A 142,682-nucleotide genomic window follows, 5' to 3' on the forward strand; every position below is an offset into this window, starting at 1 on the left:
GTTTTCAGAATGCATATGTTAAAAAATTAACAAATTAGTTAGTTTACTTGTTTTTACTTATGTAGACACATTGGTGTAATTAAGTATGTATTAGAAGTTCAATTTTACTGAAAAGTACCATAATTTTAAATTTATATTGAATAGATGTAGTAAATGCATGCATTCACCAGTCACTGAGAGTAAACAGATGCACACAGTTGGAGTGTGGCTTAGCACTTGTCTGAAAATTGGCAGGCATGAGTTAAAACTGCTGTAGAAAGTCGCACCACCACATAAGAGAAAGGCCCAATTTCCAAGCACAATGCAGTGTGATCACGTGCTAATCATTCCCTGAACATTGTTTACGAGTAGTGACAAATATATATCTACAACTATAGTCTATTTAAATATGTAGACTATAGTTGTAGATGTATAATATTTATTTATGTTGGTGAAATTACTACAGTGTTTTTTCTGACATATAGCCTCTTTGCTAAACTTTGTTAAAAATAACAATAAATTGCCCTGGCCAGTATTTATCAAGGGTTAGAGCGGCCGTGGGCAAACTACGGCCCGTTTGAAATGAATAAAACTAAAAAAAAAAAAAAGACCGTACCCTTTTATGTAATGATGTTTACTTTGAATTTATATTAGTTCACACAAACACTCCATCCATGCTTTTGTTCCGGCCCTCCGGTCCAGTTTAAGAACCCATTGTGGCCCTCGAGTCAAAAAGTTTGCCCACCCCTGGGTTAGAGCATCTGCCCGAGGGTCGCAGGTTTGATTCCTGATCAAGGACATGTAGCTGGGTTGCAGGTTCAATCTTGATCCCTGCCCTGCTTGGGGTGGGTGCAGGAAGCAACGGGTCCATGTGTTTCTCTCACATCATCGATGTCTCTCTCTCTCTCTCCCTCTCTCTCTCTCTGCTCCCTCCCTTCCTACTTTCACTCTCTGTAAAAATCAATGGAAAAAATATCCTTAGGTGAGGATTAACAAGAAATAAAATAACGGTGAATTCCCTGGATAGCATGGCTCAGTAGGTTGAGCATCATCCTGTGCATCAGGAGGGGGCATGCAGCAGACAGCAAATGAATGGGTGTTTCGATGTTTCTCTCCCTCCCTCCCTTCCTTTCTCTCTAAAAATCAGTAAACTATAATTTTTAACAAAAAATGTTTTCTTGATTTCAGAGAGAGGAAGGGAGGAGAGAGGGTTAGAAACATCAATAATGAGAGAGAATAGTTGACTGTCTGCCTCCTGCATGCCCCCTGTTGGGGATCCAGCCTGCAACCCGCAAATGTGCCCTGACCGGGAATTGATCTGGTGACCTCTTGGTGCATGGACTGATGCTCAATCACTGAACCACACCAGACGGGCTAAGCTGTTCTTAAAAAACAGTGAATTAATAACAATAAAATAACTTGTTAATTTAATTACCAGCAAATCTTGGTTAAAAGCATTGTATTGTTATTTTTTTGTTAACCCTTGCCTGAGGATATTTTTTCATTGATTTTTAGAGAGAATGGAAGGGAGAGACAGGGAGAGAGAGAGAGAAACAGTGATGTGAGAGAGAGAGACATTGATTGGTTGCCTCCCACACACGCCCTGTCTAGGGTCAGGGATTGAGCCTGATTTGCCCTTGACCAGAATTGAACCTGGGACCCTTCAGTCTGAAGGCCAACACTCTATCCACTGAGCAAAACTGTCTAGGGCTAAAAGTATTTTAAAATGAACAGGTTGTTAATTTTCACATGTGACATACAGACCAGACAGTTTGTCCATTAAATCCAAAGTCTGGTATAGTAAGGTCTGCAAAATCGAGAGTTTACTATATCAAATTTAGGACACCAGAAATTTGGAATCTAGTGATAATACAAATAAGCTGAATAAATTGGAAATTTTAAATGGTATATTCACAGATGATCAGTATGAAAAGTCCACTCAGAAAGTGAAATTCTGGCAACTTTTATTCTTGCTTTGGCCAAGGTTGGCAGACCTTCGAACATGGACTTCATTGGTCTTCAGAGTTCATCAGGGGATTTCAGTCTTAGAAACTAAATACTCCCTTGCTGCGCAGAGGTGGGATTCAAACCTTACCTACCTCTCTCAACTCTGAGAAGTTAGTAAGGGAAGGAGGAGAGCCAGGCCTATGGAGAAAATGCTGGAAGCAATCCCTCAGAGGCGATCCCTTGAAGCAGCACTGTCCTGGAGAAATTTCTGTGAAGATGTAGATTACCCCCTCCTGTGTTGGCCATACAATAGCCACTGGCTGCATGTGAACCCTTGGGATATGGCTGGTGAGAGGAATGACTTTTAACAAAAATTAATAAATGTTCTTAGGGCAGTTTAGGTTCACAGCAAAATTGAGTGAAAAGTAGAGAGTTGCCATATGCCCCTTGTTCCCACATCCATACAACCTCCCCCACCAACGGCATCCCCCACCACTGGGGTACACTTGTCACAATTGATGAACTGACATGTCATTGTCACCCAGAGTCCATAGTTTGCATTGGGGTTAACTCCTATTGTTGTTGTACATTCTATGGAGAAATAAGTTTTAATCATATTTAATTGTAATTAATTAAAACTTACATAGCACCTGGCCTGCGTGGCTCAGTGGTTGAGCATCGACCTATGAACCAGGAGGTTACGATTCGATTCCCGGTTGGGGTGCATGCCCGGCTTGCGGGATCCATCCCCAGTGTGGGATGTGCAGGAGACAGCCAATCAATGGTTCTCTCTCATCATTGATGTTTCTGGTTCTCTCTTCCTCTCTCAAGTCAATAAAAATGTTTTAAAAAATAAAATAAAACACCGCCACACATGGTGAATGGCTGCTGTGCTGGGAAGCATAGTCTGGATTCTAGTGAGAGAGTCCCCAGGACGGTTGGGCACTGCCAAGCATGGAGGCCACAGCAGCAGGGCGAGTCCCAGGCCACTCAGGCCAGACACGTGGGACCCAGCGTCTGTGTTCAGCTGAGACGGTGCGGAAGAGCCTGCTGTCATGGCCCCTGTGGACTCTGACACCCAGGCTGGAAACTGCACATACTTCCCAGATCCCATTCCCATGTTCTGTCAAAGGAAGTCATAAGGCAGGTGGAGAGAAACCATTATTCTGCCAACACCTTAGGCAGTGGTGACAGCAGCAGTGACTAGCAACAATGGCAGAAACAGTCATGACTGGTGAGGGCCCGGTGATTATATTGGCTTTGGGTAAGACCTTTTTTCCCTTTAGACCTGCGGCCCTAAATGGGCTAGCAGCTTCCTATAGTTACTAATCTTAGGTAACCTGACATACCCGTTCTGTTTTTCCTGTACTTTGGTACTCAGTCCCCTGTATCAAATATCCTCTGTTTGAAATATCTAGGTTGACTTCTCTTTTCCTCACGGAACACGGATCTGATAAAGTACGCAGGGTAGCTAAAACCTCCGTCACCCCCATCTGGACCACTGCTGCATCTTGCGAGATGGCCTACTCACTCCCATCCCTCTCCTCTCAGTCCACTTTGCCCACTGCATTCAGACTCACTGTTCTAGAACACAGATCTGATCAAATTCAAAACCCTCTGGCAGGCACGCCCTCGCCTTCCCATTCCCCCGTTTCCCCCACAAGCGTGCATCACCTAAACTCGTAAGGATCCCCAGGAGACTTGCAGCCAGGGGAGCAATGGGCAGCGCAGCTCGTCCCAGGCTAACCCTCTGAACTTGTCTCCAAAGCTCCCCTTTCTTGGACTTTCCAGTGAGCTGACCCCAGCCCCGCCTTGGCTCACTTCTTTTGCTGTGACTTATTTCTCAGTGAGCCAATGCAGCCGCATGCAGGCTCATTTTTTTCCTATAACTTATTTCTCAGTGAGCCAAAGCAGCCTGCCTAGGCTCTCTTCTGTTGCTTCTTCTGACCTATGCCGCCCTTGTTTCACTGTCCCCAGCTTTAATAAACGTACCCTCAAAATAAAAACAAACGAAAACCCTCTGGCAGCTTCCCATTGCTCTTTTCCCAGGGCCAAAGGAGCACGGTGAATCTGAGAACTAGGAGCTCAGAGAACAAGACAGTCTGACGATGAGGCCGGATTACACATGGTTTTAATTCATTGCTCTTGGAAAAGGGTATCCTGTAAGACCACCTATGATCTGGCCTCAACTTGAGACTTGTGCTGAGTTCCAGAGCCTAAGTCTCTCTGTGCTGCTCAGCTCCCTCTGCCTGCCATGTCCTCACTCCTACCTCTGTCACCGAATGCATGCTCCACCTTCAAGTGGCACACCCTTGGGTACTCTGTGCAACCCACTATCACTGCTCCCAGTGGTCTGCTTCCTCTGTAATTCTTTGATGTCTTTCCCTCCTTTAGAACAGGGATTCCCACGGCAGGGGTGGGACCAGTTGCCTCAGCAGATCTGAGTCAGAGTCAGAAACCAGTCTGTGTGAAGAAGCCCTCAGGGGTTCTGATGTAGGCCAGGGCTAGACCCCTGCTCCAGGCTGTTGAGGTGGGTAGAGCTTGTGTCTGCCTGGTCAACATTGAAGCACCTATGCTGGGATGAGGGTTGCTCAGGGAGCATTTGAAGGGTAAACAGTTGTTGAGAGAGACACAAAGCATGCTCTCATCATCTGAATGGCACGTGTGCACCAACTCACTGAAGACACTGGAGCAGCAGTGCTTGAGACTCCAGAATGGAGCAGGTGCACAGGAAGCCGTGCCCCAACCCTGAGATCCCATGCCTTCTAGCTGGCCTGCCAGGCACCATCACAGGACCAGGTAAAGGGGGCCCAACCGGCCCTGAAGAAACCTTGGGCCACTGTGGTCAGCTGCCTGTGAGTGGAAACCTGCCACAGATGAATGGGTGTCCATAGTGAATGGAAGGCAAAACATTTTGTTAAAACTTTTAACTTCCATAGCTAAGTTACTTTTTAAAATAAAGAGTTTAGACCTAGCTGTTTTGGCTCAATGATTAGAGCATTGGCCTCACACTGAAGGGTCTTGGGTTCGATTCCTGACAGGGGCATGTGCAGGCTCCATCCCCAGGTTGGTCCGCATGCGGGAGGCAACCAGTCTTGATGTGTGTCTCTCCCCATCCCTTCCACCATCTCTTCAAACAAACAAACAAACAAACAAACAAAAAACAAAGGAAAAATACCCTCTGGTGAGGATTAACAAAAAACAAACAAAAAACCCCCCAAAAAACAAAAAAGAGGGTTTCTTGGGCCATTGCTAGCAAGAAAAAAGACCAGGTCCTGGGGCGTGGAGTCTAAACCACCAGCAGCAGTGACCGGTGGAAAAAAACACACATGTCCACCGTCTTGGACTAGGGCAGAAAATGTGAGTAGTGGGGAGAAAATGTAAGTTGTTTTGAAAGAATTTATGTTGACTATAGATTAAGGAGGTGGGAAGAGGTGAGGCAAGCTAATCCTGGGCTAGGTGCAGAGTCCCAGGGAGGAGTGGGCAAGTCCTGAAAGTTCACGTGTGAACAAGTGCAGAGGCTCCGGGTTTGAAGTTGCTGGCTATTCTTTAGATAATGGCGGAAATAGCCTCCTCGAATTACACACTCGGGTGTGAAAGCAGTCTCGTTAGCTGCTCCCCAGCTGTTAACAGCCTTACTGTTCTGTTTCTCTCACCCTCCAGCCCCCTGTAATTTAATTTAGAACACCTCATACATTTCCTTATCAGTGTTTAAATAAATAAATGCCTCTCCAGGAATGGTCCTCCAGCAAACTCCAGGTAGGTGCTTGCTCCATGCTGAGCAGTGTGAGGCGCAGAGATGAAATAACAGCAAACGTATTATCATTCCCTCTTCAGAAGGGGAGCCCACGGGCCAGGGAGGCGACTAAGTGACTTGCCAAGGTCAGACAGCTAGACAGTGGAGACCGGGAACTGACTCTGGGCATTGTGGCTGCTGCTGCAGCAGGTTGTGTCGCAACCCAGTTGTAGCCACAGCCCTACGGGGGTAGATCGGATTCGAACACAGGCACACAGCGCTGTCCTAGGAAAAGGGCACCATGCGGGGCAGGCGAGGGTCCCGACCCTCTGCCGGGTGGGCAACGGCCTCCCCATAATGCGTTTGCCAGGCGCACGGAATCCCTAGCAGAGGGCTCGGCATCGGCAAGAACCTGGAGAAAGGGAGCATGGCAAAGTCTGGCAGCCGCGGGGGTCTGTGAGGCACCGCAAACACCCCGTTAGGGTCCGCGGACACGCCCGCTAGCCCGGCCCCGCGGTCCCAGTCCGTGCGGGTCGCGCTGGACCCCGCCCTCGACCCCGCCCTCGACCCCGCCCCTGTAGGCTCCGCTACGCGTGCGCGCCTTTGCTCCGGCCACGCCCACTCCGGAGCCCCTCTGCGCACGCACCTCCCCTCGCACAGTGCGCACGCGCGGCCCCTCCTACGCCGCTCGGGTCCCGGGTCCGTGGGAAGATGGCGGCGCCTCTTCTCCCGCTCGCTCAGCAGGTACGAGCCGGGCGGACTGGCGGGGGCGCGGCGCCGGGGCGTGAGGTGGGCGCCGCGGGGAGGCCGAGGCGCGGGGCTGTCGGGTTGAGCGGCGGCGGCTCCCGCTGAAGGGCCCTGGCAAAGGACGCGCGAGGGGGCGGGCTGTTCTGAAGGTGACAGGCCGGCCCGGGGCCTCCGGCACCCGAGCAACCCTGGACCGGGGGCGACCAGGCGGGGCGCGGCGCGGGTTTGCTCGGTCCGGGGTCCGGGCCCGCCGCCCTCCGCCGTAGCTTCCAGTCCAGGCGAGGCACGGCGGCTTTGGACTCTCTCCCGGGAAGGTGGGTGAGAGGAGCGAGCATCTCTGCCGGTGCTGCGGCCCCGGGAGCCTTTGTCTCCTGCCCGCTCCCAGCGGCGGGGCGGACTGTCCCCGGCGGTGTGGACTGTGTCCCTGGCCGTGTGGAGGGCAGAGCCCCACCGGAGCCAGGACCCGCCAGCAGTGGGATCCTGGACTCATCTCTCCCGCTCCTGGGAGCTTCCTCGGCCACCCCCGAGCCGCGAGATGGGCATCGCAGGTCTCCGGGCACCTACTGTGTCCCCAAGTCCGCTGGATGCTCTTTCTAAGGGGCAGTAACGGCGGCGCGACACAGACGTGAAAAAAAGAGCCGTGAGCGAGCAGCCCTGCTTCCTCAAGGGTGGGACGTTCATTCATTTATCTGTATACACGTCCGATGTGCATTGGTCCAGGTTCTGGGGGCGCAGCAGTCACCCGGACAGACAAGGTCGCTGCTCTCTTGGAGGTGACACTTTCGTGGGAACTAGAAACTACCTGTGTCCTGCTGATAACAAACTGCCTTTATCCGCTGAATACCTGTATTGTATTTGCTGTAGTACCGTATTATAAGCGCTTAGCCAGAATTAACCTAGCACAGCACCGGGAGTAAGAGTGAGGACATAGGGTTACATCATCTTGTGTTCAAATCTTGGCTTCAGCATTTATTCTCTGAGTGCCCTTAGATGAAGCGCTTAGCCTGTCCACACTTCAGTCACCTCATTTGGAAAATAGGAATAAAAGAAATATTGAGATAATGTGAAGATTAAGCATTGTAAAGCCCTTAGAACAGTGCCTGGCACATCAAAGCACTCAGTGATTCTATAACTATCATTTAAATATCTGGCAGATTTGGACATGTGGGAATAGAGACACAGCAATAAGAATGCCAAACCCTAGGAGAGCTGATAGGCAGGTTGACATGCGTGGTATGCTGATCCAAGGAGAGAGGCATGCATACCTGCTAAATCTTGCAAGAACTAGCCAATTTGTAACTGTTACTAAATTGAAAGCATTAAAGGTGAGCGGTTACTAGTTAACAAGATCTGTAACATATGAAAATGCTCTGTAAACCAAGTGCCCTACAGAAGTTGGGTATTAATAATAACCAATTGCTACAGTTAGGGTGTTAGGGTTGAAACTCGCTCAGGCTCATTTAATGAGAAAGGGCTTCTGCTTTTAGGGGAAACCTTTTAAAAAACTTTCTTTCAAATTTGCCACTAGCCTTAATGTGAACATTGATGACAATAGCTAATGTTTATTGAGTGCCTTAGAGTTTATTAAGGGCTTTCTAACATGGTGACTCTTATCAGCATGACAAATGGGATTCTTATTTTACTGCTGAAGGATTAGCTTTAGAGCAGTGGTTCTCAACGGTCCGAATGCCGCGACCCTTTAATACAGTTCCTCATGTGGTTGTGACCCCCAATTTCATTGTTACAAATTGAACATAATTAAAGCATAGTGATCAATCATAAAAACAATATGTAATTATACACGTGTTTTCCGATGGTCTTAGGCGACCCCTGTGAAAGGGTCGTTCGACCCCCAAAGGGTCGCGACCCACAGGTTGAGAGATGCTGCTGTAGAGGAAGGCAGTGATTTTAGGGAAGGTATGAAAACCTGAATCGGGTAAATCAGGTCATATGGTTCACCTGTTTAGAATCTTTTCGAACAAAATCCCAGTACCCCCCAGGAGGCCCTGCTGGTCGGTGTCTTCCAGTTTCTCATGCCTGCTCTTTCTGGCACCCACACTGCCATCATACTTCATACCTGCTGCTTTTCTGTTCCCTGATAGTCAGGCCCCCTTTCCTCAGGGCATCCCCAAAGGTAGTTCCTTCTCCCTGAAGCACTCTGCCCTGCTTTTCCCCTTTCCTTCCCTCAGGTGGCAGCTTAACTGTCATTCTTCCCTTTGCTGGTCACCTGTCATATGCGCCTCTTGCTGCTGGGTGCTGGGCATGGGTTTGGGGGCATGGGATCAAGAAACCTGTGCCTGCTGTTCTATGGTGTCCAGTTTACTAGGGAAACAGCAAACAGACTCACAGACACCTGTGGACTGTGATTCACGCTGAGTGGTGGTGTGAGGAAGACACACTGCTGGGGGGTGGGGTCTACCTATGACAAGTGCCATGAAGTAGGGACCAGCTGCTTGCACTGCCCAAAGCTTTTCCCAGGTGGCTTTTCTTTATGTGTGGCATGGGGGCTGGTGGTGGGAGCAAAATTGAATGAGGAGGAGGGTGAGAGCGGCGGGGGGAGGTCAGTGGGGGAAAAGGAGACTCATGTAATACTTTAAACAATAAAGAATTTAAATTAAAAAAAAATTGAATGAGGAGTTGTAAGAGACTGACAGCCTTGTCCTCTGACCTCTGCCAAGTTCAGGTCGCTGATGTTGCTTTTTCCTGTTGCTTTCCCTTTATGTTTGTTGAATGAAGGCATGGTCAGGTTTTCTTCCTTTGTGTAATTATGTCCACGTTTTTGTACACCTGTTCTTAAGTGAAGCACTGCACCAGGTGTTCCTGCTGACCCAGGTGTGAGGCATAGCCCTTCCAGGCACTTCCAGTCTGGCTGATGACATAATTACAGGGGAAGGGTGAATATGATTCCAGGATAATTTCCGGTTGAGGCTGTGATCTGGTTGAAATGTGGTGCACACTTGGAACATGGGTGGCCAGTTGAAGGTGTGTAAGGTGGTTAGCTAGTGGTTTTATAGAGGGGCGGGAGGGGTGCTTTTCCCATCAGCAGCTTTCGTGGTCTGCTCCTTACTCTCCGGTATCTTTATGACAGCTCCTTCCCTAAACCCTGAATACAAATCTTGTCAGTTCTAAGAGTCTATAGTTCTTCCTCTAGGATCAGTATCCTCCCCCCCCCCCCCCCCCCCCGCCCCATCAGCATCTTATTGATTTGTTTGTCTCTGCACAGCTTTCCTTTGCCTCACCCACACCAGAAGCACACCTGTGTTAACCCTTTGTACCATTTGCTCTCATAGGTTACTGGCCACCTTGCCATTCTTTTTTTTTGCAACAAATTTATTACAGTTTCATTTATGAGGAAAAATTGGAATAATACAAAAATATTAAAAAAACAATAAACATTCACCTATAGGATGAAATACCATATAGCTGTTAAATTATATTTAGAGCTTGTTTGGAGGTTCTAGCAGGGGAGCGCAACTACTCGTATACCCTTGACCGAAGACCGGTCCTCTCCTGAGGGGGGTGGGGGGAGGTCGTCCTCTTCGACCGAGCACGCAGCTTCGGGAGGGACGCACATGGATCGGTGAGGGAGGAGGGGGACACCCGCCTAGCCAGCCAGATCAGCCGAATCAACCCTGGCGATCAATGGGGTGACAGATGTCGCAGCCAGATCGCCCTCACATCCTATATTTAGAAGAATATTTTGTAAAATGAAAAAAGTTATTGAGGATTTAGCTCAGAGGAAAAGCAAATTATAAGACTGTATGGTTTGATTTAAATTTTAATATGTAACTGTATTTTAAAAGATTAGATGATAAAGCAGACACTGCAACACAAGCATAATGGTTAATCTGGTTGGTGGAATTATGGGTGATTTTTATTTTTTTAAAATATATTTTTATTTATTTCAGAAAGGGAGAGAGAGAGAGAGAGAGAGAGAGAGAGAGAGAGAGAGAGAATGAATCATCAATGATGAGAGAGAATCTTTGATTAGCTGCCTTCTGCACGCCTCCTACTGGGGATCAAGCCTGCAACCTGGACATGTGCCCTTGACCAGAATCTAACCCTGGACCCTTCAGTCTGCAGGCTAATGTTCTGTCCACTGAGCCAAACCAGCTAGGGCGAATTATGGGTGATTTTAGAGTTTTGTTTCATTTAGAGACAACTTGCCATTCTTAACTCCAGTGGCCGTTGTTGGGGCTAGTCTTTCTCGAAACACTTGTCACTGTAGCCCACCCAAGGACCTTCACACTCTCTCTTCTACCCCCAAATGCCAGCCTTTTCTGCCTGCATCCTTTCTTTCTGTGTGCTCCGTCTTTGGCATGGTCTCTGGCATGTTCGTGCACTACACTCTAAACCTGCCTTCCACTATCTCTTCTGGAGTCCAACCTCCTCTTTTTCCTTTGCCCCTGCCAGCCTGCTGGACTCTGGAACCAGTCACCTCCTTACCACACCCACAAGTTCATGCACTGGGGCTGTTCCCCTTCCTGCTGGGCCTCTCCCTCTTAGCTCATCCCACATCACTGTGGGATTCATCTTCAAAAACGCATCCTCTGCCATTTGCCTGCCCCAGAAACCTCTATCATCTCCCATTCCCCTCTCCTTCAGCATGTCCAGCTTGATTGCTCCTGGCCTGGCCTTCCCATGCCCCCTGCTCCTGCTCCACCTGACCTTGTGGGCTTGCTCTCCACTCTTCCATCATCTCCACGCAACCCCCTTTCTCTTCCCAGTGCTCCCGTCAGCCCCGTGCTGTGACCTCCTGCTGCATCCTGCCTGCTCCGCTGCTCTTAGAGGCCTCCTTGCTATTTTCCTCCAGCCCCACCTGAGCAGAAGCTCTCCCTCTGGTCCCTCCTGTGAGTCCCTTGTGTGGCCTCTAGACTTAGGAAGTATGTGGTAACTGGAGGAAAGCATTGGTCTCATTGGTGAGGAGAGTCTTCCCTTTGCTCAAGGAGTTCCACCCCCTACCCTTACCCCTTTGTCATGTGCTTACTTTCCCATTTTGCAAATGGGAAACAGACCCACAGAGATTGCAATACTCTGTAGCTGGTGGGTGCAGAGCTGGGGTTGACCCACATTCATCCGCCTGTAGAACCCTGCTCTTTCAACTCTTCCAGGCTGCTGGGCACCCCGCCCAGACAACACCCGGCCAGTGTGTCTGGAATGAATGCTGATAGCTTGGGACACTTGTTTGTCCTTTCATTTCTGGTGTTTTTTTCTCTCTCTCTCTCTAAAATAACTGCTAGTCTCACTATCTTACTAGAATGCTAATGGTGATGCCATATAAATTGGTGGGCAGAGAGCCAGGTTTGAGAGTAAAGTTTGGCCCCTCCCTGTGAGATGCAGAATTCCTTGGCTGTCTCTCTGTCTGACAGACCTGCATTGGCCTCTTTTGTTTTGTTTTTGTCAACTAAGTAGCTCCCAATCAAGCAAGAACATGTAAGTTTCTCCCCCTCTGCCCCAATTTTGAACTTTAAAGCAAGTTTCCCACGCCTGGTTCTTAACCCCAATCAGCTGATCTGGGAAGTGGAGTGACTATCTTGGATCAGATGGTACCCTAGAGCTTAGTGTCCACGTTCTGATGCCCCAGGCTCTGCCACATTACTGTGCCAACAGACAGACACACCACTGCCACCCAGGTGAGAGGCACTTCATCAGCCCCACTCCTGGGGTGCTCTCAGGTTCTCACCACCTTGACCTGACCTGAGTGGCCAGCGTCCATACAGAAAGCTACTACATATTCTCCCTCGAAGAAGACTCTAAGCCCCATTATCATTTGAGGTCCTTTCAGGGTGCCTGTATTTCAGTGTTAGGGTCCCCAGATATTCTTTCAGTGCCCTTAGTTGTGCAGTATTTTCTGCATCTCATCTTCCCCATCTGCAAATTGGGAATAACTCAGTTTTATATATCTGCCTCACAGCAATAGAGTGTCAGGATCATGGTGGGTATGCTGTCAGTGTGTTTAGTATTTGTGTAGTGAGCCCTTCTTTCAGCAAGTGTTTACTGGGCGCCTTCTCTTTGCTGGGTGCTTTCTGGCCAGTGGGATGTAGTAGTGAGTGTGAAGACAGTCCTGCCTCATGGAGCCAGGATTCTAAGGAGGGAGGCACAGCATAAGGAAATGAACAAGTACCTACAGAGTCTGTCCCATGGCAGCCAGACCCCATATATGAGGTCTGGAAGGGGCTCACTACGAAGGTGCCTAGGACTGAGCAGAAAAGGGGTTTTGGATTACTCAGTTTATCCTCCCAGTCATTCTGGTTGGTTTTATCCTCACTTTATAAAGGGCAAACTGAGACCAATAGGCATTATGACACTTGTGAAAGGTCACATCCAGCAAGCTCTGCTCACACTGTTCTTCTGACTCAGGTCTGGTCTCTGCATTGCACTGTAGTTTCCTGTTTTTTTTTAATAAAAAGAAGTTATTTTTAAGCTGCTTAGTGTTATAATTAACTGTGAGATCTCATTTATTTTTATTTTTTACTTATTTATTGTTATTATTTTGATTTCAGAGAGAGGAAGGGAGAGAGAGACATCGTTGCCTCCTGCACTTACCCCGACCAGGGCTCGAACCTGCAACCTGGGTATGCATCCTGATTGCTTCCTTCTTGCCCTGCCCTCCTGTTCCCTCTTTTGTGTAGCTGAGTGCATGTTCAGGTCAGCTTCTCATGTGCACATTTGCCAAGGCCGCCTTCAGGGTGGCTTCTTAGCAAGGCATGCACTGACCCTGTCATCTTACCTTATCCACCTTTCCTGCCTGGCTGAAATGGTGCTGAGTGACCCAGACTCCCGCCTGCCCCTCTGCCCTGGAACTTGGCTTACCCATCCCTGACCCTTGCCCAGACTCTGGAGCCATGGCCGTGTCTCCTGCTGTCATGCCCCTCAGCACCCTGCTCTGTAGCCACGGGCTCACTCTGCCCACCTTTCTCCTCTTCCTGAGCCCCAGAGCACCATCCCACACACTTTTGTGTCCTCCATGCCTCCAGTATGAACTCATTGTGTTTGTTAAATGAGAGAATGAATGAATTAATAAGTCCACAAGGTTGAGAACTGGTGAATCCAAGGGCAGACTACCTGTTAGGAAGTTTTCTGTGAAGGATTGGGGCAGCGGTAGCTTGAGGTAGAACTGGGATGGGGGACATTTCTGGGACTAGCACAAAGTTTTCACATGGAGCGGGTGGAAGGAGAGTGAGCAAGGAGAGAAGAGGACTCGAAACAGCCAGTTTGACCAGCACTTACCCTGGTCAATCTCCTGTGATGGAAACGCTCATCCTCATTGTCCAAATGAAGAAACCAAGGCACCAAGAGGCTGTTCGCCCTCCCCAGGGTTGCATAAAGGTTCAGGATTAGGGTAGGACTTGAGGTCACATTGTCTGGTGACCTCTGTGTCCTGCATCCTGCATTAGGGCAGTGTGTCAGGGTGACCTCTGTTTCTTCCTCACGTCCTGTTCTGGTAGATGGGCTGAGAGCGATGGTTTCCCAGGAGCACCGCAGCTTTCACACCTTGATTCTGTGTTCCTGTTCCTTCCTGACCTTCAGCCTCTCCGAATGACTCCTGGCCCTGAACTCCTTCCAGCTTTCTTATTTATCATGACATTTCATGGCTCGTCTAAACTTTCAGCTGTGGTTCTTTTGCTCCTTGGTTCTCCTTGGGGGACTGCAGGTCTTACTCCCCCCTGCCCCCCTGTCATGTCCCCACTTCAGGCCCTGAATTCAGTATGGGTCCGACAGAGTCCTGTGCTGAATGGCGGCACAGGTCCTCAGCTTGTCCCTTGTCATGGGGTCATTTGGGTCCCTAGGGAGAGTTGTGTATCTCCCTTTAGATCCCTCTTGTGCTTCTCTCTATCCCTTTTTTTGTCCTATTTACAAAAGCAATGTGTGCTTGGAACCCTGGAGCACTCAGAAAGCCACGAGGAGGCCAGTCCAAATCCCTGATAGTACATGGTGTCTCTCCAGCCACATTTAGATTCACATGGATGTGATTACTTCGTGCGTACCAGCCAGGTCATAACTGTGGAGCTGGTTGGGGCCCTCCTCTCACTTATCGACTACCTGATGATCAGACCCCACTCATACATGTCCTGCCCATACTGTTTTTACTGCCATGTGGTTTTCTGTTCAGTGGAGACACAACAGTTCTTTATTATCTTTACCAGTCCTTAGAGGTTTTCAGCCTTTCTCTGTCACCTGCAGTCACACCTCTAAGCTGGGCGAACTGAAGAAACTCTCTTGCCCTTCCCTCTTCTGCATAGCTGATCTCTACTTCAGGAGGAGTCCTTACAGTACTGGGAGAGCATATGTACACACGTGTGTGTGCATGCACACATGTATATTTTAAAGAAATGCTAGTTTTTATTGTTTGACAGAAGCATGATCGGGCTAGTGATAAAGCTGCTCTTTATCATACTTGACTGAGAAGCAGCTTGTACCTGAGGATCCTTGCCAGAGCAGAAACTCATCAGATGTTGGTCTTTAATTATGTAAAAGTTTAAACATAATGAAAGTCGCAGGAAGAGTTTCATGAGCTCCCATGTACCCACTACCCATTTACCATAGAGGCCAAAATTTGCAAATCTCTTTGCACCCGGCTACCATCTCCTGATCTTCCCATATTCATTTTTATTTCCAAGTGTTTTTTTTAAATCTTAGAAATAATAGTTCAGTAAGCATCTCTAACAGTTAAGACTGTTTTTCTTTACATAACCACATTGCTGTCTCACGCCTTACACAATATTTCTTAGTACTGTCTGATGCCCAGTCCAGATTCAGTTTACCTGATTGTCTAAAAATGGAACTTTGCATTTGAGTGAGGTCTCCTAAGTCCTTTTTTTTTTTAATTTTTAAATTTTGAGATGATTGTAGATTCACATACAGTAGCAAAAAAATAATGCAGAGACATCTTGTGTATTCCTTTTTTTAAAAAGTACATTTTTATTGACTTTTAGAGACAGAGGAAGGGAGAGGGACAGGAAGATAGAAACATTGATGAGAAACATTATCCATCAACACGACCCCTACTAGAGACAGAGCTCACATGTGCCCTGACCAGGGATTGAACCATGGCCTCTTCGTTCCTGGGTTGGTGCTCAACCACTGAGCCACACTGTCCTGTGTATTCTTTACCCACTTTCCTCTGGTGATAATGTTTTGGAGATCTATAGTTCGCCGTCGCAACCAAAACACGGGCATTACTCTTGTCGGATGCAGAACAGTTCCATTCCCACGGGGATCCTGAATTGCCCTTTTTTATTTAAAAAAAATGTTTTTATTGATTTTAGAGAGAGAGGAAGGGAGAGGACAGAGAAAGAGTAACATCAATGAGAGAGAGAAACATTGATTGGCTGCTTCCCACATGCCCCCTACTGGGGATTGAGCCCACAACCTGGGCATGTGCCTTGACCAGTAATCGAACCAGTGATCTCTCAGTGCATGGGACATTCAACCAACTGAGCCACACTGGCCAAGGCCCAGTTACCCATGTATAGCCACTCCCACTCCCTCCCCCCACCCTTTCCTTAACCCCTGGCAGTCACTAATCTGCTCATTTCTATGATTTCGGCATTTTTTAAAAAAATAAAGTGCCCAGGTGGGAAAACACTTATTTTTAAAATATATTTTTTATTGATTTCAGAGAGGAAGGGAGAAAGAGAGAGAGAGAAACATCAATGATGAGAGAGTCATCGATCGGCTGCCTCCTGCACGCCCCACACTGGGGATCGAACCTGCAACCCGGGCATACCCCCCAACCAGGAATCGAACCATGACCTCTTGGTTGATAGGTTGATGCTCACTCACTGAGCTATGCTGGCCAGGCTGATTCAGCATTTTAATAATGTTATATAATGCAATTATTCAGTATGTAACCTTGGGAGATTAGCCTTTTCAATCAGCATAATCCTCTGCAGATTCTTCCAGATTTTTTCATGTATCAGCAATTCGTTTCTTTTCATTGCCAAGCAGTATTCCATGGAACCATAATTCATTTAACCAATCCCAGAATATCGGAGGTGTTTCCAGTTTTGGGTGATGGTGAATAAAGCTGCACTAAACATTTGAATACAGCATGTTACATGAAGCTAAGTCTTCATGTCTCTGGATGGATACCCAAACAGTTGCTGGGTTATGTGGTAGTGGTGTGTTTAATTTTTATTTGTTTGTTTTAAGAAATGGCAAAGTTATTTTCCAGAGTAGCTGTGCATATTAACATTTCCTCTAACAATGTATGAGCAATCCAGTGTCTCTGCCTGCTCACCGGTGTTGCTATTTTAGCCATTCTCTACTAGTGTGTGCTGGTATCTCACTGTGGCTTTAATATGTGTTTTCCTGATGGCTAACAATATGGTGGCCATCTTTTCTGTGCTTTTTGGCTGTCTATTCTCTTTGATGTCTTTTGCTCATGTTCTCATTGGACTGTTTGGTTTTTTGCTTTAAGTTTTGAGAGTTGTTTATATATTCCAGATACTAGTTCTTTGTCAGATATGTGATTTGCAAGCATTTTCTCCCAGTCCATAGCTTGTCTTTTTATCCTCTTATCAGGGTCTTTCGCAGAGCAAGCATTTTTTAGTTTTGATGAGATTCAGTTTATCCTCTGATGCAATAGGCTTTTGGTGTCAAATATAAGAACTCTCTGCCCAGCTTCTGATCCTGAATATCTTCACCTAGATTTTTTCCTAAAAGTTTTATAGTTTTACATTTAAGTCGGTGATCCATTTGGAGTTAATTTTTTAAAAATATATTTTTTTATTGTTTTCAGAGAGGGCGGGAGAGGGAGAGAGTTGGAAACATCAATGATGTGAGAAACTCATTGATCAGCTGCCTCCTGCATGCCCCACACTGGGGATCAAGCCTGCAACTCAGGCATGTGCCTTTTCCCTGAATGGAACCTGGGACCCTTCAGTCGATAGGCCGACACTCTATCCACTGAGCCAAACCGGCTAGGGCCATGTGGAGTTAATTTTTATATAAAGTGTGAGACTTATGTCGAGTCCATTTTCTTCTGGCTGGATGTCCAGTTGCTCCAGCACCATTTGTTGAACAGACCTCTTTCTTCCTGGATGGCTTTTACATCTTTGTCAGAAGTAGGCACATCTGTGTGGGTCTGTTTCTGGGCTTTCCATTCTGTTTCATGGCTCTGTGTCTGTCTCTCCATCAATGCCACACTGTCCTTAAAAATTTTTTTTTTAAATTGATTTTAGAGAGGAAGAGAGGGAGAAAGAGATAGAAACATCAATGATGAGAGAGAATCGTTAATTGGCTGCATCCTGTACACCTCCCACTGGGGATTGAGACCACAACTTGGACATGTGTCCTGACCAGGAATTGACCATGACTTCCTAGTTCATAGGTTGACGCTCAACCACTGAGCCACACAGGCCGGACCACACTGTCTTGAATATTGTAACTTTGTAGAAAGCCTTGGAATCAGGTAGAGTAATTCCTCCTACTTTATTCTTCTGTTTCAGAGTTGTTTTATTCATCTTAGTTTCTTTGTCTTTCTATTTATATTTTATCTTTTAAAAATATTTTATTGATTTCTTGAGAGAGAGAAAGGAAGAGAGAGAGAAAAATTGCTTCTAACATGCCTCCTCACCAGGGATTGAGCCCGCAACCCGGGCATGTCCCCTGATCAGGAATAAATCAGTAACCTTTTGGTGCATGGGAAGACACCCAGCCAACTGAACCACACAGGCCAGGGCTCTGTTTACATGTTAGAGTAATCCTTTGGGGTGGGCACACCATGCAGTGTGCAGATGATGTTTTATTGAGTTGTATACTTGAAGCCTGTATGATTTTGTGAACCAGTGCCACCTCAATAAATTTATTTTTTTAAAAAGAATAATCTTATTGGTGTCTACAAAGAATCTTCCTGGAGTTTGGTAGGGATTGAAGTAAACCTGCATATCAGAGGCGACACATTTTTCACATGTTGTTGCATTGACCTTCAGAAAGGCTGGTCAGTTTATCTTTCTACCAGCATGGCACAAGACATGTTTCCATTTAGGCCAGTCCTGCAGATAACCTTTCTATGGCTTTTCCATCCTGATGGCAAACACTGACATTTTCTTCTGATTTTGCAATACATAAATTGAGCATTTCCCCCTAACTTCACTGCATCTCTTCTTTCTGAATTGTCTTTTTCTTACCCTTTGCTCATTTTTAAAATTGGGATGTCTGTCTTTTTCCTTGAGCTTTATAAAAGCTCTTTCTCACATTCAAGTTCTTCTCCTCTTGGTAATGCTTACCTTAGCTGTGGTTTAGGAACCTCTGATCGGGCAATCGGAGGGAGCTGTCAGTTCCAGAAAGATTTGGGATGCCCCAGTGTTTCCTGACAAATTTTGAGTGATAGTGAATTAAGTTCTAGTTTTCTCACCTGCAGAATGTGGCTGGGCATATGGCCTAGATAATGGTTGTGCAAGCAACAAGGGTAACTATCCCTGCGTGGAAGGCAAAAATGCAAGGATTATCAAGCAAGTACTTCTTCAGGCCCTGGCTTTTTTGCAACATTATTTGGTTTTCCACATAGGTACTCACACCAGCATGTCTTTTGGTGTTATGTGCCCAACTTCCTGCAAAACTTGGCAAGAGCATATTGAAACACAGCCCTGATGGGGTCTCAGTTTTCCTGGGGAAATGGCAGGGTGTGCTGGTTTTTGAGTCAGGGTATATGCTCACGTTGTGTCCTGCACTTTGACCTTGTCTGTTGAATAAAATGTACCATCATGTGATCTTCTGTGCATTTTGCCAGGTGAGTATGTGCAGGAGGCCGTGCTGTGGCCCAGCGCTTGGCTCTGTCATGTCTGGGCTGTTTTTGCAGGGAACACACTAGCTTAGGGCTACATGCCTAGGTGGTTCTCTGGTTCCGTCACTCGTTGGCTCTGTGACCCTGAGTCTCCCCACCTGTTAGTTGGGGGGCTATAATACTACCTGCCCATAGCGTTATTGGGGAGGATTAAATGAGATGCAGGATAGAAAACCCGCGAGTGCTCAATAAATATGATCCACTATCAGAACAAAGAATTACAGATACTTTTCTAAAACTTGTATAATGAAAACTAATTTCCTTTAGAAAGAAATGTCATCTTGAACTGAGCAAGGTCAGGGATCATTGGCATGTGAGCACATACTTTCAGCAGACTGGGAATTCTCCTGGTTCCAGGCATAAAGATTTAGGAGTCCTGCCATGGATGAATGTGAGAATCAGAGCTGGGTAGACTCAATTCTGGGGGCATTGGGAGTGGCATTAGGTATCAGGAGGGTCTTTTCTTCACAATGTTTCTGCTGTGCCCTCATCTCAGGCTGGTTTTATCCACATTAAAATTGCATGAGCTCACCTAACTGTGGTGTTTTAAAGCTCTCTCAACAGAAGGGTGTGAAATCTCTGATGTGCCCTTTCCTGTCCCCCCAAATGTAAATTGCATCTGGGCTGGAGGAAGTTTTTATGTTCTTTCTCTTAGTATTTTATTTTTAAAAAATATTTTTATTGACTTCAGAGAGGAAGGAAGAGGGATAGAGAGATAGACCCATCAATGATAAGAGAGAATCATTGATTGGCTGCCTACTGCACACCCCACATTAGGGATTGAGCCCGCAACCCGAGCATGTGCCCTGACCCTGGAATTTGGGAGTCAAACCATGACCTCCTGGTTCATAGATTGACATTCAACCACTGAGCAATGCTGGCCGGGCTCTCTTAGTATTTTAAAACAAAGCCCTAGCTCGTTTGGCTCAGAGGATAGAGCGTTGGCCTGCAGACTGAAGGTCCCGGGTTCAATTCCAGTCAAGGGCACATACGTCAGTTACAGGTTCCCCGGCCCTGGTCGGGATGTGTGCAGGAGGCAACCAGTCGATGTGTCTCTCTCACATCAGTGTTTCTCTCTGTCTCTCCCTTTTCTTTCCACTCTCTCAGTGGAAAAATATCCTCGGGTGAGATTAACAATAAATAAATTAATAAATAATAAAGCATGAAGGTAGGCTCAGTGGTTTGAGCACTGACACTCAGACTGAAAGCTCACCGGTTTGATTCTGGTCCAGTTGCACATACCTCGGTCGCAGATTTGGTCCCCAGCCCTGTTTGGGACACATGTGAGAGGCAACCAATTGATGTAGCTCTCTCACATTGATGTTTCTCTCTTTCTGTCTCTCCCCCTCCCTTCCACTCTCTCTAAAAATCAATGGAGCCCTGGTTAGTATGGCTTAGTGATTAGAGCATTGTCCTGCACACCAGAGAGTCTCAGGTTTGAATCCTGGTCAAGGGCAGGTACCTGCGATGCCGGTTCAAACCCCGCCTCCAGCCAGGGCGTGTGTAGGAGGCAACCAGTTGATGTGTCTCTTTCACATCGATGTTTCTCCCTTCTCTTTCTCTCTCTCTCTTCCACTCCTCCCTCCCTTCCACTCTCTATAAAAAATTAACAGAAAAAATATCCTTGGGTGAGGATTAAAAAAAACAACAACAATGGAAAAAGATATCCTGGGGTGAGGATTAACAAAAAAACAACAATAAGGTAAACAAAAAAAGTAAAACATGAAGGGAGCTTCCAGTCAAGACGGTGGCATAGGTAAACATGATCCTCGGAATCTCCCACAACCACATCATAAATACAACTAAGCTACAGAATAATTGTTATTCAGAACAGCCTGAAATTTACCTGCATAGAAGTCCTATAACTAAGGATATAAAGTAGAAGCCACATTGAAACTAGTAGGAGGGGCAGAGATGATGAACAGGCTGTCTACACCCATGTGTGGTAGTTAAAAATCAGGAGGGATATCTCAGCTGTGGAAGTTTCCCCCAGGAGTCAGGGGTCCCGGCTCCAAACCAGGCCCCCCCCCCCCCCCCCCCAGCCCAGGGTTCCAGTGCTGAGAAAAGAAATCCTCATAACTTGTGGTTGTAAAAACCAGCAGAGATTATGGCAAGTGAGATGGAGGGCTCTTGGAGTCCCAGGTGTTTCTCCTAAAAGACTTGCACGAATTTACTCAGACTCGCTCACTCTGAGCTCCAGAGCTGGGGCAGCAGCTCAAAAGGTGCCAGGGACATATGGAGAGGAACTGAATTGTTTGGCAGCAGGTTAAGAGTTGTAGGGGCAGCTTTCTCCCAGACAGAAGTGTTGGCAGAGGCCATTGTTCCTTTGCTGAGTGCTCCCCCACAGCCAGCAGGCAGGCACCATATCTGAGACACTGTCAATCTTGCTAATACTGTTCACCCCGCCCCACCCAACTTGTGGGTTCACCTAAGTCCTTTCCAGTGGCTTTTCCATACAAATAGCCTGTCTTGGCTCATGCTGCCAACTTTCCTAAAATCTCTCACCAAGCAGCATCTGGCCTCTGTGTACCCTGTACCTCTTTTTTTTTTTTTTTAAATATATATGTTTTTATTTTAGAGAGAGGAAGGGAGAGGGAGAGAGAGAAACATTAATGATGAGAGAGAATCATGGATCGTTTGTCTCCTGCACACCCCACACTGGGGATTGACCCCGCAACCTGGGACTACGCCCTGACTGGGATTTGAACCCTGATCTCCTGGTTCACAGGTCGATGCTCAACCACTGAGCCACACCAGCCGGGCTACCCTGTACCTCTTGCTAAGTGGCCTCAGGCATGGCGCCAGTGTCAACCGGCCTTGTTTTGCAGCTTGGCCTCTGCTGGGCACCTCTGAGCCCAGCGCAAGTAGAGTAGCAACCATCTGCAGATCACTTTGTAGGTCATGCCAGGTGGCCCTGGGCAGAGCACAGGCAGTGGTTGACCTTGGCCTGCATCTCCCAGAAGACCACTGATCCAGTGCATCTGGTGGACAGCTTTAGACCACACTGAAGCACCACCCAAACACCTCCATGAGCAACAAACTCAAGGGGTTGACTTGGTGGGTACCTGAGCCCTGTTGAAGTGAGTTCTGCTCCGTGAGGTCAGCCCCTGCAGAGCAGATCCTCCATGGTGTCTGGGACCAGTCCTCCCAGCCAATTGCCCCCCCCCCCATTGATATGCCAATAGTAATCAAGGCTTAGCTACAACAGGATGGTGCACAGAGCCCACATGGGTGTGTGTGTGGGGGCACTTCTGGAGTACCCAGCTCAAGTGACTGGGGAGGCTGTGCCACTGGGCTCTACATGACACCTACTACATAGGCCACTCTATTGAGACTGGGAGATATACCAGCTCTACATAGAAACAAACATAGGGAGGCAGCCAAAATAAGGAGACAAAGAGACATGTCCCAAATGAAAGAATAGAACAAAAACTACAGAAAAGGAACTAAACAAAATGTAGACAAGCAATCTACTAGATGCAGAGTTCAAAACACTGGTTATAATGATGCTCAGTGAACTTAGGGGAAGAGTAAGGGAACTTAGAACTTCAACAGAGAGATAGGAAACATACATATGGAGATAGAAAAGCCCAACTGGTGTGGCTCAGTTGGTTGAGCAATCTACTGTGTACCAAAGGATTGCTGATTTGATTCCCAATCAGGCAGTCAGGACACATGCCTGGGTTTGATCCCCAGTCAAGGTGTGTGTAGAAGCCAACCGCTTGTTGTTTCTCTTATATCGATGTTTCTCTCTCTCCCCCCTTCCTCTCTCTAAGCATGTCCTCGGGTGAGGATTAAAAAATGGAGATAGAAAACATAAAGAACCAGTCAGAAATGAAGAATACTTGAACTAAAACAAAGAATACACTATAGGGAATCAACAGTAGAGTAGATGAAGTAGAGAATCAAATCAGTGAGTTGGAAGACAAGGAAGCAAAAAATACCCAATCAGAAAATCCAAAAGAAAAAAGAGTAAAAAAAAAAATGAGGATAACATAAGGAGCCTCTGGGACAACATCAGCATCATGGGGGTGCCAGAAGGAGAAGAGAGAGCAAGAAATTGAAAACTTATTTGAAAAAATAAAGATGGAAAACTTGCCTAACCAGGTGAAGGAAATAGACATACAAGTCCAGGAAGCATAGAGAGCCTCAAACAAGATGAACCCAAAAAGGCCCACACCAAGACAAATCATAATTAAAATGCCAAAGATTAAAGTCAAAAACTTTAAAAGTAGCAAGAGAAAAGCAGTTAGATCTTGGCTGGGTGGCACAGCTGGTTGCAGCATTGTCTCGTACACCAAGAGGTTGGGTTTGATTCCCTCTCAGGGCATATACCTAGGTTGCGGTTTGATCCCTGGTTGGGGCGCATATGGGAGACAATTGATATTTCTTTCTCTAAAATTCAATAGGTATATCATTGGGTGAGGATTAAAAAAGAGTAAAGCAGTTACTTACATACAAGGGAGCTCCCATAAGACTGTCAGCTGATTCCTTAACTTATCAGGCCAGAAGGGAGTGGCAAAACATATTCAAAGTAATGAAGAGCAAGGACCTTCAACCAAGATTACCCAGCGCAACTATCAATTATCATTTAGATTAAAGGACAGATAAAAAGCTTTCCAGACAAGAGAAGTCTAAAGGAGTTCATCACCACCAAACCATTTTTACAAGAAATGTTAAAGGGACTTCTTTAAGATGAAGAGGAAAACAAAAAGATGAAAAATATGAATAATAAAATGGCAATATATAAACAACTACTTTAAATGCAAATGGATTAAATGCTCCAATCAAAAGACATACAGAGGCTGAATGGATAATAAGACCCTTACATATGCTGTCTATAAGAGACTCACTCTGGTCAAAAGACAAACAGACTGAAAATAAAGGGATGGAAAAGACATTTCATGAAGATGGAAACAAACCAACAAAAGATATGGGGTAGTAGAACAAAACAAAAAAAATCTGGGGTAGCAATACTTATACCAGACAAAATAGACTTTAAAACAAAAACTACAAAAAGTGACAGAGATGAATCCAGCAATTTCACTTCTGGGTATTTATCTGAAGAAACCCAAAACACTAACTTGAAAAGACATATCTACACTAATAAAAGAGAAAAATGGTAATTGGGTAGCCAATGATACCCTTTTCATTGGCTAATCAGGGCTATATGCAAATTAACTGCCAACTAAGATTGGCAGTTAACTGCCAACAAGATGGCGGTTAATTTGCATATGTAGGCACAATGTAGGGAGGCGAAAGGGAAAGCAGGAAGAAGCCCCCTGCCACTGACAGTGATCGGAAACCCGGGGGGGGGGAGCTAAGAGCTGGGGGGCCCTGCCCGCCTTTGCCCTGCCCCCCAGCCATGATCGGAGAATCAGGCGCCTTTGCTGCCCTGGCCAGTGATAGCAGGAAGTAGGGGTGGAGCCAGCGATGGGAGCTGGACACGGTGGAAGCTGGCAGTCCCGGAGCTAGGGGTCCCTTGCCTGGGCCTAAAGCGGAGCCCACGATCGCGGCGCCCCCCGCTGCCACTGCAGGTCCCCGCTGCCCGAGCCGGACGCCTCAGCCAGAGGTGTTAGGCCTGGGCAGGGGCAGATCCTGCAACCGCGGGGAGCTGGGGGTCCCCTGCCCAGGCCTGACACCTCTGCCGGAGGCCTCAGGCCTGGTCAAGGGGCCGATCTGGTGATTGGTGATCGGAGGGTGATGAGGGTCAACTCCTCTGGCCAAGGCATCAGGCCTGGGTGGGGGGCTGAGCCGGGGATTGGGGGGATATGATGGTCCCCTTGCCCAGGCCTGAAGTCTGGGTCAGAGGCGTCAGGCTTGGGCTGGGGGTGGAGCAAGCGATCAGAGAGAGATGGGGGTCCCCTGCCCAGGCATGATTCCTGGGCCAGAGGCCTCAGGCCTGGGCGGGGGCCAGAGCCAGTGATCGGGGGGAGATGGGGGTCCCCTGTCCAAGCCTGACACCTCTGGCGGAGGCGTCAGGCCTGGGCAAGGGGCCGATCAGGTGATCAGAGAGGGTGATGGGGGTCTACGCCTCTGGCTGAGGCATCAGGCCTGGGCAAGGGGCAGAGCCAGCAATCGGAGGGGTCTGGGGGTCCCCTGCCCAGGCCTGATGCCTGGGCCAGAGGCATCAGGCTTGGGCTGGGGGCAGAACCAGTGATGGGGGGGAATGAGGGTCCCCTGCCCAGGCCTCACACCTCTGTCAGAGGCGTCCGGCCTGGGCAAGGGGCCGATCCTGCGATTGGAGGGTGATGGGGGTCAACGCCTGAGGGCTCCCAGTATGTGAGAGGGGGCAGGCTGGGCTGAGGGACACTCCCCACACCCAGTGCACGAATTTCGTGCACCGGGCCCCTAGTACATACATATTTTTGTTTGTTTTTGAAGTGATTTATTTATTCACTCATTTATTTCTCACCTGAGGATATGTTGAGAAAGACAGAGAGAGAGAGAGAGAGAGAGAGAGAGAGAGAGAGAGAGAGAGAAGAAAGAGAAAGAGAGACATTGATGGGGACCAAACCCACAACCTAGGTATGTGCTCTGACCAGGAATCCAACCCATGGCCTTAAGTGTGCAGGACAATCTCTAACCACCTGAGCCACATCAGCCATATGTTTATTGAAGCATTATTTACAGTAGCCAAGATATGGAAGCAACCTAAGTGTCTGTCAGTAGATGAATGGATAAAGAAGAAGTGGTACATATATAGAGTAGAATATGATTCAGGCCTAAAAAATGAAATCCTGCATCTGCAACAACCTGTATGGACGTAGGGGGTATTGTGCTGAGTAAATAAGTCAGACAAAGAAAGACAAACGCCAGATGACTTCACTTACCTGTGGAATATAAAAAAAATAATGAGCAAGCAGAACAGAAACAGACTCACATAGAGAGAATATTTTGACAGTTGCCAGATGGGAAGGGGGTTAAGGGGCTGGGTGATAAAGTTGAGGTATAAATTGGTATTTACAGAATAGACATGGGGATGTAAAAAGGGAATACAGTCAACTAGAGGCCTGGTGCATGAAGTTCATGCACTGGGGGGGGGGGGCGTTCCCTCAGCCCAACCTGCGCCCTCTCACTCCTTACTGCTTGTTGCTCCTTACCGCTCAACTCGCTGCTCCTGAGCGCTGCCGCGGAGGCGGTGGCGGGAGAGGCTCCCTCCACTGCCGCTGCGCTCACCAGCCGTAAGTCCGGCTTCTGGCTGAGTGGTGCTCCCCCTGTGGGAGTGCACTGACTACTATGGGGCAGTCCTGCGTTGAGCACCTGCCCCCTGGTGGTCAGTGCGCATCATAGTGACCAGCCGTTCTGGTTGTTACGCCATAATGGTCGCTTAGGCTTTTATTATATAACTAGAGGCCTGGTGCACAAATTCTTGCACAGGTGGGGTCACTCGGGGTAGCCTACGATGTTTGGGCTTCAGCTTGTGCCCCCAGCCTTGCAGCCCTGCAGCCCTGCCGGGCACCCCGCTGTAACCTGGAGCCGCCCGCTCACCTGCTCAACCATCCTGCTGTGGTCCCGCTCTCATCGGGGCCCATCGGGGCCAGCAGTGCATCCACTGCCTCCCGCTGCCAGCGCTGCGTTGTGGATGCCCGTCATGTTCCACACCACCCCCTGGTGGTCAGCACATGTCATAGCGAGCAGTTGAACTCTTGGTGAAATGACCACCCGAGGGGACAATTTGCATATTAGGCTTTTATTATATAGGATAATATTTAATAACTGTGGTGTCAAATGGGCACTAGATTTATGAGGGTGATCATTTTGTAAGTTATATAAATTTCTAATCATGGGGTTGAACACCTGGAACTAGTATAATATTGTACGTCAACTGTAATTAAAAATAAAAATTTATTTAAAGAAGAAGACATGAAGAGCAACTAAAAGGTCAAACTAAAACTTACTGAAACTCATCCATAATTCAGACAATGCCTAGTTGAAGATGGCATTTTATTAGTACAGTGGGCTGATGAAGGAGAATGCCATGCCTGTCTTGCTTCCATTCTTTATTTTAATTTTTATGTATTGATTTTAGAGAGAGGAAGGGCGAGAAAGAGAGCGGGGAACATTGATTTGTTGTTCCATTTATTTATGCATTCATTGGTTGCTTCTTGTATGTGCCCTTATTGGGGATCAAACCCATAACCTTGAACTACCCTGCCAGGGCCTTGCTTCTCTTACACTGAAAGCCTTGTCCCCTGGCCTGTTCTTTTTCTGCCTTTGCCCAGTGCTTGGCCCTGGGCTTACTTTGGGGTTAGACATAGGCAGGCAGCTTGGAGGGCTTTGTCCCAGTAGCTTTGATGCATCCTCTGGGAGCTGCTGCCCCACCAGCCAGCTGGTTGTACTGAGGTCTCTGTGCAATCACTGGCCACACAGATTGTCCAACATTTGCGAGATTGATGGCATTAATAGCATGCATGTTCAGCCCTAGCTGTTTTGGGTCAGTGGATAGAGCGTCAGCCTGCAGACTGACAGGTTCCGAGTTCGATTCCAGTCAAGGGCACATGCCCAGTTGCGGGCTTAATCCCCTGTAGGGGTGTGCAGGAGGCAGCCAATCAATGATTCTCTCTCATCATTGATGTTTCTATCTCTCTCCCTCCCCCTTCCTCTCTGAAATCAATTAAAATATATTAAAATAGTATGCATATTCAGCTTTGTCACAGTGGCATTTTGGGCAGCTTGCATGTGTAACCACCATCCATGTGAGAAAGTAGTGTGTTAAGAGGAAGTGCTGGTTATATCTGGTGTTTTCCCTTCTTTCCTCCCCTTCTGCTTTTGCAGTAGCTGAATTATATGTAATGAAATCCAAACCTGTATCTGCTTCATTGCCCCAGTTTACCCAAGTTAAATCCCATAGTTAGAGAAGAGGGGCAGAGGCACAGTCTGGTCTTTCCGTCAGTTGAGGTGATTTGGGATTGACACCTGGCCCTAGACTGGAGTAAGTCCTCAGCACAGATGAGGGGAGCTTTGGGTCTGGTGCTTTAGACTTTTCTGGACTATTTAGGGCCTTGTTTCTCTTGATCATGGATCTTGAAGCTCAAAGGCATTTGGAAAGTTTGAGACCATTGTTAACCCTGTCTTCCCCAAATACTGTAACTTTTTTCACTGGACTCACAGTAGCTTGGAAACCTTTCTTGCCTGCCATGAGATTTTTTTTTTTTAAAAAAACGAACACCCATGAGAAATGCACTTCATACCTGTGCCTTGCTGAATTTTGGTGGGAAGGGGACCTTTGTTGTCATAGTGCAGACCTCTGAGTCTGTGCATTCCACTCTAGTGTCAGTGGCATGTGCTGTGCTATATTGGCGCGGCCCTGTCACCTTGACTAAGAGATGACAAATAGCCTGCCTGACTTTACTTCCCCTGTCAGCCTTAATCCTCTGGGAGATGGGAGTGTTTTGAAGGCATGCGGAGTTTTAAACCTAGGAGGCCACACAGAGTGTGATGGTGGACACTGTCCCCTAAGGTCATAAGGAGCTAAGGGTGACAGCCTCCCCCAGTGATGGTGTCAGGTAAGAGCTCTGGGCAGGGAGCTGATACACAGCATACTTCTTAATCCTCATTGGTGGTATCACCTTTTCTTTTTCAAGCCATCACTCATTACCTTCCAGCCTTTCTTAGTTTTTTTTTCTTCTTCTTCTTAATCCTGACCCAAGGGGATGTTCATTGATTTCAGAGAGAGAGGGAGGGAGAGATCGACATCTATCGGTTGCCTCTGTATACACCCTGATCCAGGATGGAACCTGAAACCTAGGTATGTGCCCTGCCTGGGACCCTGCATGGGTCCCAGGCGCTGAGGGAGCCGGGAGGGGGGCCCGGCACCAATCAATCGCCCCGCAGGCGGGATGGTGGAGCAGGTGAGGGGGTGGCACCAGGCCACGGAGGGGTGCCAGGCAGGACTGTTGAGCTGTGAGGCTGGGGGATCGAGCTGGGGCCTGATCTATGCAGGCCACCCCAAGGGACCCCACCCCTGCACGAATTCATGCACTGGGCCTCTAGTATATAGGTAATGGTGTTGTCTTCACGTTTCTTTGCTTACTTAATCAACAGCAGGTTTGTATACTGCTTTGCTCCCTGCACACTGTAAGACACCAACACATTGCCCTAGCCGTTGTGGTTTGTTTGGGCATCATCCTGTGCACCAAAAGGTTGCTGGTTCAATTCCCAGTCAGGGCACATGCCCAGGTTGCGTTCAATCCCCAGTAGAGGGCATGCAAAAGGAGGAAGCCCATCGATGTTTCTCTCACATCAGGGTTGCTCTCACTCTCCCTCTCTCTAAAAATCAATTTAAAAATCTTAAAAACAAACCACCACCATGTGTCAACCTTTATAGCCCACATCTTAGTGGCTGCTTAATTCCTTCCCATCTGCCCCTCCCCTGGTTACCCTCCCTTCCCCACGGGAAGAGAGGTCCTGGGCATGGTGGGAAGTGCAGGGGCTCAGCTGCTAACCGGGCTGGATCCTTGACTTGCCACATGACACTGGACAAGGCAGTTAACAGTGTGTTGGGGATTTATACTCTGGAATATGGAGTATCATGTGCTGAGCCAGGGACTTTGAACTTCCTGCCTATCATAGCGGGAGTGTCACTGGCCAGTTCTTTTCCAGTGGGCTGGTCAATGTGCATTTCTGCATAGTCCCTTGGTGGCAGGTGGGGACGAAATCTGGGGCTGGGAAACCGGTTTGATGCTTGCATGTCTGGTGATTCATGATGACATGCAGAGACTCCTGATTCTGGAGCCAGAGAATGATCTCACAGTAAAAGGGTGTCTTTCTTTGAGCTCCCAGACACATTGAATTCCATCATTCAGCACATGGAAATCGACTCTGGGCTGTCACTCCTGCCTGAACAATCATGTTGTTGGTGTAGAAATTGGGATTTGTTAAAGAGCATTAGCATTTCCTTTTTCTAATTCAAGTAAGTGTAGTGTCTATAGCTGAAAATAAACTGCAGTGTGTCTATAGAGGTTGTTTAAAGTGCAATTTCTTTCACTATTTTATATTTTGGTAATAAAATTGAGAGAGGGGTATGTCTACTTTTAACCAATATCTGGTTTTGTTTACAGATTCCCACTGGAAATCCACTGTATGAGTCTTATTACAAGCAGGTAAGTTTCACTGGTATCTTTTTGGATGGAACTCTAGAGTGAGTGACCCAGAAAGCACAGCCCTGTACTGAAGCCTGGTGTGACCTCTGGTCCCTTCTGTTCTCTGGATTATCAGCCCCAGTTAGTGTGGTGGCTGCTGCCTTATCTGCTGCTCTGCTTCCTGAAGCTACATCTCAGTGTCGCTCTCCCATTGCAGGTAGACCCAGCATACACAGGGAGAGTTGGAGCCAGTGAAGCTGCACTTTTTCTAAAGAAGTCTGGGCTCTCAGACATTATCCTTGGGAAGGTACGCCAAGACAGGGTGTTTCTGTGGCTGCCCTTGGGGCTTCCCCAGCAGGTGGAAGGATGTGCTCTGCAGACCCCTTTTCTTGGGGACAGGCCTCCTGGGAGTGGATAGGCCATTGCCACCCTCTGTAATAGGGCTGTAAAAGGTGGGTCCACATGCTCTGGTGGCAGCTGCCACTCGCTGCTTAGGTAGCAGACAAGAGGCTTGAGCGTTTCAGGGGTCTTGACAGCTTATGGATTTGTGTCAGCCTGGGAGCTGAATGGACCTGGGTGTTCTTGGGGCTCTGCCATGGACTGGCGGAGGGAGAGGCACAGGTCATTCACCTGCTACAAATTGGAGATTGCTCCGGCCTTCCCTTAAGACCTACATGTAATGGTGGTGGCTCCTGTTTTGTGAATAAATGAGCAGTGATCAGCAGTCACACTCATGAGAATTTTTCTGTTTCTACAGATATGGGACTTGGCCGACCCAGAAGGTAAAGGGTTCTTGGACAAACAGGTATATACACGTATGCTCAGACCAAGTGGAAGGGCCGGGTCAGAGCCCTCAGGCTGCCTCCTCTGCACTTCCTTCCTGTTCGTACCACTGACACGTGTCACTAGCCAAAAGTGCAGTTGTCAAATTGTTAAAATGGGAAGATTTTCTTTATAAATAAAGACCTTTTGTTGAACATTTGGAGCCATCTTTCATGGTTAGCATATCTTTTCATATTTTGTGTGCTTACAAGTGATTCAAATGTTTCCAAAAACATTTTATTTTGAAATAACTTCCGACTCTCATGGAAGTTGCAGAAATGGTTCAGAGTTCCCGTGTCTCCTTCCTCACCTCCCCCAGTGAGAGCTGCTTATGTCACTATAGCACAATGATCAGAGCCAAGGCAGTACTAAAACAGTAAGAGACCTTACTCAGAGCTGACCAGTTTTATAAGCACTTCTTTGGTTTTTTTTTTTTTTGGTGTGTGTCGTTCTGTATCATGTTATCACTTGCGTAGATTCCCATAACCATCACCACAGTCAGGACATAGACCTGCCCCAGCACCACAGTGAATCAATACCTCATCTGCTGCCCTTGGTAGTCACACCATACTCCCTGGCAACTGCTGGTTCCTTCTCCATTTCAATTTCATCATTTCAAGAATGTTCTATAAATGGAAATTTATAGTACTTACAAATGATATTAAATGGTCGTATTTTAATTTAACTCAGCTTTTCCCTAAACTGCATTCCAAGTGATGTTGTTCCTGGTATCTCACAGTTTAGGATCTGATCCATCGGGAAAGCTTCATCCACTATTCCCCCCTCCTTGAGGTTCACACTGTGTATATGCATGTTAAGGTCTGAATATCCTCAATGGAAAGAAGCCTGTTACCTTTTCCTAATTTAGTCCCCCTAAACTTATGCCCCTCCCTTTTTAAAATATATTTTTTATTGATTTCAGAGAGGAAGAGGGGGGGAGAGAGAGAGAGAGAGAGAGAGAGAGAGAGAGAGAGAGAGAGAGAAACATCAATGATGAGAGAGAATCATTGATTGGCTGCCTTCTACTGGGGATTGAGCCTGAAACCCAGGCCTGTGCCCTTGACCAGAATCGAACCCAGGGCCCTTCATTTTGCAGGCCGATGTTCTATCCACTGAGGCAAACCGGCTAGGGCTTATGTCCCCTTTATTTGACACTCTACATGGGCATTCTGTGGCCAGCAGCTTGAGGAAGACTGATCTATTGCTTATCTCTTTGAAGACATTAAAAAATACTGTAATTGTAGTTTTAAAACAGTCCATGTTAAAACAAACAAAAAATAGTAAAAAATAAAATAAAACAGTCTATGTTCTGGATCCAGTTGATCAATTAAAAAAAATTAGGTGATGCTTCATGAGTTCACTAAGCCTGTGGTGAGGCTTGTTCAGGGTTAGGAGGCGGGCAGGGAGGAGCCAAGGCTGTGGATTGCCTAGTTCAGGTCCTTTGTCCCTGCATGGCAGGTGAAGTCCACCTCAGGCCATGACAGGTGGAGGTGGGCGGGCAGGGGATGCCCTGTTCAGTGAGGCCAGCCAAGGGGATCACAGGAATCCTGAATGTAAATTCCCCAACAGCTGTGTCTATTTCAAACCATTTTTAAAAAGTCACAAATATGAGTCATAATTCATAGTCTTCAACATGTTAAGCTTGCTAGTTATACAATCTAGCATTTCCTAAGTGTTGGGAGCTGATTATTTTTGAAAATACATTTATTTGAAATTTTACAGCATTCAGGATGCAAATGGGCTCAGTCTGTTTTAGCATACTCATTTAAACAATGCTCCCAAGGTGAGATCAGTTCACCTTGACACTGTAAGTGACTTTTGCACATGCAATCTCTGTTGACGTGAACTGAAATCCCTCTTTCCCTAAAGCAGCAGTTCTCAATCTGTGGGTCAAGACCCCTTTGGGGGTTGAATGACCCTTTCATAGGGGTCGCCTAAATACATCCTGCATATCAGATATTTACATTACGATTCATAACAGTAGCAACATTACAGTTATGAAGTAACAACGAAAATAATTTTATGGTTGGGGGTCACCACAACATGAGGGACTGTATTAAAGGGTCTCGGCATTAGGAAGGTTGAGAACCATAAAGCCTGCTGCCACAGACAGCTCTTCCTCTGCTGCCACTGCCGGCTGGGTAGGATTTATACATCCTCCTTCTTTTGGATTTGCAGGGTTTCTATGTTGCACTGAGACTAGTGGCCTGTGCACAGAGTGGCCATGAAGTTACCTTGAGCAATCTGAATTTGAACATGCCACCGCCTAAATTCGTAAGTGTCAAAATCCTTCCAATTCACCTTGTAATACTACCCATTTGTATCTCTCTGTCTGCCTGCCTCTCTCTCCATGTTTTCTTTTTCCCTTTTTTATTGAGATGAAATTCACATAACCTAAAATTATGAACAATTTGGTGACATTTCATGCATTCACAATATTGTGCAACCATTACCTCTATCTAGTTCTAGAACATTTTCATCACCCCAAAAGGAAGCCCTCTACCCATTAAGTAATCACTCCCTATTTCCCCTTCCCCAGCCACTGGCAGCCACAAATCTGCTTCTGTCTCTGGTTTGCTCGTTCTAGACATTTTATGGAATCATACATCTGACTTTCACTCAGTATAATGTCAAGATTCATCCACTTTGTAGTGTGTGTCGATGCTTCATTCCTTTTCATGGCTGAGAAAGATTGCATTGTACGACCCACCCATTTGTTTAATCTGCTCATCTGCTAGTGGACATAAAAATTCATATATAAGGATTTGCACACCTGTTTTCACTTCTTTTCAGTGCAAACCTCAGAGTAGAATTGCTGGGTCTATGGTCATTGTGTTTAACTTTTTGAGATCTTCCCCCTTTGTTTTTACATTTATTTTGAGAGTATGTTTATTAAAGCTGGGGACAGTGAAACAAGGAAGGGCCTTGGATACAGGAAACAACAGGAGAAAGACTACATGGGGCTGCTTGGGCTCTAGAAACGTTAGGGGAAAGAACTGAGCCAAGCTGTCAGCTCACTGGAAAGGCAGAGGAAAGGGGTCCTTGGGGACAGGTTCAGGGGGTAAGCCTGCCGTTGCCCATTGCTTCCCTGGTTGCAAGTCTCCTGGGGTCCCTTAAAGTTTAGGAGATGCATGCCTGAGAGGGAAGAAGAGGGGGGAGGGAACAGCATGGGTATGTTCCCAGAGGGCGAGCGCACCAGGTCTTCCCCAGTTGTGAAAGCACTTTGAAATGTGTATCCTTAACATAAACACATGCTCCTGTAGTTGAATTCTGTGTCAGTCACAGCAGATTCTTTCTCTTTTCTCCCCAGCATGACACCAGCAGCCCTTTGATGGTCACACCACCTTCTGCAGAGGCTCTTTGGGCTGTGAGGGTAAGTGACAGGGGTGACACCCCTTGGCTGTCCTTCATGTGCAGTTGTTTAGCCATTTATAATGTTAATTCAAATATTTTATAGGATTGTGTCATCTGTATTTCAGAGTGAGTATGCCATAGAATTGGGATGAAATACTTTTTCGAATGGAAGTCTTCAGAGCAGCTATGGCCTTGCATTTCTAGGTCATGTTCTGTGGTTTCTGCTGCTTGGATTGCTTAATCAGGATAGAGGGGAAATTGTGAGAACTTGCAAGCTTTTAGGACCTCCAGCATGTCTTTGCAACTCTTTCTATCATTTCCAGCTAGCTTATATGTTATCACTCTTCCTTCTCTGATGTTTTCATTGCTTTTTGAAGCTTCTCTCAGCACATAAACTTTTACGAAAGAGATATTATGGCTGGAAATCTGTTTTACTGCTTCTAGAAAGAGAAAAATGAGTGGTGTCTTCCAGTAAGTGCAGAATGACTCCTAAAGGAAATGCACATGGGGATGCAGAGATGGTCCCTCAGATAATGATGAGACTTCCTCACTCCCACTCACTGTGAGAGGATTGTCACATTTCCTCACTTTTATTTGGCTTAAATACTGACATTAACAACAGTCTTGCTATAAAATATTGACCCCCTCCACCCCCCAAGTGCTTCTTTTCTGTTTTTACAGAGTTGGTTTGTTCTCTCCTTGGAAAGGTTTAGATGGAGAGAGGTCTGTGCAGAGACAGGGCAGGCAGAGGCCTCATGTGACCAGGGAGTGGTGAAGTTTCCTCTGTGAGCAATCAAGCAGTTTGCTGGTGGTGATCCCAGTAGCAAAGGATTTTTCTTTAACCATCGTTCAGTTGCATGATGCTTGCTTTGAAAAAGGGCTGCTTTGTCATGAAAAATGGCACCAAAGAGATCTTATTCCTTGAACACTTCTGGTCTCTTTCTGGTGGGGGCCATGTGGAGGCCTCAGGAAGAGGGCTTGGGGCTGAGGAGCCTGTGAGGCCTTGAGGAGGGTAGACAGTCAGGGTAGAAGTGGGGCTGGGATGGGGTAGACTGTTTTCAAGAGGATTCCATTCAGAGAGAACCGTGACAGACAAACCTGAAGGGTCAGGTGTTCTTTTCTGTTGTGGAAGTTTCTGAATTTCTCGAAGCACCAAGTCACTGAGCCTGACAGATCAGCGGGAGAAGCCCAACGCTCAAGGCAGACATAGAGTGTTTGGCTTCTTATCGCTCACAGTGGCTCATATGTGCAGTGTCTGGTCATCTTCTTCTTGTTCTTTTTTGTGCGTGTGTGATTAAATACACATAACAGAGTTCACCATCTGAATGATTTTTAAGTGTACAGTTCAGTTGTGTTAAGTACATTCACATTGTGCAGCCATCACCACTACATTCTTAGAACTTGTTCATATTCTAAACACAAACTCTGTCTCCATTAAACACTAGCTCCCCGTTCACTTCTCTCAGCCCCAACACCCACCATTCTGCTTTCTGTCTCTGAGAGTGTGACCAAGTTAGGGACCTCATATAAGTGGAATGACACAGAATTTGTCCTTGGTGTCTGGCTTATTTCACTTAGCATAATGTCCTCCGGACTCATCCATACTGAAGCTTGTGTCAGAATTTCCTCCTTTTTAAGATTGAATGATACTCCAGTGTCTGTGTGAACCACATTTTGCTGCTGCTTTCTTTTTTTGAGGAACACTTGTTGAGAGTGTTTTCCTAGGGCTCCCAGTGGTTTCAGCTTGTAGTCAGAGCGGGTGGTGAGAGGTCTTCGGTCTCCTGGTTGCAGTTACTGCAGGCTCTATTTCTGCAGGAGGTATATTGGAATCTCCCACCCAAAACTTCCTCACCAACAGCCCCCTTTATATGCTGTCCTCATGTCATATTTCAAAATAGCAGGAGCTACTGCTCTGCCCAGACCTTCACTCTGTTAATGAGGAATTTTTTTTTTAAATATATTTTATTGATTTTTTACAGAGAGGAATGGAGAGAGATAGAGAGTTAGAAACATCGATGAGAGAGAAACATTGATCAGCTGCCTCCTGTACATCTCCCACTGGGGATATGCCCGCAACCCAGGCACATGCCCTTGACCGGAATCGAACCTGGGACCCCTCAGTCCGCAGGCCGACGCTCTATCCACTGAGCCAAACCGGTTTCAGCAGGAATTTTTATTATTTATTATTTTACTGTTAGACAAGGGAACTTCCTAGTTTAATGCTGATTTGGATAACTAGTTACTTAAATCTTTGTTTTATTTTTTAAAATATGTTTTTATTAATTTCAGAGAGGAAGGAAGAGGGAGAGAGAGATAGAAACATCAATGATAAGAGAGAATCATTGATGGGCTGCTTCCTGCACACCCCACACTGGGGATCGAGCCCGCAACCCAGGCATGTGCCCTTGACCGGAATCGAACCTGGGACCCTTCAACCTGCAAGCTGAGGCTCTATCCACTAAGCCAAACTGACTAGGGCTAATATATTTTTATTGATTTTAGAGAGAGGAAGGGGGAGGGATAGAGAGATAGAAACATTGATCGGCTGCTTCCTGCACGATTCCCCCTCCTGGGGATCGAGCCTGCAGCCTAGGCACATGCCCTGACTGGGAATCGAACCATGATCTCCTGATTCATGGGCCGAAGCTCAACCACTGAGCTACACTGTCCGGGCAAATCTTTGGTTTACTTTTATATTTCGCTTTTTAATTCTGTTAGTTCTGTAGATTGATATCCAGATTTAGTTCCTTGTTTAAAGAACTAAAATCCATGCATGCTCTTGTCCTAGGACACAGAAGGAATGATGTTTATCTCCCTGGCAGCCCCTGGGGTCAGATCCTCTCTCTCCTATTGATCTTGACTGCCAGATCCATGGGTATCAGAGGAGGTTTCTTGCAGGGCATAAGTTCATTCTGGAACTGCTGTAAGACTGTCTTGTGCATTTAGGTGAGGCCTGGGGTGGATCCTCGCCCACGTTCATTGAGCTTCCAGCTCGCTTTAGACTCTCCCACAGGCCCACTTTTTTACTCACTTGGGCTATTTCTTTCCAACTAGGTGGAAGAAAAGGCAAAATTCGATGGAATTTTTGAAAGCTTGTTACCTATAAATGGCTTGCTCTCTGGAGACAAAGTTAAGCCAGTTCTCATGAACTCAAAGTTGCCTCTTGATGTCCTGGGCAGGGTAAGTGGTTTTCTCACCTCCCTAAAGGCTGCGGATTCTGCTGGCCCCATGTTTGCTGTCCACAGACACTCCCTAGGCTTTACACATGGCTCATTCAGGTGGCAGACTACAGGTTGAGAAGGCCAGGCTATGACGGCATCATCAGAGGCAGCCTGGCATGCTGGGTAGTGCCATTCTATCCCCAGGGGACATGAGCAATGTCTGGAGCAGTTTGGGCTGTCCCACCTGGCTTGGGTGCTGTTGGCATCATGCGGATGGAGGCGAGAGGTGCTGCACAACACCCTGCAGTCCCTAGGATGCCCCACAAAGAATGATTTGGCCCATGTCAGTGGGGAAGCCCTGGGTACAGGGAGGACTGTGGAGGCAGGAAGGCCCATTCTTATACTGGTTCCCCCACACATACACCGTATCTTTGGGAAAGTTACTTTTCTGCTTCCTAAATGAAAAGGCATAAAGCCCTCAGCCCAATACTGAACACCTTTATTTTTTTATTTTTTACTAACATTTAGAAATTCCACCAAATCATTTGTACTAGTTATATGAAGCTTTAAAATTAGCTCAGGTCTTATGAAAATGGTTTCATTATTAAAATTTCTTATAGCCATTTTCAGGGACCTTAATGACTTCAATGTCTTTAAGGCTTGTAACATGGCTTTACTATTGCCAGCTTTTCTGAAAACCTTTTAGAGGGCATTCCTATGCTTGAGGGGACTGTGAATACTCTGGTGTCCCTAGAGTTCAAGGTGGGGTCCCAGGAGGCTGGTCTGGGGTGCAGGACCTGTTAAGGGTACTGGGGACTCCGTGTGCCAGACTGAGGAGTTGTCAGCAAGGCATGGTAGTGTCAGAGTTTGTTCTAGAGCAGTCCCTGTAGTTACCCTGGGGATAGTACTAAAGGCAGGGAGGCCAGCTGGAGGCTCTGGCCTCTGGAATGTTTGAGAGGTCATAGCCAAGGACACAGCAGGGTGGAGAGCTAACTTGGGTCATTGCCTCAGTTGTGCTTTAAAAAATCTGGCACGTGGCCTTTTTCTAGGAACTCATACCTGTCTGCCTGGCCTTCAGGTTCTAGGTAAGCCTAGCACAAGCCTAGCACCTGACTCACTATCTGCTGATGGAAGAGGAGATGAGACACCACAGACCTGCTCGACCACATGCCCACGACTGTGTGGGCGGGGTGGGGGTGGGGGTCATCTTATGTTTAGAGCAACATTGTGCCAAAAACTAACTATCTTTCTAGCTAAGATTTCTTTGTGAGGTGATAAAGAAAAAAATCAGGGAGGATGTGATTACAGTCATGATCATTTGTTAGAGAAAATCATGAACATAGTATGACAGAATGGTTCTTGGAACTCATAATACTTCATTGGATGATGGTTTTTCAGAGAATCTGCAGATTGGTTCTTAATGCATTTTGATTGCCTTGTTTTAACTCCAGCATGCACTCAGAATCTGAGTTCTGGTGGGCTCTCTTGCCGCACACCAGCCCTTCCTCCCCTAGTAAGCCTTGGTACGTCCCACCCCCCAGTAAGCCTTGCTGCTCTTTTCCTTGCAGGTCTGGGACCTCAGTGACATTGACAAGGATGGACATCTGGACAGAGATGAGTTTGCTGTGGTAGGCCCCCACTGTGACTCTCTTTCCTCACTCTGTTGTGCCTCTCATGGTGTGGGGAAGGTTTCTGGACTTATTTTTTTCTTTAATTTTTAAAAATGTTTATTTAGATACTAGAAGCCCAGTGCACAAAATTTGTGCACTCAGGCGGGCGTGGGGGGGTCCCCTCAGCCTAGCCTGCACCCTCTCATAGTCTGGGAGCCCTTGAGGGATGTCTGACTGCCAGCTTAGGCCCGCTCCCTGCAACATCCTTAGCATGGCCCCACCATGGCCGCTGTGCTCGCCAGGCGTGAGCGCAGCTTTTGGCTGAGTGGCGCTCTCCCTGTGGGAGCACACTGACCACCAGGGGCAGCTCCTGCATTGAGCATCTGCCCCCTGGTGGTCACTGTGCATCAGAGCACTGGTTGTTCCGCCATTCGGTCGATTTGCATGTTAATCTTTTATTATATAGGATAATTTAGATTTAAAGAAAAGTTATAGTAAACATCCTTCACTCAGATTCTATTTTACCACATTTATCTTTTTTTCCTCCCTTTCTCCCTCTCTCTCTATGAGTAAATGTATATATGTGTACACATCCATGAATTTTCTTTTGGACCATTTTAGAGTAAGTTACAGATGCTATACCTTTTAAATCCAAAATACTTAAGTGTGTGTTTCTTAAAACCAAGGAATTTTCTTACATAACCATTTTCCATTTTAAAACCAGGAAATGAGCTTTGAAATTATTTAATTTATCATAGTAATTATTTTTATAGTTATATATTACTACATATATATATATATGTATTTTTTTTAATATTTTTATTGATTTTAGAGAAAGGAAGGGAGAGGGAGAGAGAAACATCAATGATGAGAGAGAATCATTCATTGGCTGCCTCCTGTAAGCCTCCTCCTGGGGATTGAGCTCACAACCTGGGCATGTGCCCTGACCTGGAATTGAACCCTGACCTTCTGGTTCATGGGTTGACACTCAACCACTGAGCTATACCAGCCAGGCTATATTACTATGTTATATCATCTACTATATAATCTAAGGATATTATTCATATTTTTGCCAATTTTCCGCAAAATGTCCTTTGTAGTTAAAGAGACTCCAGCCTGCTATGTTCTGTTCTGTAACCCTGTTTCTTTTGTGTCCTCTAATCTGGGGCAGCTCTGTCTTCATGTCCCATGGCACACATGGGCATTTGAAGAGTGCATTTGTAGAGTGTCCCTCAGTATGGGGTTGTCTCTCTTGTTCTCTCTGATGATCCAGGCCGTGCACCTTTATGGGATATGTGTTCTCCTGGGGTATCCATAGGACATGTGATGTCTTACGGCAAGTCATCTCTAAAACGTGTGATGTCTTATTACATGTCATTGCGATAGTGTCAATTCTTGATTGAGGTCAGGGTGGAGACTGCTGTAGTTATTCTTTTTCTTCGTGTTCAGTGTCTTGTGAGAGACACATGGAGACTGAACACCCTGATACCCCTCTGATTCTCACCTGCTCGTTCTCCCATCCTCCCAGGAGTCTTGACTCCATCAGTTAGGATTCTGGTGGTTGCAGGTGGGGATCTTGTAATTCCATCATTCCTTGCGCATTTTCTAGCTAGCCTTCTACCGTCAGGAATTTGTTTCTATCAGAGTGGACTATGGATGCGTCCTCTGCTTCACGGTTTGTAATCCCTTACTGGCCTGACTTATTTTGCCCAGTGGGAGCTCTTCCCAGTTGACTCCTTTGTCCTTTGGTCACATCCCATCATTCTCTGACCAGTTGTTTCCTCATGGCACAATAAGACCCTCCTGGCTCCCCCAGGCAGCCCTTTTTCCAGGGCATCCCAGTCCTGGTAGTGGAGAATGTTGTTCGAAACCAGAATCTGGGCACTGGGGTGCTCAGTACCCCTGGGGTGCTCCTGCTCCATGTCCGCTTCTGCCTGGGCCTAAACCCAGGCACTCTCACCCTCTTCTTTTAGTGACAGCAGTGGAACTGTGTGCAGATAAGGCTCTTCTGTCCTATGCGCTACCTTCCCATATAGCTGCCCTCCCTGCACAGCCCTGCAGCGACCTATCCGCTTCTTCAGCTGCCCGGTGGGCTGGGCTGACCTCTCCTTGAGCCTGCCCTCTTCATCCTGTGCCCCTGTCAGTCTGTCCCTCCTCTTCTCTCTCCCTTCCACCTCATCCCCATGTTGGACCTTCCTCCCATTCATAGGATTTATTCACTTACCTCATTCCATTACATCTCAAACAAAGAATAAAGTGGTCCCTTGTAGTTAAGGATAGATAAGGCTTTAATAAACAGTAATTAAGTTCAAAGGTCCCCCCTCTCCCCCACTGTCCCCAAAGAATAAATTAAAAAAAACACACACCACAATTGTGAATTATCTGGGAATACCCAACCATATCCCTCTGTTCTAGGAATTTTAAATATCTTTAAAATGTGATTTTCACAACATATACATGAATTGAAGCGTCTTCCTATCTTTACTATATTATGTGTATAAAGCCTTTGAGCTTTTAAGCTTCTAGGTTAAATCTAAACCATTTTACAAGGAAATTACAGATTTCTCTTAGAATCCCCCTTCATAATCCTAATGCCAGGAGTGGGGAACGTCCAGCCTGAGGGCCATATAAGGCCCATGAAATGATTTGGTCTGGCCCTGCCAAGGCATTGGGGGTGAGTTAATTAAAGGTTTGACCAAATATAGCAGCCTAATTTTTTTGTATTATGAATTTAGCTTTTATTCAAAATTAAATAAGCAAAAGCAAGTTTTTCAGAAACTCACAAATTATTTACATAAAAGGAAGTTAATAGGGATAGTCCTAAAGCAGGCTAATTTTTAAGTTGATAATTTTGTATGGCTCACAAATGATGTTATAGTTATCCAAATGGCCCTTGGCAGAAAAAAGTTTCCCCACCCCTGCCTTATACTTAACAAGTATTCAGTTGTGTTTTCTCCACTCATGTCAACTCTGTTCTGCCTTTTTACTTTGAGCATTTTCCATGTTTCTCCATCCTATTGTTTTTACTGGTTGTCCATTATTATTATTATTATTATTATTATTATTATTTGTATAGTAAAATATAACATAAAATTTACCATCTTAATAATTTTTAAGTGTCCAATTCAGTGGCATTAAGTACATTCACAGTGTTGTGCCATCCCCACTTCCATCCATCTCCAGAACTCTCTACATCTTGCAAAACTGAAACCCTGCTCTTATTAAACATGAAACTCCCCAGTCTCCACCCCTTGCTCCCTCATTATTTATTTGTTCATATTTCTTTTGCCTGCACGACTTAAAGTGTTCATATCATTGAAGCGTCCTTGGAGTGGTCCTCAGGAATGGGGTGATCGGCCCGGAGTGAACCTGGAATGGGCCTCTTTCTTCTCACAGCTTCACGAGCCCCAAGTTTCTCCCTCTCTCTCTCTCTCTCTCTCTCTCTCTCTCTCTCTTTTAATATGTTTTTTATTGATTTCAGAGAGAGAGGGAGAGGGATAGAGATATAGAAACATCAATGATGAGAAAGAATCATCGATTGGCTGCCTTCTGCACACCCTTTACTGGGGATCGAGCCCGCAACCTGGGCATGTGCTGTGACTGGGAATCGAGCCATGACCTCCTGGTTCATGGGTCAATGCGCAACCGCTGAGCCACACCAGCTGGGCCCTTTTTGTTTTGCTTTTGTCATTTCTTATCATGTTAGCCAAGATTTATGTTCTTTTATAAATGGGTCTTAGAATTGTGTCATTTTGTGTGTTTTTATTATTCACCAGCTGGGTGTAACATTTTGTTGCGTTTTATAGTGACCTACCTGTGTTAAGGATCTATTCTCTATGCAAATAGCAACTTAAAGAATATTTTGAAGTGAGGAGCATTGTAAATGTGGTTTGGTCTTGTTGCATTTTGAAATAATCTTTTAATCTTTGTTTTAGACAAAGTTTCCATTTCCTACCTGCCTGAAACAGGAGAGCCGCCTGTCCTGGGCACAGCACCCTTTCCTGTAGATTTCTGAGTCTCCAGAATATCTTGAAGTAAACACAGCTCTTGTGGTGTGTCTTTAGACTTTCAAATTACAGTACTTTGTGAGTTGTCAGCCCTGGCCCTCCTGTGTAGTGAAGGGACGTGTGGAGTTTGGCATGATCGACTTCCTTTTGTATTCATTCAGTATCACAATTACAAATGCCTTGGAAAATTTTACATTGGAAGTATAGCTTATTAGAAGAGGTTTTTTTTATTCTCTTCAGCTTAGAAGTGACCTCAAAAAGAACAATCTTTGGCCCTACCCGGTTTGGCTCAGTGGATAGAGCTCCAGCCTGTGGATTGAAGGGTCCAGGGTTCAATTCCTGTCAAGGGCACATGCCCGGGTTATGGGCTCGGTCCCCAATAGGGGCCATGCAGGAGGCAGCCAATTGATGATACTCTTTCATCATTGATGTTTCTCTCTCTCCTCCCTTTCTGAAATCAATAAAATACACACACACACACACACACACACATATATATATATATATATATATAAAGAATGATCTTTGTCTTGTCACTGCAGCCCCTGATAGAGCTGCCTTCTGTCTGCCCTTGTCCTGACACCAGAACGTGATTCTCTTCTGCATTTACAGGCCATGCACTTGGTGTACCGAGCCCTTGAGAAGGAGCCCGTGCCCTCCGTCCTGCCCCCGTCCCTCATCCCACCCACCAAGAGAAAGAAGACAGTGTTCCCAGGGGCCGTGCCTGTCCTGCCCGCTAGCCCCCCGCCTAAAGACAGCCTCCGCTCCACGCCTTCCCATGGCAGCGTCAGCAGCCTAAACAGCACAGGAAGCTTGTCTCCCAAGCACAGTATCAAGCAAACACAGGTATGGTGCCCTCCGTGTACATGGCCACTTCTCAGCACAGCCATTTTCATGTGGAAAGGCCCAGCAAGATGTTTCTTGGGAGCAAGTACTTTGTGCTCCCAAATGGCAATGATTATGCTTAAATTAAAAATATTTGTGACAGGTATTTTAGTCCATTTGGGCTGCTGTAACAGAATACCATAGACTAGGTAGTTATAAACAACAGACATTTATATCTCATTGTTTTTGAGGTTGGAAGCTTCCAAGGCATGGACAGATTGGGCAAATAATGAGGGCTTTCTAGTTTGCAGGCAGCCATTTTCTCGCTGTGTCCTCACATGGTAGAAGGGGCCAGAGAACTCGCTTGGGTCCCTTTTATAAGTGCACTAATCCCATTCATGAGGGTTTCACCCTCATGACCTAATTACCTTTCAAAGGCCCATGTTCTAACCCCACCATATTGGGGATAGGATTTTAACATATGAATTTAGGGGGGCACAAACGTTCAGACTATAGCAACAGGGACTGATAATTAATTTTCTCATTCACTTGCATATAAATATTACCTTTCCTCAGACACACCCAGTAACCTCCCAGCCTCTCAGTTCTCTGCCACTCCTGCTTCAGGCAGTCCCTCTGCTGGGAGGGGTATCCCCAGATCGCACTGGGGCATCTTGCTTAGTGAGCCTCCTACTCATGGAACACCTCATCAGGGAGCCTAGCATGACCACACCATTACCCAGCAATCCCCAGGTCCTGCTCACTCAGCCATTTTCCTCACTCTGCTTTACATTTGTCTAAATTTTTTAAATTGATTTTTAGAGAGAGAAAAGGGGTAAGAGGGAGGGACATTGATTTATTATTCCATTTATTTATTTATGCATTCTTTGGTTGATTCTTGTATGTGCCCTGATGGGATCGAACCTGAAACTTTGACATATCAGGACGGTGTTCTAACCAACTGAGATACCTGGCCAGGGCTACCCCACATTCTTTTAGAGTCTCATACCTGGGAATGTAGTGAGTTATGGATGGGTTGTTTACACACACACTTTGTAGCTTCATGAGAGCACACTCAGGTCTTGGTTATAATCTCACTGTTTAGAACAGTCTCTGGTACTCTGATGCTCAGTGAGTGTATGTTGAATGATGAGGTGAGTGAGAGCATCCATCTCATGTTAGAAAGACACATGGGGGCTCAGACTCTGCACGCACAGTAGCATCATACATATAAATGTTTTTTGTTCTGGCAAATCAAGCGTCTTTATAAAGGAATACCTTTGAGATTGTCTAAAATATGTGAGAACTCAAACTGAGTTACATCTGGAATCATGCTTCGCTTTCTGCCTCATTTGTGGTTTCAAAGGCAAAGCAATGAATGTAACCAACAGGCCAGCCAGCACCACAGTGCAACTTCATAATATGATGAAAATGGGAAGTGCATAATCAGACAGCGATTTCTCTTGCTCATAACATATTTATAAAGTTAAACCTCTGACTCAGGAGGCTCGTTTTCAAGGAGCTCGTAGAACACAGCTTTGCACCCTAGAGTAAAAAAGACAGAGACGAGAGAGGGCCAGTGGCTCGGGGACACGGCTAATGCAGCTCCTGTAAGTGCCCGGGCAGGTGGAGGGTGTGGCCCACAGCTCTGAACCTCTGGTTGGGCAGATTTCCATGGCTGTCTGCTAAGAAGCCCAGTGTCTAGACCAGTGATGGCGAACCTATGACACGCGTGTCAGAGGTGACACGCAAACTCATTTTTTTGGTTGATTTTTCTTTGTTAAATGGCATTTAAATATATAAAATAAATATCAAAAATATAAGTCTTTGTTTTACTATGGTTGCAAATATCAAAACATTTCTATATGTGACACGGCACCAGAGTTAAGTTAGAGTTTTTCAAAATGCTGACACGCTGAGCTCAAAAGGTTCGCCATCAGATAGATGGAGAGCCCAGCCAGATATCTTTAGTAGCTCTCCAGCCATGCCCAGCGTGTTTTGGAGGCCCTGGGTGGTGCCACGGTGACTGGGATAGGCCCCTTCCCTAATGGGAAGGCAAATGATAGGTAAATCAATAAACTAAGGAAGGTCTGACAGCCATGAGAAACCAGGACTGGGCTTGGCCTAGAAGTGTCTGGGTGAATAGGAGTGCATGCTTCTGCAGCGGGGGCCAGCTGGACAGTCACTGATAGGATGATGTCTGAGCTAAAATCTGCATGACAAGAAGCCTTCAGAGGACTAGTTTGCCAGGGCTCCAGGGCTCTGAAGTGGGAGCACTTGGTATGTTCTAGAAACAGGGAGCAGGCCAGGGCAGGGTGAGCAAGGGGATAATAGGGTGGGGACAAAGAGAGGGGCTGAGGCTGGTCACTTAGACCTGCATAAGCTGTTGTTTTCTAAGAAACCCAGCATCTCCTTTAGTCTGCTAAATTCTTGCTAAGAGTTCTTTTTTGTTGTTGTTAATCTTCACCGAGGATATTTTTTCCATTTATTTTTAGAAAAAGTGGAAGGTGGGGGGAGAGGGAGGAGAGAGAGAGAGAGAGAGAGACAGATAGAGATAGATAGATAGATATGTGAGAGGGATACATTGATTGGTTACCTCCCGCACATGCCCCACTGGTTCGGGGATCAAACTTGCAACCCAGGCACGTGCCCTTGACTGGGAATTGAACCCGAGACCCTTTGGTGCGTGGGCCAACACTCTAACTACTGAGCAACACCAGCCAGGGCTTGCCAAGAGTTCTTAAACTAGACTGATTTTACCAGTGGCCATTAGGTTCAAAAGTGGGAGAGTGTGTCCCCTTCAGGAATAGGGCCAACTGGAGGAATCAGATACAAGAATGAGCATTTCGGGGGACCCACAGTCACCATGCTCCCTCTCCCCCACTTCTCTCATCTGCAGGTTAGTGATGCCCCATCTGGGACTTCCCCAAGGGCCACCTGTTTCTGTTCATGGCCAGATTTGGGGTGAGGCTCCTTCCAGCCACTAGGTTCTATTCCCATTGACTGGGGGCCTGCGGCTACAGAGCCAGCTTAAACCCAGCTCTAGGGGAAGTCTGTCCTGTATGGATTTGTCGCCAAGCAGGCATCGGGATTTTGCTGTTGACATGCCCCAATACCCCAGAAATCAGGCAGCAAGGTTATTCTGTTTGTGCAGCAAACGTCAGGACTTTTGTTGTCCCAGACAGAAACCGTTCTCCCCTCAGCTCAGCCTGTCTGGCCCGCTGTGACTTTTTCCTTGGGTTTCTTGGCATCTGAGGTGTAGTTTGCTCCAGTCACTTAAGACAGCAAGCCTCTTCTTCACTAGAGCTCCTGTATGCACATCTCTTCTGACCCCGTCCCACAGCAGATGGGAAGCAGCCTGCAGGTCACATCAGGTAGCAAATAAAACGCAGGTCTGTCTTGCTGCTGGAAGCTTCTCTGTTGGAGCCCTTGCTTCTTGGATTGGGCCCATAGCTCCTGAAGAGTCTCTGACCAGTCCCTGGCTGCACCAAGTCATTACCCGAAGCCCCGACTGAAACAGTCTGGGCCACGTGACGCCCGGCTTCCCAGCCTCGCTCTGTGGGCTCCTGGTGCTCCCATCGGGGGCTGTTAGGAAAGGCAGATGAGGAGACACTTCTCTAGAGAAAGGGGCTGCCATGCTGTGGCACTTGGTGCCATGAAAGTGCTGAAGGTCAGAGGTGACACATCCAGAATTAGCAATCGAAGAGGCCTATTCCCAAGCATCCAAGGGGCCTTGAAGCCCCTGAATTAGGAGTTGCATGGACCCTAGAGCACTATTGGTGGCATTTGTCCTTTTTATTTATTTATTTATTTATTTATTTATTTATTTTATTGATTTCAGAGAGGAAGGGAGAGAGAGAGAAACATCAATGATGAGAGAGAATCACTGATCAGCTGCCTCCTGCATGCCCCATACTGGGGATCGAGTCCGCAACCTGGCACATGCCCTTGACTGGAATCAAACCTGGGACGACCCTTCAGTCTGCAGGCCGATGCTCTATCCACTGAACCAAGCCGGCTAGGGCGCACTTGTCCTCCTTGAGTAAACTTGAACAGGCTGTGTGAGAGGCCAAGCTCCACAGATGCCAAAGTCACACTGCATTGGTCTGCCAGAATGCTCTCCCTCGAGAGGCCTAGGCATGCTCGTCAGAGGCCCCCCATCAGGGCTGTGCACATGCCGATACCCCAGAGGAGCACTCCTGTGTCACATAGAGTCAGGGCAGGGACAGAGGATGGAGTACAGAATCCTGGCACTGTGGGCATCGAGACACACCTGGCAGTTGCAGGGAAGGGTTTGCAGACAGAAGATGGCAGACAGGAAGGCTGGCGTGAGAGCTGGGCCAGTTCTGAGGAGACAGGCCTTCCATCTCCCGTCTCCTGTGGGTGGTCAGAAGGGTCTTGCCCAGCACATTTGAAGCCTCTTCTGGAACATGACTGGCGTGCCCTTGGCCGTGGGGTGGAAGAGCTGTGGGTGGACAGACCTGCTGGGTCTTTACCTCCCTCTCAGCGCGAGGGGAGAGTGGTGCTGTGATGGGTGCAGGGTGCAGGCTGGCCACTGGGTGAGACGGACCGACTTGGCAGTGAGCTCCCTTAGTCTCAGTTTCCCTTTTTACAGACAGGGATCCTGTCTGTCCTCTTGGCTCATTGGGTCCTGAGGAAGGTTTTCTGCTAAAATACACGTGAAAACACTTTAATAGTGTATATTTGTAGGTGTTGAAAAGCTTGAGGATTAACCATTGTACAAAAACCACCTTTCAGCCAACAGTAAACTGGGTGGTGCCAGTGGCAGACAAGATGCGCTTTGATGAGATCTTCCTGAAGACCGACCTGGACCTGGATGGCTATGTGAGCGGCCAGGAGGTGAAGGAGATCTTCATGCACTCTGGCCTCAACCAGAACCTTCTAGCACACATATGGTAAGGACAGATAGATGGATATCAGCTCCTTAATATTTGGGCCTCGCTCTGTGGAAGATAATAATGCCTGTGGGTGGCTCAAAGGGGCCCCGTGGAAATGAGGCTGTGCCATAGGAAGGGCCGGAGGGATAAGTAGGGCTGGAGGGTGTGGCAGTCAGGGATGGTCAGGGTTCCTCCTCAGCCCTGCAATGGCCTCTCTGTCTGTCCCTTACTTTATTCTCACCAGGCTGATGGGGGCTGAGCAAGGTACAGGTATAAAGGCCTGTACCCTGTATTTCGTGTCTGTCTGTTCACTTTCCTCCAGCAGGTGGGTCTCCTGTCCTGCGCCCCCTAGAGAGCTCTGGGGTGACCTGTTTGAATGGCTTAGACCAGTTCCTGCTAGTGATTATGCTGATTCTAGCGGGAGGTCAGCCTTCATCACAGTCTTTTGGGATGGAAGCACTTGGCCACCTGTCAGGGAATATGTAATAAGAACCCCCAAGGCTCCAGCAGGGCAGACCTGGGCGGTGGAGTTTGTAGCTGTCTGCCCTAGAGACGGTGCCCTTTGCAGGACAGTGACTGGGCATACTGTTGGTGAGACTGGTTTGCACCTCAGGGCTGGGTTGAAGAGCAGGGCTCACTCCCACTTCCCTTTGGGGCCAGCCAGAGCAATGTTCACATCACTGGGGTGGCTCTTTTTGTAACTGGCCAGTGTTGAAAGTCACTTCTTAGCTTTGTCCTCAGAGCTCAGGACCTTCGGGAGCTTCACTTGGGGTTATAAGGAGAGAATCTTCATGTAATTCTGGAGAAGTGAGTCCTCCAAGTAGAGCAGTAATTCCATGTTGTAAAGGGAGGCCTCTGCCCAGGAAGTGGGCCATGCCATCCTCAGGAACACATGACACCCAAAGAGTCACAAACCAGCTGAGGGAGGCCCAGCAGCAGCCCCTTCAGATCCAGTTTCCCTTTGTAGAAACCAATAAACACATCTCCTTTATCACTTGAAATGGACGTACACAGAAGTCAAAGGCCCCGATCATTCCTTAAAGGGACAATGCAAGGGAAGAAATTTATACCATATACCCCAACCTGTAAGTGGTGTAACAACATGTAAATGACACAATTAAAGCATAAATCCTTTGGGATTAAAGAAGGAATGCAGAGGATTGCATATAGGGAGTGAAGGGAAAGGGCATACTGTGTGAGTTCTAGAATCACCGCTAGGAAAGTGAGACAACAGTCTAGGTTAGTCTGCAGGTGACGGTGGAAGGGGATGTAACTGAAAGGAGAGAACAGGGCCAGACGGGTTGCAGAGGGAAAACAGGGGCTAGGCCTTTCCCCTAACAGCACCTAGTGCCGGATCAGTCAGCACAGTGTCAGGACCAGCATGGACCTGACAGAGCACCCACACGTGGCCTTGGAGCCCGCGATCCTTGAGAGATGGGAGGTGCTGGAGAGAAGTACAGCCTGAGCTGCTGTGGGCTCGGTGTGCAGCAGAACTGGCCCCCAGGCAGACCGAGAAGTAGTTGCAGTGTGAAATCGTGCCCTCAAACTGTGACGGAACAAAGACTTTTTAAAATGAGCCTTGATTAGCGACTTTCAGCCGTCTCCATGCTCCCATGCTCCCTCTGGCCCTGTTCACGGACAATGTTTGGGCCTGAGTTTGCTCAACATTCCCAGCTCTCCTTGCTGTGCGTTAGACAATGATTTCATTTCTGCAGTGACTCCGCGCAGTGGGAAAGAGGCTGCATGTTGAGTGGGCAGTGACTGAATGAAGGGAAGACTTTTCTGGAAGACGTGGAGGCCGAGTCCTTACCATGAAAGGCTTCCCTTCCCGTAGCAGCCAGCTCCTGGTTCCTGAGGTGTCATGGAGCTTATGTGCTGCCTTGCCTGTCTGCCAGGACAGCAGACGGCCATGTGGGCAGTGGCACCTCAGCAGGGAGGGACTGTCCTGTGCAGCAGCCTCACTGGGCTTTTCAGGCCCCACCCCCTTATATGATGACCCCAAATGCTGCTGCCGTTGTCTCCATTGAAAACCAGTGTCCCAGGCCCTTAAGTGGCCCAGGGCTGCAGGGATTGGCTGAAGATCTGAGTGCTCATTTGCCCAGCTTCCTTTCCATAGGAAGGACTGCTCTGTCCTGGACCGTTGTGTCCACCACCAGTATACGATAAATAGCCAGGATGGAGTCCCCTCCTGCCCCCAGCCCCTCCTTGACCAGTGTCTGGGTGGGAGGCCAGGACTGATCCCCAGAGTCGGATGTTAGTAGAAAAGGCGTTGCACTATGGCCTGTTGTTTTTATCATCATTATCCAGTTTTTAAAAGCATGGGTCCCGTGACTGGTACTCACTGCTCCGGGTGAATCCTGAATCTGAAGTCTGTGATGTGTAATTAGCGTCCCATGTTTCTCCCAGGGCCCTGGCCGATACGAGGCAAACGGGAAAGTTAAGCAAAGACCAATTCGCATTAGCTATGTATTTCATTCAGCAGAAGGTCAGTAAAGGCATCGACCCCCCTCAGGTCCTCTCGCCGGACATGGTCCCACCCTCAGAGAGAGGCACCCCTATCCCGGTGAGTAGCCACTGGCACACCCCTGTCGTATTTGAATCTCTCTCACAGCCCGCCACCAGGTGGCGCTGGCAGCCTGTGTGAGTCTTCCCCACGGGTCTCTGGTGTGTCTGGATGCCCTGTTAGTTCTCAGGCCTGGGGGTTGGGGGAGACATAGATGATATTATCCCTCATTCTAAGACCTACTAGTCCCTGCTGTGGGGTGAGTTCAGTGTGGTAATATGTAAGAGTGTCTGAATTTGGTTCCAGGACAGCTCAAGTTCTCTTGGGTCGGGAGAATTCACTGGTGTGAAGGAACTGGATGATATCAGTCAAGAGATCGCCCAGCTACAAAGGTATGTGAGAGTGGCTTCTTCCCCTCAGATTCCGAATCTCACACAAACCTACCCCAGGTCGCTATCAGAAGTATTGGAGAGAGGTTCAAAAACTCCTGGAAAGTGACCATCACTAGTGTGTTCAGCAGAAGTAAAGGGACACAAATTCTCCTGCCTTTCTGAAGTGACTTAATGAGCTTGAGTATATGAGTCTTCAGTTGGAGCCAGTGGGCTGTGGGGTTTCAGGCAGGTGATAACCAGACAGCGCCAGCACCTCCCTCCACCTTCCCCAAAGGCCTTGTTATCTCTGACACATAAAGTGACTGTGACTCAGGTGGCAAGTTAATGGCTTAGGATTGACAGCTAAACTGTTAGAGGGGCCTCACGTCCAGGTCTCCAGCTCCATTCCTGGGTTTCCCCACATGTGAATGAAGGCTTTGGACAGGGCGTTGCACTCTCAGAATCTGGCATAAAGAAATATGCCCACTTCCTGTAGGTCCCTGTGTTCCTCTTCAGAACTGCATCCTCTTTGTTTGTTTTGTTTTGTTAATCCTCACTGGAGGATATTTTTTCTATTTAATTTCTAAAGAGTGGGAGAGAGAGAGGGGGAGTGAGGGAGGGAAGGAGGGAGGGAGGGAGGGAGAGAGAGAGAGAGAGAGAGAGAGAGAGAGAGAGATCAATGTGAGAGAGGCACATCGATTGATTGCCTCCCGCATGCACCCTGACTGGGGCTGCAGCTTGAACCTGCAACCCAGGTACGTGCCCTTGACCAGGAATTGAACCTGAGACCCTTCAGTTTGTGGGCCAACGCTCTAACCACTGAACAGCTCACCAGCCAGGCTGCATCCTCTTTTTAGTTAATTCTGGGAAAGGGAGCACTTTCCTTACTTAGGGACAGTGAGCAAAAGGGCCAGAAGCACTTTGCCCCTCCATGGGAAAGAGAGCACTTATAGGATGAGGCAAAAGTAGGTTTATAGTTATGAGTATGCAAAACAGAGTTTACTCTTGTATTATTACTTACTGGAGGCCTGGTGCATGAAATTCATGCATTTGTGGGGGTCCCTCAGCCTGGCCTGTGCCCTCTCACAATCTGGGGGCCTTTGGGGGATGTCTGACTGACGGCTTAGGCCCGCTTCCCACAGGGAGTGGGCCTAAGCCGTTAGTCAGACACCCTTAGCACTGTCACAGAGGTGGGAGAGGCTCCTGCCACCGCCACTGCACTCACCAGCCATGAGCCCTGCTTCTGGCTGAGCGGTGCTCCCCCTGTGGGAGTGCACTGAGCACCAGGGGGCAACTCCTGTGTTGAGCGACTGCCCCCTGATGGTCAGTGCGTGTCATAGCGACTGGTTGTTCCACTGTTGGGCCAAAACCGGCTCTCCGACATCCCCGAGGGGTCCCAGATTGCGAGAGGGCACAGGCCAGGCCGAGGGACCCCACCAGTGTACTCTCAGGGCCAGGGAGGGACATGGGAGATTGGCCAGCTGTGGAAGGACAGCGGGAGGGCTCCAGGATGTGTCTGGCCCCTCTTGCTCAGTTCCGATTGGCTGGACCCCAGCAGCAAGCTAACCTACCGGTCAGAGCGTCTGCCCCCTGGTGGTCAGTGCACGTCATAGCAACTGGTCATCCGGTCATCTGTTTGCCCCCTGGTGGTCAGTGTACGTCACAGTGAGCAGTTGAGCGGTCCTAGCATATCATTAGCATATTACGCTTTGATTGGTTGAACGGCCAACCAGATGACCGGATACTTAGCACATTAAGCTTTTATTATATAGGATTATATTCTGTTCCATAGGAACAACTGTAAGCCTACTTTTGTCACACCCTGTATTTATACAAAAATAAAATGGCAGTATTTTGCCAGAGTGGGTTGGATTCCGCTCACAGCTGGGGGCCCTCAGCTACAGAGGTATGTGTGAGTGGCTTCTAATCCTCTCAGAGCCCTGAGAAAGCAAAGGCAGGTCAGATGTCAGGTGGGACTGGTTGGGTGGGTCACAAAGCCTGAGCCTGGGCTGCCTGCAGAAGCCAGACTCCCCCTTCATGCTCAGTCCAGAGGATGGCCCCCATTTTCCCCCTAGTTCCAGGGGCTGTGTCCTCCAAACCAGAGATCAATCAACCTCGCAAGGTAGAGAGGGTCTGAAGGCGGAGGCCAGTATCCTAGAGCCCCATCAGGCTGTTAATCAGGACAGCAGGTGGGGGAGCATAGAGTCCTATAATGCAAGGGTTGGGGTCTTAAGAGAGGCATCAGTGTCCAAGTCAGGCCAGGGGAGCCTCTACAGCTGTGCAGCCTCTGACAGCCAGGAGTGTTCCCTCTGAAGGTGAGAGACCAGTAAGAGCATCTATCCACAGGAGGCTGGGCCTGGAGCAGCCCCAGATGGCAGCTTTGAGAGGAACTCAGCAAGCTGTTGCTGGTGGGGGTTGTGGCGACACCTGCTGCCTCTCCCTTTACAACATGATCCAGTCATAATGTGTTGGGTCTAAAAAGGACATTGCTAGGTAGTTCTTAGGCTTGTGGAAACGAATATTCAGATGGTTACCGTTGTTTCATATCTGGCAGAATGTCCTAAAGAAGGCCTTCTTGTGCAAGTGCTGGCAGGGTGCATTGGCCAGTGATGTTCCTGCCACCGAGACAGCCCCTTTGGGCACAATAAGAGTGACTTAGTGCATACAACAAACTGCTATAGGCTGTGGGGCTTAAAAACAGACATTTGCCTCTTGAGGTTCCAAGATCAAGGTACCAGCAAGTCTGGTGTCTGGTGAGGTTGCCTCCTGGTTCATAGATGGCTATCTTCTCTCTGTGCCCTCACATGGCAGATGGGATGAAGGAGCTCTCTGGGGTCTTTTTTATAAGGGCCCTAATCCTGTTCATGAGGGCTCCTCCATCCTCCTATTACCATCACTTTGGGGGTTAGGGTTTCAGCATATGAATTTGAGGGGCACAAACGTTCAGTCCATAAGGAGGAGAATGAGACTGGTTTCTGCCACCGGGGGTTGATAGCTCTGTGCAGTTGAGGAGACAGGCAGGCCCCCACTGAGCACCTGGTGTGCATAGTGGCCAACCACAGCCTCCTGCTAGGGGTTAGCTGGGGGCAGCCCTGGGACCCGAGAGCCTCACTACCACTTCTTAAAAAATATATTTTATTGATTTTTTACAGAGAGGAAGAAAGAGAGAGAGAGAGAGAGAGAGAGAGAGAGAGAGAGAGAGAGAGCTAGGAACATTGATCAGCTGCCTCCTGCACACCTCCTCTGGGGATGTGCCTGCAACCAAGGTACATGACCTTGATTGGAATCGAACCTGGGACCTTTCAGTTCACAGGCTGACGCTCTGTCCACTGAGCCAAACCAGTTAGGGCGTCACTACCACTTTCTGCTGCCAGCCTCTAAACCCCACCCTACTTGCATCTTCAAATTTCTCACCATGGCTCCCCCAGCCAAGCTTTGCTTTCCTCTTCATGTTGTCTAGAACGTTCTTCCACCATGTCTGCCATTCACAGACCACCTCCCTGAAGACCACCTCACTTTCCTTTCCTTATCCTGTTGGGTTTACTTTGTGGCCCTTAGATGTATTCATTTGTGCAATGATTTGTCACCTGTCTTCCCACTGGATTGTGAGCTTCATGAGGGTAGGAGCCTCTGGTCGTGTGTCCCCGGGTCCTCAGCCCTCGGTGCTTCCAAGCAGTAGATGCTCTTTATTCAGTGAGTGAGTGAATATAGGATTTGAAGAAGATTAAGCAGCTTAAAATATCACATATTTATTAATGCACAGCTCTATGGACCAGAAGTCCCAAGGGGCTTGTCTGGGCTCCCTGGTCAGGGTCTGACAGAGCCAAGGTCAAGGGTGCTCGCTTGTTCTCCTTCGCTCCCGAAACATCAGCCTTTAAAGTCCTCCTCACCACTCTGACCCCCTCTTTGAAAATCCTTTGCTTTAAAGGGCTCTCATGTCCACAGTGGGAGTGATGCCTCATCCCATCCGCAGGTTTTCCCCATGCTTTCAGGCGAGGGAATCACCTAGGGCAGTGGTCGGCAAACTGCGGCTCGCGAGCCATATGCGGCTCTTTGGCCCCTTGAGTGTGGCTCTTCCACAAAATACCTACTTCTGCACATGAGCCACAAAGTTTTAATCGCACTGTACGTGCGCGCCCACACGTGGTATTTTGTGGAAGAGCCACACTCAAGGGGCCAAAGGGCCGCATGTGGCTCGCGAGCCGCGGCTTGCCGACCACTGACCTAGGGCAAATGGTCCCTGGGGTCATTCCTAGACTTCTGTGGGTTTCCATAGGGATGGATGGAATTGGGTCTTTTTTTTTTTAATGTATTTTTATTGATTTCAGAGAAGAAAGGAGAGGGAAAGAGACAGAAACATCAATGATGAGAGAGAATCACTAATTGGCTGCCTCCTGCACGCCCCCCACTGGGGATTGAGTCTGCAACCTGGGCATGTGCCCGTGTCAGAATCGAACCCAGGACCCTTCAGTCCTCAGGCCGACGCTCCATCCACTGAGCCAAAGCAGCTAGGGCTGGAATTGGGTCTTGAGAAGTCAGGTGGAGAATCTGCACTATGGTGACAGTTAACTTACTTTGTGCTTTCATGAAATATCTTTAAACACTCAGGGAGAAATACACACTGGAACAAGACATTAGAGAAAAGGAAGAGGCCATCAGACAGAAAACGAACGAGGTGCAGGTAAGCATGGTGCACCTTCTGGTCAGGTTGTCCTGTGTCAAATGCAGGGCAGGGAGTTTCGTCAGTGGTGGCAGGATGGGGTCGTGGGGAAAGTGGCCCTGCACTCACTGGGAATTGGAGCTCTGTGGGCATTTCCAAGTGAATTAAGTTCCCTATAGTCATAGACGGGCTTTAAAAATTTATTGAGATATACAATTTGCGTAATGTGAAATTCACTATTTTGGAGTGTATAATTCAGTGGTTCTTAGCATATTATGTTGTCTAATCATCATCTCTAATCCTAGAATATTTTCATCACCCCAAAAGTTACTTCATAACCATTAGTAGTCACTCCCCATTTCCCCTTCCTTGGAAGGCTCTAATTTTTCTGTCTCTATGGATTTTTTAAAAATATTTTTATTTACTTTTATAAGTATATTTTTATTGATTTCAGAGAGCAAGGGAGAGGGAGTGAGAGGTAGAAACATCATTGATGAGAGAGAATCATTGATTGACTGCCTCCTGCATGTCCCCCACTGGGGATCGAGCCCAAAACCCGGGCATTTATTCTGACCGCGAATCGAACCGTGACCTCCTGGTTCATGGGTTGGCGTTCAACCACGGAGCCACACCGGCCGGGCTGTCTTTATGAATTTGTCTGTTCTGGACATTTTATATAAATAGGATGGTACAACATGTGGTCTTTTGTGTCTGGTTTCTTTCAATCAGCCTGAATTTGTGAGGTTCAGACAATGGCCTCTAACTGTCTTAGAACGTTTTTGCTCCGAGTGTTTCCTAGTGGGTGGTGGTGATGGCAGAGACTGTGATCGTCTAACTACCTGGGCTCAAACTCGGCTCTCCTTAGTAGCTTGATTTTGGACAAGTTACTTAATGTAATGTCTCTGGGCTTTGTGTGACATTGGTAATGAGTGTTGTACTCTTCTGGGTTGTGGGGCTGGAGCATGGGGTCTGGCACATGCTCAGTACTCACTTGGGGCCAACTTAGCTATTCAACGAGCAGAGGGGAGGTTGCACCAGGAGCAAAATGGTCAGCACCTGGGAACTACACCCTTGAAGAGACATAAGTTCCTGCAACGTCCCAGGTGTGAATGCATAGAGAAGGCACTGTCCCTCGGAGAGGACTTGAGTTGGCCATGGGTCCCTGAGCTGGGACTGGCTCTGCGTGGGGTTCTTGGGTGCTTTGAACTCAGAGCTGGGGGAAGGAGGAGCACAGTGGAGCAATCAGGATGCCAGCCCACCACATCCCACCTTGGTGACCATGGATGGGTGGCTTAGCTTCCCAGCCTTCATCTCTAGCTGGCAGTGAGGATCAGTGCATGGGCTGCTCTGCATAGAGCTGAGACCAGCATTTGGTCCCAGTGTGTGCTACAGGAGTGGCTGGTTTGTTCTGGGCCACCTCTTACGGTGGGGACGTGTGTCTGGGCTAGGGGAAGCCAAGTCAGGCTCACAATCCTTCTACCTATTCCCTGCATTTACCCACAAGGGGCTGGAACTTTATGAGACGTGGGGTGGATGGCACTTGATGCCTGTCCACTGGCCCTGTGAGAAATGTCCTCTGTCATAGCTGCAGTCTGCAGACAGGGTGGGGTGGGTGTGTCTACTCAGCTTTAGGAGGACTTTCATTGGTTCACACTCTACTGTGTCCAGACCCTTCTTCACTGGTTTCTCAGTCTCTCTGCATATTGGCAGTGAGGACTGAGCCTTAGATGGTCTCCTGGAATGTTCTGGGTCGGAAGGCAGGGACTGGCCTACCTCTGATATTCAGTGCTTTTTTTTTTAATCCTCACCTGAGGATTTTTTCCCCCATTGATTTTTAGAGAGAATGGAAGGGAGTGGGTGAGACAGAGAGAAACATAGGTGTGAGAGAGACACATGGATTGGTTGTCTCCCACATGCACCCCAACCATGAACGGGGATCGAGCCTGCAACTGAGGTATGTGCCCTTGACCAGAATTGAACCTGCAACCCTCAGTCCACTGAGCCAAACCAGCCAGGGCTGATATTCAGTGCTTTTATAAGAGCACCTCATAGGTGAAGTGACTATTTTTTTACATGTTTGTACCTTCATCCAGTCATTTGATTCTCACCATGCCCTCTGATTTTCACCTTAGATACAAAGCGCTTCCCTCTTCCCCCCCCCCCCCCCCCATCCCACCCAGGTACCCACATTGCTTCACCTTCTATCCTTTCATTTCTTGGTGGGGTGTGGTGGAGCTGGCCTTCCCTTCCCTCATGTCTTTTTTTTTTTTTTTTAATATTTTTATTGATTTCAGAGAGGAAGGGAGAGGGAGAGATAGAAACATCAATGATGAGAGAGAAGCATTGATCGGCTGCCTCTTGTACGACCCAGTAGGGGATCAAGTCCACAACCTGGGCATGTGCCCTCAACAGGAATCAAACCCGGGACCCTTCAGTCCACAGGCCGATGCTTTATCCATTGAGCCAAACCAGCTAGGGCTCCCTCATGTCTTTGTGTTTTTTTTTTAATATATATATTTTATTGATTTTTTACAGAGAGGAAGGGAGAGAGATAGAGAGTTAGAAACACCGATGAGAGAGAAACATCGATCAGCTGCCTCCTGCACATCTCCCACTGGGGATGTGCCTGCAACCCAGGTACATGCCCCTGACCGGAATCGAACCTGGGACCTTTCAGTCCGCAGGCCGACGCTCTATCCACTGAGCCAAACCGGTTTCGGCGGCTCCCTCGTGTCTTAACCCAGCCTGAGTGGTTCTCCCTTCCCACCGTATTGCCTAAGCCAGCTATGGTTTGCATTCTGATCACTGAGGATCTGGGTGCTGTAATGTCATTTAACTACCAAGGAAACCAGTCACTGGGTCTCCGGCATCTGCTCCCAGCCAATTCTGAGAAAGCCATTGGGTCTTTGCAGATATTCAATCTAAAGTCCTGGAGCTACTGTCCCCTCTTGTCTGTGGCAGGCATGGTGAGACCCCCTGGAGCTCCTACTGGTGGGCTCCAACAGCGTACTCCTGCCAGCTTTACGACACTTGGGTACATGTGCACCTTGATAGACCCCTCCCCCCCGGCCCCCTGCCCCCAGCTGGAAGGAAGCCTAATTCTAGCCAGGCCAGCCCAGTTCTTTGGGGGCCTCCTTTGTAAGCTGGCTAGAATGATGGCAGCTCCTTGGTCAGGGACAGAACAGTATATTTTTCTTACAGTTCTATGAAAACAGGTTTACCTTTCATTCCTGTTGCCTTTTCCCAGATGGGTCAGGCCAGGATATCACGCATCACACCTGCTGGCACAGCTGTGGGTCAGGGCTCAGTGTGGAGTGGAAGCCCTTTGTTCCACTCAGGTCAGTTTATGTTTGGTTTTAAGCAGCAAAAGCTCAGCACAGCCTCAGCCCCCACAGTCCTGTTCACGTCACCTCCCTCCCCCATCCTGCCCTGAGCATCTCTCAGCTCCATTTCCTTTGCTACCCACTACTCTGCTGGTGAGGGCCTGCGGCATCTTTTTGTTTTGTTTTTGTATCAACAGTTTTACTGAGATATAATTCACCCATTTGAATTGTATAATTCAGTGGTTTTTAGTATATGCACACAGTTCTACAACCACCACCACCACCACAATTATAGAACATTTTCATCACTCTAAAAAGAAACCTTATTCCATTAGCCATCACTTTCCATCCCGCTCCCCCAGCCCATGAAAGCTACTAATCTGCTTTCTGTCTCTATGGATTTGCCTGTTCTAGACATTTTATATAAATGAGATTATACACCAGGTGGTCTTTTGTGTCTGGCCTCTTTTTTTGTGTTTTTTGTTATTGTTGTTAATCTCACCCAAAGATATTTTTTCCATTGATTTTAGAGAGAATGGAAGAGAGAGAAGAAAGGGGCACAGAGAGGGAGAAAAAGGGAGAGAGAGACATCGATGTGAGAGAGACACATCGATTGGTTGCCTCCCACATGTGCCACAACCCTACTGGGGCTGGGGAATCGAACCTGCAACCCAGGCATGTGCTCTTGACTGGAATTGAACCTAGGACCCTTCAGTCCGCAGGCTGATGCTCTGTCTACTGAGCCAAACTGGCTAGGGCATCTTTTCATTTTCTTGATGGTGTCCTTTGAAGTACAAAAGTTTTAAATTTTTGTGAAGCTCAGTTTTTTTATTCTTTTTTTTTTTTTTGCTTTTGGTGTTACATCTAAGAACCCACTGCCAAGCCCAAGGTCATTAAGATTTATCCCATGTTTTCTTCTGAGAATTTTATAGTTTTAGCTCTTAGATTTAGGTCTTTGACTTATTTTGAGTTAATTTTTATATATGGTGTGAGGTAAGGGTCCAGCTTCACTCTTTTGTATGTAAAGATTCAGTTGTCCCAGTGCTCTTAGTTGAAAATGCTATCCTTTCCCCCACTGAATGGGCTTGGCACACGTCAGAAATTCAGTTAGCCATAGACGTGTGGGTTTATTTCTGGACTCTCAGTTCTATCCCATTGACCTCTATATATCTCTCTCCTTATGCCAGTACCACACTGTCTTGATGACTGAAGCTTTGTGGTAAGTTTTGAAATAAAAAATATGAGTCTGTCAACTTTGTTTTTCTTTTTCCAGATTTTGTTGGTTAGACCGGCTCCATGGTTGAGTGTTGACCTATGAACCAGAAGATCATGGTTAATTCCTGTCAGGACATATGCCCAGGTTGCGGGCTCAATCCCCAGTATGGGGCTGCCAGGCAACCAATCAGTGATTCTCTCTCATCATTGATGTTTCTATCTCTCCCTCTCCCTTCCTCTCTGAAATAAATAGAAATATATATGTCATAAAAAAAAGATCGTTTGGTTAGTCTGGATCCCTTGAATTTCCTTATGAATTTTGGAATCTGTGTACAGTTTCTACACAGAAGTCAGTTGGGGTTCTGGTGGGGATTTTGATGAATCTGTGGGTTGTCTGCATTATTTCTGTTCTCTGCTCAGACACCTCCCCCACTGTGACCCCAGTGCCCTTCCTAAACGCGCTGATGAGTCTTTGTCTCTGCAATGCTCTTTAATGGCTCCTTATCCATTTCGGAACAAGGCCCAGATTCTTTGACATGCCTAGGCTGTTGGCCACCTGCTGTCCCAGGCTGCCACACTTCGTCTCCCCCTCCCCCATCACCTGTCCTTCCCTCAGATGTGGTAAACCTACACCCCGACTCTCCACCACCAACCCCCTTTCAGACATTCTGTGTTATCTCCCAAACGTGTCAGACTTGAGATGTGCTCTTTGAATTAAAGGTCAGGGGCAGGGAGACTGCGGAGTAGAGAACGCAGCTCTCCAAAATAACTCAGAGATGCATTTTGCCTGTTGAAAGAAGAGAGAGTCGAGATGTTCTTGTCCTCAAAGCAGGGAGAGGGAGACATGCAGTCTTCTGGTTTTGTCCCGAAAAGGCACCAGCCACCTGCAGCTCTGGCCAGCCCTGGGGATCAGCCTTACCACTTGTCCTTCCTCACCCCCACTAGAGATCCTCAAATTCACCCCTTTCTTTGAGTCCACAGCTACCACGTTGCCTAGGCCACTGTCATCTCTCCCTGGACTCAGCCTGAACCCTCTGCCCACCGTCCTGGCTCCCTCTGTTGGCTCCTCAGGCTACATTCTCTTCTGCCATCCTATTTCAGATAAGACATTCCATTAGACTTGTCTGGTTGAAAATCAAAGATGAGAGCCTCCTGTCCTCCCTTTGGTCTCCAGGGATGCAGTGGATTTGCTCCCAGGAGGCCTTCCCTTGTGCATGTTTAAGGAGAGACAGCTATGCATATTCTCCCCTTCCTGTTTGCACAAATGCCACAGTGCAAAACACGTGCTCTGTTGCGCACCTTGTTCATTTCACATTGTAACTGGGAACTTAAGATCCCTTGAGTGGGCTGTACCGTAAGTCATCAGCCAGCCCTGCCTGGTTGAATTTGCATTGTTGATGATTTTGCTGTTACAGATGTTTATGTTGTCACATGTTCCATATACTTCTAGGATGCTTTTCCTAGGAGTGCAGTTGTCAGGGCCAAGGATTCCTGGACTGGCCATCTCTGTAGATATGGCTGACTTGGAGGGGCTTTAGCAGTGGAGAGTCAGCAGGTCCCACGCCCACATTTGAACAGTCTCCAGGGGCTTCCCACTGCAGAAGCGAGGCAGCCTCTGCCGCCCTCATCCTGCTTCCCTTTGCTCCACTGGAATGGACATCCCCACACCCCTTGGAGCTCCCTGGCCCCTTCCACCAGGCCTCTGTATTGGATCTTTGAATTTACTCGAGACTGGTGAACACGGGGCATGTCTGAGATAACATGGTCACATTCCTGCCTCTTTTTCTGGTTGCCACCTGCTTGTTCTCCGGGTCCATCCTAAGTGGTACTTCCACTGGGGTCTTCTCCATCCATGTAGCATCAGTCTGGTCTCCCCATACCCCCCGTGACTCCACCAGCACCCATGCTGTCTCTTCGTGCCTTTCATCCCAGTTCATTTGTGTTTAGATGTCTCCTGTCTCCTGCCCACCCCCAGCCATAGGTCCCTGGAGAGCTCTTTTCGTCAGGGTCCCAGCCCCTCTCCCGGTGCCTGGCCTCTCTTAGGCCATCGGTAAATATTTGCTGAAGGGACTTAATGAGAGATTGAGCCAGGTCACCCAGCTGAGATGCACACATTCACAGTGGGTGTGTGCAGGGTGCCACCCCAAGCACAGATGTCCAGGGCCTCCAGCCCAGGCTGTGACCTGTTAGATTAGCATGGCTCCTTTTCACCAGTCTCAAGTAAATTCACACAACCCTTCCCTAGGAATTACAAAATGACTTAGACCGGGAAACAAGCAGTTTACAAGAGCTGGAAGCTCAGAAACAGGATGCCCAGGACCGCCTGGATGAAATGGACCAGCAGAAGGCCAAACTCCGAGACATGCTGAGTGACGTCAGGCAGAAGTGCCAGGATGAGACTCAGATGGTGAGTCCCGTTCCGCTGGAGTCCAGCATGGGGAGGGAGCTTCCCAAGGGCTTCTCCAAGCTCACGATGACCTTGAAACACAATGTGAAGAACACTGCTGGTTTGATAGAGTAGTTGGACATATCATTTGGAAAAATGTTTACACATTTGGGATTTGACCTCAGTCTCACTTGCCAAGTTGAGGAGAGATCAGCCTTGATCCCCAAGAACCTATGTGTTGTTCTTTATCCCCTGGCCCGCGCCTGACAGCATGGGAGTCCAGCACACCTCTCTCCTTCCTCTGCTATCTTAACTGCTTGTTTCAACCAGGGAGGCCCTAGTCTCAGCAGATTATAAAACCCTCTTCGGCCTCGTATGGGGACATTCAACCACTAGGACAGATTGCCTGTGTTTGTTCGAGCTTGAGCTTGAGTTCCTCTTTATCCCAACATGACTTTCTGTTAGTCACATGGGTGAGCATGTCTGCCTTGTTGTTTCTGTCTTTGTTTTGGGTGTAGAGGGCCCGTGAGGAAGTCAGGTGTCTGGCCTCCCTGGCTTAGCTTGTTCAAAAACCGTGAACTAAGAATTCTCCCTTTGGAGCCATATTTCATCTTATTTCAGATTTCCTCATTGAAGACCCAGATCCAGTCGCAGGAATCTGACCTGAAGTCCCAGGAGGACGACCTCAACCGGGCCAAATCGGAACTGAACAGGCTGCAGCAGGAAGAGACCCAGCTGGAGCAGAGCATTCAGGCTGGAAAGGTTCAACTGGAAACCATTATCAAGTCTCTGAAGTCCACACAAGATGAAATCAACCAGGTATCTCCCTGGGAACAGGCCCTACCAAGGCCTAGGGTTTTCTGCCAAGCAGAGCAGCTGCCATGAGCTGTTTGACTGGCGGGGCCAAGTGTCTGCCCTGAGGCCTCTTGTTCCCTTTGCTCTCACTCACTTCACTAGCGTCCTGCCACCTGGAGGTTAATTGCTGAGAACCCCTGGTGTGTGTTCTAGCATCATGCTGACTTTGGTCTCACTCTTTTCCCTTCCCTGCCTGAGTGCATCTCATTTTCAGGAGTGGGCAGGGGCAGAATGAAGGGCATTAAATTAATGGCTCACTGGGAGAGAGCCTTGGGTTCCTCATCAGCCTGGTTCTCCCATAAGCATGAGTGTGGGAGACATGTCCAGTGCCTCTCTGTTCCCATGCAATTTGAAGACTATTACATTGAGGAGGCCCCAACCTATAATGAGTATTGTTGAATGCAGCGCCCTGTTCCGGTCTTCAGGCTTCCTGGGCAGCCCCTCCCTGTCCTGCTCTGATGTGAAGGCCATGTAGCCTACAGCGCTGCTTACCAGCAGAGGGAGAGCGCTTTTCCTGCCCACTATATGTGACAGCCATAGCACTCCCTGCTGGCCCTTGGGTCTCCCTCGTACAAAATGGGGGTTATGTGTGCCCTCAGCAGTATGGCTATTTGTGCTTCCTTCCTATCTTTCTTTTTTTTTGTAAATTCTCACCTGAGGACATTTTTTCCATTGCTTCCTCAAAGAGGGAGGGAGGGAGGGAGGGAGAGAGAGAGAGAAACATCGATATGAGAGACACATGGATTGGTTGCCTCCTGCATGTGCCCTGACCAGGGGCGGGGAGTGAACCCACAACCCAGGTACATGCCCTTGACCGGGAATTGAACCCAAGACCCTTTGGTGTGCAGGCTGACACTAATCACTGAGCACACCAGCCAGGGGCTGTGCTTCCTTTCTTAACGAAATAGAGCTTTTGTTCTCTGACAGTTTACAGACAAAAATTTATCACAAACATGTACTGGGGGGGATTTAATAACTAAATTGTGTTTTGTTAACATCTGTAGTATTATATTAAATATTTTTAGAATTTGTAAAATCTTCATAGGAGCCAGGATATAAGAGTATGTTATTAATAATAATGATAATAACAGTAACTGCTGTTTATTAATGCCCACCCTGCCAGACTCTGTCTTACTTATGATTTCCAATGGTTCACTTTGGAGAAGAGGGAACGGAGAGGTTAGGTCACCAGCCTGAGGTCATGCCGTGTGTACGAGACATTGAAAGTAAATGCCTGGGTCTGTCTGACCTCATAGGCTGTCTTCCTTTCCTGGGCCTCACACGCCTTCTCCAGGACAAGGAGGAACAAGTGCGTAATGAAAACCCTATAGAAGAGAGTATTACTTTGAACAGATTGTGAATCTGGGTTTTGTCTAATTTCAGTTTGTTTAGAATTGACAAATGTTATTGGAACTCATGCCTCTCTCAGGAGCTGGGTATACAGAGAGGTCTTCTGGGGCCATGAGAAGGACCTTGTCTTGGTTTATGAGGGTTCTCACTTCTTGTAAATATGGTGACAGGCGTCACCTACTCCTTATAGATGGGTAATTTAGTTACCCACACGAGTTGCTCAGGGTTGTATGAAAAACATGTCTCACTTGAGAATTTTTCCCTAAATGCCACTTGATGCAAGTGATGTCTTTGTTGTGCAGGCAAGAAGCAAACTTGCCCAGCTGCATGAAAGCCAGCAGGAAGCCCACAGGAGCCTGGAGCAGTACGACGAGGTGCTCGATGGGGCCCATGGCGCCAGCCTGACCAACTTAGCTGACCTGAGCGAGGGTGTCTCCCTGACAGAGAGGGGCGGTTTTGGAACCATGGTAAAGGTGGAATAAATATATTCTGGTCTTGGGATCAGGTCCCACATTGGGATCCGAGAATGCCCCTCCCACTCGGTCCAGCACTTGCCAGCTTTGTTCTATCCAAGTGCAGGGCGTTTCTCATTTTCACTGCTGCTTTGAGAGTCCCCACCAGCCCCGCAGCCCAGCGTATGTGGCCGTGCTTCATCCAGGGCAAAGCAATGGGATAGGCCTGACCCCTTTGTAAAACCACTTTTTAAAAGACTTCCATCTCCGTGGGCCAATCACCCAAATATGGAAGGCTTCCCAAACTTAACCAAACTTGAATCAGTCTCCTAAATTGTGAAACCCACATCCTGCTAATGGAGGGACTGAGGAAATGTGTTTGTCTGTTTCCACAAGGAGCACCTTGAAAATCAAATGTATTGATAAAGAGAAAGAAAATAGCCCCCTTGGGACATTGCTGCCTCACCTACGAATTGGCCTCTGTTCTGAAATTTTGGTTACATTTGAAACCTGGCACATGAGTCCAAACCTCATGAACCTGGGGGCCCTGATCAAGGCCCGAGGGGCTGTTGAGCTCTTAGGTTGCTGTGGTCTCTCAGGCTTCTGGCATCCAGCAGGTGCTACTTTTTCCATAGATCGTCACGCCCCCCTGTTCCCACCAGTCTGCCTTTGTAGCCCTGAGCCCTGGTGTCTGCTGTTTCCAATTTAGTCTGGCTGAGGAGAGTGTCTCTGTGCTCTTGAGGGTGCCAGTGGGACGTGGTTGGTCTTGATGGGTTTGTTGTGCTTTGCTCCCAAAGCCTTTAGCAGATCACCTTGCACTTCATCTCTCTCCAGGGCTCCCCTTCCAAGCCCTCCTTCTGCTCCCAGCTTTGTTTGCTTCCTGGATTCCTTTCCTCCTTGTAATTGGACAGCCTTTCTCGCTCTCAAGACTCGGTTCTTTATGTTCATTCCTTGACATGTTTCTTTTCTCAGTAGCCAAGTACTCAGTCCCAAGAATTTATGAGGAAGCTGAGCTTCCTTCCCCACATTGCTTAGAATATGCTGGTGGTGTCTTCATCTGTCTCCTCTCTCTGGCCATCATTGCCTCCCTCAGCCATTCAGACTCCTCTCTCTTGTGGAATTGTAAATAGGCGACATATCCGCTCTTGGGCCCATCGTCAGCTTGAATGTAGACGATGAACGTTCATTCTTCATGAAGTGCGTGGGACAGAATTTCCTGCTTGGGGTCTGGCTCCCTCAGTGTGTATTTCAGCTTCACAACCCTGCTCTTACTTTCCCCCTCCTTGTCACCAGTCCCCTCCCATGGCTTTCGGCTTGTCTGATTCTGTGCTAGTTCAGGGAACACCTTGCTCTTAAACTGTTTGGCAGAGTTTGATAAAATTGGTTTCCTTGGATAAAAGTTGGCAGTGAAGTGGCAGTTTGCAAGTGGCCAGTGATTCCTCCTTCCCCATTGCCCACAGATTTTTTTTTTTTAACCTTTATTTTTGTTTTTCTAAGTGGAGCAGCGTTTACATGAGAGTCAGTTCATCTTGGAATGTTGATGTCAGTTATGTTACATAGAAACTTGCAATTGATACCTGAAAGAAAAACTATTTATCTTGTACAAATACAGTTTTTAAAGCATTTTTTTGGTTTGTTTCCATTTCTTAATAAACACTTTGAAGAGGGCTTTTTATTAATCCTGAACATTTCAAGTCTGCTCCAAAGGAGAGGGAGCTCTTGGTTCTCTTCAGAGGGGTGAAAGTGAGGGGTTTAGTCCTAAGATTAGTATAACCACAGAGCTGCATCTAGAACTTTCTAAAAGCCTAGGCACTACTACTAAAATCACTAAGTTTAGTGTTAAGCTCACACTGTGTTACTTTGTCCAAGAGACACAGGATTCTTAAAGTCATGGTTATGCCTTTTCTCTCATTGGATGATGAGTATGTTGACCTCTTGCCCTTGATGTCAATATCCAACCAATCTGTCTAGTAGAGAGTAGGTTATAAGTCAACCCTAATTTAAACCTTGCTGAGAACTCATCCTGAAAGACTGGGTTGTCTGTCACATCCAGCCCCAGTGACACACAGGAGCCAGTGTTACTGACACTCCACAGCTGATTATTAAATAGGAATTTTGTTAGCTGGTTGTTCAACTCTGATAACTTGAAATCGGCCACAATGTCTTTACACCACAGGAATTGGCAGAATCTGCCCATCAGGACTTTTTTCCAGAAAGCTGGTTCACCAGTACACCACTGCCCAGTCCCATTTAAAGGGAAGGAATGTCACAGAAACCCCTTTGATGTCCTTTCACAGGTGTCATTTCTATTTCCTATGAAGTACAAAACTTGAGACTGGTCACTGAACTTATGTTTGAAGGTATTTTAACCTTTGCCAAGGGACGTATCATTCATACCATGCTGGTCTGCTGCACTTGTATTTCCCAAGTTGGCAGATGGCTCATTTCTTGTGGATGGAAAAGATTATGGTATCTCTGTACCAGGGGAAATCTAGTTTTCTGCTCTGAATCTGTGAAATGGAACCCAAACCCCCGGTGGTTACCCTAACCACATGAGTCTTGCTAAGGTTTTCTGAGGCTTTCCCTTTGAAGGGGAGGGAGCAATGGCTGCCTCAGGGAGATAATTGCCCCTGAGAGAGAGTGGAGACCTGACTTTCAGTTTAGGGTACTCATGGTTGGAGCTTCCAGAATCAGTCTTTTCTCTGACATTGTCCACTGGTATTTGGCAGTCTTTCAAATGATGATGGAAAACATTTTTAAAAAGCAAATCAAAACAAATCCAATCAACTTGTAAATTGGTGCCAATTGAAAATGAAAGAAACGTTATTCTTAACTCCTGGCTTCATCTGTGTTGTGATCCCTCCTGATCCTTCTGGAGTAGGTACCTTGCCCATGGTACAGTTCGAGAGGCTTATTTCCCCCTGGCCCCCTGGCCTCCTTAGATTAGGACTCCATCCTATTTTCTGTGTCTGAGAGCCCCACTGGGTGCTCCTTGGGTACCCATCTTGTGGTCATTAGCACCACAATGTCCCTACAGAACTGCGCTCTGCCATGCCACCAGTCGCGCGGTGCTTGCAGACCTCTGTACTTACTTGCCTAAGAACCTGCTGTGGTTTCCCCACCTTGGGAAGGTTTCCCCACCCTGGCTGGAGGCTCCAGATGATCTCTCCCAGGTAAGAACAATTGCTTCATATTCATCAGAGGCCAGGGGTGTTGGTTCGTTTTTTTCCAAAGCCCACGGCTTCCTGTTAGCCCCGTGCCCCTGAGGCCCATCCTCCCCAGGTGGACCGGCTCATGTGGTAGGAAGCCTTGTCGGGAATCTTCCTTTGGCACCTTTGATGTCATTTCCCAGTAACCACTGTTTGTATTTTGACCAAAGCTCCAGCTCTTTTATTTGGTTTTGGTCAATTGGAAGAATGGATTCATGTGCCAGCCCCACAGATGCTGGCACATTCACCAGAGTCAGGGAGGATGTTGTGCTTTTAAATATCACAGTGAAACTTGCATGTTTTCACTGAGGATGTGTCTTTATTAACCAAAACACTCAGTATTTTTAAGCCAAATGCATTGTTCCCTTGCATACTGCAAACTCCACCTCCCCTCTTTATAGGCTGTTCCCACTATAAAAATGTGCTCTTCAAAAGCAAATCTTTTTTTTCCTTTTGATTTAAATATGCGTGTTTGTTTCTAGAAATAAGCACTTAAAAAAAATGCAAAGTAGTGTATATGCTCTAGTAGTTCTAACTGCATTAGCGCTCACTTCCTCCCAGGATGCAAATAGCCAGCATGTATGTTTCTTGGTGTGGAAACAGCATGTTTTAAAGTGCCCACAAGCTCTGAAATAAAGATGACTGAGGGAGGTCACACCTTTGAAGAGTCCTGCACTGCAGTTGGTGGCTTGTTATATTTTTTAAGATTTCAAAAAATGTGACTTTTTTCTGTCTCAATGATTTTTAAAAAAATTCTAATTTTGGTAAAATACACATAACAAAAATTACCATCTTAACCATTTTCAAGTGGGCAGTTCAGTGCCATTAAGTACATTCACATTGTTGTGTAGCCATCACTACCATCCATCTCCAGAACTTCTTCATTTTCCCTAACTGAATCTCTTTCCCATTAAACACTAACTTCCCATTCCCCCACCCTTAGCCCCTGGCACCCACCGTTCTACTTTGTCTCCATGAATCTGACTACTATAAGGTCCACCTATAAGTGGAATCATATATGTCCTTTTGTGACTGGCTTATTTCACTCAGCATATATACTCAAGGGTCATCCATGTTGGGGCATGTGTCAGAATTTCCTTCCTTTTTAAAGCTGAATAATGTTCTGTTGCATGAATATATACCACATTTTGTTTATTCACTCATCCATCCGTGGATGTTTGGGCTGCTTCCACTCAGTGATTTTTAAATAAACCTATTTTAGAAGAGTGTTAGGCTTACAGAACAATTGCCAAGGTGGTACAGAGAGTTCCCAAACACCCCACACCCACGTTCCCCTATTAAAATCTTTATATGGCACATTTGTCACAACTAATGAACCACTGTTGACACGATATTATTAACTAAAGTCCATCTTTAATGATTTTTTTTAAAAGTTATTCTCTTTAGGGTCATAGCACTTAAAGGAAAAATTATGAGTTAGGTATGGAATTCTATACTTTGATTTAAATCTGAAATAATAAAGTCCCTGTCCTGTTTCTTCACAAAATTTTAGGATGATCCTTTCAAAAATAAAGCCTTGTTATTTAGCAACAATGCCCAAGAATTGCATCCGGATCCTTTCCAGGCAGAAGACCCCTTCAAATCTGACCCGTTTAAAGGAGCCGATCCCTTCAAAGGTATTTCATTTGGCTCCCACTCTCTCACTGAAAGGCTGTTTAGTTTGTGCCACTGAGGGTTGTTCAGTGACCATAATAGGTGGGAGGTATCACCCCCTGAAATGGAGGAGGAAAGGAATTCTCTGAGCCTCACGGGCCTTTTGAGTTTTCACCTTACCCAGCTAACTGAGGAGCTGAGGCCTTGGGGTGTGGTGGGAAGAGCTCATGGCTTGCTCGGCCCCTAGACACTTCGCACTTCAGTTTCCATCCACCAGTGGGTGGCACACACTTCCTCACTGCACTGGAAGGATTGGTAAGATAACCAGATACAGTAACGATTATGAAACTACCTAGCGAATGACAGATCCCCACATAAATCGAAGGACTCAACTGGTGGGTTTACCAGAGCTACACGTGAGTCAAAAATAACTAAGAATTTCTAGAAACAAGATTTCCTATGTTTCTCCATTTTTATTTTTTTTTCATAACAAAACAGTATTTCCAGGAAATACTGTACATTTCTGTACATTTCTGAGAAGGATACCGAGGCAGGGAGTGGCAGTGGGAGCCTTTCCTGTTGCAGATTTGGAGTGAAGCACCTTGGGCAGCTCCTGAGGCTCAGATGTACTGAGCTCATGGCTCCAGGGTGGGCCACGTGGTTGAGGACTGGGGCTGCCCGGGCCCCTGTTCTAATTGCCAAGGGATGTGAGGGGGTGATGAGACGCAGGAGTGGCACGTGGCGTAGAAGAAGAGTGAGTCCTGGCTTGTACATTTCCTCGGGCTCTGGCCTGGGTTGAGCAGCCAGAATACCTTCATTTCATCTTATGTCCCAGCCACGAAAAACTGCCTCAGCCAGTGGCCTTCCCTGCTCTCCACTTTGATAATGCCAGGGTCATTTCTACTGTGAAGCTAAACGTTTCTCTCTCCTCTAATCTAGGTGACCCGTTCCAGAATGACCCCTTTGCAGAACAGCAGATAGCTTCCACAGGTAAAAGCCTTTGTTAAAAGACACGTTTCAGGTACTCGTCCTCGGAATAGTCTGGTTCCTAGTGCAAGCTGAAGGCAGTGTAAAACACCGTCCAGTCTCCTCCACCAGGTCCCCCACCACAGGGCCGCAGGGAGGTTCATTTCTGAAGGAAACGGGCAGTCACATCCCTCCCTTTCACAGTCCGGTGCCCTTGTTGCCCGTCTCCCAACAGAACTAGAAAAGGAGCTCCCGGCAGCCCGGTGATTGTTGCCCACAGCAGCTCAGTCACGTGTGCCTGCTTATGTCCCTGTGGCAGCCTCAGGGGGTCCTGTGCAGTACATGCACATGGCAGGACTTCTGTCCATCCATTCCAAGAGCGGCGGGAGTGTACATTGGGAAGGGCAACCGTTTGCATTGCACGAAAGCCTGGTGTCTTGTTCCTTCCTGGTGATGGTGGCCGTCCCCCTTCTCTAGTCACCATGCCGCACCCCACATTTGAGGTCAATGAACACACTGTGGTTGTGGTATTGGGATCATTTTGCCTATATTTTTTCTTTTATTTTTATACTGAGGTAAAATTCACGTAACACATAATAATTTTAAAGGGAACAAGTCACTGGCATTTAGTACATTTCTAGTGTTCTGCCACTACCATCTCTGTTTAGTTTCAGAATATTGCTATTACCCGAAAGGAGATCCCATCCCCATTAGTAGTCATCTCCCCATTTTCTCTCCCCCAGGCCTTGGCAACCACTAATCTGCTTTTCCGTTTCTATGGATTTGCCCACATTGTTTATTATTTTTAAAATAGACTTTTATTGAGAGGTATAATTTATACACAACAGAATTCACCAATTTTAAGTATGTAATAAGATGAGGTGTTTTTTGTTTTGTTTTGTTTTTAATTGATATTTAGAGAGAGGAAGGGAGAGAAGGAGAGGAACATTGATGTGAGAGAGAAACATCGGTCAGTTGCCTCCTGCACCCCGGGTATGTGCCCTGACTGGAAATCGAACTGCCACCTTTTGGTGTTCAGGACAAGGCTCCAACCAACTGAGCCACACCGGCCAGGGTGAGATGAGGTTTGACACATGAGTACAGTTGTGTGGGATAATGAACATTTCCATCATCCTGAAAGGTTCCCTTGTGCCACCCACCCCCAAACCCCTAGGTCTCTGGCAACCACTGACCTGTTCTCTCTCACTATGGTTTTTACCTTTTCTAGAATTTCACCTAAATGGCATCAGTCAATTATGTGTTCTTTCATATTTAGCTTCTTTCACTAAACATGTTTATTCATGATGCATTCTTTTCCAAAACACTTTGTAGATCCTTTTGGAGGAGATCCTTTCAAAGAAAGTGACCCATTCCGTGGCTCTGCCCCCGATGACTTCTTTAAGAAACATACAAAGAATGACCCGTTTTCCTCAGACCCATTCACGAAAAACCCTTCCTTACCTTCAAAGGTGAGTGCTGTGGGAAGGGGGAGTACCTGTGTGTGCATTGTGCCTGTGAAGGCAGGCTGTCCTTGTCTTCCCTAGGATTGAGCCAGGACTCTGTCCTTTGATCTGTGCTCACTAAGCCTGATGATCGTGGGCAGTGTGAGGCCAGGTGGTTCTCTGGCAGCCGGTCATGGGCCAGGGCTCATTCCTGGATGGGGGAGTGGCTGTGCCTGTGGGTCCTTGTGAGGATTGTCCTGTGAAGCAGGGCATCACATCCCAGTGGTCCAGGTAGCCCAAGTCAGGAGGAAGCTGTGTCCTGAACAGCTGTCATTCCTCTGTCCCTTTCTGTGTCCCTTTACTTCAGCTCAGGCCCATCTTCTGGGTTCTCTGCTCTGTCTCTGCACCAACTGCTGCTCTGTCTCCCAACAAAGACAAAACAAAAAAACCACACCACACACTTCCATCCACCACCCTGGCCTCCACGTGACCACCCCTGCTGTCTTCCTAGAGCAAAGCACTGATAGTGCCATTGGAGTCAGACGGCCTCCGTGGGTCCCAGTCACGGCAGGAGGAAGCCCAGACCAGCCTGGCTGCACTTAGTGTGTGAGGCAAACATGACCCCTGCCCCCCAACATCTAGCAAACCATGTGTTTTGTACAACATTAGGCCCAAAAGTGTTTTGTGAATGAATAATTTTTGTGACTATGTGAGGGTTTGTAGCCTCACTTAGTGTTCTAGGTTGCATCTCTGTCCCCACTTACACATTCCTTGGTTTTCTTCTTCCCATGGACCTGTGTGTGCATCATCAAACCCAGAGTTCCTTGAGGGCAGGGGTTCATTGTAACATTTCTGTCTATCGGACCTGTCATGGAATATTCTTTTTTTTTTTTTTTTTTTTTGGTTTTGACGATCTGTCCTCTTAATTAAAAAAATAATGTTTTTATTGATTTGAGAGAGAGAGGAAGGGAGAGGAATAGAGAGATAGAAATATCAATGAGAAAGAAACATCATCCATTGGCTGCCTCCTGCACAGCATTTACTGGGGATCAATCCTGCAACCCAGGCATGTACCCTGACCAGGAATTGAATCAGTGACCTCTTGGGTTCATGGGTTGACACTCAACCACTCAACCACACCGGCTGGGCTGTCCTCTTATTTTTTTTTTTAAATATATTTTTTAAAAATATATTTTTTTAAATATATTTAAAAAAAAATATATTTAAATATATTAAATTAAAATATATTAAAATATATAAAATATTTAATATAAAATATATTAAATTAATAATATATTAAAATATATTAAAATATATTTTTTTAAAATATATTTTTATTGATTTCAGAGAGGAAGGAAGAGGGAGAAAGAGATAGAAACATCAGTGATGAGAATCACTGATTGGCTGCCTCCTGCACACCCCCTACGGGGGATTGAGCCTGCAACTCAGGCATGTGCCCTTGACGGGAATCAAACCTGCAACTCCTCAGTCTGCAGGCTGACATTCTGTCCGTTGAGCCAAACCGGCTAGGGCATGTCCTCTTATTCTTTATCAATTTGTTATCTTTTCCACAAGTGGCTTTGTTAATTTTCTCTTCTGTTTTCTGTTTCACTGATTTTTACTCTTTATTATTTCCTTCCTCTTATTTATTTTGGGTTAGTACTTTGCTTTTCTATTTCTAAACATCTTAATATCTAACCTTAGGCCATTTCATCTAAACACTGCTTTAGCTTGCTTTCCACACATTTTGGATGGCAGCTATGCTCGCCACTATACCACCAACACCACCCACACATTTGGATATGTGTCTTCATTGTTATTCAGTTTGAGATATTTTCTAGTTTCCCTTGTGATTTCTCTGAACCATGTGTTATTTAAAATGCATTGTTTTGTTTCCAGATACTTGTTTTTTTCCTTTAGGTATTGTGTAATATTGATTTCTAATTAATATCTATTGTTTTTAGAGAACATATTTGTATGTTTTTATTGAGACTCTGAAATTTATTGCAACTTGTTTTATGGTCTGTGTTGGTGAACATATCACATACATTTAGGAAGAATGTCTGCAGTTATTAGGTGTCATGGTCTGTAAATGCCAGTTAGGTCAGAGTTGGCTGTGTTCAGGTCATCTATGTCTTCACTGTGTTTGTTTTCTGATTCTTCCAACTGCTGAGAGTAGGGCGTTAAAGCTCCAATTATTGTGGAATTGTTTATATCCCCCTTAATTCTGTCAAGCTTTGCTTCATATATTTTGAAGCTTTATCAAGTGCCTGTCCTAGCTAATAAAGATGGAATATGCAAATTGACCATCACACCATCACAAAATATGGCGGAACCCATAGACACAAGATGGCGGCGCCCAGTCCCCTCAGCCCTGCCAGAGTCCCCCAGTCCTTTCAGCCCCAGAGGGGTGGCAGACCCTCAGGCGGGTCTGGCTGCTCCTGGCTCCTGCCGCCGGAGTCCCACAGTCCTTTCAGCCCAGCGGGGGGCGGAGGGGAGGACGGCAGGCGCACGGTGTGGGCGGACCCACCCTCAGCCCCCCAGCCACCCAGGGCCGGCCCGAAGTGCAGGCAAGCCTCAGATGGCGGCTGCCCAGCCGCCCAGCGCCAATCGAGGCTCAGGTAACTAGGGCCATCCAAGGCTTGTGCTGCTAGCAGTGGCAGTAGCAGAGGTGTGATGGGAGCGTTGCCTTCCCCTAATGGCCAGGTCGCCTCCCGCCCCTGAGGGCTCCTGGACTGTGAGCAGGCCAGGCTGAGGGACCCCCCCTCCAGTGCATGAATTTTCATGCACCGGGCCTCTAGTCTATAATAATAAAAGTGTAATATGCAAATCGACCGAATGGCTGAACAGCGGAACAACCATCCGGATGGGGCTGCAAGGGCCTATTCTTACACGAATTTCATGCATCAGGCCTCTAGTACATGTATAATTATTGTCTGATGCAGTGACCTTTTTTTTTTTTTAATCATTATAAAGGGTTTCTTATTTTCCTCAGGTTATAGCTTTGTCTTGAAACTATTTTTTATCACACGTTTAAAGTAGCCACTATATCCTCCTTTTGCTTACTGTTTGCATCATATTTTATTTATTTATTTATTTTCAACCTATTTGATGTTTATATATGAAGATGTTGGCAGGGTTGGTCCTTTTTTAAAATATGTTTTTATTGATTTTTAAAGAGAGGGGAAGGGAGAGGGATAGAGAGATAGAAACATCGATGAGAGCTTCTATCAGCTGTCTCCTGCATGCCCCACACTGGGGATCAGGCCCACAACCTGGGCATGTGCTCTGACTGAGAATCGAACCGTGACCTCCTGGTTCATAGGTCGACACTCAACCACTGAGCCACCCCAGCCAGGCTGAAGGATATCTTTTGAGTTGGCTATGTAGTTTGGACTTGCTTTTCTATCCAGTCTGGAAAACTCTGCCTTCTAAATGGAGTGTCTAATCTAGTCCCTTATCCCTTAACATTTATTGTAATTATTGATATGGTTGGATTTAAATCTAGTATTTTATTGTTTGCTTTCTTTTAATCCTCTTTGTTTTGTACCTCAGTTCCCCCTTTCCTGCCCTCTTTTGGATTGAGAGTTTTCTAGAATTTTCTTATATCTATTGGCCTTTTAACTATGCCTCTTTTTTTTTACTTTTTAGAGGTTGCTTTAGGAATTAACCATATACACTTAACTTTTCATAGGCTACTTGGAGTTAATATTATATCATTTAATGTAAAATGTAGAAAACTTGCAGCCATTTAGGTCCATTTATCCATTTCCCCTCAACTAGTAGGCATCTCATGTTATAGCTGTCCTGTGAATGTAAAACATCTAAGTGTATTACAAAGCCAGTAAAACGGTGTTATAATTTTTGCTTTATTTCATTGTATGTGTCTTAAAGAAACTTAAAGAGGAAAAAAGTGGTCTTAATGATTTCTACTCATTGATTTACCATTTCTAACACTCTTCATTCCTCTCTCAAGTTCTTATTTCCCCTGTTATCATTTTCCTTCAACCTGAAGAACTTTCCTTGGCACTTGTAATACTGATCTACTTTGTTGTCATTCTGGAAGGGTTTTTGTGCCTGATCTAGTAGTATTTTTTTCCTTTTAGCACTTTTAAGATGTTGTTTCACTGCCTTGTGACCTTCATTGTCCTTGATGAGAAGCCACCCATCTCTCTGATAGTTGTTCCCCCATATGTAACATGTTTTCTCTGGCTGCTTTAAAGAGCCTCTCTTTACCTTCACTTTTCATTAGTTTGTGAAGTGTCTGGATGCATGTTCTTTTTGTATGTATGCTGTTTGAGGTTTGCTGAGGTTCTTAAATCTATAAATTATGTCTTTCACCGAGTTTAGCAAGTTTTCAGCCATTATTTCTTCAAATATTTTCTTTTTCTACCCTATTGTCTCTTTTTCTTCTCTTTGTGAGTTTATGGTTATACCTGTATTAAACCTTGTGCTAATGTTCCCACAAATTCCTAAAGCCCTGTTTTCTTTTCATTCTTTTTTTTTTCTTCAGATTGGGAATTTCCACTCTTCTGTCTTCAACCTTGCTCACTTTTTTCTCTATCCTTTGTTGTTCAGCTAACATAGTGAAGTTATTTCAGAAATTATACTTTGCAATTTTAGAATTCCATTTGTTTCTTTTGTATAGTTTCTATTTGTCTGTTAAGATCTCCCTATCTTTTTATTCAAGCGTATTTTTCTTTATTTCATTGAGCAGTTATCACTACTTTAAAGTTGTCATCCTCTGAGAATTCCAACATCTGGGTCATGTTGGGATTGAATCCATTGATTGTCTTTTCCCTTGAGAATTAGCTACATTTTTTCTGGTTCTTGTATGTTGAATCATTTAGAAATGTATCCTGTGCATCTTGGGTGCTCTATTATGGACACTGGATTCTGTTACATTTCTCCAAAGAGCTTGAGTGGTTTTGTTTCACCAGGCTGTTAAGTTGGTGAGATTCACACTTCAAACTCCCTGTAAGTTGCTCTCAGTCTACAGGGGTAAGCCTGAGACTTGGGCAGAGCTGAACATGGAATTTGGGCTTCCATTCTCTTCCTCTCTTTTCTGGATCCCTGTCCCTCCCCATGGATATGACTGTCCTAGGCCTCCATCCTCTGGTCTTCAGGCCAGAAAGATGGCATTAAAAAAAAAAATCCATACCCAAGGAGTGAGGATATTTTTTTCCATTGATTTTTAGAGAGAGAGAGAGATTAGTTGCCTCTTGCACATGCCCCTGGATCCCCGACCGGGGTGGGATTGAATCTGCAACCCAAGTACACGTCCTTGACCAGGAATCAAACTTGTGACCCTTCAGTGCACAGGCCAATGCCATAACCACTAAGCCATGCCTACCAGGGCGAAAGATGGCATTTTTTATTGAAGTCTTAGCCTCCCTATATTCTCAATATAGCTGTCAAAATGGAAAACTCAACCTTGTACCATACATGGGTTTGAACTATGTGGATTCACTTATTCAATTTGTAAGTTGTTCACGGGTCAACCATAATTTTGATCTGTGGTTGGGAATTGGCATATGTGGAGAGTGGACTGTATTTATACACTGATTTTCAACCATGTGGGGGATCAGCGCCCTTAACACTTACATTGTACAGGGGTCAACTATACTATTTTTTCTGCCACATTTCAATTTTCCTCCAAAGCCTGCCTTCTTTGGTTCACTTCCTAAGCCTTCAGGTGGTTGTTGTTATTATTTTTTTAAATTTAATTTTGTTAAGACTTTATAGGTGCTATCTGCAGGAAGGGTCAGTCTGTTGGGGTTTTACTCTGCTGGGGTTTAATTTTAATGGTTTTACCCTCTCCAAGGCCCAGCACCAGATATGGTGCATGTAGATGTCAAGAAAATTTTGTGGGTTGAATGAATAGATGAGGCAATAAATAAACTGCTTTTCACTCTTTCCTCTTTCCTTTCACTCAGCTCGACCCCTTTGAATCCAGTGATCCTTTTTCATCTTCCAGTGTCTCCTCAAGAGGATCAGGTGAGACTGATGGCTTATTTTCCTTTTGACTCTTCCTTAGGCAGTGGAAGGAATTCACCCAGTTAATGATTTCATTTCCAAAACTGGTGTGTCCTCAGTGTTTATGTCATTAATCAGTGGTACTCAAACCCTCGCCAGAGGCAGTTCAGCCAGAGCTCCCCCTGGCTGTTCATCTTCCCTAGTAAGTGCTGGCACCCTTCCTGGAAGGAAGCTCAGCAGTAGGAATTAACTCTGTAATCGCACCAACTTTACTGGTTACTCTTTACTCATTCCTCTGTATAAATCTTGGATTTGTACCTTGGAATTTTTCCTAAAAGAATCCAAAGTTTGATCAAGGGTTCTGGTTTTTGCATAAAGGGGAAGGAGCATTTGCAGACTCCCCTTTGCTTTAGGGAATAGGCCCTGCCTGGTCCGGTGGCCTTGCTGGCTTGTTGGTTGCAGAGTTTGATATCATAGGTGGGCATGGGGGTTTACTCCAAGCAAATCGCCCCACCAAAGAGAAAGCTCAACAAAAATCTCCACCCACAGGTGACTACCTCCTGTCAATCGTGTGGGTGGTGGGTGACTGTGGAATGGCTCCTCTTCTCCCTCTTCCCTCCTTTCCCGAACCAGTGGGAGAGCCCCGTCCAGAATGACCCCAGCAAACAAATGTGATCTCCCGCTTCCAGGGCTGTTGGGTACCGAGAGGCAACACTTTCCTTTGACCCCAGGGCCTTGTCCTGGGATGCCCTGTAACTCTGCCTCTGTTGGTGCTGCTTGCAGGTCACTTTGGAACTTTAGACCCCTTCGGAAGTGGGTCCTTCAATAGTGCTGAGGGCTTTGCGGACTTCAGTCAGATGTCCAAGGTAAAGCCCCTCCCGTGGAGCACCTGTGCCTCTGCCAGGTCGTTGTGCCTCTCGTGGTGGCCTTGTCATGGCTGCCAGGAGCAGTTAACGCCGCATATGTATTTCCTTTGTGCCTGTCCCACTCTGAAATGCACCCTCCCATGAGGCCATGAGTCAGTGGACAAGGTCTAGAAAGTACCTGTGACTGTGATTAGAAACGTTTTCCTTCCTCTGTGCTTCCCAATTTCTTCTGAGGCTGGAACCCTGACCCACAGGCTGGCAGGTGGGAGGTGTCTGGAGGAAGTGGGATAAGTGTCTGGGACTGCCTGTGGACAGAATCCCAGGGGGTTTGGAAAGGAAGAGTTCAGTGAATAAATCCACAGGTGAAAAGTGCAAGACAGACAGCATTCATGCCATCGTCAGGCTGGACATCATTTCTTTGGCTGTAGGTACATTAATTGACTATGGAGGTAGCCCCAGATGGTGTCAGAGTGCTGTCTCAAGAGGGATTTGGGGAGGAGCTGAATCTTTAATGTAGCAAGAAGTCAGTAGATCATGTCCAGAATGGACAGATCCAGAACTTGTAGTAGAACCCCATGATTACTGAGGTAAATTTCAGAAGAAACTAAGAAGTAGAAAATGTTGACCTTGCCAAGTGGGAAAGGCAGTCGGCCTCTCTTCTGTTCTTTTTATAACCTTCAGGGTGCCTTGGTTTTAACTATGAGCATGCATTTCTTTGAAGAATTAAGGAAAGTGTTAGGTGTGCTGTCTTGGCCTGTGTGTTCTACTCCTTCTTGGCAGCCCCCCAGGCAGGTGAGGGGGGTTCTCTCATAGATAAAGAACCTCATGCAATACAGCCTATGGCCGTGGAGCAGTAGAAGTCTGCTTTCTTCATTCATTCTTCTTGCTCCTGGCCAGGTATCAGTGCTCCCTGAGAAGGGAGGAACACAAACAGAATACATCCCCATTCTCTTATCTTATGTCCTAGTTGGGGAAGGCTCACAGCCAGATGGTGCAGACGGGACTGGGGAGGGAGCCCCTGGAGGATGTGGGAGCCATGCACCACATCGAGGAGTACTCTGCTTGTCCCCGCCAGTACCTTCACTGCGCCAGCTCCTCGCAGCATCCTGCTTGCTTGCTCCATGTTCATTCAGCCCTAGGAGATCACAATTGTCTGCGCAATGAGCGCTTGTGGTTAGCAGCATGTGATTGTGGTACGCAGCTTCCGAGAAGCGTTTGAGATGCTGTTTAGGTTTTCAAAGAAACGCGCTAACATAACTGTTGAGGTAGCAAATCCAGCTCAAAAATCCAGCTTGGAGAGGCAGAGTGTCTGTGTGCCCATCGACTGCCGCAGGAGAGAACAGAGATGCTGCTGTTTCGGCCTCTCTTCTTCCAGTGCCTGGAGGGAACGGCCTCCATCCCTCACGTGGAAGCACTGTGACCGGACTATTGGGGTGCTGTCTGGGATTGGTCAGAAGCACCTGGGTGTGAGACTATCCCTCACATTTACCTGTTGCTTAGTGGCTGTGACACGTGCCTGCGCTTCTTGAGTGGAGCTGTGCCCTCAGCTTCCATCCCTGCTTAGCAGACAGGAAACCATCTCTTGAAATCAGAAAACTTCTGCCACATGGTGGCAGCATCTCCAAGAAAGGGTTTGATTGGATTCTTAAGCTGTCACTGTGGGTCATCTCCCAGCAGGAGGGTGGCCCCAGAGGCAGAGGGAGTGACAACTAGCAGTGGTCCAACTAGGACAAGGACAAGGACGGCACAACGGAGGCCCTCATTTCAAGAAGTATCTCAGTAGAGGCTGTGGGCTCTGAGGGCTGATGCAGAATGGCCAGCCTGGGGTCCCCAGTGGCAGGAATGGCCACCCCTCCTTCCTCCAGGCAGACTCTGCAGAGACCCCAGAGCCAGGCAGTTCTGAGCCTGGGTCCTTCAGGCTTCCTGTTCTAACCTAAAGTTGCACTGTCCCTCTTGAAATTCTAGTTTTTTTCTCCTTGTTCTCGTGTCCCCATCAGGCTGCACACACACGTGCACTTAATTGCTCCATAGCCAGCGCCCCTTCCTGTTGGCAGCCCTGTGTGGGATGGAGCTGGATGGGGCCATGGAAAACTGTCTCCAGGACCCCATTGTTTTGCTTCCACGATCCCATCCGCTCCTGATCTCGTGCCACTGGTCCCGCTAAATACCAAGCCCTAAGCTTGTAGGTCTGTGTTTCCCTTTTGGTTCCCTTTCTGTTTTTCAAGAACATCATGTGTATAAATAAAAGGCTGAGGGAAACGAAAGTAAAGTGGCGAGAAGGTGTGTGGGTTTTTTTTTTTTTAAATACATCGCCTGCTTTTCCCCATCTGAGAAGGGTTATCTACCCTCTGCTTGGCTGAAGGAAAGTAACAGTCAGTGATGTGACTCCAGTCAATTCCTTTGGGAGCTTCTTGAGGCTTCTTCCTAGCTGAGGTGTCCCCAGACCCAGAGAGATTTTTCTAGACTATATCAAGCCTATGTTACCCGGCTTTCAAAACACACTCCCCCAAATAGATTTCAGGGAGCATCAGAGTAGAAACAAGACCCCAGCTTAATTAGTTCACACCTCTCCTCTGAAAAAGGCCATCTATGAAATACTTGGCTGGTTGTTAGCCCGTGAGTGTTTTTCATGGTTTTTTTTTTTGTGTGTGTGTGTGTATGTGTGTTTTAAGCTAGGCATTTCTATTTAGGGATGTTTTTTTGAACCCAAAACACATTTCTTTTAGAGCTGCTTTTTTTCCTAGTAGCACGTCTCTCTCTCTCTCTTTCTCCCTTTTAGCACACTTCACTCTGGGCCAGCCCATAGAGCCCCTACTGACTTTACTGAAACCCTTCCAAAAATAGCGACTTTCCCTGAAGTCACAGATTGAGGAGAAACAAGTCGGCTTCCAAAGGAGGCTTCTTGGGAAACTTGAAGTTGTGAAAATTGGGATTTGGAAATGACACAGGCTTTTGAGTGTTAGAAGTGATATAATTCGCTGATGTGGGTGCACCAGGCATTTACGGTTGAAACCCTTATACATGGGAGCAAGCTGCTTCGCTCATTGTGTTTAAACAGAAGGGGGAGCAGAGAGTACCTGGCCTGCCCGGAGAGTTATTGTAGCACATGGGCTGGCTGGGCAAGGGGCCTCTGCACCCAGAGATTGGGGGGAGCTGTTCAGAGGGCTCTGGTATCTCTTTGTGCCCCATCCCCAGAGCTAATACATTGCCAGCACTCAGGATCAGGACTGGGGTCCCTGTGGGGGCCTCAGGGCCCCGTGCTGCTGCTCTACTAGGAAAATGGCCTTGATTCCTGCTTGCTTGTCTCAGGTTGTGGTGACATGTATGAGCCCCAGGCCTGGGGTGTGTTCTACAAACAGCAGAGGCAGAAGCACCAATGTTCCCTACCTCTCTGTCTCCTTTGCCCCACCCCATTCTTTCCAGACAACAGACCCTAAATCGGGTCCTCAAACTATGGCCCGTGGGCCACATGCAAATACAAATATTGTATTTGTTCCCGTTTTGTTTTTTTACTTCAAAATAAGATATGTGCAGTGTGCATAGGAATTTGTTCATAGTTTTTTTTTAAACTATAGTCCGGCCCTCCAACGGTCTGAGGGAGAGTGAACTGGCCCCCTGTTTAAAAAGTTTGAGGACCCCTGCCCTAAATTATCCATTTTATTTAATTTTATTTTTTAAATTGATTTTTAGAGAGAGGGGAAAGGAATAGAGAGAGAGAAACATCGATGAGAGAGAAATGTCTTCTGGGATGGAGCCCGCAACCCTGGGAATGTGCCCTGATCAGGAGTTGAACTGTGACTTCTTGGTTCCTGGATGACACTCAAGCACTGAGCCACACCTGCCGACTAAATCACCCATTTTAAAGCTAAGCTTCAGGTCAGAGAACTACCACAGTTCTCATGCTGCTGCCCCCGGAAAGACTCTGCAAATGACAGGCAGCAGCAGACAAAAGTGTGGGGAGCTGAGAGGTGTTTACAGATTCTTGTGACATCTAAAAGAATTCCAGTCACATCCACATCTTTGTCATGGTAATAACCACACTGTCTTTGTGCTAACTTTGCCCAGAGCCATTTGGAACAATTTACACGTGACCCTGTGTTTTGGCCTTAGCCTATGAGCTGGGGCCTGTCATTATTGTCAGCTTCACAGAGGCAGTGACTGAGGCATTGAGGCTGTTAATAGGTGGCAAGGCTGGACTTCCAGACCCCATCCCTGACCACCATGATCTGCAGCCTGTTCTGGAAACTTGAGCCACAGATTTTGCTAAGAGACTCCGTGACTTGTATCTAAAACAGTGGTTCTCAACCTTCTTAATGCCGCGACCCTTTAATACAGTTCCTCATGTGGTGACCCCCAACCATAAAATTATTTTCGTTGCTACTTCATAACTATAATTTTGCTACTGTTATGAATTGTAATGTAAATATCTGATAGGCAGGATGTATTTTCATTGTTACAAATTGAACATAATTAAAGCATAGTGATTAATCACAAAAACAATATGTAATTATATATGTGTTTTCCGATGGTCTTAGGCGACCCCTGTGAAAGGGTCATTCGACCCCCGAAGGGGTCACGACCCACAGGTTGAGAACCGCTGATCTAAAAGACTAGTGACCATAGAGCCTGGGAGAGGGGAGCAGCGGCTGTGGAGAAGGCACCTCTCTGCCCTGCCACAGCCCTGGCAGCCCCACTCACTTGGAGCTAGGGTGGTCTTGGCAGAGAAGTGAGTCTGGGGGTGGGCTGGGGAGGGCGGCATTGCAGATCCCCATCTTCCTTGGGGGACTTCTCCTACCCACTGACCCCTGGGCCTGCTCTGTTCTTGTCTGCATCCACGTGTGTCTTCTTCAGAGGCCTGAGGACAGTGGTGCTCTGCCCAGAATGCGGCCTGAGACCTGTTACGAGGCGACAGGATGCTAGAGCCTAGGGAAGGGCTCAGAAGCCCTGGCCCAGGAGGCAAATGTCCTGGGTTCCCACTGTGACTCCTGTGAGGTGCTATGTGACTGGCAGGCTCTGTCTTCTCTCTGTGCCTCCGTTTCCCTGTGTATAAAATGGATGGTTTGGGTCAGTGGATAGAGCATTGGCCTGTGGACTGAAGGGTCCTGGGTTCAATTCCGGACAAGGGCACATGCCTGTATTGCCAGCTCCATCCCCAGTAGGGGGCGTGCAGGAGGCAGCTGATCAATGGTTTTCTCTCATTGATGTTTCTATCTCTCCCTCTCTGAAATCCATAAAAGTATATTATAAATAAATAAACTAATTAATTAATTAATTAATTGGAAGTGATGGCAGAGTCAGCATCTCCTACGCAGGCCGCATCAGAGTGCTGGGGTAGGAACCAGCATGTCCAATGGAGTTAGCTGAGTGTGGAGAAGCCTTCTGGGCCCCTCTTCCCTGTGGGCTAGCCATCTGTCCCCAACCTGAGACTAATGTTTATGACTAGATACCGGAGACAGAGGAGGCTGAGTTCCTGTCCCTGTGTTTGGAGCCTGGAGGGGAGGAGCAGTGCACAGCACAGAGAAGGGCAGGCCCTTCTCCCTACTTCTCCGGTGGTGGTTGGGTCCAGCTTATCTGAGAAAGTCCCACCAATGTGTTCCTGCTTTGTTTTCTGTCCCTAGGCCTGTTCCACTGGGGGAAGAATTAAAAGTGCCCCTTGTTGTGTGTCTCCCCCCCCCGCCCGCCGCCCGCCCCGCCCCCCCCCCCCCCCCCTTCACTTAAAGGAAGCACTTTATGGCTTCTTTTTGTCATACCTGAATTGCCAGCATCACTACTCTTGTGCTTTGGGGACATTATTAAGTAAAATAAAATTGACTTGAGCATAAACACTACAATACAGTGACAATTGATCTGATCACTGAGACGGCTACTACGTGACTAAATGGGCAGGAAGTGTTTATAGCATGGAGATACTAGACAAAGGGATGATTCATGCTACTCAAAAAAGTGCACAATTTAAAACTTAAGAATTGTTTATTTCTGGAAATTTTCATTTAATATTTTCAGACTGCAGTTGACCAGGGGTATCTGAAACTGTGGAAAGCGAAAAGGTAGCTATGTATCTTCTTGTTCTTTTTTTCTAGTTATTTTCTGTTTCAGTAAAAGTGGTCCTCCACACCCGTAGAAAGTGATTTTCTCCCTTTGGGATGCCCGTCGTGTGAGATGAGCTGGCCTGTCTGCGGCTCATCCAATTGTCAGTGGACGTGTGTTGTGCCCGGTGCTGTGCTGGTGCTCGAGGTCAGGGTGCACATAGATAGTCACTGCTGCTATAGGCTTGGCCAGCAGGCATCTGCCCCATCACCTGCACTCGCTCTCAGCAGACCTGGAGGAGAGGAGAACTCGAGCCTGCCCCCAGGCCACCCAGTTAGGTGGGATGGGGCTGGGAACCTGTTAGCCTGGTGTGGTCATGCGAGTCCTATGGTAACCTGCAGGAACCGCTGGCAGGAAGGGGTGTCGGAGAGAGCTCTGGGGACGACAGTGAGGTCTAGCCAGTCTCCGAGGAAGTAGAGGGGTTCTGGTGGACAGGGCTCCGTAGCTGGAGACCCTCTATGCACAGGGGACCGGAAATGGGGGCCCAAGGGGCTACAGGTACCAGGGAGTCTTAGAAGGGGATGGAGGGTAGTCAGCAGGGATGAGGCCAAAGAATTAGGCTGTGGGGGTGTGATGAAGAGTGCTTGGAGGTTACCTATGCAGTGCCACCTGCCTACCCATCTACCTGCTGTCTCTACTCAACTACCTACCTGTCATCTCTCCCTACCACCTACCTACCTACCCACTACCTGTCATCCCTAACTACTATCTCCTACCTACCTGCTTGTCATCTCTACCTACCAACCCACATATTTGTCAGTTCTACCTACTATCTACTTACCTACTGTCATCTTGATTTACACCCACCTATCTCCTACCGACTTCCTACCCACCTGTCATCTCTACCTACCATCTTCCCACTCACCCACCCACCCACCCATCTTCTATGTATATGTCTTTTGTGAGGAAATGGGCTCCTGTTTGGGTTTGAGACGATGGGGTGGTTTGCTGCTGATGGAGGGTCTGGGCCAGAGGTGCTAAGAGCCTCCCCTCCCCCCGCGGCAGTCTGGGCCCTGCCAACAGGTGGTGATGGGCCAGGTATTTGAGGGTGGGCTCTGACCTGAGTCACTAGGTGGGCAATGGCCCCTGGGGGCACAGTGAGGGTCTGGTATGGCTCTGACCCTTGTCTGGAGCTGCCTGTCACTGAATGAAGAGGGTGAAAGTGGGGCACATCTTAAGTATGAGCAGGAGGCCCAGTGGACCCTGGAGTCAGGAAACGTGTGTGTGGCAGGGAGAACCCTCCCGTGACACAAGCCCATTAAGACATGAGTTGTTCTCACCTACTCTGTGATCTTTCTGGCTTCTCCCTCACAGACCAGGGGACCCTGATTACTGAGGGTGGAGGAAAGTGGGGGCTTGTGAGAGATCCAAGGTCCGAGTGGGGACCGAGTGTCACAGCCCAGAGGGTGGGGCCTCACCAGGCTCTCGGTACTCGAGTGCTGACTTGGTGAACGTCCGCTGCTCCATGTTAACAGTTATTTTTGCCTCTCTTTCGTGTCCTCTCTTACAGCCCCCACCTTCTGGTCCTTTCACCTCGTCCTTTGGAGGGGCAGGATTCTCCGATGACCCCTTTAAAAGTAAACAGGACACTCCCGCTCTGCCTCCGAAGAAACCTGCTCCTCCACGGCCTAAACCGCCCAGCGGTCAGTACACTTTCTTCTCTCACCGCCGCCCGCCCACCCACCCACTCACTGTCACAGGACAGTGTGAGGCTGAGGGCCCCTTCGTTCACCAGCCCAGAATAGAGCTTTGCTGTGAGGTCTGCACGGGGAACAAGAGGGTCTCCCCTCTGCCTAGTTGCCTCTGTCCACTTATGGTGTGTGCCTGGAGCACTCCTCCCGCCCTGTCCTGTGGGCCAGAGTCCGTTCCAGGCCCAGATGGTCTCCCAAAGGCCCAGGGCTTAGGGCCCTCCTCGGTGCAAGGAGAGGTGCCACACAGCCCCTGGCTGACATGTGGCCAGGGCTTTGCAGTCCCTTTGGCCTCCCCAACCCACCAGGCTTTTCTCAGGGTGGCTCAGGGTGGCCCAGGGGTGGGGACAGCAGCTGAGTCTGCCCCCTCGATCCAGTATCTCCACACTGGTTAAGGGCTGGGGTGGGGTGTCAGGGGTGGGAGTCTTCCTTGGCTGAGTTTGACATGAAAGGAGGCAGGATGCTCCCCCACTGCCACCTGCATCTCAGCAGATGGCTCCCAGCAAGGGGTTTCCTGCAGACCCCACCTTGCCTGGCTGTGGCTGGCGCTGCAGTTTCACTCAGCCTTGGCCCTGGTGCCCTCTGAGAATTCTGGGGCCTTTTAAGTCATGCGTGGAGTATTTATGTGATAGTGATAGGCCCACAGGCCAGGTACCAGACTCGAAAGCAGTAGAGGGACTCACGGCCATTTCCCATTTCCTTTCCCCGTCCCACCTCCTGTGTTCTTGGCGCCCTGGCCAGCACGTGTCTTTCATTCTCGGTCTCCAGGCGACTCTCACCCGTAATCTCTAGACTTGGCGCTCTTCAGTCTGCCCCAAGGGCGCCACTTTGTGCCATCATTGCAGGCCCCCGAGTCTGTAGTTAGAAATGGCCATTGGTCCAAGGCAGGCCAGTCTTCCTACATGAATACACAGTAGAGACAAACAGGACGAGTCATTTAAAAATGCTGCCACGCCCCTTCTGGCACCAGGGCCAGGGCTTCCTCAGGAGGATGGGCGCCCCGTGTGCAGAGCCATTTGCCCTCCTGCAGATGAGACATGAGAGAAAGTCTGGCCATGGGCTGGGTGGATTTACAACAGAGTTTCTGTGAGCTGTGAGCAGAAACAGATGCATAAAGAGATCACTTGTATCAGCCACACATCAAAGCATTTACCATAAAACGGAGAGAAAAGCAAAAACAACAGAGGAATTCCCTTCCATCTATGAGAGGCTTCATGTACCTTAGAGGCAGTGGCTCTTAGGGGACCCTTGGTGGTCTCCTGATGGAATAGCATTGAGTCTTCTCATCCCACCAGAAAGATGGGAGTTAGAGTGCACACACACACACACACACACACACGTGTGCAGACACGCACTTGTACATGTGTGTGCATATGTTCACATACTGCATTCACACGTGCACATATTCAAATGCATCCATCCTCACGCACATACCTTCTCACAGTGCTTGTATGCACCTGCATTCATACTGCAGAGGTGCAACGCTCTTGTGTAAATGCATGTGCTCACACCCACAGGGCAGTGCAGCAGTTGGGCCTCGAGGAGGAGCTGCTCCCCTCAGCTGCTGGAAAGAGCAGAGCTTCATTCTCAAGGATCCTTGGAGACTCTCTCCCAGCCTTCCCCCCCTTCCCTGAATCAGTGCTAGCTCTGCTTTGAACTTGCCCTCACTGTCCCCTCCTTCAGGTTTCTGTCTTCGAGCCTACCCACCCCATTTTGGCTTCTTTTTCTTTTCAGTGACTTCCTCCGAGCCGGTTTCAGAGCTCGGGCTCTTTAGAGAGCTGTCCACAGCTTGGGAGGTTTGGGCCTGTATCATGGGGTCTTAAGCTGCCTTTGTTCATGGCTTTGGGCTGTCACATCCGTGCTCTACCTTGGCCTGTAAGGTGCCCAGATACCCTGTTCGCATCAACAGACCTTTAGGAAGCACTGTTGCTTCTCCAGACCTAGGAAGACGCGCAAGCAAGTCAGGACAGGCATTGTGATGCCATTTATTTACCATAAGAGGAAAGGGAAGTGAGAGAGGACACATTGAGGTGGCAGCAGGACCAACCCTGAATTCAGTGACCTACCCCCACTCAGGCCTCCCACCTCCAAAAACAGCTGTAATGAGAACCATACCATGAGGTTCGGAATGCTCTGGAAAACTGTCAACACATGTGCAGTATTTAATCTGTGACCAGCCACAACGTATCCTTGTAGACGCCTAAATGTCTCGTCTGATTCTCTTACTTAGAAGCGATGGCTGAACAGAAAAGCTGTCCACTGTATACGCTACTGGGTGGTAGGTACATATTGTGTGGTGGTTGTCATTTGAGCACTTCCAGTGGCGTTTTGCTGTGATTTCATACTAACCTCTAACACTAGCCATGGAATCTGCAAGCTGTGTGATGCATTCATACTCGACATGGACCCAGCAGTTGACTTTTTCATGAGTTGCATTTGGGGGCAAGCATCTGGCCATTTGGGGATGCAGAGGAAGGTGTCTGCCCCATGCTGCTTCTGTGGTCGAGGGAGTTAAGGCCCAACTGTGCACAGTGCCCTCCCCTCTTCCTGTCCACACTGCATGGAGCAGGGCGCATAAACCGGGAGCATCTTGGGAGCTACCTGGTTATTAGCAGGACAGGTCGGCTGATGAGTGAAGGGGGAAGCCCTGCTCCGAGCGTTCATTATGAAAACACCCAGCACACCTCTTGTTCTCTTGGCTGCTTAGGATGGGAGGCAGCCAAGAGTGTTGGGTTGGTTTTGTTTTGTTTTTAAGAAAATATATAGTCGAACAGGTTGAAAAGAATGTGTTTTTTGCTCTTGTCTTGACCTGGCCTTTTCCTGCTTGGAGAGGCCACATAGCCAGCATGAGGAGGTGGCCACCTTCACCTGGGAGCGCTGTGTGTCAAGGGCCTTCCTGGCATGTGGTGGAGGCGCGCTCCCAGTGTGGCTCAGTGGGGAGGAGGTAAGGTGGGCACCCTCCTCCCGGGGCCCTGTGGTCCTGGGGTCCTGCTGGTTGAGCTGTGATCCTTGGACACAGCATAGTGGACAGTCTAGACTGCCCAGTCATAGTGGTTTTTCTTACACACCCAACACGCAACGTCATTCCTGCACTCACAGAAACCAAGGTGACGGAACATGCTTTTCCAAAATCTTGCCGCCCTGCACATGACAAGGGTCTGAGGTTGCCACTTTCCTACCCGGGGCTTGTTTGTCCCAGGGCCCCGAGGTTTCTAGAACCCGTCAGGTCTCTGTGCCTGGAGTTGTCACGTGTGAAGCCAGGGCAGGTGACTCCGATTCTGTTTCCCTTGGCTGCTGAGCTGTCTGTGCTGCTAGGACTCAGGGAGCCTGCTGGGTCAGACTGGTTTCTGGACGGATGTTGGAGTGAGGGCCTGGCTCACGTACTGGCCCTGCTGCCCCTCTGCTCATCGCCCCGAGGGGCTTCGGGCAGGCCCCTTAGCCTTGCTGAGCCTAGTTTTCCTGTCCGAGCACAGGACCAGCCCTGGCCTAGCAGGTGCCCATGTCTGAGCACAGGACCAGCCCTGGCCTGGCAGGTGCCCATGTGGGTAGCGTGCCTGCACCAGGCACTGGTCCGTAATATGATGTGTGTGACATGCACCACCCAACCCACCCGGGTGTGAGACCAGGACACAGGACCCCCTTCTGCAGGCTCCTTTCCCCGGAAAAGATGGGATGGGCTGTGTGCTCACAGGGTTTATCAGGGACCCTTTCTCCCACCAGGCTGCATTTCATGAGAAATCTGCAATTGAGTGAAGCCAGAGCTTGGTTAGCTGAACTACAAAGAGGTTCCAGGGGCCTCTCTGGCAAAGCTTAGCATTGCCGCTCAAATGGGACCAAATGCACATTTGGGCCTTAGTCACGCATGGTGTTTTGCATGCGCTGGAAGCTGCAGTGTTCACATTCTGGGGTAATTGTTTTTTTATTTCTTTATTTTTAGCCTGATCGGGGTTTCATTGACATGCAATAAATACACGTATTTAAATGTCAGCCTGTGCTGTCACGGTGTGTGAGCTCCACCTGGGAGGTTCCCTGGGAAAGTTCTGGTGTCATACCCATGTGACTAGAGCAGCCCATGGCTGGCCATCTGCTCTCAACCCCAGATCCTCAATTCTCTCTTGACCCCAGCCAGGAAGGGCGTCCTTGGGGACCATCATGTCACCCTCTGGGGAACAGGGCTTCAGCACTGAATTCTCTGTGCCTGGAGGTCTTTTCTAGAAAGGTCTATTATAGTATTGAGTAACCAGCAGGTGTCTGTTTGGGGTCAAGAAAATTGGTTTCTTCCAGGCAGATGCAAATCAGACCCTTCGAAACCTGTCAGTTGGAGTTCGTGCACACACCTCCCCAGGTAAACAGTGTGTATTTTCTGCAACGGGCAGAGATCGAGATCAGTCAGAACTCACCGCTGAAGAGTTTCTAGGTAAAAGTTGTTGATTTGCAAAGGGAGAAACAGATTTTTTTCAAGTGCAGGAAATGGCTGTGTGGGTGTCAGTGATTGGGCCTCCCGCCCCACGGCGACAGATAGTGGGACGCTGTGCCCGGCCCCACCCTTGCCACTTCCTGCAAGTGCAGCCCTGCTTTGCGGTTCCTGCAGAGCCCGGGTAACACCAGCTAGTGTGCCTTCACCACTAACCAGCCAGTCACCTTTAACCTCTCCACAATTTAATTGTCCTTTTATTACTGCTAATGACCTTTTCACCCCCCCCCCAAAAAGCCAGTGCACACACTTATGAGGTCTTTTTGCCCCTTTTTCCCTTCCCATAATCCTTCTGATGACCACAGACAAACGAGATACCATTTAACCTGCATCCTGTGCGATTCAAAAGATTCTCAAAAAAAAGGGAAAAATCATTTCCCCCTAGAACCTGAGTCCCTTCTACAAACTGTGTGTCGATTCCACACAGGTTGACTGGCTTCAGGTTCATTCTTTTGCGCAGTTTTCTGGTTGCCGCCTATCCTTGGGTTGGCAGGTGTGTGCTTGGCTCTCCCTGTGTTCTGAGAGGCCAGGCTGGGGCGAAACCATGGTGGTCGTCCTTCACCCATGTGGGTCCCGACCTCATGTTTACCACACAAGATCCACTTTTAAAATGGCTTCTCCAGTTGAGCCATGCGGTTAGCACCTCAGCCTTGAACTTAACTACTTTAATTCCGTTCCCACGATGATTTCAAAGAGATAATCAGTGGGTACATATGAAGTTCTAGAATGGGACAAGTGGTTCACCGCCAGCACGAGAAGCCTGGAAAATTTCGGCACTGCTGGCCAGCCCTCGGAGCCACGTTTCCTGCACACGGGCAGGGTCTGTGCCAGGCTGGGCGTGCCCCCGAGAAGGAGTGCTCGAGAGCTGGCAGGACCCTGCTTGCAGAGGGAAAGTGCTTTCCTCTCGGCCTCTTACAAGTAAAATGCCTGGAGATGGGTTGTCTTTGGGTGAATTTCTGTTCTGCAAAGTCGGCTGAGTTCGAAAATAGAAGCATTTGCCTATCTTAGCGCACACCCACCCTCCTGCACCCAGAAGGGCGGATTGAGTGGGAGTCAAGTGACACAGTTGTCACCTGTTGTTCAGTGCGGTGCAAATGCCCAGGCTTGGGGTCTTGAAGCACAGAAATCAGGGCTCACCTGGCTCAGCCAGCTGGGGTCCTGGAGGGTCGTGTGGTTGGGTGCAGAGAGCCTGAACTCCCATCCTGTATCTGAGCATGGGTGTGAACAGACAGGAGACACTGCCCTGCCCCTGGTGCCCTCCCCAACTACCCTGGGACCTGTGTACCTGCCACCAGCCCTTGGGTTTTTGGTTCCACCTACAGCAAGGTGAGGGGGGCCAGGAAGGTGCTTCCTGTGCTGCCCTTTTTTTGATGGGGGTGAACATGGTTGTTCATTTCTTGTTTTTCTCACATTCAAAGCACTGAGTCAACGCGCCCCCCCCCCCCCGCCCCGACCATTGTCAACTGAAAAGCAGCACATGTATGATTGATTGGGGGCAGATGGTCATAAAAAGAATGAGCATGAGGGTCCCCCATTCTGCTACAGGCTCTCCTGACTCCTGAGCTGCCCCCCACAGCAGGAGAATGTTCTTGATGGGCTTTGCACGTGGCCCTCCAATGCACACATGCCTTCTAACCGCTTCTAGACCCACAGCGTGGCACCCTGGTGATTTTCTTATATGTGGGCACGGCACCTCTCTGCCAGAGCAGAACTGGCATTCTGGCAGCATCAGCGTTCCTCTGTAGGGAGGAACAAAGGCTGTGGCCCCTGTGGTGCAGACCCAGGGCCCGCCACCTGGCTGCTGTGTAGCCAGCGTCTCCCCAGGTCCCCAAGGCGCCTGAGCCCCTGGAGGGTGTGAGCAGACCGGCAGAGTGTGTCGAAGGTGCAAATCAAAGAACAATGTGATTTTTCAAAAAGCAGAACTGTGAGGCCTGCAGTCTGTATTCTTTTTGCCGTGATGACTGAAGTGGGACTCATCTGTGAATCATGTAGCTCCCCCTCCCCCCATTTTGGCTGTAGATCTGATTTTCCCTCCACCAGGTTTCTTATAAATGTCATAGTAGCCTTTCGTGGAAACCTTGAAACTTGTATTTCTCATTCCAAGAAGTATTTATCTTTGGAGGACCCAAAGTGCATGGCTGCTTTCCCCCCTTTGTTTCCTTTCTGATTCCGGTTGACCCCATGTCCACTGGGCTCCTCACCCTGTGAGATTTCCATGACCTCTGACCTCCCAGACCCCTCCCAGAGGATGGAAACACACCAGTTGTAGGGAGCCCAGTGGATAATAGTAAATATTTGTTCAGCTTTTCTCAACAATTCAGAACCAAACCTCATCCTGTTCCCTTCAATGCATTAAGCGATTTTCTTAAAATTCGGTAAATATTTTTAGTGGAAAATCTCAATGCTGTGATGGTGGGACCTCAGATTTTATCGCGGGGCTGTGCTACTTGGCACAGCTTTGATCTGCCGCTCGCCTTCTCCTTGCATGTGCAGCAGTGAGCGCAGGGCTGTTTCTGCAGGACTCCTCACCTGCAGGCCAGCGAGATGGTCCTGTGCATCCTGGCCTTCCACGGCCCACCATAGTGGGAGCCAGAGCAAACATGGATCTGTGTTGGTGAAAAGCAATCTTTTTCAGTAAAGTTCCCAAGCGATTTTGAACTTGAAGCATTGTGCTCTGAACAGACTGGTATTCTCTTTCTCCCCACTCCCCCCAATTCAACTCTGTTTTGCTGGTATGTGGGGGTGGAAGGGAGAAGCCACAGGAATGAGGAGAGCCCCCTCCCCAGCCACAGCTCTCCTTGTGGTGTGACTCTAAGAAGCCTGGTGGTTGTGTGGGCGTCCCATGTTGTGTAGGATGAGTGACAGTTGTGTGAGGATCCCCCGTAGGATGGAAGTCCCAGGTTGTGTAGGATGAGTGACGGTTGTGTGAGGATCCCCCGTAGGATGGAAGTCCCAGGTTGTGTAGGATGAGTGACGGTTGTGTGAGGATCCCCCGTAGGATGGAAGTCCCAGGTTGTGTAGGATGAGTGACGGTTGTGTGAGGATCCCCCGTAGGATGGAAGTCCCAGGTTGTGTAGGGTGAGTGACAGTTGTGTGCTGTCCCATGTTGTGTAGTGTGAGTGATAGTTGTGTGGACGTCCCATGTTGGGATAAATGGCAGTTGTGAGAACGTCCTGTGTTGTGTAGGGTAATAGCTGAGGTGGGGTAGCTGTCCTGACCACAAACCTTTGTTTTTTATTTTTTTATTTTGTTCTGTTGTTTTTGTATTTATCTCTCATCTGCAGAACTGCATTTTCCAACTCTAGCCCTGAATTTTATAAATAGAACTCAGCAAGTGTCTGGTTGGAAAGGTTGGAATGAATACAGTCACACTTGTGTATTTTTGATATTTTATTAATCAGATATGTTGAGATCCTAAATCGTCCAAAACCTATCATTCTCCTCCTAAGAATTTTGAACAAGAGAATCCGTCTCCGTTCAGACTTCTCAGTGTTCATGTGTTTTGAAGTTTGGGGGGCGGGGCAGAGTGTATGTTTGTGTTCTGTTGTTTTTCCATGCACTGGCTCTCAGGGACCCTTCCCGGCCAGGGTTTCCTGAAAAGCATGTTGGGAAAGCAGAACTGGGAGCTTCGCTGCCAATAACTTGTTCTGGAGTCACTGCCCTGATCCTGGCTACTTGGCTGATCCCGGCCCTGGGGGCTCTCAGGTCTCGAGAAGTTAAGAAATAGGAGAATTGAAGACATTTCTACCAGGGTGGAGCCGGCCACCAAGTTTTTTTTTTAACAGCACACACTGTGGTAAACCATCGGGTTCATATTGTTTTTGCTAAAGGCAGTCCTGTGTGCGGTTTCGGTGCACCGCTTGGGTAACTGTTGAAACTGCTGCGGTTTGAAATAAGCCCTATTTTGCCTTCTCTTCAATCTTGCGTCCTTCTCCTCTTGTTCATGAAAACTACTCTGAGTGTTGGAGAATCGCTGTGGGTGCCAAGTCAGCAGCCTGCAGCCCCCAGGGGTCTCTATTTCGTTTGACTTTGGTCATCGCCTTCTGCTACACTCGGGGGCCGGTGGTTCCCTGGGCAGAAATCTAGGAAGATGACACCAAACCGTGCGTGCCAGGCATCATTCTGGCTAGCTTTTGTGCCAATTTTTGAAAGATTTTTTGTTTCTTCTCTGAAACCTGCATCAGTCATGATCCTTTCTCGTGGTGCTTGGAACTATGAAAAGGCATAAAACTGTGCAATGAGTGCTCAGGGCCACGGAAGCAAATTAAAGTTATTCTGTCCCGTTTGAGATAAGCTACACCTCAGAAAATCGGAAAACGATTAAGGAATTAGCAGAAGTGGTTATGTAAAAGCAGGAACTAGAGCCAGAATGTTTTAAAAGTGTAGCTGCTAAAAATAAGTGGGGATGCAGAGAGAAGTTTGGGTTCAGGGCTGTCCTGGCGTGTGTCCTCCTCAGAAATCCTCTGGTCACAAGCAGAGTGTCAGCCGAACTGGCAGCACCCCCCACTTTGCAAGTGTCATGCACAATAATAATTCAGCCTGTGCTGAAACACAAAAACAGATGACCGAGAAAAAACCGTTGTGTTTCCCCCCCCTCTGAAAACAAGAGCAGTTGATGTGCCCTGGTTTCATATGAACACAGTCATGATTTCTAAATAACAACGGTTTCGGCACCAGCCAAACCAGGCGTGAGCAATTCTTGATGTGAACGATGCTTTTCATCTCCCCTTCATCTCTGCTTGTCAGAAACCTCAGCTTCAAATCCCAGCAGGCTGGATTCTTACCACACCCCCAAAAGCAATTAAAAAAATCTACAACAAAAAAACAAACCAGGGGAGGAAGTTCTTAATTAAAAAGAAGAAAAACACAGTAGCGGGCGATGTACTTGAACACTCAGACCCCTGGCTGGGATCGGCTTGACCTCTTTATCCTGCTTAGGCATCTGTTCTTTGTGACCAGCCAGACCTTGCAAGGAATGCCCCAAAAGTCAGGCAGCTGCCGCGGACCTGCTGCCGGGAACAGAGTCTGTGCCCTTCCCTGGGGGCTCTCAGCCCGCCTCCACTAGCTCTTGCCCTCTCCTGGGTTAGAATTCTGCTGTTTAGTCCATCATCATTTTAGTTTCTGGTAAAAAAAAATTAGCCCAAGAGTGTACCAGTGAATATTGCTCTTTCTTGCAGAGGAGGGAAGCTAGAGGTCCTTTAGTCCCTTCTAGCTTCTCAGAGTGGTTCCCCCAAAGGCCTTGAGTCCCTGGCTCCCATGAATCCCTGGCTGGAACCAGGGATAGGGTGGGTTTTGTTGGCATCTATAGTGTGCTGAGCTCCACCACCCACATGGAGCTGACCCTCCGGGACCCTCAGGTGTGCTAGAGGCTAGACCAGGACAGAAGTCGGTGCCATGGGAGGTGGTCAAGGCAGTGGGGGTGGCTGCAGGGGAGGAGTGGCCAAGGGAGGTGCCAGGGGAGGTGGAGGTGTGAGCGACTAGCCGGCCTGGGCAGTGCAGGGCAGTCAGGGCAGTGGAAATGGCTGTGGAGAGGGGACCAGGGGTAGCCAGGCCAGGAGGTCAGCATTTGTTCCCTGTGTCCCCATCCCTCTGGACGCTGTCTCCCAGGGCACCCTTGCCCATGGGTGTGGTGTCCTTACACTGGCACCATGTACACATGAGAGCCGGTCTCCCTCGGCCCAGAAGTAGCTGCAGGTGCTCCAGGACACCTACACACACACCCTCCCAGTGTGCTCCGTGTGAGGACATGTGTGTCTGTGATTAAGCCTCAGATGGTGCCACCGCCTGGGCTGTCCCCAAGGCAACTCTTCAGGGCTTTGAGCCAGCCACCCCAAAGAGGACCTGCTGCATGTCCTCCCCCGGACGCTTCCCCTGCCACCCTCACACACGGCGGTACTCTCAGTGGGAAGAGGTGCAGAGGACTGGAGGAGACTAGACAGGAGCTGGACAGGAAACTGCAGACACTGGGGGAGGTACCCACCCTTATCTGAGCATCTCTGGCAGAGCAGAGCTGCAGTTGGGAGTCCTCCGTTTCCTTTTGGGGTTCAAAGGGTACCCAGCTGGCCTGGCTCTGACTTCCGGGGGCCTGGAGCATCCCTCAGTCTCACATACAGCTTGCTTACTGCCTGCCAGGCATCAGAGCTAAACATCCTCTCCATGTGAGGGGATGCAGTTTTCTTGTAAAAAGCTGTAACTAATATACTTTTAGCCTTGCAGGCTTTCCATTCTCCATCCCAGTGGCCAGCTCTGTTGTCCTCGATGACGGCATAGAAGATCGTGAACAATGGCACAGCTTATTGGCATTGGCGTGCCATTAAACTGTGACTTAAAAGGCAGGCGGACCACTGTGGGCAGGTCCCGCTCTCAGCTGATGCTCAGTCACCGGGCAGACCTCCTTGCCCCGTATGCGTCTGCTGGGGCTGCCATGACCAGGCAGCTTAAACCATAGACATCTATTGTTCTCAGTTCTGGAGGCTGGACGTGTGACGTCAAGGTGTCAGCAGGATTGGTTTCTCCTGAGGCTTCTCTCGGCTCTGCCTCCTCCCTGTGTCCTCACAGGTCTACCCCTGTGTCTTCCTGATCTCTTCTTATAAGGACACCATTCAGCTTAGGGCCCATGTAATGACCTCATTTTTACTTAATTACCTCTTTCCAGGCCTCTTCAAATACAGTCACATTCTGAGGTCCTGGGATTGAGGATCTCAACATGAGTTGGTGGGGCAGGGGTGGGCACAGTTCATCCCACAGCAACCCCATTTCATGGACTCTGTTCTGTCTGTGGTTAGTAACTTGTCTTTCTTTTTTCTCTTCTTTTTTTTTTTTTTTTTTTTTTCTGTCTCTTGAACTTTCCAGGTAAAAGTACACCTGTAAGCCAGCTCGGTTCTGCAGACTTTCCCGACTCCCCCGACCCATTCCAGCCGCTCGGGGCTGACAGCAGTGACCCGTTCCAAAATAAAAGGGGGTTTGGGGACCCGTTTAGTGGAAAAGATCCATTTGCTCCCTCCTCTTCAGCTAAGCCTTCTAAAGCCTCTTCCCTGGGCTTTGCAGACTTCACCTCTGTAAGTTGAGTTCTTCGCCTCCGTTCCACTCCCTCCCCTCCGCTTGCAGCTTCTTTGGGGCTATTTTTTTTTTTTTTTGGCTTACGTTTCCTGGTACCTCATGCCATCAACTGTGTTATTTATTCTGTACTGCTGCTTTCTGTAAGAAAAAAATGTTTCTCAATAAAAAAAGTGCTATGGTTTGGATACTCTGTGATGAGGGCACATGTCCTTCCAGCATGGTGGCCCAAGCTGGTGGCCGCCCCGTGGGTCTCTCTTTCCCTTTCCTTGTCCCGGTTGACCCTCTGTATTGTTTCTCTCGCCCGGAGGCTGTTGTGTTCATTGACTTTTGGAAGCCGAGATGTTAAAGCAAGATTGCAAAAGTTACATTAGGATCTCGCTGTCCCCAAAGGGTCTCTGTGCAAGAATTCTAACTGTCCCTCCTCAGCGCAGTTTGTGCAGCAAGTACGAAGTGAAGGACCCAGGCGGGTGCATGAAGGAAGAGCAGTTTGGTTTTTTAAAAACTTTCATTTCAGTTACCAGCTCTGATGAAAAGAGAAATCCAGCCTAGAACAACCACTCTGAAGCCCTTTGCCAAAAAAACAAACAAACACCCCAACCCCAAGCCCTCCAAAAGCTGTTTAAGCAAATTCAAGTGCCTTTTCAGAAGTCTGGCTATTTCTTGGTATGAAAAAGATTCCAGATTATAAATGCTGTCACTTTTGGTGTTTTTGGCACCGTCATCAGTATCCAAAGATCTTGTTCTCAGATTCAGAGTTCGTCTTCCCAGAATTGGTTTTACTGTCGGGCACCCACGTTTTCTTTTCTTGCTTTTTTTAAGTTTTCTTCATTCAGATATGCCAAGTATCTTGTTTTCTGGTTAGGTGTGACGTGCATTATTTATAGATGCTTGACTCCTAGAATATCCTTCTTAAAACAACCTCTGCTGTCCATATCCGTGCCCTGTGGACGCCCGATTCATTCCAGACCCACCTCGTGCCCAGCTATCCTGTGGCTTATTGAAGCTGCCCAATACGCTGCTATGTTCCTGGCTCTTGGCGACCTGTGAATATTTTACAACTGCAGTTAGCTCAGTTTTGTTGACAGCCTGTGCACACTGTGGATGTGTACAAATGGAGACATTGTTAATAAAAGCCAGAAACAAAACCTGCTTTATCTACGGTTTTTTGAATAGGACCACGTTTGTTTTTCAGTGGAAAAAAATATTAAATGCTGATGAAAAAAATAGAGCCATTCATGCAGGACTCAGGTACTCTGTTTTGGGCAGGGCAGAGGGGTAAGTGGATTCGAATGGCAATTTGAAGAAATGACTGTTCTCTTTCTGAAACGCATAACTCTGTTTCCTGTGGACCCTGCACCCTCCCGATGGCTAGGTTTTGGAAAACATTAAAAAAAAAATACCCAAGGTTTTAAATTATCATTTGGCTCCACACTTCTGGTCATTCCAGAACACGTTTAACACGTTAACTTTGATTTTAAGACACTCCCAGTATTTAATCACCCTCGTTTCCAGGTGGGGAATCTGATTCTGCCCAGTGGCGTTTGCAGCTCTGTTTTTTGTTTAAAATCACCTCCCGCTTCGGATGCCCCAGGTTTTCCAGAGGAAATCTGGAAATCGGTGCGATTCTGCCCCCTCTGATGGGATGGGTAGAGGAGAGACATTTTGTTCCCCTTGGTCATACCATGGTCCAAAAATGTTAAAACCTTCTCCCTCTGGGAAATCAGGATGTCTTTGCATGTTCATGGCGTCGAGGGTCCAGCCCCTTAGCCTGTGGTTTCAGGGTACACTGTACCTGGATTTGTGCTAACTCAAAGAAGGCCAAAGGGGTTTGTCTGGTGTATTTTAGCTCCCCAGTAGAAACTGAGGGGTCTTTCACCGCCCAGCAGACTGGCAGTGTGACTTTCAGATCAGATGTTCTGAGTGCCGCCAAGACATGGTGTTACCTCTGCAAAGGTAGCTTGGTTCGTGTTAGAGTTCAGGCACCAATATCATACATATATGTGGTCCCCCTTTGGCACCCCAGCTCTGCCACCTAGAACCCTCCAATTTACAAGACCCAAGTTTCCATCAATGGGTGACTTTTGCTTGTTCACGGGAAACCTCTCCGAGATTTCTTTAAAAACCAGCCTTTCTGTCTAATGCGGATGTGTTTATTAGGAAGTAGTGTTTATAGGTTAGCAAGACGGCACTTTTCCGGAAGTCTGCATTGAGAGCAGAGCAAATGTCAGGGGGGGCAAGCTTTGCCTTGTGGAGTGAGTTAATGGGAGGCAGCTAGAGTGTCCCTCGGGTGCGGTGGTGGCAGTGCCGTTAGATGTCTCGGGATGCGGATGTCAGTCCCCGTGGAGGAATGGCACCTGGCCCTCAGGAATCGAGGATCAATGATAAAACCGCAGAGCGTTCTTCCCGAGTGGGCACCCTCGGGAAGGGGTCTTGGAGGGGCAGCATCCTCTTGCCCACTGTGTGGCTCAGCTCCATGATGGCACCAGAGTGATAACAGAGATCAGAGCTGCCCGCTGGCATCCGGACCTGGCCATCGTGACGCCTCCAGGTCAGAGGACTGGACAATAGGCTTGTTCCGGCGTCTCCACCGGGGCCCAGGAAGGACTGTCATCTGATTGGAGACACAGACACCCCCTCCGCCAGTTTTCTCTCGGACGTCATGGTCCACGATGCTTCTCCGGCGCACGTATACCACGTGCTTGACTCGAGTCTCCACGGTGGGGCCTGAGCTGGCCTTGAACCAGTCTCTCAGGAGGCACCTGGAACGTTCTATCAGCTGTTTCATTTGACATGCAGACCTGTGAACAGACGGCTCTGAGACACGCGGGCTGCGTGCTTGGGGACCACGGGAACCAAGGCTTTGGTCTGGATAACCCGTGGCATCACTCGTCAGCCCCACCCCTCTTCCGTTGGCAGGCAAGGGGGCAGGGTCCCTGTCAGTGCACCTGTCGCCTCCCTCTCCTGTCAGCAGCACCCTGGAGCCATTTCCACCAGCATTTGTTGTTTTTTCCTTGTTTTTCTGCTGTTGAGGTGTTGGAAAATTCCCCACAGTGTTGGGGCTTATCTGTGCCCAGTGGTGGAAACACAAGGGTGGGGAACAGTTTGGGCAGTTTCTCAACGAGACAAAGACTTGACTTTTCCTCCCAGAATGGTACTTCATGCTGACTCCCAGGCCGGGTGGGGCGAGGCCCCTGGGCTGCCCCCTCTCTTCCGCCAGGACACCTCTGCTTCAGACTAGGCTCCCTCCATCACCCTTCCCCACTCCCCTGCCGGATCCCCCCCTCTGGCCCTCTCTCACTCCCACATCGGCCATCGAACCACGAATCATTCAAAACTGCCCATTCAGTCACCTCCCCTCGCTGGCCTGAGGAGCCGAGGGTAACTCTCAGCTCTTCTCTGGGGCCTACAGCCTGTCTCAGCCCAGCCCCTCACCCCAGCCTCCATACCCAGAGCACAGGTAGACCCTGGAGGCCTGGATCCTATCCTGTACCCAGACTTCCTGCAGCAACAGCTGACAGCCCACCCGCTCCCAACCCCAGGAGAATCAGGCTGCTGAGGACTTGGGCTCTGCCGCCACCTCCCCTCCCCAGGCCGTGGTGTTGCCATCTGTCTGGAATCCCACCTCCTGGGCTGTCACGCGGACTCTGTGTGTGTGTGGAGAAGTAGCTGTGCATTCCTGTCACACTTCCTTTTCCCAGCGCCCTGGTGGGCCTGCAAGGGCCTCCACAGGAGCTGTGTGGAGTGGGGTTCTCGGCCTGTCTGCTCCCCTGGGCACCCGTCAGAGGGCCGGCCTGCTGCTTGATCTGTGTCACCCAGGGCTTGGCAGAGTCAGTGCTGAGAACCCAGATTCTGGCGGAGGGAGGCCAAGGCCCAGAACAGACCGCAGCTCTGCTCTCGCGTCCGGGCCCACGGGGCCAGAGGGGTCTCACTGGGAGACAGAGCCGTTACCGGGGACCTCGGGGAAGCCCGGGGGAGCCAGGGACCCACCCCGGGAGAAAAGCGGGTGGATCTGGCTCTTCTTTTCTTTCCCTAGAGCTAAGGGACCTCAAATGGTTTGAAATCACCCACCTTGGAGTTGTAACCGTTTTCTCCCTTGTTTGAAAAAAACGTTTTTTTAAAAATGGAACCTTTCGGAGAAGGACACCAACAGCGAAAACCTTGTGGACTGAATGGCGGCGTAAATGCCAGGGCACCGCTGTGGCGAGCCGGAGCGGCTGGGCGGGAGGAGAGGCCACCTTTCAAGACCGTTGTCACCGCACTTTTGGCCTCCAGACCTTTTTGCACATTGGAAATCAGAGATCTGTTCAAGCCAGACTCTGTGGTCCCAGCGCCTGTCGCCACCGCGTCAGCAGCCTGCCTTCGAAGCCCAGGCTTTGCAGGCTCGCCATCCTAGCTCCTTGGGGGTCAGCTGACCTCTGCTCCGCAGCTGCTTTTAGGGACAGACGCCCTTCCGGCCCCCGAGGAGGCTGAGCGGGGGGCTCCCCCCAGACTCAGTCCCGGGGGACCGCCGGCACTAGTGTCCCCACACCGATGCGTCGTGTCGCCTGCTTCCGTCCCTGCAGGGGCGGGTGGCTAGTTTCTCTGAGGTCCAAGGTGGCGGCTAAGGTCAGACTTGGCCCTGCTTCTCCATCATGTGACCCCTCCCAGCCTGGGTGTCAGGGCCGGGGCATGTGTGTCCCCTTCCCAGCTCCAACCAAGATACAAGCTTTTGGCTTTTTCTGGTTTTTCACCCATGCATCCCAGCATTGCGTGCGGTTCCCTGCTCCCTGCCCACCTTTGACAGGCCTTTTCTGGGTCTCCTCCCCTGTCCCTACGCACCCCACCCCTGGCTGGTGGCGGCAGCTCCCAAGCCATGTAACCCAACCTGCGTTTTTTTTTTGCAGTTTGGCAATGAGGAGCAGCAGCTGGCGTGGGCCAAGCGGGAGAGTGAGAAGGCGGAGCAGGAGAGGCTGGCGCGGCTGCGGCGGCAGGAGCAGGAGGACCTGGAGCTGGCCATCGCGCTCAGCAAGGCTGACATGCCCACCTAGGCAAAGGCAGCCGAGCACGTGCGCGGGCAGGACTGCCGTGGCGGGCTGTCAACAGGAAAAGCCTCGAGTCTGTATATACACACGCTCGCACAGCGGTCCCGTCTCACCTGTGACATGTGACAGCCACTGTAGGTCAAGCACTTGCTGGTCAGAAGGCCTCAGGCTCTGGGCGGCTCGTCCCAGGCGAGGAAATGAGGCTCACCCTGCAGGGAGGCCTGGAAAGGCAGAGGCCACCGCCACCACCATCACCTCTCCACTGTGACAGCCCAGTCGGTGACAGTGCCCCGCCTGGAACGGGCAGAGGGAGCGGGCGGCGCCTCCTGGCCTGCCACGCTCTGCTCATAGCTGCTCCGAGTACCAGCGCCAGGGCGCACCCACCTTGCCGCCTCCCCGACCCAAGACAGATCCCTGGCGATGTATGCATTCGTTGTATAAAAATTAAGTTTGAATGATTAATATAAAATATTTTAATACAAAACACAAAGACTCTCTTCTTCCCTTTCATTTAAATATCGTTTTCCTTGCAGTAACGTTCACACGTGATGTCACAGAGGCAGACCAGCCACAGTGACGTGGAGAACTAGGTTGAGTGTTTCTCTTTAAATCCTGTTTGAGTAGCCTAGGACCACAGAGAAAGCCAGTTTTGGAAGTTTCATGGGTCGTCTTGTCCCCCAAGGATACAATCGTTTGTCACCTCGCTGCTGTTTAAAGAGATTCCCGCATACAGTTCACTGAGGCTTGATCCACATGAGGGGCATCCTTCACACCATGAGCTCGGAAATGCAGACTGGGAGAGCTCTCCACTAGGACTAGCTGAATTCCCCCGGAACATTCCAGAAGCTTGGACATAACTGCTGGGATGACCTCAGGACTTGCTGAGGACACTGCAGACTGGGCCCTGCTTTGGTTTTCACTGTCCTCAGGCAGACAATACAACTTCTGTCCGGTGAAGATGATAAAGATGGAATCTAAGCAGCCAGAACACAGCCTTAGAACAGCCTTTATCCAGAGAAACCTCCAATCCCAAAACCATGCAAGAAATGGGGGGAGATGCTAACGCCAGGACTAAACAGGCACAGAATGTTCCAGGACCAGCCCTGACGGAAATCACGGGGCACACGCAGCCCAGCCCCAGCGGAGTTAGACCCCAGAAGCCCTTTTGAAAAGTTCCTTCTCAGTGCTCTGCGTGTCTGGGTCCCAGTCCTTGCTCTCTCCCCTTCCTGCTCCAGCTGGGGCAGGGCTGTTGACAACCCCTGACCCCTGCACGGTGGCTCTCAGCTGCCTGATTCCAAATGCTTTATCCAAACCAGGCAATCATTCTGAGAGGTACAGTCGGCCCTCCGTGTCTGCGGATTCTGCATCCACGGGTTCAACCAACAGCGGATACAAAATATTGGGGGGAAATGTTATGCTATTGCTGACATGTACTGTGTAGCTAGACCTATGCGTCTGTACCGAACACATACAGACTTTTTTAATCATTATTCTCTAAGCAATAGTACGACAACTATTTACATACCATTTACATTGTGTTAGGTATTATAAGTAACCTAGAGCTAATTTAAAGTATATGAGAAGATATGTAGGTTACATGCAAATACCACACCATTTTATATAAGGAACTTGGGCATCCTGGGGTTTTGGTATCTGTGTTGGCCCTGGAATCCATCCCCTGTGGATAACAAAGGCTGACTTTATTTGCTTGGTTTTACACTTTAATTTTACTTTTCAAACCCAGTTTTAGATTTGCAGAAAAATCACAAAGATACTACAGAGAGTTCCCATAAGGCCTCACACAATTCCCCATTTTATACATCTTACATGTGTATGGAACATTTGTTACAGTTAAGGAGCCAATACTGAGACATTATTATTAACTAAAGCCCATATGTTATTCAATTTCCTCAGTTTCCCGAGTGTCCTTTTTCTGTCCCAGGACCCCATGTTGCATTTAGTCACCATGTCTCCTGAGGTGCCTCTGGGCTGGGACAGTTCCTGGGACTCCCTTAGTCTTGGTACCTTTACAGTTTTGAGGAGAAGGTCAGAGTAGTGACACGGGTCTGAGGCCTGGTGTGAGGCTTATGGGTTTCCTAGTCTGCCAGGTGCCCCTCATCCTCTGGAAAAGTAAGCAGCTTCCAGAATGTGGCTGGAGGTGATTCCCAAGGCTTCCTCCTTCCGTGGAGGAGCCACCAGAACACACCTGAAAACGCGGCGCCGCGGGCCCCACCGCCACGGCCCTGCAGGGACGGACCGCATCGCCTCTCCAAGGCGGCCCGAGCTCCCTGCTTGAACACGAGACCCACACTATTTGGCAAAAACCTCACAGTTTTCAGAGCTGTTCAACTTCTATCATTTTGTTCTAACCTCAGAGAAGGCTTGTAGGTGAGGAGGGTGGGGTGTTGGCCCATTTTCCAGAAGGAAAAACCAAGGCGCTGTGTCTGCAGTTATTCGCCCAGAGCCCCAAAACCCGCCAGTGGTGGTGGCTCGGTGTTTGGCTGGTCTTAGAAAAGCTTTGTTTCTTATGCCGGCTGCTGCTTTACATTTTCAATGTACCCAGAAAAGACACAGAAAGAGGCTCTTTATGTCCTATAAATGCAAGACCATACGTTGAATTGAAGACCTTGCAATGCATTGAGTTGAAGACCATGCAATGGATCGAAAGAGTTCTTACCAAGGGGAATGGGATGGCTTCAATGTTTGTGTATTTTGTATATATTTGTTTGTTTTTGTCCATGACTTTTTCATCTGATTCTTAGAAGTTCTCAGTCCCCTCCAAAATAAGGTTATGAGCCAGTTTTAAATCTTTTTCCTTCTTCCCCAGCCACACACACACACACACACACAGACGTGCATACACACACATCTGCTGTGTACACAGCCTCACATCCACCAACCCATCCCCACTCCCACCGGCTCTATTCTGCCTCTTCCTTGACAGAGAACACTCACACCCTTTCCTGAAAAACAAAGTATCCAGTGTGAAAAAAATGTCTGATGAAAATCTCCAACCATAATAGCAGCAAGAAGAGCACAATAAATCCCCACAACCATCTCCCAGCATCAACTGTCGTTTGGATTTTGCCACTTTCGCTTCACCAATCCCTTTCTGCCTTTCCTCCCTTTGGCAGATGTGCCTTAAAACAATTTGGTTGTGACGTCATGTTACCCATCCATGTTCAAGGACGTGTTGCTAAAAAATGTGGCACCTTTCCCCATAACCGCTGTGCCGTGATCACACCTAACAAAATGAAAAGTAACACTCTATTTCTGCAAGTCACATCTTCAGATGAGCGGCAACTTCTGATTTTGTAATATTGTTGACTTACTGCCCTGATGGTTGGAAACCTTTGTCCCCTTAGGAGGTGATGTCCCCCGGCTCCCACCTGGGGCAGCGGGTTCCTATCCCCTCCAGGTCCAGTGATCCAGCTCCAGCTGCAGTTGGACCAGAACCCAAGGGCTCAGGATACCTGGTCTTAACATCATTTTGGAAAAAGAATGACTGATTATCTGCAACTTGCTCCAAGTAAACGAAATCACATCTTCAAAGTCAATTTCATAGAAAAGTACACTCAAGTCCTGGAACAGTTGTGGAAAGCTATTTTTAAAACAGGAAGCATCTGAGAAACAAAGAACCTGCCCCTTGAAATAATGGAGTAAATATTTCTGTTCCCTTATCAGATCTGGGTCCTTTGAAACACGGACTTTTTTTTTTTCTTCCCAAAATTTTCCCCAGTCCAAGTTACGAGGAGCTGTACAAATTGTATCATGAGCTGTTGTTGGAAAAATATAAAGGGAAATGGAAATGTGATCCTTATCAGAAGCCTATTCCAGAGAAATTACGTGATGTGGGCTGGCATGGCTCACGTTGTGTTTATGTTTAGTGGGTCTTTAAATATCTCTTTGATTTGCTTTCTGGTGGCCGTGCTGTGTGCGCACTCTGAGTCATGACCTTGGGCGCACTTCCCACACCCTCAGGACCTCAGCTTACCATCTGGCCAAGCAGGTTGGACCCGACCACCAGTGATGCTCTTAAAGATTATGATTCAAGTTTCTAGACAGGCACATAGTTTAGGATTTCAGGTAAAAGAAGAAAATGGAATAGATGTCATCCGTGCTAGCCTCATCGTGATTTAACGTATTTTGTTCACATGTAAGCAACACTATTATTTTTAAAATGAATAAACAACATTATTATAATCATCAAACTTGCTGAGACTGGAACGGAAATATTCCAACTACTATAAAGAAATGACAAATATGTAACGTGATAGAGGTGCTAATTTTCGCTGCAGTGGCAATCCTGAACGCATACAGTATATAAATGTATCAAATTAGCATGTACACCTTATATTTAAGCAATGTTATATTTCAAATATATTTTGTTAAAATATTTTTCCACTCTTGATAACCATTTGTTAGCTAAGGGAGAAATGCTAGTTCAAATAAATATATAATATAATAAATAGGGTAAGATAACAAAGAATAGATCACTAATAAAATATATCACTGATATATAAATTATATCAATATAGGAAATATATAATACATCAATATAATTATATATTTATATTAACTTTAAAAACTTTTACATCATAAGAAACATAGTTGAATAAATGAACAAATCTGCAGCTTTCCAATGGTTTTCCTATGCTAACCTTCAGCGAAAGCCAGCATCCTCTCTGAGGACCAGAGCAGAAGGACTTCAGAGATAGTGGTCTGCAATGAATGTTGTTTCTTTGTACTAAAGACAAAGGGCAGAGTTTCCACTCCAAGAGCCAAAAAAAGACCCAACACAAGATGTAGCCATTGTTGAACCATAAACACACTTTTTAAAGGAAGTGGGGGTCTTGGTTCTAAGAGAACAATGTGGTAGACCAGAACTCCGATTCCTCTGGTTCTAGATCCCGGGATAAGCGACTAAGGGCTTTCCTCTCCTGCGGGCGAGCAGAGAGGTCACGGAGTTATGAGGAGGCCCTGGGTGTGCTGGAAAGGGCAGAGCGCTGGAGCCGGACAGACAGGGTGTAAGTCGGCTCCCCTGTTGCTAGCGGTGACTTCGGGAGTCATTCTTCCTCATCTGTAAAGTGGAGGTGATAACATCGACCTCTCAGGGCTGTTGTGTGGATCACAGCAGAGTTCCCAGCATATTCTAAACACTTAGGGACTGAGACCCATAGTAGTTTTAGTAAAATTACTAATTGTGGTTTACAATAACATAACATAAAATTTACGATCTTAATCATGTTGAGTGTGCAGTTCAGTTGTGTTAAGAATATTCATATTGTTGTGCAATCGCTCTCTAGAATTTGTCTTGCAAAACTGAAACTCTATACCCAACACCTCCCCATTTCCCCCTCCTCCAGCCAGTTGTAGTGGTTTTTGTCATTACTGATTCAGATGGTTATTATTAACGTGATGGCTGCTGTGATAGTGAGCGCTCGCACTGCGATAGCAAGGCTGATATAGTCTAGCGCTCTGGCCAGGAGCAAGCTGAGAGGTGGCTCTGTCTATATTAGATAAGCAACTACTTGATTCCTCCTTGTGGGACTCTCATTCTAAAGAAAGCTGGTGTCGGGTGCAGGAGGGGCAGGAGGCCAAGCCCTGACGTGCTTCCTGTGCCATCGTATGAAGGTCTGGGGAGAGGAGGGGGCTCCGTGGACCAAGCCCATGATTGGGCACCATTTGATAATGACGGTCGTGTCCAAAAGCAGGATGTGGCCTTTAATTCAGAGGTTTGGCCAGGGGACTTTCCGCTTGACGGGGACAGATGCCACTGCCCTCTGTGGCGCTGCTGGCCGGTATCCTGCGCTTGTCCCGGCCTCCACGGCGGTTATTTTTAAGCTGACAGTGAGACTTACTGGAAATGGCTTGGCATTCACGCATAGAAACCGCCTGCATTTAAACTTGAGGAGCTGGAGTGTGAGCCATGGGATATGGTTCTCTCTTCAGGCCCTGACTGAGACATGCCCACAGAATCGATCTTTTCCAGCTCGGAAAAATCCCAGGGACCCTCAGCCTCCTGAGCACCTGCTCTGTAGGACATCTGTTTGAGGTCACAGAGTCATCCTCCTTTCTCTTGTATCATGGTCCTCTGACCCTCATGGCACACCCCAGCCAGTCGGTTCACCATCCCTGTCTGGCCCTCCCAGGGAAGGCCAAGGCGGAAGAAAATTCTCTCTTTTTTCCATTTTCCATTCCACTTTCTTGAGTTGTATGAGCTTCGCAGCTCTTCTCGTTCTCTCTCTCTCTCTCTCTCTCTCTCTCTCTCTCTCTCTCTCTCTCTCTCATTGACTGGGTCAAGGAAGATGGTTTAGTTGATGGGGGAGGTGACAGGATTTTCTTTCCTTCTTTCCTAGTTATTCATAAAATTGTGGTAAAATACACATAAGAAAATTCACCACCATAACTATTTTTAAGTGCCCAGTTCAGTGGCATTAAGTACATTCATAGTGTTGTGCAGCCATCACACCATCCATCTCCAGCACGCCCTTCATCTTGCCAAACTGAAGCTCTGTTCCCATTAAACACCAACTTGTCACTCCCCCTCTTCCCCAGCCCCTGGCACCCACCATTCTACTCTCTAGGAATCTTACCCCTCTAGGGACCTCATATAAGCGGAGTCACTAACGTTGTCCTTCGGTGCCTGGCTTATTTCCCTCAGCATCATGTCCTCCAGGTTCATCCAAGTTGCAGCCTGTGTCAGAATGTTCTTCATTGTTAAGACCGAGTAATATCCCGCTGTACATGTGTATACACCTTGTACACATGTAAACACATTGTGTATAGGTACATGCCATGTTTTGCCATCCATGTCTCCCTTGATGAATTTTATTTCACAATCACACTCACAAAAAGAACTTCACTTAAAAAAAGTGAAGCTTTACAATCGAAGCTTCGATTCCCAGTGGCTTCTTTTTAAAACCGATTTTGTGTTTTGAGGCGAAATTCATGTCACATAAAATGAACCATATAAAGTGTACAACGCCGTGGCATTTATGCTTGCTATGTTGTGCAGCCATCGCCTCTCTCTAGTTCCAGAACATTTCCATCACCCGAAAGGAGACCTGTCCCCAGGAGCAACCACCCCCATCCCATGGCAACCGCCGATCTGCATTCTGTGCCTGTGGACGCGCTGGTTCTGGGCATTTTGTATTCATGGGCTCAATGCTTCTTGCCCTCAGCACGATGTTTTCAGGTCCATCCACATTGTACCAGTGCTTCGGTGCTTCCTGTGGCTGAGGAATATTCCACTGTATGGATGGACCACATCATGTTTGTGTATTCAGTCTTTGATGGACACTTGGGTTCTCGCTACCATTTGCCTATTATGAACAGTGCAACACAAATTCAAATCGTTTCTCACCCAAACAAAGCAACAACAATAAAGCAATTAGAAAAACTTTTCCTCTATCAGTGGTCGGCAAACTGCAGCTCGCGAGCCACATGCGGCTCTTTGGCCCCTTGAGTGTGGCTCTTCCACAAAATACCAACTTCTGCGCATGGGCCACGAGGTTTCAATCGCACGGTAATGTGCGTGCCCGCACGTGGTATTTTGTGGAAGAGCCACACTCAAGGGGCCAAAGAGCCGCATGTGGCTTGCGAGCCGCAGTTTGCCGACCACTACTCTAGGCAAAACCCTTTCAAGGCTCCTCCCACTTAAAAAGACGCCCAAGAGATGCCCATTTACACTCGAGAAAGTTCCAATACAAAGTTAGGTCCTACAGTGACTCTCCCTGAGCAGAAGTCAGCTCGGGGCAGACAGTTGCTGGTGACATCGGGATTGTCATGCCAGTTGCCCCCGCCCACAATGCCCCCTCCCCGTGACCAGCAGAATTATGTAGAATGTGTGGGCTTACTCTTTAGAGTTCCACTAGCTCTCTCATAACAGCCCCCATGCGTTCACTGCACACCTACTGTGTGCCAGGCGTAGTGCAGGCCTGTCCATCAGACCGTGTCCCCCCAAGATAGCTGCTAACGACTCCCTTTTGCAGAGGTGGAAATGCTTGATCGTGGTGAACTCAAGAGCTCAGCTCAGACCTGTCAGGGCCCCCAGACCCCGCCTGTCGCCAGGGCTGCCCCACTGTCTCCGAGGGCCCAGATCCTGTCCAGCAGGGGAGAGTCGGCCAGGAGCTCCTCCAGTGAGCGCCACAGAAGCCGGCAGAGGTTGGTGGGAACCGACTCTGTTAGATGAAACAACCACCTACTTCTGAGATGAGAAACCCTTCCTTCAACACACTTTCCTATGACTCAAAACGAGCCAATGAACCCCCACAAGCTGGTCTAAGTCACCCGGGCACGTTGAGGAAATGAGACATCAGGATGTGTTTGAGGTTTGGGGTTCAACGGAAACACCACCGGGAATGTGGAGAATTCTGCTTGGAGAGTCAGGATTGGAGTCCTGGGCAGGTTTTAAAGCCCAGCGGAGGGGTGGGCCTGGCTGGATTCCTGATTCCTGCTTTTCCTCCTGGCTTTGGAACATCACAGAACCCCAAAGTCATAGACAAGGGGTTTGGCCCAGGAGTGTGTCTTTTCATCTTGGGACAGTCCCCAGAAGGCCAACTTGGGGTCAAGGTTGAAATCATGGGTGATGAGGTGGAGGGCAGTCAGGATGTAGCCAGGAAGGCAGGATGGCAGCTCTAGAGCAGTGTCTGATGATGCAGAACTGTTTCCTGAATGACTCTGACAATGCAGAGCCGAGTGTCTCCGAGTGTGGCCCACAGACGGTTGAGCCAGCGTCCCTGGGTCACGGCCCACATGCCCACTTTTGGGTCCTGCTCGAGGCCACCCAGATGGGATTCCACTTACACAGGAGGACAGAGGGAGGAGGCAGCAGAGGCTGAGCACCCACAGTGTGGAAACATTACTCTCTGTTTCACTTTTCCTCCTTTTTAAAAAAATTATTTTTATTGATTTCAGAGAGGAAGGGAGAGGGAGAGAGAGATAGAAACATCAGTGAGGAGAAAGAATCATTTGATCGGCTGCCTCCTGCATGCCCCCTACTGGGGATTGAGCCCTTACCCCGGGCACATGCCCTTAACCAGAATCAAACCCGGGACCCTTCAGATCGCAGGCCGAGGCTCTATCCACTGAGCCAAACTAGCTAGGGCTGATTTTCTTTTGTTTTTAATTGAGGTAACATTGGTTTATAACATTATATAAGTACATCAGATGTACATTATAATTCTATATCTGTGTACACTACAGCTTACTCACCCTATAAATCTAGTGTTCAACCATCACCATATATTTGACGCCCTTTACCCATGTCACCCTCCCCCTACCAACCTCCCCATTGGTAATCACCAGTCTGCTGTCATATTTATGAGTTTGTTTTATTTTGTTTGTTTCTTTTTTGTTTATTTTATATTCCACATGTAAATGAAATCATATGATTTTTGTCTCATTCCTTCTGACTTATTTCACTTAGCGTAATACCCTCTAGGTTCATCCATGTCGTTGCAAATGGCAAGGTTTCATCTTTGTGGTGGTAGAGTAATGTTTCATTGAAAAGATGTTCACCATCCCTAATTATCATGGAAATGCAAACCAAAACCACAATGCGATACCACCGCACATCTGTCAGAATGGTTGTTCTAAAAAAAGACAAGGGATGCATGTCAGCGAGGATGCGGAGAAAAGGGAGCCCTCGTGCACTCTGGGCAGGAATGCTGATTGGTGCCACCACTCTGGAAAACAGTACAGAGGTCCCCTCAAAAAATTAAGACTAGAACTATCATATGATGCAGCAATTGCGCTGTGGGTGTTTATCAAAAGAAATCCAAAATGCTGTTTTGAAGAGATAGATGCACCTTCTTGTTCGCTGCAGCATTATTCGCAATAGCCAAGACATGGAAGCACCTTGGTGTCCACGGATGGATGAGTGGACAAAGATGTGTTTGCTTTTCTGACCCACCCAGGGAAAGCTCTCGCTGGGAGGTGAGCACCAGAGCTGGGGGTCGGCCTGGGCCAGTGGACTCCAGTTCCATCCACACTGCACACGCCCCAGCAACACTGGATCAACCTGGGCCTTTGCAGTCCTGGTCCTGTCTACACTGCACACTCTATTCGGCATCATCTTGGGCTCTTTTGGACTCGATAGGAAATCCTGTCACCCAAGAAGCCCCCCACTCCTGCAGCACCCCTCACGGCTGGCCGCTCAGGCACGTCTTCCAGGGCTACCAGATACCCATGCCAACGCCTCCACCCTGCTGAGGTCGGGTTGCATGGCGGAGAGCAAGGATTCTGCTTGAGGAGTCATGGCAGACTTCCTGTAGGAGGTGACCTGAGCTAGGCCTGGAAGAGTGCACTATGGTTTGCCATGTGGGCACATGGGAAAGGCGTTTGGACACCAGGAACAGCCTGTGCAAAGATATGGGGTTGGGGAAGAGTAAGGGTGAGTTGGGGCAGGGAGGTGGGACTCAGAGATTAGGATGGGGACTGAGGGTGGTGGAGGAGTAGAGACTCAGAGGAGGGGGCCGCAGGCCGTAAAGGGTCAGAATGATGAATGAAGGGGTTCTAGCATGTTCTAAATGAGCAAGGGCGGCGTGGCTCTGGACAGCTGGCACAGGCTCTCAGAAGCAGGGCCCCAGTGGGGACCCACTGCCAGCCTCAGAGCATGGGGAGCTGCTCTCAGGGGCCACAGAAGATGACGAGGTTCCCATTCTGGAGGCTATAACCTCACAGACACCCCAAATCTACAGACGAGTCCTGGGTGCCTCCAAACCCAAACCCCCACCGCCTACAACACCCTCGTCCAAAGCCAGAGCTGCCTCCCACGCCAGCGCCAGCCGATCTGCAGCTCCGGCCCGCACGCTTCTCTTCCTCCCGGATGTGCTGGCCAAGCCCGGAGCCGGCGCTCCCGCACCGCTGTTATTCGTTTCCACGGATTTCTTCATCTGCCAAGTTCCTCTCTGTTTCGGATTTCTGTTTCCATCCCATGCGGCTGGGAGAACATACTTTGTATTATCTTGACCCTTTTCATGGATTGAGGTTGGCTTTGTGGCCGGGCCTGGGGAATGTTCCCTGGGCACTTGAGAAGAATGTGTCTGCTGCTGTTTGAGGTCAGTGAAACCCGGCTGGTTTATAGGTTCCCCATATTAAACGAGAAAGAAAGTGTGGCAGGGAGGGGAGAGTGGAGGAAGGCTTGTCAATAGAATATTCTGTTCACATTGTTCTAGGTTAAAGCGGAGTCGAGTCCTGGCAAGCAGCGTGTCTTTGGCAGGAGCTCAGCAGACCTGCCCAGGTCCCGGGTGATCAGTCCTGTGGCTCCGGAGGGCGGAGGGAGCTGGAGGCTGGGCAGCCTGTCCCCCTGAGTGGCCTCTGGAGTGAGGGTGAGGACCCGGAATCCTGAGCCTCGGCCCAGCTCAGGCCCTGCCTGGGGGAGGGTCTCCGGGCCTGGTGTCAGGCCTCTGGGTCCCCCCTTCGGGAGGCTGTCCTGGAGGCCTGGGGCCTGGGGGAGCAGGGTGCTCACTGCACACAGTGCATCCTGCAGGCTGAGCAGGCGGCTGGGTGTGCCGGGTGTGAGTGGCACCTCGACCGCAGGCCTGTCCGGCTCCGGGTGATGCTCTGCCTCTCTGCACAGCTCCGGCTGCTGCAAAACCCAGATTTCCGGGCCGCCCCGAGGCCAGGGCGCGGGCAATGCTCCCCTCCCCCCTCCCGCTGCTGCTCCCATTTCGCGGAGGAGGAAGCCGAGGCCCAGAGTCTGGCTGGCTGGAGCTGACTTGGCTCTGAGCTGGTAAAGGCCTGAGGACCGAACACACCCAGGGGCTTGGCCTTGGCCGGCGGCTCCCGGGTGAGCTGCTCAGGAAAGAAAACCCGCCCGAGCCTCTGAGTGGCGGGGACGATACTTCAAAGACAGAAAACAGGGATCGGGCAGTTCGACTTCTGGGTAGAACCCCCAGAGCACGGAAGGCAGGGACTCGAAGCACAGCCACGTTCACAGCAGCACTGGTCACAACAGCCAAACGGCAGCGGCAACCGAGTGTCCACTGCAGGACGCGTGGACAGAGGGGAGGTGGTCGGTCCGCACAATGAAATACTATTCAGCCTTGAAAAGGAAGGCCGTGCTGGCATTCGCCACGGCCGGGGTGAAACTGGAGGACAGGGCGCTCATGGAAGCCAGCCAGTCACCAAAGGGCAAACACCGTGCCATCCCACTGGCAGGAGGTCGCGGGGGGCGGGGGGGGGTTGGGGGGGTCAGATTCACAGTCAGGAACTGGGTGGTGGGTGCCAGCGGCTGGGGAGTTAGTGCTTCATGGGGACAGAGGTTCTGGTTTTTTTTTAAAAAATATATTTTATTGATTTTTTACAGAGAGGAAGGGAGAGGGATAGCTAGAAACATCCATGAGAGAGAAACATCGACCAGCTGCCTCCTGCACACTCCCCACTGAGGATGTGCCCACAACCCAGGCACATGCCCTTGACTGGAATCGAACCTGGGACCCTTCAGTCCGCAGGCCGACGCTCTACCCGCCGAGCCAAACTGGCCAGGGCAGAGGTTCCGTTTTATAAGATGAAGAGAAGCCCTTGAGACGGATGGCGGCACAGCCCTGTGACTGTACTTAATGCCACTGAACTGGACACTACAAGTGGTTGAAACGGTTCATGTCACGTTATGTGTATTTTACAACAAGGAATAAGGAAAGAACAGGAAGGATGGAGAGGGAGAGGCAGGCGCTGGGGGAGCTGGAGGCTGCCGGCCATGCGGGGTGGGAGCAGGCCGCGGGGCCTTGAGAGGGGCCCCTCCCTCCGCCTCCCTCATGAACCGGGAGGACACCCGGGCGCCCAGGCCACACCGCGCAGGGAAAACCCACCTTCAGGACGGGCGCCCGGCACCGGCGCTTGGCTCTGGGCAGCACTCCGAGGCCCCAGTTTCTCCTCTGCGAGGACGGGCGATGGCACCTGAGGGGCCTCCCAGGATGTGGCTACAGAGGGAGCTGTGGGGTGGGGGTCAGCACGGGGCCGCTTGCCGCAGGCGCGGAGCAGGAAGCAGAGGTGCTGGGACCCGAGACTCAGGGCCAGCTTCCTCCACCCCCGGCCTGGCAAGGGCCACGGGGATCCGGGCCCTTTGGCCAATAGCCTCCTGTTCTCACCCGAGGATCTGGTTTCCGGCTTCGAGGCTGCAGAGATGTCCCCAGTGCAGCTCGGATTGGCTGCCGCCAGTGGCGATGGGAAGAATGCAGGGAACCGCATTCCAGGCCCAGGGAACAGCGCGTGGGGAGGCCCGGAGGCAGGACTGAAGGAGAACGTGTTTGGTGGGCGGCAAGGAGGCCAGTGTGGCTGCGTGAGGACAGAAGAGTGAGGAGAGAGGCACGGCAGTGAAGTCTTTAGGTTTATTCTAGAGTGATGGGGTCTTTAGGTTTATTCTGATCTTATTCGGGAGGCAAATTGTCCCCAATACGGGGCCCATGAAGAGGAGCCATCAGGCCCAAAGCCCTTGTCGGATGGGGAAACTGAGGCCTGAGACCATCCATTGCTGAGGCATGTCAGTGGGAAAACCTTCATTTCAGGCAGATCCAGGCTCAAAGCTCAGCTCCGTTCTGTGGACGGTTACCTTGCCCGCCCACCCCCCCGCCCCGTTCCCACCTGTAAACTCAGCACAGACACGTGGCATAACTCAGCCCAGAGCCAGACTCACAGAAACCTCACTCCCTGCCTTTAAAAACAATTGTGGTAAGATATACGTCCACAACATTTACCATTTTCAAGTATTCACTTTTTACGTGTTTTTAAGTACTCAATTCAGTTCTACTTATTTCATTCCTGTTGTTATGCAACCATCCCCACCATCTATGTCTGAAGCTGTTTCGTTCCCTCCAACAGAAACCCTGTCCCCATTAAACACTCCCTGCGCCCCCTCCCCGTGGCCTCACACCCACCATCCCACGTTCTGCTCTGTGGACACCTGCTCTGGAGATTTCACCCAACGTGGGGCCGTGGTGTCTGGCTCCTCGCACTCAGCGCGGTGTGTTCAGGCTCATCCACATTGTGGGGTGTCAGTGCTTCACTCCTTCCTATGGCCGAGCCCTATTTTGTTTATCTGTTCATCTGCTGGTGGGCATTTGGGTTGTTTCCAGCTTTGGGCTGTTGTGAACATGATGTACAAGCCTCTGTGTGAGTCCCTGTGTTCAGCTCTTTGAGCCTCTGCCAGAGAGGGGGCTGCCTGGGTCACGTGGTAGCTCTCTGTTTAGCTTTTTGGGCAACTGCCACCCAGGCCTCCCTTTGCTTCCTATTCCAGCCAAGCCAGGCTCCCCAAGCACCTGGGTTCCTGGCCCTGTTCTTTCTGGTCCGGCATTTCGTTGGAAAACGAGCTTTCTAGGATGTGCAGTTGGAGGAGGCCTCCAGGGGATGACTCTCTGGCTTCCAGGAACCAGTGCGAGGAGGGAAACTGTCAGTTTGCTTTGGTTCAGCGCACAGATGCTTCCAGGCTCCGGTAGAAGCTCTGACGTCAGGACTGGGCCGACCTGGGTTCGAGCCCTGCTCCGCCATCTGTACCAGCACTGGGCCCCGGGCAGCTTCCCTCTCTGAGCCCCACTTTCTGCCTCTGGACAACAGGGGAGGCTACTGGGAGGGTCCCAGCTTGTGGGGAGGGTCGAAAGCGAGAATCCGGGGGAAGTGGCTAGGATGACAGCACCTGCTCCCACCCTGGAGCTCAGCTCAGTTTAGCCCCCGATCAGTCACTCGGCAAACGCTGTCAACTGGCTCTGGGGCAAGGGCTGAGGCGAAGTCACCTCTGCTTCCCCGGGACTCCATTTGGGGCTGAGGCATCGAGATCATGAATTAATGGGAAGGAGGGGGGCAGGGGGAGAAGAGAGAGAGAGAGAGAGAGAGAGAGAGAGAGAGAGAGAGAGGGAGAGAGGAGAGAGAAAAAGGCAGGGGAAGAGGGGGAGACAGTGAGATGGAAGGGGAAAGAAGGGGAGGAGAGGAGAGGTTGAGAAATGAAAAAAAAAGAGAGAAGAGGAGAGAGGAAGATTGGAAGATTATTTATCTATCATCTATCTATCTATCTATCTATCTATCTATCTATCTATCATCTTTCTACCCATCTAGACAGAGACACAGACACAGACACAGACACAGATGGTGGGGGGCAGGGAGACTTAAAATGCAAGCACACCACCCTCCTCACGAGAGACCCACGGTGCTGGCCACACCCCAGGGCCGGGCGCTGGTCCCCATTCTGTCGTTGTTTCCTGGCTTGCAGCATCCTCACGGTCAGACAAGGAAACAGGCCCACAGAGCAGACCTGGGGCTTCCATGGGGAGAACGGTTTGCCTAAGCACTGGTCCCCACTGCAGGCGATTCCATCCCCTCCCTCCCCAGGGGCCACCTGGTGGTGTCTGGAGACATGTTGGTCTGGGGGAGGGGGAGCTACTGGCATCTAGTGGGTCAAGACCAGAGATGCTGCTCACACCCTGTCAGGCACAGAACAGCCTCACCCCACAGAGTGAGCGGGCCCAGGTGCCAGCAGCGCCCAGGGTGAACACTCTGTGTCAATTATTTGGAAAAGCTCTGATTTGGGTCCTTAGAATCCATTCCTGGCGGGTTTGCTGGTGTAACCAGGGTGATTCCCCAGCGTCTGAGTCACCTCCTCTCTCCCTTTCGCTCAGTGATATTGATACGTGTGCGGTGTTCTGGGCCCCCGGAGGCCAGACAGTGACAGGTGCCACGTCTCCAGGTGTCCATAGAGCCCCGGCCCAGCGGTGATCCTTCTGGGGTGATTCTGCCTCCAGGGGACACTTGGCCATATCCGGAGACATTTTTTGGTCGCCACAACTTGGGAGATGGGTGCTGCTGGCTCCGAGGGGATGGAGGCCGAGGGTGCTGCTCAGCACCCTGTAGCGTACAGGACGGCCCCGCCCCAGAGAATGGCCCGCCCCCCCAATGGCACACACCCTCCCCCGCTCAGTGTGGGTCCCACCCACGGAGGGAGCTGCCTGGTGCTGCTGCCTTCAGGAGCCACCTCTACTGGTTGCCTGCAGACTCCCCAGGGCGTTTCGGGCCTGGGTGCTAACTCAGCCCTGCTGATGGGGTGGGGTGCTGAGTCAGGCACGGGCTGGGCTCATCTTACCCCTGACAGCTCCCCTCCCCCACTTCACACCACACCGTCCTGCAGGTGCCGGGCTCCCTGGCGAACAGGAAACTTCAGCAGAAAAGCAGCTCCTGTATCCCACTCCCATCCCTGGGGTCGCTCTTGTGAGATCATTTTGGTGTTGCCCAAAGCCCCATCCCCCTAAAAAAAAACAAAAACACCCTTCATCCCTTCCAAGCTTCACCCCCACCCCCAGAACAATCTGAAACATGGCCAAATATAAATATATGCCCAGTGCTTGTTTGTACAAGCAATTCCTGGCACATCTAAATGGAATATTATGCAGCTGTCTAAAAGGATAATAAAAACATACCATGGAGGGGAAAAAAACATGGAAAAACTGTTATAACCTTGCCTGGGGCAAAAAGGATACATTCATAATCACAGCCACGCGAAAGCAATTCCACCACTGCGGGCAGCCCCTCCCTCCAAAACCACTGTGAGTGGAATGTGTGTAGAATGCAGGGTGAGTATTTTTTTTTTTCTGACATTTAACATTTTCTCCAAGGGACTCCAGGGCTTGGTCCATGGGAAGGCAAAGCTTTGGGGTTCTGTGTCTTCTTCCAGAGACGGGAGCCTGGGCCCCGCCGTGACGTATCAGCGCTGTTGTCCAGGTGGCACCGGCCACGGAAGCCTGCTCCTGGGACAGGGCCACCTCCTGGCTCATAAAAGCAACGAACGATGCTGATCTTTCAGGAACCAGAGCAGATTTCTCAACCTTGGCCCTGCGGACACATGGGGCCTGATGGTTTTCTGTGGCGGGGACTTCCTGTGCATTCTAAATGTTCGTGCAGTATTCCCGGCCCCACCCCCTGATGCCAGCAGTACCCCCCCCCCCCCTTGTGATAACCACACATCCCTCGTCCTGGGTGCTCTTGGTTGAGAAGCCACGAGAGGGACGTTGACACTTGGTTTTGAAAAGGGGCAGCATCGGGAGAGCGATCTCTCTCTCTCTGCGTCTATCAGAGCGATCTCTCTCTCTCTGCATCTATCAGAGCGATCTCTCTCTCTCTGCGTCTATCAGCAGCGGGCCCTTCGCTGGAGTTTGGCACTTTCTATTCTGTGGGATGGAGGCGCTCAGAAAACAGGCACTCACAGCTTCAGTCCGTGACAACTGGCCTCTCATTGGACTGAGAAGCCCTGGGGGAGGGGGGAGGGGAGGGAGGGGTGGGGGCAACACCTGGGAGCAGTTTCAAGGAAGCAGAGCAGTAGCTTTCCCCGCAGGTTTAAACTCAACAGGAAAGACCGGAGACCCTACCAGAAATGATTGACACGTTCTTGTCTTTCTTCGGCCCCTGGTGCCTGGTGCCTCCGAGACCATCTGAGCCAAGAGGGGCATGTCTACAGGTCGAGGGACACTGTCCTGCTCTGGGACCGTTTTTTGCAAAAGCTGCAGAGAAAGCGGGTACAAGCAGCGCACGCGTACACACACACACACACACACACACACACACACACACCAGCGGAAGTGGGGCCAGGTTATTTACTCGAGGAGGATGAATCAGATTGTCAGCTCCCATTTCTGCTTTTTTGGATTACCAAACGCTCTCAGCTGTTTCCAGGGCTGCCCTGGGGGGTTGGGGGGAGGAAGGATGGAGGGAGGGAGGAAATCCCAGCCTCTGTCGCAATGGGCGAGAGTGTTTTAAAACAGTCGATACTTATGAGCTATTTTCACTTTCTGGAAAACACTTGTGCAATTGTTGGTGGCCATGGTTACCTACCCAGGGCCCCGAGGAGGGGGAAGACCAGGGGCGGCAGGGCAATCTGTCCGGGAGGGGCACCTCCTTGCTCCACTGAGCCTTTCAGAGCAGAAGGCAGGGGCCACCCTTGCTGGCAAGGTGGGTTCCTGGAGTGGCCAGCTCCACCCACTAAGGCTCTGATGTGACTCCATCACACAAGGGCATCTCGGGGGGAGGACTCATGTCCCTCCTATGCCAGCAACAGGTGGTTTCCTTCAGAAACCCCCCGACCCCCTCTTGTGGGGTTTGAGGACCCCCGGGGAAGCAGCCAGATCAAGCCAGCACCCACAGGCCACCACTCCACAGCTACCTCTCTGGGCCTCAGTTTCCCCGTCTGGAGAAAGAGCACCCACCACGCTTGGCCATTTTCCTAATAAGATGGGGAACTCATTCCTTAAAAAAGAAAAAAAAATCCTGCTTAAAGGAAAGACTAGTAAAAGGCAAAGCATGTCAGAAACTTAACACCCCCCCTCCCCCCAGAAAAGAAACACTCCCCGCTAAAAAAGTCTGCACACTCCAGAAGTTTGGCTAAAACCTCAAAAGCTTCAGAATTAGTTGAGGCTTTTTTCAGCCCAGAGGAGGCCACGTCAGTGGGACAGCACTTTCGCCAGCTCTGGAGAAAAGGAGGCAATTTATGGCTCAGGGAACAACCTTAAAATAGCTCTTCCTCAGTCCTAAAACGCCGTGTTTAAATTTATAGAAAAACCCACAGGTTTCTGGCAGCTGGGCGCCTGCAGCTGGCAAGCTGAGGGCTGGCCGGGGCAGTACCCACTTTCACTCCCCACCCCTGTGCCGGGCGAGGCTGCCCTCCAGTGTCCCTCGGCCCTTCCCAAGTGCCCCGAGCCCCCAGCTTTCAAGCAGTCAGATCAGCGCTGTGATTTTTTTTTTAAAAAAGATGCAAAACGTTTTTAATTAAAAAAACAACAACACAGCAAAAGTCTTATAAAAATGAACCAGGCGGCCAATGGCCACCTGTCTCCGTATTTACAATAATACAATATCTGTCACAGTCGCTATGTACAATATTATAAAAAATGTTGTAGACAGTACACATTAAGGCTGTATTTTCTCACAAGGCATCGAGCCTCGATCCTCTAGTGTAGACCCGGCGGGGGGGAAGACGACGCTGAATTATTGCACCATTTTGAAAACAAAACTCGTCAAGGAGGATCGTGGTCTTCTCCCACCGGGGCCTGCAGTCTCTGATGGGGCCAGGGCGGCGGCATCGTCATCGGGGAGCCTCCTCGGTGGCCACGCTGTGCCCCGTCCAGTCCTTAGGCCCAATAAATACCAGTCACAGTTTGCGAGGGGGGGCCGCGTCCGTCCGGCGCGTGGGACCCGCCACGGCCGCGCGCGAGTGGGCGGGGCGTCCAGGCTACATGTGCCGCTTCATGTGCAGCGCCAGGTGGTCGGAGCGCGAGAAGGCGCGGTCGCAGAGGTGGCACTGGAACGGCCGGTGGCCCGTGTGCTTGCGGTAGTGGCGCGTGAGTTCGTCCGAGCGCGCGAACTTCCAGCCGCAGCCGTCCCAGTTGCAGTGGTAGGGCTTCTCGCCTGCAGGGAGAGGGCGAGAGCGGGCCTCAGTTTCCCTCCCAGTGACTCCTCTGCCCGGAGAGTGGCTACTTAGGAGCGTGCGACCTCCCCCAGGCCAACTCCCTGAGCCGACCCCCACCCCCCGAGTTTGGAACCTTTAGAGGGTCCGATGCGCACACGGTCCACTCCCGTGTTTGGAGCCACGCCCCCAGAGGTGTCCTAAGTTCCAACACTCTCCCTGGGGTTCCCCAGTGCGCACCCCTCCCCAAGGTCCGGAGCCACACTCCCAGGAGGACCCTAAGCGCGCGCCCCCTCCCCAATATTGTGTTCCCCAAAGGTTATTAAAAGCACGTCCCCTCCCCAACCTCCCAAGCCACGCCCCCAGGCGAGTCCCGAGAGCGCGCGCCTCCTGAGCATCTCCGGGTCCTCGCCGCGACTCGGGGGGGTTCTGATGGCGCCCCTCCTCCCGTGCCCCGCGCCCCAGACCCGCCCCCTCTCCCCGCTCACCTGTGTGCGTGCGCAGGTGCGCCTTGAGGTGCGAGCTCTTGGTGTAGGTCTTGCCGCAGCCGGCGTAGCTGCAGGTGTGCGTGGCGGTGCGCTTTCGGGGCCAGGACCGGCGTCCGCGCTTGGGCTTGGCCTCCAGCAGCTCCAGCGGGGACGCGGGCGGCGTGAGAAGACCTCGGGCGGCGGGCGGCGCCAAACCCAGAGCTGCGGCGGCGGCGGCCGCGTCGTCGAAGAGACCGAAGGCGGCGGGTGCAGGCGGCGCGTAGTGCAGGCTGGGCCCGGGAGCGCCGAAGCCGGGGCCGCCGAAGGGCGGCGGGAAGGGGGTGCGCGGGCCAGGCGCCGGCAGGCGCGCGGGGCCGTCGGGGCTGAGCGGCGGCGTGTCGGGCGGCGGCGGCGGGCGGCCCCCGGGGCCTCGCATGCACGCGGCAGCCGCGCCCGGGGCTCCCTCGCGCTTGAGGCCTCGAAGCCCGCGGGTCAGGCCGGGCGCGCAGCCGTAGCCGCCGCCGCCGTCCGCCTCGGGGGGCTCGGCCTTCACCAGGCGGCCGGGCGGCGCCAGCAGGAAGCGGCCGTGCAGCGCGGGCCCCGGCGGCACGTCCAGCTCCGGCGGCAGCAGCTCCGACACCAGGCTGCCCGCGGGAGCTCCGTAGGGCGGCGGCGCGCCGGGCTCGGGGTAGTAGAACGCAGGCGGCGGGGGCGGGGGCGGCGGCTCCGGGGCAGCCTCGGCGCCCAGGCCGTCCAGCCCCATGGACAGGATGAAGTCCAGTACACTGTTGAGGTCGTCGTCCGTGCCGCCGGCCTCGGGCTCTGCGCGCGGCCAGCGCTGCGGGTGACAGGGCGATGGGGGGACGGGCGTGAGCGCACGGCGGGTCCGGCGACCGCCGCCCGCCGCCTGCGTTCTAGCACCCTGAGCCTGCCTTCCCCACCGCCTGCGTTCTGCGACCCTGAGCTCGCCCTCGGTGCCTCCGAGGTTCTCCGACCCTAAGTCCACCATCCCCGCCGCCTGCGTTCTACTACCCCGCAGCCCACGTTCGACTCCCCGGAGCCGGCCGCCCCGCGGTCCCTGCCGCCCTCACCTCCTGCAGGCCGCGCTCGCGACACGGGCTGGCGAAAGTGGAGAAGGACGGCAGGATGGGCTCGCTCAGCGCCATGGCCGGGACGCCGGGCGGACGCGGTTTCGGACACCGGCGAGCGACTGACAGGGCGCAGGCGGGCGGGGACGGCTCTGCGGGCCGCGGGCGGGCCCGCCCCAGCCTTATAGACGCGGCGCGCGCGGGGGCCGGGCCAAGGCGGCGGCGGCGGAAACGCGTCGCGGATGGGGACGAGCTCCGGGCGCAGCCTAAATTTAGCCGCGGTATATAAGCCGGCGGGCGGCGGCGGCCCCGGCCACTGCGGCCGCCAGGGCCTTGCGCCTCTGCCCGGCCCCTCGCGCGCCGCCGGGCCGCGCCCCCAGCCCGGGGCCCGCCCCCGCGTGTCTCCCGGGCGACGGCATCAACACGCGCTCCACAACAGCCGCGGGAAGCCCAGGGATCCCCGGGGCACCCCGTGCGCTCCCGCCTGCGCGCTGACGGGGAGGACCTGGAGCGGGGGCGGCATCCGGGGACCTGGGACTCTGACTGGGCCCCGTGGCCTCCTGGGATCCCCGATGGATGGGGTGCACGGGCCCCAAATCCTCAGAGAGGTCCCCGAACCCCTGGTGGGTGGCACGATTGGCCCCGCAGCCTCAGAAAGGTCTCCAGAAACCTAGAGGAATGAGGTGCCCGGGTCCAGCGACCTCAGGGTGGAGTTGCCCAGAAACCCTGATGGATGGGGAGATTGGGGTTCCCAGGACTCATGATGGATGGAGGGACCCAGCCCCTCATTTCCTGGGGGCCCACCTAGCTCGACCCACTGTTATGCTTGCTCATCACCCTCAAAAACTCCTGCGTGAGGACAGCAAGAAATGTCCCTCCGGGAAGCCCTTCAGAGCAGGGCGGCCGGGCCCTGGGGGCACCGGGAGAGGCTGGGGTCCTGCAGGTCTGGCGACCTTACATTCATGATTCGCATGAATGAAGAGACTGAAGACAAGAGGACAGCCTCTGCCCCAGCACAGATGCAGCACTGGTTCGGGGCACTGGGAACAAGCCTGCCTGGTGGGCCTCTCAAATATACCACGTGGGTTCCCCACACCACAGCCCTGCCAGCCAGGGGCTGTCACTCCCATGGGCACTGAATGGGCGCTGGGAGTCTTCCACTCTAGCGGAGGTGTGTGTGTAAAATAAACGAGTATATTGGAGACGGGCCTTGGAGGAGGGAGAGAGGAAGTAAGTGTGTGAGAGGGGGGAGAAGAGGATGGTGGCCATGTGAACCTCACCCGAGAGGAGTTCTGTGAGTCAAGAACTGTAGGAAGGGGAGCCTTCTGGGTACTGGAGGGATAGCATCTTATGATAGGACTTGGAGCCAGTATCCAGCCTTGGTCTCTTGACTCCAGAACCCACATTTGGGCCAGGTGGCGCGAGGTGCAGGGAGCTCCTGTCCTTGGGAGCCAGAAGGGCTGGGCCGCTGACAGCAGCTGGGGTGCCACAGACCAGGGCTGCGGCCGTGGGGGTGGCCTTTGGGCCACACCGGCGCCAAGAAACCTCTTTGGGGCCCATAATCCTGGACCCTCCCAGCTGGAAGGAGCCACAGAGGCGTGCCACCTCACCGTGATTCATCCAACGGGAGATTGAACAAACACTTGCCGATAAACCCTATTTGCCAGGCAGTGCGGCCCCAGAGGTGCTTCGGTGGCAGGTACCCCTGCTGGAGGGGCAGACGCCCTCTGTGGTTCCAGCTGCTGGACGCTTCGAGTGGAGCCCAGACATGTTCCCCTGTGGCTGCCGCCGTGATGGCTGAGAATCAGCCTCGACCCCTGACCCCTCGCTGTGGGTGGCTTTGCCTCTCTGGGCTTGCTGCCTCCTCTGTGAAATGGAGGCGATACTAGGACCTTACCCCAAAGGGATATTGCGAGGGTCCCCAGGCTCTTTGTTCTTTGTGGAAGTGCAGATGACGCCCTGTGAGCTCTCTTCAAGTGCTTTCCTTGTTGCCTTTCTCTGAGCCTCAGTTTCTCCATTGGATGGTGAGGGGAGGATTTAGGGGATTCAGTCTGGTCCCCAAGATGCATGGTTCTCAGGCAGTTGCAGGCCTTGGTCCTGCTCTCCCTCCACCTCCAACCGTTCCTGCGGCTCGCTCCAGCCCACCCCTCTCCCCACTCTCCGTTTCCCTGCAGGACCCGGAGCACGCCGAGTACCTCCCGCTCCAGGCCTTTGTACTTGCTGTGTCTTCCGCCAAGCGTGCCTTCCTCTCACTCTCCCCTTGCTTGGCTCTGGCTCATTCCGTTCCTCCCCCTTAAGGAATGGACTTACATTTTTTTTAGAGCAATGTTAGGTTTATAGAAGTTAGCAGATAGTACAGAGAGTTCTCCTGTAACCTCCCCCTTTACACACACAGTTCCCCCTGTTAGTAACATCTTGCGTTAGTGCTGTACATTTGTTACATTGAAGGGCCGCTATCGCTATCGATTCACTGGTATTAACTAAAGTTCACGGTTTACTTTAGGGTTCACGCTTGGCACTGTACGTTCTATAGCAGCGGTTCTCAACCTGTGGGCCACGACTCCTTTGGGGGTCGAAAGACCCTTTCACAGGGGTCGCCTAAATACATCCTGCATATCAGATATTCACATTACGATTCATAGCAGTAGCAACATTACAGTTATAAAGTAGTAACGAAAATAATTTTATGGTTGGGGGGTCGCCACAACATGAGGAACTGTATTAAAGGGTCGCGGCGTTAGGAATGTTGAGAACCACTGCTCTATAGGTTTTGAGGAATGCACAGTGTTTATATGTCGACTGTCACACCTTCATACAGAATCACTTCACTGCCCTAAACGTCGCCCGCTCCACCTCTCCATCCCTCCTTCTTCCCTAACCCCTGGTTGGGTTCCACAGTTTGACCTTTTCCCGAATATTCTATAATTGGACTCATAACAGAAAGTAGCTTTTGCAGACTGGCTTCTTGAACTCAGCGATATGCAGATAATGTTCCTCTGTGTCTTTTCGTGGCTTGATAGCTCATTTCTGTTTATCGCTGAGTAAGGATCCATGTTCTGGATGTAACAGTTTATCCATTCGCCTACTGAAGGACATTGTGGTTGCTTCCGGTTAGGGGCCATAGTTGCTGTATTGAATATGTACTGAATGTGGATGCTATAAGCATTCATGATTTTTGCCTGGAAATAAGTTTTCCTATGAATTGGGTAAATGCCTAGGAATGTGATGACTGGATCATAAGATAAGACTATTTCAGGATTGTAAGAAACACCCTGAGTAGCCGTACCGTTTTGCACTCCTGTTGTTCCACATCCTGGACAGCACTCGGTGTTGTCGGTTTTCCTCCTTCAGCCATCCTCATAGGTGTGTGGTGCTATCTCATTGCTGTTTCAACGTGCAGTCCCCCTGTGACATCTGATATGGAGTCTATGTTCATACGCTTATTTGCCATCAGTATATCTTCTCTAGTGAGGTGTCTGTTCAGATCGTTGGCCCAGTTCTTAACTGGGTTGTTTGTTTTATTATAGAGTGAAGAGTTTTTTGTATAATTTGGACATCAGTCCTTTGCCTGGTGGGTGTTCTGCAAAGGTTGCCTCCCCGCCTGTGGCCTGTCTTCTGTGGAGCAGAGGTCGCTCATTGTAATGAAGACCAGCTCATCAATTTTCCCTTTCGCACATGGCGCCTTTGGTGTTGAATCTGTAAAGTCATTGTCTAACCGTTGGCTCTCCCCTCCTGAAGGGTTGTCCACCTTTTCTCTCCTCAGCCCCGCTTCCTGGGGACTTTTTCCTTTTTTGTCCCCATGGCTAGTAGGTTGCTTATGTTCCCCCAAAGAGATGTCCAAATCCTAACCTTGGGTACCTGGGAATGTGACCTTATTTGGAAAGAGGGTCTTTGCAGATGTAATTAAGGGTCTAGAAATTAAGATCATCCTGGGTTAGGATAGGCCCTAAATCCAGTCAGGATCCTTATAAGAGGAAGGACAGAGACACAGCACAGAGAACACAGGCAGAGATGCGAGCATTGTAGTTACAGCCAAGGACCACAAGGTTGCCTGGAGCCACTTCTGGTCCCCAGAAGGATAAGATAATGCATTTCTGTTGTTTCAAGCCACCCAGTTTGTGCCAGTCTGTTGTGGCCTCTCCAGAAAGCTCAGATATCATGGTAACCAACTATTCTGCCTGGCGTCTGCTCCAGACAGGGAGCCCCCCAAGGCAGGGATCTCCCCAGATTCATCTCTGTGTCCCCTACCCCCAGCTGTGGACGTGGGGTTGAAACAAACATGACCCGAGGATGCTGCTACCCACCAGGATCTCCCAGGGAAGTCTCCATGAAGGGGCATGACTGTGTGCCAATAAAGTTATGGGCACTGAAATTTGATTTTCATAGAATGTGCATATATCGTGAAATATTATTTTGCTTTTTTTCAACCATCATAAATCATCAGAGTGTCCAGTGGATGGAACCAACACACAGAATCACCAACGAATGGAAAGAGCATGGACTTCAGTTGCCATTTTTGCTGTGTGACCTTGGGCATGTCACTTAACCTCTCTGAGCCTCCCTGAGTTTCATTTTGAGAAATGAGATGGTCCATGTAGATGTTCAAGAATGCTTGCTGCCCAATTCAGGGCACATGCCAAATAGTCAGACAGGGGGTCCTGGGCAGGGCATCATGGGAGAGCGTCAGTGTTCAGGGGTGGGGGTGCTTGGAGCTTGGTCCCTCTCATACTGGGGTCCTGTCACCCTGCTATCAAGGCCACACCTGTCTGTGTGGGTGTGCGTCCTGGTGACATCTCAGGTGGAAGTGCTGTTGGAGAAAGGCTCCGGACTTGAAGTCAAGCTCCCAACGCTGCCTCTTACGAGGAGAGAGACTTACCCGTGTCAACGTTTTGAAGTCTCTGAGCAGCCTGTCTCATCAGCTGCTGGCGGGGGGCGGGGGGAGGGGGAGGAGGCTGGGATAAGACACATCGGTGGCGGCGAGGTGGTCAGTCGGTGAACTGATGATACTGGAACCCAAGATGGGTGCCAAGCGTCCTGGGTGAGCTCTGAAAGGATAGGGACAGGCTGTGTGTCTGTGCCTTGCTGTTCCCCTCCCCCATTTGGGTCTAATCCATTGGTAATGTTCTGAGCGCTGTGCTGGTACAGATTCTGAGATTTCGTCCAGATTCAGTGCTGGGAAACACTATTGTGAGTGATTAGTGATGTCTATCTAGGGTTGATTAAGAATGTCTGTCACTGGCAGAGGCTTGTATGAATGGCGTGCATGTTGTTAATGCTTCCCATCTCCTGCCAGGCTTGTCTTTAAGGGCTCAGGAAACTTGTGAAACAGAAGTTTTCCGTTTCAGCAACAAATAAACATTAAACTCCATGCTCTGTTGGACCTGGAGAGGGAGCTAAAAGGGCCCCTGGCCCACTTCTCACTACCGGGAACTTACAGTCTCCTTGAACTGCGTCCTGGCCATTTCTACTTTCCTGTATTTCTGCTCACTTTTCTCCTCGAGGTTTGCCCGCCTCTCCCTTTACCAGCTGTCCCGCCCCAAATAGCTATTGTGTACACTTGGCCCAACTCCCAAGAGCAAGCACTCAGGAATTCTACAGAAAACACGTCACCGAAAACGCAGCTGAGCTTCCAGGGCGAGTGATGAACGCTCTGAAGGAATTACAGCCACATGACAGCGCCAACTGGACAAACGACTCCCAGCTGGTCGGTTGGGGTGTTTCTGCTGAGGTTTGTGCAATGCTTTCCCGGCGTCTTGCCAAACTGGGCTCCCCCATGTTGCGAAGACGTTTGGCGGCTCGGCATTTCTCGAGGACGGGAAATATTGCGGGCAGGGGCGCCCCTGAAGGTGGGCTTCTTGCGGGGGTCGCAGAGCCCAGGCCCCGTGAGAAAGGGCACGTTCCCACTTGTCTTGCTGTCTCCGGGGCTTGCTTATTGCTTATGAACAATTAAGTCGTGACTATGAGGGGAAGGTGCAGGGTTTATCTGGTGATGACGGATGGATACCTAGGAATACTCATCTCTCCTCACTAGCCAGACAGGACTGCTTTGTTCTAGTTCACACAGAGGACGGGAGAAGGGGAGAAAGCAGCATTGATTAGGCACCTACTGTATGCCAAGCCCTGCATTGAAGAGCTGCCTGTGTTTTCTCATTCAGTTCTCACCGCAGGTCTGTCCAGCGTAGTAAGTGCTGGACATAGCAGGGGAGCTCAGCCAAGAGCCCCAGGTCATTTTCTGGCCTTGGCACTTGCTGCTCAGTGGCCTCGAATGAGTGGCTTTCTGAGTTTGGACCTTAGTCCCTCATCCATCAGAGAGGCATGAACCTGCCTGCCTTGTCATTGATTAGGTCGGAGACATCCCGTGTAAAGGACTTTTCCTAGAAGAGTCCCTTCATTCCTGATAGCAAGTTTTATTGACCTAAATCAAGAGTTGACCCACCCTGGCTTACAGCTTTAAAAAAATATATATATCAGTAGTATTATTCTTTATAGTTCACATATATTCCAGTGTTAATTATGTACATGTATATGTGTTTTATCGTTTTGTTTTTTTATCAAGGTGAAAGTCACACAATATAAAATTAACCATTTTATTGTGAAAAATTCAGTGGCATTTAGGATATGTGCAATGTTGTGCCGTCATCACCTCTGTCTAGTTCCAGAACATTTTCATCACCCCCAAAGGAAACCACAGCCCCATTAGCAGTCACCCTCCATTCCCCCTCCCCCAGCCCCTGACAACCCCTAATCTGCTTTCCGTCTATGGGGATTTCCCTGTTCTGGACATTTCATATACACTGAATCATGCAATATGTGTGCCTATTACAGCTTTTGTTTGGCCAATGGCTAAGCAAGAATTTTACACTTAGGATGGTTGAAAAAAATCAAAATACTACTTCACGACACATGCACATCCTATGAAAATCACATGTCAGTGCCCATAACTTTATCGGCACACAGCCATGCCCCTCCATGGAGACTCTGCAGAGAGAGAGACTGTAGGGCCCGCCAGCAGGAAATACTGACTCTCTGGTCTGAAGCTCAGAGAAGGTGATTCCATGGAGAGAAGCCAGCACAGCTGCCCTTTGATTTGAGTCTGAGCTGCCCCCCGAAACTGTCGCAGCCTCTCAGTATGCATTTAGTAGGCATTTGTGGGATACTTCTCATCGGGCAGGTGCCGGAGAGAGATGTCAGCCAGAGTAAGCTGGTCTCTGCGCCACCCCCAGCCTCGCCCCGGCAGCTCCCAGGCATTAGATCAGCAATTTACCCAAAAAAGATGGGGAGGAGTCTGAAGACATCCCACAGGTTGGTGGCCTGGACATTCAGTATCAGGCATGTCTCAACCCCTGGGTGTAAAGGTACAATTTATTAGCGATGACCAACTGGAGAGTGACTTTTTTCTTAGATTTTTTGTTACCTGTTGGCCATACATCTAGGGGCTACTTTTTGTTTCGTTTTATTTTTACTTTATTAAAAAGTCTTTGGCCCTGGCTGGGTGGCTTAGTTAATAGGAGCATCATCCTGTGCACCGAGATGTTGTGGGTTCAATTCCAGGTCAGGGCCCAGACCCAGGTTGTGGGTTTGACCCCTGGTCAGAGTGTATTCAGGAGGCAACTGATTGATGTTTTTCTCTCTCTTTGTTCTCTTCTCTCTCTAAAATCAATAAACATAGCCTTGGGTGAGGACAAAAACATCTTTTATTTAGATTTAAAATTTTTTAATTTTTAAAAGATTTATATTTTATTTAAACATTATTTTATTTAGGTTAAATTTTTATTTAGGTTTATTTTTATTTTATTTTAAATTTTACTTAAACTTTCTAATTTATTTAGATTTTCAAATTTTTTATTTTATTAAATTTATTTAAAAATTTAAATTTATTTAGATATAAAATTTAAAATTTTTATGTTTTTTTATTTGAAAATTTTAAATTTTATTTAAATTAATTTTTGTTGTTGCTAATCAGAGGATATTTTTTCCATTGATTTTTAGAGAGAGTGGAAGGGAGGGAGGGAAGGAGGGGCCGGAACCTGCAACCCAGGCCTTTGACTGGGAATGAACCCTCGACCTTTAGGCTGACACTCTAGTCACTGAGCCTGGGCTTTAGATGAAATTTTTAAAATTTTTGTTTACATTTATTGCAGTGTCATCTACATACGATAAAATTTACCAAGTGCAGCCCTCGCCACGATCCAGCTGCAGAACTTTGCATCACCCCAAGGAGACCCCTCTTGCCCTTTGCGGTCCATCCTGCCCTCACCCCGAGCCCCGGCAGCACTGACCGCCCTCTCGGCCTGTAGCTGTGCCCTGGCCGGACATTCCCTCTAGATGCCGCCGTCCAGCGTGGTCCTGGGGCCTGGCTTCTCTCGCTCAGCCTAGCTGAGATTTGGCTTCTCCCGTGTCTGCATTCCTCCCCATTGCTGAGTGGTGTTCCAGGTGATCATAGCTCGTGTGTCCCTTCACCTGTCAAAGGACGCAGCTGCCCCTAAGGTGCAATGATCCCGCGTCGTCCCTGTCGGTTCTTGGAGTCGGGGACGATCTCCCACCCACGGCTCAGAAACGCACAGCGACACCCTTCCCACCTCACTGTCCCGGCCTCTTCCTCTCACCGGCCTGGGGCGTCAGTGCTGCCGCCTGCGAAGTCATCCCTTGGGGCACCTGGTCCGAGCTGTTGGGCCCCCTGGCACGCCTTGCCACGGGCCAGTGTCCCTGTGTGTTCTGCCCTCACGTAGCCCGCACAGCGGGGAGGCCTGCAGGATGGAGGGTGGTGGCTGAGCTCGAGCCCCATCTTCTTGGCACCTCGGGGTCCGCTTCCTGGGAGCCCGGCACAGCCCCCGACCTGCCCTGCCTTCAGGGGGGGTTTGACACTGGCTCCTGACAACCAGCCTGCACAGCGCCTGCCCTTCCCCGGAAGCGCCCGCACTCAAGCAGCTCGTCCTGGCTCCTGGCTCCTGGCTCCTGGCTCCTGGCTCCTGGTTCCTGGTTGGCTCCCCGTCACCCCCCAGAGGCACGGCTTTGGATCTGTCTCCGCGTGGCCGTCCTCGGGCACGGCCTCGAGCACATCGCCTCACCCGCTGACCGCAGTGCCCTCGCGGGTGGGAGATGATGATGTGATGATGTCATGACCGCATGTGATTAATCGTGACAGGACGCCGCTGCAGGCAGTGCATTTCGTAAGGACCCTGTTTAACATTATTAACGTTTATTTGTAAAGTTCTTTGGGGACCGGCGACGGGTCATTTCTGGGCGCCTGGGACAATGTCTTTGGAAAGCAAAAGAGTATAAATATCTTTCAGATCCGTTTTGTTTTTTTTGTCACTTTCAAATTTTTTTTTAATGGAGCTGAAATTCGCAAACATAAACTTAGCCATTTTAAAGCGAACAGCTCAATGGCCTGAAGCACCTTCACAATGTTGTGCAGCCATCACTTCTTTCTACTCCAGAAACACTCCAGAACATTCTCGTCTCCCCACAAGGAGACTCCGGCCCCCTTCGCAGTCACTCCGCCACTCCCCCTCCCCCTCCACTCCCCCTCCCCCTCCACTCCCCCTCCCCCTCCACTCCCCCTCCCCCTCCACTCCCCCTCCCCCTCCACTCCCCCTCCCCCTCCACAGCCTCTGGCAACCATACCTCTGCATTCCGTTTCTATGGATGTTCCCGTCCTGACACCTCCTATGAATGACTCACACGTGTGGTCTTTCCCTATCTGGCTCCTCTCACTCGGCAGCATGTCTGCAAAGTTCACCCGGTTGTCAGGTGTGTCCGTGCTCCGTTCCCTTTCACGGTTGAATAATATTCTACGCGGGGAGAGACCTCCTCTGTCTAGCTATTTGTCAGGGGATAGGCATTTGGGGTTGTGTCCAGTTTTTGACTTCTGTGCACAGGTCTTTGTTTGAATCCCTGTGTTTAATACTTCGGTATACACGCCTGGGAGTGGGGTTGCTGGGTCGTGTGGTAATGCCACACATAACATTTTGGGGCGTCATCTAATCAGATCTATTTTAAAAGGCTCCACGGGGCTAGGACAAGGGTTGGGGTCTTGTAATTATGCTCCCGCCACTCCTGGGGACATTTATTCTTCTGACATTATTTTGAGCGTCTATATGCACAACCTCATTTCTTCCCTCAGTCCCCACGGCGGCGCCCTCTCTCTCTCTCTCTCTCTCTCTCTCTCTCTCTCCTGCACACACACACACTCTCTCTCTCTCTCTCTCCCTGTTCCAGGAACACTGGGCTTCTCCCACGTTCCCCTGGGAGCCAAGCTATGGGCTGGTCGAGGATTAGGGAGACCCTACCCCCTTGTCCTTGCAACTCAACAGGATGGATCTCACTTAGGTGGCAGAATCAGCCCCCTTTACAGATGTGGAAACTGAGGCGTGGGCGGGGTTTGGGATCCCTATTCCACCACACCAGCTTCCTCTTATTTCTCACTCTTCAACATTTGTGCCGCTCTGCACGCTGGCCCTGGGAGAGTGGCTGGCATGTGGTCCCTGCACGATGAGCGCTTTTCTAGCTGACTTTGGGGTAGAAAAAAGGAGAGAGGCAGGGTCTGATGGAGAAATTATCTGCAGTACAGCGGGGTGAATGGTGTGCCCCAAAGATATGCCCACATCCTAACCTCCCATGTCTGTGAAGGTGCAAGTCTCCTGCGAACAGGGTCTTTGCAGGTGGAGTGAAGTGGAAGGTCTCGAGATGAGACTACCCTGGATTTAGGGGGGCCCTAAGTCTGCTGACAGGTGTTCCCAGAAAAGAGAAGGGGAACAGGCAGAGAAAGGGAAGCTGTGTGAAGACGGAGGCAGAGATGGAGCAAAGCAGGTACAAGCCAAGGAAGGTCCAGGGTGGCCGGCAGCCACCAGAGGCCGGGAGAGGCCTGGGACTGAGTGTCCCTCGGGGTCCCCAGAAGGAACCAGCCCTGCCGACACCCTGATTTCAGACCTCTGGCCTCCAGGCCTGTGAGAGAATGCGTTTCTGTTGTTCAAATCCCCGCAGTGTGCCCTCATTTGTTGCAGCAGCCCAGGCAACTCACGCACATGGCCGGGAGCTGGCTGCAGAGGAGAGAGCTGGGGTCCCCGCACACTGGGCCTGCGCTGAGCGCCAGGTTCCCCCAGCCTGGCAGGGGGGAGGGCGCCCCGCTCATGGGCAGGGTGAAGTCAGATGGATGCCCAGAGAGAGGCGCATCATTATTGTTGTCATCACCATTATTATCATGAAGAGTCATTATTGACTCTGTGACCTAGGGACCCATTATCCCCCGACTGTAGGCCGCCCCCCGCCTCCCACCCCAATTCATGGAGTCCCTGCGCGCGGCCAGAGCTGCCAGAGTAAACACAGGACACCGGTTACATTTGCATTTCAGAGAGACGAGGAATGACGTCTTCGCCCAAGTATGTCCCCAGTGACTGTTCCCCTCCCTGTCTTAGCTTCGAGTCCTTGTTGTTGTTACAAATAACCTCTCTCAACGCTGGAATGACACATCTAATCGCAGAAAAGCTGCGGGATGAGATGCAGAGCTCCCTGTCCCTTTCGCCCGGTTTCCCCGGAAGTGAACGGCTCCCAGGACCAGCATACAGTTGTGGAAACTGAGAAATCCATGTTGGGGCGATGCTATTGACTAACCTCCCAACTTCATTCAGGTGCCCCCGGATTTTCCACGAATGTCCCCCTTGGGTTCCGGGATCCCCCACGGCATGGAGTCACCCTGTTGCCCCCGACTCCTCGGGTCTCTGATGGCTCCTCAGACGTTCCTTGTTTGCCTGACGTCTTCCTCAGAATTGCAGAGTGCTGGCTGGGGTCCCCCGGGACATCTGAACGCTCCCCAATCTGGGTTTGTGTGATGCCCTATTGTGATTAGAAGGGGGCCTGGGGTTCAGGGGGAGGACCACAGAAACGAGGTGCCCTCCAGGCCACGTCATCCCAGGGCACCTGCGGTCTGCGTGGCTGGTCACCGTGATGTTGATTAACCCTGTGCTTTGCGGCTGGGGCACTGGAGGAACTACCTCCAGGACCTTCAGGGCCAGGGGGAGATTTGGTTCCAGAATGTGACGACAGCCTGTGCCAGGCCCTGGGCCAGCTGCCGGGATGTGCCCCTTCTCGGTGCGGCTCTGCTGGAAGACAAATGCAAACAGGGCAGTCCTGGGCTTCAAAACGGTCCTCTTCCCTTCTTCCCCCGCGGTGCCGCGAGGTGGGCACTGCAGCCTCACACCTGGGCTGAGAGGCAGGTGCTGGGGGCGGCCTGAGTGGCTTCTCTCGCTTGCAGCCTAAAGAGCGTCGCCTTGAACGCTCACAGTTGATTTAACCGGTGCAGCAACTCTGTGAGGTGATCCGAATTTTCTGAGAACAGAGGCTCAGAGAGGCTGCGATCCCTCCTGAAGGCCACACAGCAACTCGGGTCTGCCGACACCCACCAGCTCCCGTCCCTATCTCTGTGGTTAAGGTGCGTCCCCCAGACGACGTCCTGAAAAGCAGGGGCGGGCAGGGCAGGAGGAAAACTGGTTTACAGGCGTTTCCAACCTCCCTACCACTGACAGCTGGGCTGCATCAGCGCACAGTGGGGCATCCGTGCATTGTGGGGCGCTGAGCAGCAGCCCTGGTGGCATCCCGAATGGCGGTAGCATCCCCTCTTTCCGTGAGGAGCAGCCACGTGTCCAAGTTCCCCCCCTGGGGTGGGGGGCAGTGGGGAGACTCTCTGTCTAACTATGGGAAGCCAGGCTGCTTCTAGATCTGGGATTTGCATTTCCTACAAACTTCGGGGCCTGCTGGGTGGTTGAATTCAAGATGCTGGATGCTTGCGATTTAATAAAACTCTGAGCTCCCTGACCCCGGGGAGCCTTGTGCTCAGTGATCTGTACTGTTTACCCCAAACAGTGACTTATAAATCGCTGGAATGTACGGAGCGAGAAAAACCAGAGGTGCAGTCAGCTCCCGGCCCGGCTCTCACGTCGTGCGTGCTGCTGGGAGCCGGGCCAAGGCCTGACTCACGCCCACGATGTCACACCTGTGCCCGCACCCCTCTGAGACAATATTGGCTACACCCATGGCAATCCGGCTCGGCCGTACGCTTGCTTACACACCAAGGGTGGGAAGGGGTGTGGGGCGCGCTCTGGCCGGGGACACTGGGGGCCCCGCTGTGTGTTCGCGCGAGGCTGAGTCAGCGTGGAGGGTGCTGCGGGCGGGGACCTTGGGGGAGAGAGTGGGGGGAGGGGAATTTTGGATGTGTACCTTCCGGTCCTGAACATTCATTTTTGTTTTTAACTTTTTAGAAAATAATTGAGGTGGGATTCATATAACATAATATTTACCTGTTTTAGTCGTTAAATCAGATGGGGGCTTATACGCAGCAGCTTTATTTCTCAAAGTTCTGGAGGCTGACGTCCAAGATCAAGGTGCTGGTGGGGGCCCCCTTGGCGGTCCGTCGGCGACGTCGTCTCACTGTGCCCTCACAGGGTGGCAAGGCTGCCTTTAATCAGGGGCCTAATCCCATTCATGAGGGCACCACCCTTATGACCTAATCACTTCCCAGAGGTCCCACCTCCTATTACCATCACTTTGGGGGGGGGGGAAGATTTCAACATATGAATCTGGGGGGGAACTCAAGCTTTTGGACTATAACCATTAACGATTTTCAAGTGAACAATTTAGCACTCACAGTGTTGTGCAACCATCACTACCATCTAGATCCAGAAGGTTTTTTATCACACCCTGCCTCCAAAATATACCCTGTTCCCTGAGCACTCACTCCCCTTCCCCTCCCCCAGCCCCTAACTAACACGAATCCACTTGCTGCCTCTATGGATGTGTCTGTTCCGGTCACTTCAGAGAAATGGAATCCCATGCTACCTGCCTTTTGTGTCTGGCTTCTCTCCCTCAGTGCGGTATTGCCAAGGCTGTGTGTCCGGGCTTCAGTCCTGTTCACGGCCGAGTAATATTCCACTGTGTGGACGGACTGCGTTTTGTGTATCTACGCATCCGTGGAGGGACATAGAGTTTTTGGCTATGATAAACAGTGCTGCTGCAAACGTGTGTGTGCAAGCACTTGTTTAAACATCTGCTTTCAATCGTTTTGGGTCTATACTTAGGAGTGGAATTGCTGGGTTATGTGGTCATTCTATGTTTAACCTTTTGAGGAACTGCCAGGTGGTTTCCATGGCAACTGCATCATTTTTACATTTCCACCAGAAATGCTTGAGGGTTCCAATTTCTTCACACCGACACTTGTTATTCTCCTCCACCCCACCCCCACCCCCCCTTTTTTTGCTAACCTAGTGGATTTGATTTACATCCATTTTTAAGCATTTGCTGTGTGCAGGCTCTGTCCTAAGCATTGGTGGTGGTGATGGGCGGGGGGAGAGGGGGGTGGAGGATTGGGGGGGATGGCCTAGAGGAATTTGCTGTCTAGGGTGAAGGTTCTTAACTTGGGACACTGGGAGTATACATAGGTTCATAAGGCCAGGAAGGCATCCAGGAGGACTTCATGGAGGGGGTGATGGGTAGGAGTTGATTAGGCCAAGGGTCTCAAACTATGGCCTGTGGTTGGCACGAGCCCCTGCCTCATGCTCTGCCGTTACCATGGCTGGTTATAAAAGGGTTGCTGATGTGACCCGGGGGTAGAATTGGGAGGCGGGGGTCCCGTGGTTCCTATTATAAACACAGTTCAGTGCCTCTTTCCCAGATCAAGACAAGGTGCCTCGAGAAGGTAAAATCCTTCGTCCTCTGGGCTGTGGGTTCAACACCCTGATGACAGAAGCTCCCGAGACAAGAATGGAGGGACCGCATTCACGTTGACAGTCCTCCGTCTCCAGCACAGAACAGGTTCTCTTTGGAGGGTTTGGGAAATGATTGGCCATCGGCTTTTGTCCCCATCAGGTCCGAAGTGGGCCACTGGAAAGCGTGCTCGAGGGGCTGGCCCGGCGACTGCGGGGCCTCCACCAGGCGATTGCGGCGACAAAGGGCCTCGTAGCAGGCAACCGAGGGCCACGTCCTGGTGACTCACCGTGTCCCACCACCCAGAGGCTGTGTGCTAAGGGTGGTGGCCCCGGGGGAGGCCGCGTGCGTGCGTGCGTGCAGGCAGCTCGCGGACACACCTTGTCCTGGGGCGCGCTGAGTCACCAGGGACGCCAGCAGGCAGTGGGAACCCTGCCCCCTTTGGTCCAGTTTGGGGGCCTCAGGCAAGACCATTGCCACGCCCGCCAAGCAGAGCGGAGGGGGTGTTGGGAGGGATCACGCAACGAAGGCGGTCGGTCGAGTGGCTGGCGCAGAGGGAGCGCTCACGCCGAGGCCGCCGTAGTAGATGACAGCGCCTCCTGGCAGGCAGGTGGCCCTGTGAGCGCAGGTTCTGTCAGACCTTCTCTCGGCACCACCGTCCGCTTCCTTGGCCTGCAGGCACCACCGTCCGCTTCCTTGGCCTGCAGGGCTGGTCCCTGCTCTGGGGAATCCCTCTGCGCGCCCTCCCCCCGCCCCCCCTCCAGTCAGAACCGAGTGCTTTCCCTTCCCAGACGGACAGGGCCTCGCTGGGCACAGGGCTGGCCGGGCTCCGCGTGCCTGTGCTCATAATGTGTGGAAGGTTGTACCAAACCCCCTGCTCTACCCGCCACCTGCTGCCTCCACCGTGGGCTGCCTGGCACCTGAGCTGACAGGAGGGATGGGTCTTCAGCATCACTGCCCTTCGTGCATGCACTAGGCGCTCAATAAAGAAATGCCTTGTCCGATCTCTTCAAATGAAGGCAAAACTTGCATGCAGCCGAGTGAGCACATCTGAGGTGTGTGCTCAGTGGATTTTGCAGGTGTGACCATCACCCAGATCAAAATGTGGGGGCATCTGGCACCCCAGAAGGCTCCCTCTGCTGGTGAGGGAAGCCACACCTCAGACCTCTGTCACCAGAGATGAGCTTTGCCGGCTGTTGATTTCACTGATGGGGAGTCACAGTTATGCCCTCTCCCACCTCTGGCTCCTTCGCTCAGCACTGTGCCCCCTGGGTTCCTCCACAATAAGCGGGTGTGTGTTCCTTTTCACGGGTGTATAGTATTCCATTAAAGAATCCACCGTGGTTCACTCACTGGAGACCTTCGAGTGGTTCCCTTTTTTCCTTTTTTGGCCGTTATGAATAACGGATACCTTTCTTTTGTATGAACATATAGGTGTATTTCTTTAGGGTGGAATTGCTGGGTCTTTGCTTTAGCAGATACTGACAAAGTGGTTGTATTGATTTATTGCTTGTGAAAGCAAAACAATTACCCAAGTATAGGGTTAGCATGGCCCACAGCGTCTGGGGCGGGGGAACCCCAAACCTTGAACCCAAACCCTGAGCCCTACGCGACAGCATCCCCCGGCTGCCTTTGGAGACCTGACCTGGAGGCTGCGGCAAGTAAATAAGGCTCAGGTTTGAGTTTTGGGAAATGAGACATCCCCGCCGCGCCCGAGCTGGAGGGCAGTTGCCATCCCCACTTTACACATTTCTCGGGTCCTGATTCCAACTGCCACACCCCCCGGTGGTTGCGGGATGGGTGGTCTTTAAAGAAAATATTTAAAAAATTGAACATGGCATCGTTCCTGTGCCGTGTGCTACGTCCCTGGGGCAAGTTGCCTCCCGCTCTGCACTTGGGGTTTTGTTTTCCATAAAATCGAGGTGCAAGTGGAACCCCCAGGTGCTAGGAGGAATAAGAGAGGAGTGATGACTAAGTCCTGGGCGGCCGCGGGAGACCCGCAGGTGTGCCGGGGCCGCCCTGCTCGCGGCTGCGGGAGTCGTGGCCCCGGAGAGTTCGGAGGTTTACGAGAGCGCGGCCTGGCCAACGTATTTCAAATATGCGCTTGGCCTCCCAGCCGCAGCCCACACTCCCCTTATCGCTCCTGGAGGAGGAGGGGTCCCGCCAGCACCCTCCCTCCCCTCTCCCGGCTGCTGCCAGCACCGCCCCGCCCGCCCTGCATCGCGCCCGGAGCCGCAGAAGCCGGACAGCCAGCTCTGTGTCCAGGCCCCAGCTGCAAAAGCCCGCTGTTACGTAAGCCCGCGCTGAACTTTGGAAAACTTCCCTTTTTTTCACCATCCAGACGATTTTCCAGTGTCACCCAAGCAGCCAGCTGCGGGGGCCGCGGCTGTTTACACGTCTCGGTCGGTCGGAACAGCGTGTTTGAGGGCCAGGGCCAGGCCTGTGTGAGCACTTTCGATTGTGGAAAAACAAATGTGATTTGAGAAAGGGAAAAAAAAGAAGAGGAAAAACGAAACGGAAAACAACAGTTCGTGGAGCTGGCACTCTGAGGCTGGCCCCGACTACGATTCCT

At 49.7% G+C, this 142,682-nt stretch overlaps 2 protein-coding genes across 2 annotated transcripts; one reads left to right on the top strand and one right to left on the bottom strand.

The window, feature by feature from the left end:
• The first annotated feature begins 6,349 nt into the window (after positions 1-6,349).
• Positions 6,350-104,967, top strand: EPS15L1 (epidermal growth factor receptor pathway substrate 15 like 1). Its single transcript, XM_081091958.1, has 24 exons — positions 6,350-6,406; positions 30,263-30,304; positions 30,501-30,590; positions 31,041-31,088; positions 33,284-33,379; positions 34,416-34,478; positions 37,514-37,639; positions 39,189-39,248; positions 43,850-44,083; positions 48,821-48,978; positions 51,367-51,523; positions 51,770-51,855; positions 56,443-56,515; positions 63,278-63,439; positions 64,040-64,237; positions 65,926-66,090; positions 70,798-70,921; positions 71,838-71,888; positions 73,197-73,333; positions 79,243-79,303; positions 80,066-80,148; positions 87,746-87,878; positions 99,250-99,455; positions 104,340-104,967. The coding sequence occupies exons 1-24, from the start codon at positions 6,374-6,376 to the stop codon at positions 104,481-104,483; spliced, it is 2,730 nt and encodes a 909-aa protein (XP_080948084.1). The 5' UTR covers positions 6,350-6,373; the 3' UTR covers positions 104,484-104,967.
• Positions 104,968-123,176: 18,209 nt separating this feature from the next.
• KLF2 (KLF transcription factor 2) lies at positions 123,177-125,491 on the bottom strand (the record flags this gene model as incomplete). Its single annotated transcript, XM_081091321.1, has 3 exons — positions 123,177-123,860; positions 124,347-125,163; positions 125,417-125,491. The coding sequence occupies 3 exons, from the start codon at positions 125,489-125,491 to the stop codon at positions 123,685-123,687; spliced, it is 1,068 nt and encodes a 355-aa protein (XP_080947447.1). The 3' UTR covers positions 123,177-123,684.
• Positions 125,492-142,682: the final 17,191 nt, after the last annotated feature.

Source organism: Myotis nattereri (genome assembly GCF_964212035.1).
Source record: "Myotis nattereri genome assembly, chromosome: 5".
NCBI classification, from domain to species: domain Eukaryota; kingdom Metazoa; phylum Chordata; class Mammalia; order Chiroptera; family Vespertilionidae; genus Myotis; species Myotis nattereri.

Excerpts from the sequence above, each read along its gene's own strand:
- EPS15L1 (XM_081091958.1), top strand. The coding sequence starts at position 6,374 with ATGGCGGCGCCTCTTCTCCCGCTCGCTCAGCAG. Across the intron at positions 30,591-31,040 it reads CAGACATTATCCTTGGGAAG|ATATGGGACTTGGCCGACCC; the intron begins GTACGCCAAGAC and ends CTGTTTCTACAG. Across the intron at positions 31,089-33,283 it reads AAGGGTTCTTGGACAAACAG|GGTTTCTATGTTGCACTGAG; the intron begins GTATATACACGT and ends TTGGATTTGCAG.